Genomic DNA, 144,179 nt, shown 5'->3' with positions numbered 1-144,179 from the left:
CCCAACCGCGTAAGGAATGCAAAAGTCCGGGAACATAACACCGATATGACGGAAACTAGGGCGGCAAGAGTGGAACAAAACACTAGGCGAGAGGCCCAGCCTTCCACCCTTTACCAAGTATATAGATGCATTAAGATAACATGGCAATATAATAATATCCCAACAAGTAAATAAATGTTCCAACAAGGAACGATCTCCAATCTTCACCTGCAACTAGCAACGCTATAAGAGGGGCTGAGCAAAGCGGTAACATAGCCAATCAACGGTTTGCTAGGACATGGTGGGTTAAAGGTTTGACATGGCAATTTGGGAGGCATGATAAGCAAGTGGTAGGCATCGTAGCATAGGCATAGCAAAAGAGCGAGCATCTAGCAAAGCAAAGATAGTAGTGATTTCGAGGGTATGATCATCTTGCCTGCAAAGTTGTCAGAGTTGATTGGATCCTTGAAAGCAAACTCAATGGGCTCCTCGTTAGCGACCTCGTCTCCCGGCTCTACCCAAACAAGACAAACAAGCAACAAGGACACAATCAACCACGTGCAAGGCTCAAACAATATGATGCAAACATGGTATGCTATGCGGGATGCGATGCGGGATGCATATGCAAGATGTGACAAGGAATGCATTAACCTGGCCTCAACTTGGAAAACCAAGTGTGCCACTGGAAATATGAGATGAAATCGCTTGAAAACGATATAAAGAATGCCGGAATCGGAGTTACGGTTTGGAAATGGCAAGCGATTCAAATATGACCATGTTCTGCGATTTACAGCAAGTAGCCATCTAAATTCAACAAGATGAACATGCTACAGTACCCAAACATGGCAACAAAATACATGGCAGGGATGCATTCAAGATGCTTAACAAAAGTCTAGCACTGAGCTACGGCCAATTCATCCATTAACAGGTTCAAACAAGCATGGCAAAAATGCATTTGACAAACAGATTTCAGACTTGGTGAAATTAACACTTGTCTGGAATTTCAGATCAGATAGCCCTCTTCGGAGCATGAAAACTATATGATACAGGACCTGAACATGGCAAAGTAAAGCATGGCATGGAGCTACTCCAAGAGCTTAACAAAAGTCCCTTAGTTACCTTGAGCCAAAAGGGATCAGAAAAATACAATTACAAGCATGTGAACATGGCAAAAACATAATCAGATCACAGACTTAGTGAAAACTCAAGCATGCTGAAAATAGATATCAAGTAGGCATGTTTACGAGCTCGATGCACTCACTACAGAGCAAGTCATGACAATCTAAGCATACACCCATCAAGAATACACAAAATGCAAGCTAGACATGGCAAGAACAATAACATAGCATGCACGGATCAACTATAACATCATCGGCAAAATCGCTAACAAGTAGACAATCTGCCCAGATTCACTAAATGACAAAAGTAGAGTTCGATTGACTCAAGCTAGGGTGCTCCATAATTGCAAACAAAGACATGGATGGATAGAGCACTACAAGATTAACAAAACATCCTTACTGGTCATCCTCAAAAGAGGCACGGATCACTAGGAAACAACATGAACATATGACCATATGAGATAAACAGCTCAAGGACTTAGTGGAAATGCTAAGTCCCTGAAATCAGCATTAGCAAATGCCTCACTTTGCAAGCTTGTGCTAGTCACCACACACATTACAAAAATACATGGGTTGCACCTCTGGAAAGATGGCAAAACCCTTAACAAAACATATGTAGAGATCATGGGCATATCATGCACACAATAATCATGGCAAAAATGACAAATATCTAAATGGAGCAGCAGATCTGACAATTAACTCAAGTAGCACTCTTCTAATAGCATTTTGGGCATCAAGATGAACTCAAATGAAAATGATGCAATGAGATGAAATGATGTACTCTCTGAGATGAACATTTTAATATGCTATATGCCAAAAATGGAGCTACGGATGCGGAGATATAGCACGATGAACAGGAGCAAATTATTAGGGTTTCGGGGCAAAAGTCAACCGTCCCAATTTCCAGATCTGGATCTGGCACGGATTCCGAAGCAGCCTGCCGGAGTAACTGTTCACCGACGGAGATGAAGCTCGCCGGAGGTCGACGGGGAGGCGGAGGAGAGGCTCGCCGGCCCCGGGCGCGGTGGAGGTGGCCGCGACCGACGAGGGGCGGCCGGAGGCGCGGCGACGAGGGAGCTCGCCGGAGTTGGCGCCGGGCGGCGGAGTGGCGGCCGGGCGCGGGGAAGATGGCGGCGGGGGCGCGATGGTGCTGCGGCTCGGGCGCGCGGGCCGGGAGGGCCCCGCCTGGGCCTCGGTGGGCTGGCGCGCGGGCAGGACGGCGATGTGGGCGCGGCGGTGCGGGCTAATGGCGTGGCGACACGTGGCGGCGGGGTGGAGACGGAAACGTCCGTTGGTGGCGAAAATGTCCGGCGGCGGCGGACGAAGTGGATGTAGGGTTTTCGGGAGGAAGGGGAAGGAGAAATTCGGGGGTGTCTTTAAATAGGCATAGAGGGAACTAGGAGAGTCCAAATGAGGTGCGGTTTTCGGCCACGCGATCGTGATCGAACGCTCTAGATGATGGAGCAGGTTTTGGTGGGTTTTGGACCAAATTGGAGGGGTGTTGGGCTGCAACACACACGAGGCCTTTTCGGTCCCTCGGTTAACCGTTGGAGTATCAAACGAAGTCCAAATGGTACGAAACTTGACAGGCGGTCTACCGGTAGTAAACCAAGGCCGCTTGGCATGTCTCGGTCCAATCCGTAAATGTTTAAACCCCACACACGAAAGAAAGGTAGAAATGACCACCGGAGGAGAACGAAGCGCCGGAATGCAAAACGGACAACAGGGAAAATGTTCGAATGCATGAGATGAACACGTATGCAAATGCAATGCACATGATGACATGATATGAGATGCATGACAACGAGAACAACACACGGAGACAAAAACCCGAACCCGAGAAAATAAAATAACTTAAGGCCGGAAACGGCAAGAGTTGGAGTACATATTGGGTAAGTTACATCCGGGGTGTAACAACACTCCACCACTACGAAAGGATCTCGTCCAGAGATCTAGGACTGAAAGAACGCCGGGTACTCAGAACGGAGGTGATCCTCGCGTTCCCAGGTAGCTTCACGGTCGGAATGGTGTGACCACTTGACTTTGAGGAATTTGATTGACTTGTTGCGAGTCTTGCGTTCAGTCTCTTCAAGAATAGCAACAGGGTGCTCACGATAGGAGAGATCTTCTTGGAGCTCAATGTCCTCGAAGTTGACGGTGCGGTCAGGAGTCTTGAAGCACTTTCGGAGCTGAGAGACATGGAACACGTCATGAACATTTGCAAAGTTTGAAGGAAGCTCGAGTTGATAGGCGAGATCGCCTCTCTTGTTGACAATCTTGAAAGGTCCCACGTATCTAGGGGCAAGCTTCCCTTTGATACCGAAGCGACGAGTACCTTCCATTGGAGAGACGCGGAGGTAAACATGATCTCCGATCTCGAAAGCCAAATCACGGTGCTTACTATCATAGTAGCTCTTCTGGCGAGATTGGGCTACTTTGAGGTTATCTCGAATGACTTTGCACATTTCCTCTGCCTCTGTGATTAAGTTATTTCCGAGAAGCTGACGTTCATCGGTTTCAGACCAGTTGAGAGGGGTACGGCACTTCCTGCCATACAGAATTTCAAATGGGGCCTTGCCTGAACTTGCTTGAAAACTGTTGTTGTAGGAGAATTCAGCATAAGGAAGACAATCCTCCCACTTCATGCCGAAGGAGATCACACAAGCCCTGAGCATATCTTCAAGAATCTGATTGACACGCTCGACTTGACCGCTAGTTTGAGGATGGAAAGCTGTGCTGAAGCGGATGTTGGTGCCCATGGCCTTCTGAAAAGAATCCCAAAACTTGGAGGTAAAGATGCTGCCACGGTCTGAAGAGATCACTTGTGGAATACCGTGCAGAGAGAGAGAGTACGAGAGGTATAGAGTTCCGCCAATTGAGCTGCAGTGATTGACTCTTTGATAGGCAGAAAGTGAGCCACTTTAGTGAGTTTATCGATGACAACGAATATAGCATCATTGCCACGTTTGGACTTTGGAAACCCAGTCACGAAGTCCATTTCAATGTGGTCAAACTTCCATTTTGGAATCGTAAGAGGTTGGAGGATACCCGCTGGTCTTTGGTGTTCTGCCTTCACTCTTCTGCAGACATCACACTCATTCACGAATTGAGCAATCTCGCGCTTCATTCGAGTCCACCAATAAGCCTGCTTGAGGTCCTGATACATCTTCGTGCTCCCAGGGTGGATGGAGAGGAGAGAATTGTGAGCCTCGTTCATGATCACTTTACGAAGTTCACCTTTGGGTACAACAATACGATCCTCGAAGAAGAGAGTATCCTTGTCATCAAGGCGGTAGCACTTGTACTTGGGTTGACTCTTGGCAATCCCAATCTTCACCTTTTTCACCATAGCATCAAGAAGCTGAGCTTGGCGAATCTGGTCTTCCAAGGTAGGAGAGACTTGAAGGTTGGCGAGGAAACCTTGAGGAACAACTTGCAGATTGAGTTTGCGGAAAGCTTCATAAAGCTCGGGTTGATAAGGCTTGAGAATCAGACTGTTGCAATAGGCCTTTCTGCTCAATGCATCAGCAATCACATTGGCCTTGCTTGGAGTATACTCGATACTCGGATTATACTCTTGAATCTTTTCGACCCATCGAGTTTGCCTGAGGTTGAGATTAGGCTGAGTGAAGATGTACTTCAGACTCTTGTGATCAGTGAAAATGTCCACTTTTCTTCCCAATAAGAGATGTCTCCAAGTCAAAAGAGCATGCACAATTGCCGCCAACTCGAGATCATGAGTGGGGTAGTTCTTCTCATTGGGCTTCAACTGGCGAGAGGTATAAGCAACAACTTTCTTCTCTTGCATCAATACTGCGCCAAGACCTTGGAGAGAGGCATCACAAAAGACCTCGTACGGCTTGGATTCATCAGGCGGAGTCAGAACTGGAGCGGTGACCAATTTCTCTTTCAAAGTGTTGAAAGCAATGTCACACTCCGGAGACCAAACATACTTGACGTGCTTCTGGAGAAGATTTGAGAGAGGCTTCGCGATCTTAGAAAAGTTTTCAACGAATCTTCGACAGTAGCTTGCGAGACCGAGGAAGCTACAGAGTTGCTTCATGTTCTGAGGAGGTTCCCAATTCATAATTGCAGACACCTTCTCAGGATTCACCGCAATGCCCTTGGCAGAGATGATATGACCAAGATAAAGAACCTCATCGAGCCAAAATTCGCACTTGGAGAACTTGGCGTAGAACTGGTGTTCCCTCAGCTTATCGAGTACCAAACGCAAGTGCTTGGCATGATCTTCCTTGTCCTTCGAGAAAACCAGAATGTCGTCGAGATAGACCAAAACGAAGTCATTGGTGTAGGCATTGAAGATGAAGTTCATCATGCGAGAGAACGTCGGAGGAGCGTTGACGAGGCCAAAAGACATGAAAGTGTATTCATATGACCCATAGCTTGTCCTGAAAGCCGTCTTGGGAATATCTTGCTCACGGATTCGAATCTGATGATAACCCATATGGAGATCAAGCTTGGAGAATACTTGGGCACCTTTGAGTTGTTCGAACAGCTCATTGATGTTGGGAAGTGGGTATTTGTTCTTGATGGTCTTCTTGTTCAATGGACGGTAATCAACACAAAGTCGGTCCGTTCCATCCTTCTTCTTCAGAAAAAGAACACCACAACCCCACGGAGAAGAACTAGGCCGGATGAGACCCATTCTTTCTTGAATATAGAGTTGCTTCTTCAGCTCCTTCAACTCTTCAGGTCCGAGCTTGTAAGGACGCTTGCACACAGGTTCCATGCCAGGCTCAAGATCGATGACGAATTCAACTGGCCGGTGCGGAGGCATTCCTGGAAGCTCTTCTGGAAAGACGTCTTGATATTCGCAAACGACTGGAATTTGCGAGATAGCATCCAGTTCACCCTTCTCATTGAGAGAAAACAGATGGATGGTATCGTCACGAGCGGCAAAGACAATTACATCCTTAGACGAATGAGTCAATTGAATCTGCCTGGCTGCACAGTCAAGATGTGCCTTGTGCTTAGAAAGCCAATCCATTCCGAGAATAAGATCAATATCCGAGTCACCAAGAACCGTTGGAGAAGCCAGAAACTTGTAGTCACCCAAGGTGATAGTATCATCCGGAACGATGGAGTTAGCATGCATGCGCTTACCGGGAGAGACAACTGCTAACGGACTAGGCAAAACTTGCGAAACCAATTCATGCCTAGATGTAAACGGTCTCGAGATGAAACAATGTGATGCACCAGTGTCAAAAAGAACTTTTGCAGGAACATCGTTAACATGAAGGTTACCCATGATGACATCTGACGAGTCCTCTGCCTGAGTTGCATTCATCAAGTTGACCTTGGCGTGCTTGGGGTTATGCTTGACCACAGCTGTACTTGCCGATCTGACAGGAGGAGGAGGAGGAAGACGCCTCTGGTTGAAACACTTGTTGGCATAGTGACCCTTCTGTTGGCACTTGTTGCACGTGACCTCTGAAAGCAGACGGTGATACGGAGCACTCGATCTTGGAGCTTGAGACGAAGTCTTGTTCTGAAAGCCAGGGTTGGGTGGGTGGGAAGATCCACTGCCACCTTTGCTCTTCTGCTGATACGGCTGACGAAACGGAGGAGGAGGAAGCCAATACTTCTGCTGCTTGGCCACTTGAGTAGAGGAAGAAGGAGTAGCATCTCTGACTTGCTTCTTGGAAGCATCACACCTCAGTTGAGTGGCCTCTTGCTTCAGTGCCATGTTGTAGAACTCATCGTACCTCAAGGGCTCAAAGAGAACAAGAGCTAGCTGGATTTCTTCTCTGAGACCACCCCTGAACTGGTATATCATGCTCTTCTCGTCAGGGACGTCCTGCTTGGCAAAGCGGGCGAGCTTCTGGAACAACTTGTTGTAGTCATAGACAGACAAAGAGCCTTGCTTCAGGTTGCGGAATTCCTCACGCTTGCTTTCAACCACGCTCTAAGGAATATGATGAGCTTTGAAGTCTTGACGGAATTCATCCCAGGTAATAGCACGTCCACCTCTGGAATCCTTGTACTGCTGGAACCATTCTGCAGCTTGATCTTTGAGTTGGAAGGAAGTGAACTTGACGAAGTCCTCAGGCCTGACGTTACTGCAATCGAAATGCTTGCACAGATCCACAAGCCAATCGTCAGCATCAGTAGCCTCAACACAATTGCTGAAAGTCTTTGGCCCATTAGCAAGGAACTGGTTGAGTGTAGCAAAGTGATTCTGATTGTTGCCTTGGTTCCCTTGGTTGCCTTGATTGCGCTCTTGAAGAATTTGCATGATCAACTGTGTGTTTGCATTGGTTGCGGCCATCACAGCTTGCCATGCCTCCGGAGGAGGTGGAGGTGGTGGCGGATCTTGATTCTGATTCTGATTGGTGCTCTTAGCGGGAGCCATCCTGAAGAGGTTGACCACCGTTAGCACATAGACAGATAAAATGAAGCTGAATCCAACGGAATGAAAATTGCAACATAAAGTCTTCACATCCGAACAAAATGAACGAATGCATTCCTCTTGAAATGGTCACATATCCATAAATTGAGAAGCCACTTAGAATTTAGGTAGAGAAATAAATCAACAAGGTACGGATCAAGAACGAATACTCGGTAAGAAATCCCAATCTCAAACCAAATATCCGTGGAAGAAGAACTAGAGCTACAAGAATTCCCACCTATGAAACTCCCGAACCTTTCCAGTTATGCAATCAGGTGTTAGGGATACAGGGGAAGCATAATATCTCACCCAAATCTAGCAAATCCTACATCCAGTTGTATCCATCCTTCAACACATAACCGAGAAAAACTTCGGAAACCATCTACCTCAACCTTCGAAAAGCATCTGTTATACAAGTTATGGCGATACTCCCGAACTCCCGCCCCAGTACTGGGTGGCGTCGAGGTTATCTCACCAACGAACTGCATAAAAGAGATTTTCAATGTCGGCGTACTAAACTCAGGTATTCCAGAACTGCAATGATAAAATTATGACGACAACACCTCAGAGCTCAACTCCGCGGGACACTTCCACAAAACCCCTGACAGGAGGCACCAAGACAATGTTCTCGTCATAAAACCATCGGAACGATTCCAAGATAACCGCGTGATCCTAATTTTTTTTGTGAAATTTGAGAAGAGAAGAGTCAAAACTCTACGTCAGGATGCCTTACCAGAGCGATGAGGAGACTGGGAAGTAAAAAGAATTCCTAAACTCTCCGATATATAATTCCTAAATGACTCAAAACATTTTTCTAGACACAACTCGGCCGCTAAAGACGATCAAGCAATGGGGCTCCTAAGGTCGGGGAAGGCTCTGATACCAACTTGTAACGCCCTCGATGCGGCTATAGCTCCCACGTGTCGAGGCACGACTTAGAAACATAACCGCATTGAAAGCAATGTCGCAAGTTAGGCCATCATCACAACATCCCATGTAAGATAAACAATAAAGGGGAGATAACATAGTTGGCTTACACTCGCCACGTCAATCAAGTACATAAAATAGCATTACATCATTCAAACACTCATGGCCCGACTACGGCGCCAAAATAAAAGAACAACCCAACATGCGACACGGTCCCGATCACCCCCAACTGGGCACCACTACTGATCATCAGGGAAAGACACGTAGTAACGTTGAGAGTCCTCGTTGAACTCCCACTTGAGCTCAAGCGCGCCATCTGGAGCGGAATCATCAGGCCCTGCATCTGGTGTAATAGTAATCTGTGAGCCACAGGGACTCAGCAATCTCGCACCCTCGCGATCAAGACTATTTAAGCTTAATAGGAAAGGCAAGGTAAATATGTGGAGCTGCAGCAAGCGACTAGCATGTATGGTGGCTATCCTGTTCGCAAAAGAGAGCGAGAAGAGGAGGCAAAGCGCGAACGAGTAACTAGAGGGCAATCCTGCGGCAAACATTACTCCAACACCGTGTCCACTTCCCGGACTCCGCCGAGAAGAGGCCATCACGGTAACTCACACAGTTGATTCATTTTAATTAAGTTAAGGTTCAAGTTATCTACAACCGGACATTAACAAATTCCCATCTACCCATAACCGCGGGCACGGCTTTCGAAAGTTCAAATCCCTGCAGGGGAGTCCCAACTTAGCCCATGACAAGCTCTCACGGCCAACGAAGGAATAGACCTCCTCCCGAGACGTTCCGATCAGACTCGGTGCCTCGGTTCTACAAGACACTTCGACAGGTTAAAACAAATCCATCAACACCGCCCGAATGTGCCGAAAAATCCCGATAGGAGCTGCACATATCTCTTTCTCAGGGCACACTCAGATTGTCCTAGGTACGGGTAGGCCAGCCCAGAGTTGCCCCTGGTGGCCACCGGCAGCTGACAGGTGGACCAACACTCAGAGGAGCACTGGCCCGGGCGGGTTTAAATAAGATGACCCTCGGGCTCCGGAAACCCAAGGGAAAAGGAGGCTAGGTGGAAAATGGTAAAACCAAGGCTGGGCATTGCTGGAAAAGCTTTAATCAAGGTGAACTATCAAGGGTTTCCCATTATCACCCAACCGCGTAAGGAACGCAAAAATTCGGGAACATAACACCGATATGACGGAAACTAGGGCGGCAAGAGTGGAACAAAACACTAGGCGAGAGGCCCAGCCTTCCACCCTTTACTAAGTATATAGATGCATTAAGATAACATGGCAATATAATAATATCCCAACAAGTAAATAAATGTTCCAACAAGGAACGGTCTCCAATCTTCACCTGCAACTAGCAACGCTATAAGAGGGGCTGAGCAAAGCGGTAACATAGCCAATCAATGGTTTGCTAGGACATGGTGGGTTAGAGGTTTGACATGGCAATTTGGGAGGCATGATAAGCAAGTGGTAGGCATCGTAGCATAGGCATAGCAAAAGAGCGAGCATCTAGCAAAGCAAAGATAGTAGTGATTTCGAGGGTATGATCATCTTGCCTGCAAAGTTGTCAGAGTTGACTAGATCCTCGAAAGCAAACTCAACGGGCTCCTCGTTAGCCAACTCGTCTCCCGGCTCTACCCAAACAAGACAAACAAGCAACAAGGACACAATCAACCACGTGCAAGGCTCAAACAATATGATGCAAACATGGTATGTTACGCGGGATGCGATGCGGGATGCATATGCAAGATGTGACAAGGAATGCATGAACTTGGCCTCAACTTGGAAAACCAAGCGTGCCGTTGGAAAGATGAGATGAAATCGCTTGAAAACGATATAAAGAATGCCGGAATCGGAGTTACGGTTTGGAAATGGCAAGCGATTCAAATATGACCACGTTCTGCGATTTACAGCAAGTAGCCATCTAAATTCAACAAGATGAACATGCTACAGCACCCAAACATGGCAACAAAATACATGGCAGGGATGCATTCAAGATTCTTAACAAAAGTCTAGCACTGAGCTACGGCCAATTCATCCATTAACAGGTTCAAACAAGCATGGCAAAAATGCATTTGACAAACAGATTTCAGACTTGGTGAAATTAACACTTGTTTGGAATTTCAGATCAGATAGCCCTCTTCGGAGCATGAAAATTATATGCTACAGGACCTGAACATGGAAAAGTAAAGCATGGCATGGAGCTACTCCAAGAGCTTAACAAAAGTCCCTTAGTGACCTTGAGCCAAAAGGGATCAGAAAAATACAATTGCAAGCATGTGAACATGGCAAAAACATAATCACATCACCGACTTAGGGAAAACTGGAGCATGCTGAAAAAAGATATCAAGTAGGCATGTTTACGAGCTCGATGCACTCAGTACAGAGCAAGTCATGACAATCTAAGCATACACCCATCAAGAATACACAAAATGCAAGCTATACATGGCAAGAACAATAACATAGCATGCACGGATCAACTATAACATCATTGGCAAAATCGCTAACAAGTAGACAATCTGCCCAGATTCACGAAATGACAAAAGTAGAGCTCGATTGACTCAAGCTAGGGTGCTCCATAATTACAAACAAAGACATGGATGGATAGAGCACTACAAGATTAACAAAACATCCTTACTGATCATCCTCAAAAGAGGCACGGATCACTAGGAAACAACATGAACATATGGCCATATGAGATAAAGAGCTCAAGGACTTAGTGGAAATGCTAAGTCCCTGAAATCAGCATTAGCAAATGCCTCACTTTGCAAGCTTGTGCTATTCACCACACACATTACAAAAATACATGGGTTGCACCTCTGGAAAGATGGCAAAACCCTTAACAAAACATATGTAGAGATCATGGGCATATCATGCACACAATAATCATGGCAAAAATGATAAATATCTAAATGGAGCCGCAGATCTGACAATTAACTCAAGTAGCACTCTTCTAAAAGCATTTCGGGCATCAAGATGAACTCAAATGAAAATGATGCAATCAGATGAAATGATGTAATCTCTGAGATGAACATCTTGATATGCTATATGCCAAAAATGGAGCTACGGATGCGGAGATATAGCACGATGAACAGGAGCAAATTATTAGGGTTCCGGGGCAAAAGTCAACCGTCCCAATTTCCAGATCTGGATCTGGCACGGATTCTGAAGCAGCCCGCCGGAGTTACTGTTCACCGACGGAGATGAAGCTCGCCGGAGGTCGACGGGGAGGCGGAGGAGAGGCTCGCCGGAGAAGGTCGCCGAACCCGGGCGCGGTGGAGGTGGCCGCGGGCGACGAGGGGCGGCCGGAGGCGCGGTGATGAGGGAGCTCGCTGGAGCTGGCGCCGGGCGGCGGAGTGGCGGCCGGGCGCGGGGAAGACGGCGGCGGGGGCGCGATGGTGCGGCGGCTCGGGCGCGCGGGCCGGGAGGGCCCCGCCTGGGCCCCGGTGGGCCGGCGCGCGGGCAGGACGGCAATGTGGGCGTGGCGGCGCGGGCCAATGGCATGGCGACACATGGCGGCGGGGTGGAGACGGTCACGTCCGTTGGTGGTGAAAATGTCCGGCGGCGGCGGACGAAGTGGATCTAGGGTTTTCGGGAGGAAGGGGAAGGAGAAATTCGGGGGTGTCTTTAAATAGGCATAGAGGGAGCTAGGAGAGTCAAAATGAGGTGCGGTTTTCGGCCACGCGATCGTGATCGAACGCTCTAGATGATGGAGCAGGTTTTGGTGGGTTTTGGACCAAATTGGAGGGGTGTTGGGCTGCAACACACACGAGGCCTTTTCGGTCCCTCGGTTAACCGTTGGAGTATCAAACAAAGTCCAAATGGTACGAAACTTGACAGGCGGTCTACCGGTAGTAAACCAAGGCCGCTTGGCAAGTCTCGGTCCAATCCGGAAATGTTTAAACCCCACACACGAAAGAAAGGTAGAAGTGACCACCGGAGGAGAACGAAGCGTCGGAATGCAAAACGGACAACGGGGAAAATGCTTGAATGCATGAGATGAACACGTATGCAAATGCAATGCACATGATGACATGATATGAGATGCATGACAACGAGAACAACACATGGAGACAAAAACCCGAACCCGAGAAAATAAAATAACTTAAGGCCGGAAACGGCAAGAGTTGGAGTACATATTGGGTAAGTTACATCCGGGGTGTTACAGCAGGAGATGGCTGGGGTTCCTTGACGCAACAGAGGCGGAGCAGAGGAGGGCAGCGGCGGTGTGCGCGAAGCTGTAGGCCAACATGGTGGTCTCCATGGCCGGCGGCCATGCGGGTCGCGCGAGGCAAGGCAGGCAAGCCAAGGGCGGTCGCGTCGGGGCTTGTGTCGTCAGGACCTGCAGAAGGAGGCGAGGCAAGGTGGCTCCGGCAAGGGCACCAGTTGCCGGGGACGGGCGCAGCAGTGACGAGGAGGTCGGGGTGCGGAAGACGGCGTGGAGGCACAGAAGAGGTCCGAGCGAAGCTGCTCCATGGCGAGGCGACGGCGTAGGAGGGGGTCGGGCAGGGCTTGGTGCGGCGGCCTTGCTGGAGACGGGGAGGAGGCGAGATGGCGCGGCGGCGGCCTCACCGGAGTGGAGAAGGCGGCTCCATGGGGCGCCGCTCGAGGGAGGAGGTGCGGTGCACAAGGAGGACGAAGGGAGAAGGGAAGCCAGCGAATGAGGGAGGGACCGAGAGGGAGATGGATCGGGTAGCGCTCGGTCTGGCGGCGCTGGGAAGGAATCGAGGGAGAGGGAGATCGGGCTAGGGTTAAGGAAACTTGTGGGGGCGGCTGGGCCTTGGAGCCGGCTCAGGAGTTGACCTAGGGAGGCCGGCGGTTGGTTGGGCCTAGGGATGGGCCCTAGAGGCCGGCCTGCTGGTCTCTCTCCTCTCTCTCCTATTTCCTTTTCTGATAAAAACAGAGAAATAAAGAGAAAGGAAAAGAGAGAAGAGAAGGTTAGAGTAAGAATTTGGGCATGCGGATAATATTCCCGGACTCGCAAAAATGTGCATGATCCAAGAAAAATGGAGTGCCATTTTTCAAAGTTTAAATTCAAATGGTTCGAATAAGAAGTGAGGGTTAGGAAGGTCCAAAAATGTTCGGATTTTGGAGGAGCCCCAGTAAAAGGGGAAAGAATTATTGGGCAAGGTTTGGAGATCAACTCAAGGCATAAAAGGCATGGGGTTACTTTTGCAAGTGCGTTAAGGTGAATTCCAAAAGAATGGAAATATTTATAATATAGTTCCCTAATATTGGGAGGATAATGTTATAAAGAGAAGTCACTCTTCCCTCGATTTAAATGGATCGAAGATCCACACAAATTATTTAGTTGAGATGCAAAAGACTTATGACATGATGACATGATGCAATGCACATGATGCAACGAACCAAAACAAATCACCCGACAACACTCGGAAACATGGAAGGCATCTGAAAGCTCCGGTCTTGGGGCGTTACAACACTCCACCACTATGAGAAGATCTCGTCCTAAGATCTAGAATGGCACCGGAGGGAAAACGAAAGAGAAAGAGAACAAGTAAAACTAAGTTGCTTCTTTGACAAACGAGTGAAACCAAAGAACCTTGAAAAGGTTAAGCCATTTCGAGAAAAGAATACAACTAAGATGAACGAAGTTGATAACTCTCCGTTATAAAAGAGGAACAAGGAACATCACGAGAACCCTGTAGGTTGAAAGAAATTAGAAAAATAAGGGTTGCAATGGACAAGAAGTACATGCAAGCACCTCGGATGACACGAGATGTACAAGGAATGATAAAGATCAATTACGGCAACACTCCGGATGAAAATGGAAGGTACAGAATATGACCTTTGCAATATGAAAGCACTTGGATGAGACTCCGGTTAGAAGGGTAATGATAGACACAACACTCCGGTTAAAAATGGACAAGCATGAAAAGAACATGATCCAAGATGATGAGAGAAAAGAGAAACATCACAATGGCTCTGGAACAAAAGAATAGAAGATAGATAATTGAAATAAAAGAATGGAGTAGAAAAATGCCAACTTCTGTCACAAAAGATTTTGAAAAGGCATCTTTAGAAGAAGGGTCGAACGGAATTGTTGGAAAACCAACAACGAAAAGAATAAGCTTGTAGTGGGCTTATGGAAAACATCCCAAAACTATGAGGTGAAATTCTGCCACTAACGGAAACAATAGATTGGATTGATATCAACGAGAAGACGAGAAACTTATATCCCCGGGAGGATAAATGAAGAACTTGCGTTATATATAAGCACCATAGATAGCAACAATCCTTAGGGAAGGCTTTAGGTGAAATATAACCCAAGATAACTCCAACGAAGAGATTGATGGATTTAAAATACCTCATTCTTAACAACATGTGAATCATGAAAAATGAACTCAAATTATCAAGAATGACATAATACCACCTCCGATGATACTGTAGAAAGAATTGCACTCCGGATAGCAAGATGAAGAATGCTTGAACTCCTCTGAAAAGAATCTTGATGAACACTTCGAGAACGAATTAAATCCTTGATGAAACCATCATGTAGAACCTTCATGAAGAACTCCGGTAATGAAAGAATGATCAAACAAAAAGAAAGAGAAGTTGAAAGCACAAGGTGAATCCTTGTAGTGACTTGGATGGATCTTCGTGATGATATAATTGAGAGAGCTTGGAATTGCGGGAAGAGAAGATGAAACAATTGAAACCGAGAATTTTGATGAGGCTCCGGAATAAGGAATTGGATTTAGTCGATGAAACAAGAATAAGAATTACATTATGCTTATCCTTCACTTATTCTCGTAGAAAGGATTAAGAGAGATATAGCGCAAACTTGGGAAGGTCTTTAATGAACCACCAGAAGGATTTGGGATCAACGAAAAAATGATATGTTAACCAAGGAAGAGAACTCTTGAACGAACCACCGTAAGAATTGGGAACGATCAAAGGAAAGATATCGAAGCACCGGGAAGAATTAGCAAAAGAACGAAGATGTTTGAGAGAATTTAGATACAAGTGAAACGAATAGAACACGAACCGATTAGAGAAATATGAATGATGCACCGGTAAGATTTAGAGAATGAGAGCGGAAAGCTGAGAATGACTAATTACGAGATGATGGCCTCCAGAGAATCAAATTGAAAAGACTCCTGAATTACACCGGATGGGTGAAAAGAATTTGATGATCGAAGACAATTATGAGAGGATGGCCTCGAACTGGAACCACGAATCTCTGAGAGAACGGATAAGATATGGAGGTAAAACTCTTCTTCGGTCTTCAAATTCTGAGAATGACGATGAGAAGCACCACCATGAATTATTTAGACACTCCAGAAGAATCAAAAGCGAAGAGGTTGAGCCAACGATGAAAGAATTTAACCGATCTTGGAGAAAAGCATTTGACTGATGATAAATCATTCTTACGTCAAACTTCAAAAAGAAATTTGAGGATAGCTCCGGGAAAATAAGAAGAGTCAGGTAAGATCCTGGGAAGAGACCTGTGGGTTAGGGCCCACTCAAAAGATACACCGTTGAAAGATTTAAAAGAGAGAATGCACCGGTTGAATTAAAAGGCTTTAATGAGATAACATCCTCGAAAAAAAGCTTGAACGAAAGCAGAGTGAACACATGAATCTTCGAGATATCTTGAGCACTCCGGAAGAATTTAATAGCGAGAAGTGGATGATAATGAGGTGCACCGGCATGAGAAGGTATTGAAACGAGGAAAGGATGATCAACAAAGCTTGACTTGAAACCACAGGAGAAGGAAAAGAACGAAGAATGATGAGCTTGAAGCTCCATTAGAATCTTCATGAGAATCACCAGATAAGAACATTGGCGGAAAAAGGAATGAAGAGACTTAACATCAATAAAATGATACTTGATTGAGATATATGAGTCCTCGGAGAAAACAAGGGAGGGAGGGCGGGAAAAACAAAGGCAACTTCGAGATGGATGAAACAAACAACATTGAGAAAACTTGAGATTGGATCTTGCAAACGTTGAAATGATCGGATCCACTAGGAGAGAAGCACACCGGCTCACAAGAACGTGAAATGACAAACTTGATGATCGAGAAGGATTAGTATTCACATCGGAGTATGAGAACAACATTAGAGAAGGTATGGAATCGACATTTGACTTCGAAGCAACTCGAATACCACAACTCAAAACAAAACAAAGGATTGGCTTGCAAAATAAGCCGGAACAAACATATGATAGAGATTTCGTCCGAAGTTTTCGTGGTGGGGCCTACACGGGCTCGATCGTACAGCACCATCATGTACAAGGCAGTGCACATGACATACGAAGCATCCCCGAGTCGGCATAGCCAAGGACTCTTTAAGACACAATGAGACCACTGTAAAACCAACCGTGAATAGGCGGACCACTAGACGTCGAACCCCAATTTCATATGATACATTTGTCGAAAAAGATATCCTAAGAGCTACTTGAATTCCCGCTTATGAACTCCCGAAATTTTTCGGTTATGCAATCAGGTGTTGGGGATACAGGGGAAGCATAATATCTCACCCAAAACTAGCAAATCCTACATCCAGCTGAATCCATCCTTCAACTCATAACGAAGAAACCTTCAAAAATTGTCTACCTCAACCTTCGAAAAGCATCCGTTATACGAGTTATGGCAATACTCCCGAACTCCCGCCCAGTACTGGGTGGCGTCGAGGTTATCTCAGCAACAACTGCTTAAAAGAGATTTTTGATGTCGGTGAAACTAAACTCAGGTATTCCAGAATTGCAACGATAAAATTGTGACGACAACACCTCGGAGCTCAACTCCCCGGGACACTGCCACAACCCCTAAATGACAGGAGGCACCAAGAACAATGTTCTCGTCACAAAACCATCAGAACGATTCCAAGATACCCGCGTGATCCTAAATTTTTTTTAGTGAAATTTGAGAAGAGAAGAGTCAAAACTCTATGTCAGGATGCCTCACCAGAGCGACGAAGGGACTGAGGAGTAAAAAGAATTCCTAACTCTCCGATATATATAATCCTAAATGACTCAAAACATTTTTTCTAGTCTCAATAACGCCAGCGATTCGATCAAGCAGGGGGCTCCTAAGGTCGGGGAAGGCTCTGATACCAACTTGTAATGCCCTCGATGCGGCTATATCTTCCACGTGTCGAAGCACGACTTAGAGGCATAACCGCATTGAAAGCTATGTCGCAAGTGAGGTAATCTTCACACAAGCCATGTAATACATAAGGGAAAGAGATACATAGTTGGCTTACAATCGCCACTTCACACAATTACATGAATAAAGCATTACATCAACCAGATACAATCAAGGTCCGACTACGGAACCCAAAATAAAAGAAGACTGCCCCAAATGCTACACAGATCCCCCGATCATCCCGACTGGGCTCCACTACTGATCAACTGAAAACGGAACAACAGAAAGAACGAGATCTTCATCGAGCTCCTCCTTGAGCTTGGTTGCGTCACCTGCACGGTCTCATCGGCACCTGCAAGCTGGTTTTGGAAGTATCTGTGAGTCACGGGGACTCAGCAATCTCACACCCTCACGATCAAGACTATTTAAGCTTATAGGAAGGGTAAAAGGGTATGAGGTGGAGCTGCAGCAAGCGACTAGCATATATGGTGGCTAACATACGCAAAAGAGAACGAGAAGAGAAGGCAAAAGCACGGTCGAACAACTATGATCAAGAAGTGATCCTAGAACAACCTACGTCAAGCATTACTCCAACACCGTGTTCACTTCCCGGACCCTGCTGAGAAGAGACCATCACGGTAACACATGCGGTTGATGTATTATAATTAAGGTCACCTTCAGGTTTTCTACAACCGGACATTAACAAATTCCCATATGCCCATAACCACAGGCACGGCTTTCGAAAGTTCAATACCCTGCAAGGGTGTCCCAACTTAGCCCATCACAAGCTCTCACGGTCAACGAAGGATATTCCTTCTAGCGGGAAGACCCGATCAGACTCGAAATCCCGGTTACAAGACATCCTCGACAATGGTAAAACAAGTCCAGCAAGACCACCCGATGCGCCGACATCCCGATAGGAGCTGCACATATCTCGTTCTCAGGGCAACACCGGATAAGCAATCCGTACAACTAAAACCAGCCCTCGAGTTTCCCCGAGGTGGCGCTGCAAGGGGCTCTAGTTTGGACCAACACTTAGACAAGCATTGGCCCGGGGGTTTAAAATAAAGATGACCCTTGGGCAGGCCTAACCCAAGGGAAAAAAGGCTAGGTGGCAAATGGTAAAACCAATGTTGGGCCTTGCTGGAGGAGTTTTATTCAAAGCGAACTGTCAAGGGGTTCCCATTATAACCCAACCGCGTAAGGAACGCAAAATCTGGGAACATAACACCGATATGACGGAAACTAGGGCGGCAAGAGTGGAACAAAACACCAGGCATAAGGCCGAGCCTTCCACTCTTTACCAAGTATATAGATGCATTAATTAAATAAGAGGTATTGTGATATCCCAACAAGTAAACATGTTCCAACAAGGAACAACATCACCATGTTCCAACAAGGAACAAACTTCAATCTTCACCTGCAACTAACAGCGCTATAAGAGGGGCTGAGCAAACCGGTAACATAGCCAAACAACGGTTTGCTAGGACAAGGTGGGTTAGAGGCTTGGTTCAATAATATGGGAGGCATGATAAGCAAGTGGTAGGTATCGCAGCATAGGCATAGCCAAAGAGCGAGCAACTAGCAAGCAAAGATAGAAGTGATTTCGAGGGTATGGTCATCTTGCCTGAAATCCCGCAAGGAAGAAGAACGAGTCCATGAAGAAGTCAAACAGATGTAGTCGACCGGATCCTCACAAACGCGACGATATCGGAACTAACCCAAAGAAGCATCACCGAAAAGAAGCAAACAACATGGTAAACAACCACCACATAAACATGGCATGATGCACAACCAAGTATGATGCATGTCTGGTTTAAATGTTCATGGCATGACAAAGTGCACAAGCAATTCTACATATTAAGTGGAGCTCAATATGCAACGAGTTGCATATTGACGAAACACCACATCAATTATTTATTTCTCTCTCGGTTAGGTACTCAACAATATTAAATGTTGTTTAAACATGGCAAGAGGTGATACATAACAAACTATACCATCTAAACAATTTAAATGGGGCCGGATATAACAAACAACAAATCTGGTAAATCCCCATATGCATTAGTAATTTGTTGCAACAACAATCTAAACATTTTAATTGTTGTTATCATGATGCGGATGAAATGAAAAAGTTTATGCAATTTTATTAAAAGTTGACAAGAGAATTATGAAGCAATTTTCACCGTGGTGGAAAGGAAAAAGGGTGCCATGGCAACGATAACGAAAACGGTGCCACGGCAACGTTCCGGTTCCGGTAACTCGATTGAGATACCGATGCAAAGGAGAAGTGTGCAGATGCGTGCAAAAGATGGTGGGGCGCTCCCGGATTCCGGGTGTCCCGTGATTTGGCGACAAGGAAACGAGCGGCAATTTGGGAACGGTGCAAACACGAGCATCCCAAACATCGCAAGAATTTGTTCTCGGACGGTCGTCTCAGGGTTATACCTTCGAAGCGTGCATTATCGGAACGGATCGAATTCAGCGGTAGGGGTACACGTGTCGAAGGGGAAGTAGTTGTTCACGGGGTCATCGTGGGAAGTAGCGGTTCACGTGACGGTAGTTGAACTTGACGTTTGCATTACACGGGTCTTCAGTGACGGTCGTCGTACATGGTTCGGAGTGGTACTTGCATCTTCGGACTTATCGGTCTCGATTCTTGCGATGGTAGCGGTATACGTCTTGTTTTCGGAGAGGTACTTGGGGTCATTTGAACTTGTCGGTCTCGTCATCTCGAAGGGGTGCTTGCCATTCTTAGCGATTCTGAAGACGGCGGTAGATGTACTTGGTGCCAATATGGTCTTCGGGTACTTGACGACTCCGGACGGGGCAACAAAACATAGTCGACCTTGCCGTTTCGGTGTAGTAGTGGAACGAACGTACCTCAGATGTTCCAGAACTGCAACGATAAAATTATGATGACAACACCTCAGAGCTCAACTCCCCGGGACACTTCCACAAAACCCCTGACAGGAAGCACCAAGACAATGTTCTCGTCATAAAACCATCGAAACGATTCCAAGATACCCGCGTGATCCTAACTTTTTTTTGTGAAATTTGAGAAGAGAAGAGTCAAAACTCTACATCAGGATGCCTTACCAGAGCGATGAGGAGACTGGGAAGTAAAAAGAATTCCTAAACTCTCCGATATATAATTCCTAAATGACTCAAAACATTTTTCTAGACACAACTCGGCCGCTAAAGACGATCAAGCAATGGGGCTCCTAAGGTCGGGGAAGGCTCTGATACCAACTTGTAATGCCTTCGATGTGGCTATAGCTCCCACGTGTCGAGGCACGACTTAGAGACATAACCGCATTGAAAGCAATATCGCAAGTTAGGCCATCATCACAACATCCCATGTAAGATAAACAATAAAGGGGCGATAACATAGTTGGCTTACACTCGCCACGTCACTCAAGTACATAAAATAGCATTACATCATTCAAACACTCATGGCCCGACTACGGCGCCAAAATGAAAGAACAACCCAACATGCGACACGGTCCCGATCACCCCCAACTGGGCACCACTACTGATCATCAGGGAAAGACACGTAGTAACGTTGAGAGTCCTCGTTGAACTCCCACTTGAGCTCAAGAGCGCCATCTGGAGCGGAATCATCAGGCCCTGCATCTGGTGTAATAGTAATCTGTGAGCCACAGGTACTCAGCAATCTCGCACCCTCGCGATCAAGACTATTTAAGCTTAATAGGAAAGGCAAGGTAAATATGTGGAGCTGCAGCAAGCGACTAGCATGTATGGTGGCTATCATGTTCACAAAAGAGAGCGAGAAGAGGAGGCAAAGCGCGAACGAGTAACTAGAGGGCAATCCTGCGGCAAACATTACTCCAACACCGTGTCCACTTCCCGGACTCCGCCGAGAAGAGGCCATCACGGTAACTCACATAGTTGATTCATTTTAATTAAGTTAAGGTTCAAGTTATCTACAATCGGACATTAACAAATTCCCATCCGCCCATAACCGCGGGCACGGCTTTCGAAAGTTCAAATCCCTGCAGGGGAGTCCCAACTTAGCCCATGACAAGCTCTCACGGCCAACGAAGGAATAGACCTCCTCCCGAGACGTTCCGATCAGACTCGGTGCCTCGGTTCTACAAGACACTTCGACAGGTTAAAACAAATCCATCAACACCGCCCGAATGTGCCGACAAATCCCGATAGGAGCTGCACATATCTCTTTCTCAGGGCACACTCAGATTGTCCTAGGTACGGGTAGGCCAGCCCAGAGTTGCCCCTGGTGGCCACCGGCAGCTGACAGGTGGACCAACACTCAGAGGAGCACTGGCCCGGGCGGGTTTAAATAAGATGACCCTCGGGCTCCGGAAACCCAAGGGAAAAGGAGGCTAGGTGGCAAATGGTAAAACCAAGGCTGGGCATTGCTGGAAAAGCTTTAATCAAGGTGAACTATCAAGGGTTTCCCATTATCACCCAACCGCGTAAGGAACGCAAAAATTCGGGAACATAACACCGATATGACGGAAACTAGGGCGGCAAGAGTGGAACAAAACACTAGGCGAGAGGCCCAGCCTTCCACCCTTTACTAAGTATATAGATGCATTAAGATAACATGGCAATATAATAATATCCCAACAAGTAAATAAATGTTCCAACAAGGAACGGTCTCCAATCTTCACCTGCAACTAGCAACGCTATAAGAGGGGCTGAGCAAAGCGGTAACATAGCCAATCAACGGTTTGCTAGGACATGGTGGGTTAGAGGTTTGACATGGCAATTTGGGAGGCATGATAAGCAAGTGGTAGGCATCGTATCATAGGCATAGCAAAAGAGCGAGCATCTAGCAAAGCAAAGATAGTAGTGATTTCGAGGGTATGATCATCTTGCCTGCAAAGTTGTTAGAGTTGACTGGATCCTCGAAAGCAAACTCAACTGCCTCCTCATTAGCGAACTCGTCTCCCGGCTCTACCCAAACAAGACAAACCAGCAACAAGGACACAATCAACCACGTGCAAGGCTCAAACAATATGATGCAAACATGGTATGCTATGCGGAATGCATATGCAAGATGTGACAAGGAATGCATGAACCTGGCCTCAACTTGGAAAACCAAGTGTGCCACTGGAAAGATGAGATGAAATCGCTTGAAAACGATATAAAGAATGCCGGAATCGGAGTTACGGTTTGGAAATGGCAAGCGATTCAAATATGACCACGTTCTGCGGTTTACAGCAAGTAGCCATCTAAATTCAACAAGATGAACATGCTACAGCACCCAAACATGGCAACAAAATACATGGCAGGGATGCATTCAAGATGCTTAACAAAAGTCTATCACATTCATCCATTAACAGGTTCAAACAAGCATGGCAAAAATGCATTTGACAAACAGATTTCAGACTTAGTGAAATTAACACTTGTCTGGAATTTCAGATCAGATAGCCCTCTTCGGAGCATGAAAACTATATGCTACAGGACCTGAACATGGCAAAGTAAAGCATGTCATGGAGCTACTCCAAGATCTTAACAAAAGTCCCTTAGTGACCTTGAGCCAAAAGGGATCAGAAAAATACAATTGCAAGCTTGTGAACATGGCAAAAACATAATCACATCACAGACTTAGTGAAAACTGGAGCATGCTGAAAACAGATATCAAGTAGGCATGTTTACGAGCTTGATGCACTCAGTACAGAGCAAGTCATGACAATCTAAGCATACACCCATCAAGAATACACAAAATGCAAGCTAGACATGGCAAGAACAATAACATAGCATGCACGGATCAACTATAACATCATCGGCAAAATCGCTAACAAGTAGACAATCTGCCCAGATTCACGAAATGACAAAAGTAGAGCTCGATTGACTCAAGCTAGGGTGATCCATAATTGCAAACAAAGACATGGATGGATAGAGCACTACAAGATTAACAAAACATCCTTACTGATCATCCTCAAAAGAGGCACGGATCACTAGGAAACAACATGAACATATGGCCATATGAGATAAACAGCTCAAGGACTTGGTGGAAATGCTAAGTCCCTGAAATCAGCATTAGCAAATGCCTCACTTTGCAAGCTTGTGCTAGTCACCACACACATCACAAAAATACATGGGTTGCACCTCTGGAAAGATGACAAAACCCTTAACAAAACATATGTAGAGCTCATGGGCATATCATGCACACAGTAATTATGGCAAAAATGACAAATATCTAAATGGAGCAGCAGATCTGACAATTAACTCAAGTAGCACTCTTCTAACAGCATTTCAGGCATCAAGATGAACTCAAATGAAAATGATGCAATGAGATGAAATGATGTACTCTCTGAGATGAACATTTTGATATGCTATATGCCAAAAACGGAGCTACGGATGCGGAGATATAGCACGATGAACAGGAGCAAATTATTAGGGTTTGGAGGCAAAAGTCATCCATCCCAATTTCCAGATCTGGATCTGGCACGGATTCCGAAGCAGCCCGCCGGATTTACTGTTCACCGACGGAGATGAAGCTCGTCGGAGGTCGACGGGGAGGCGGGGGAGAGGCTCGCCGGAGAAGGTCGCCGTCCCCGGGCGCGGTGGAGGTGGCCGCGGGCGACGAGGGGCGGCCGGAGGCGCGGCCTTGCGCGGCGGGGCGGCCGAAGGCGCGGCGACGAGGGAGCTCGCCAGAGTTGGCACCGGGCGGCGGAGTGGCGGCCGGGCGCGGGGAAGACGGCGGCGGGGGCGCGATGGTGCGGCGGCTCGGGCGCGCGGGCCGGGAGGGCCCCGCCTGGGCCCCGGTGGGCCGGCGCGCGGGCAGGACGGCGATGTGGGCGCGGCGGCGTGGGCCAATGGCGTGGCGACACGTGGCGGCGGGGTGGAGACGGACACGTCCATTGGTGGCGAAAATGTCCGGCGGCGGCGGACGAAGTGGATCTAGGGTTTTCGGGAGGAAGGGAAGGAGAAATTCGGGGGTGTCTTTAAATAGGTATAGAGGGAGCTAGGAGTGTTCAAATGAGGTGCGGTTTTCGGCCACGCGATCGTGATCGAACGCTCTAGATAATGGAGCAGGTTTTGGTGGGTTTTGGACCAAATTGGAGGGGTGTTGGGATGCAACACACACGAGGCCTTTTCGGTCCGTCGGTTAACCGTTGGAGTATCAAACGAAGTCCAAATGGTACGAAACTTGACAGGTGGTCTACCGGTAGTAAACCAAGGCCGCTTGGCAAGTCTTGGTCCAATCCAGAAAAATGTTTAAACCCCACACACGAAAGAAAGGTAGAAATGACCACCGGAGGAGAACGAAGCGCCGGAATGCAAAACGAACAACGGGGAAAATGCTCGAATGCATGAGATGAACAAGTATGCAAATGCAATGCACATGATGACATGATATGAGATGCATGACAACAAGAACAACACACGGAGACAAAAACCCGAACCCGAGAAAATAAAATAACTTAAGGCCGGAAACGGCAAGAGTTGGAGTACATATTGGGTAAGTTACATCCAGGGTGTTACAGCAGGAGATGGTTGGGGTTCCTTGACGCAACGGAGGTGGAGCAGAGGAGGGCAGCGGCGGTGTGCGCGAAGCTGTAGGCCAGCATGGTGGTCTCCATGGCCGGCGGCCATGCGGGTCGCGCGAGGCAAGGCAGGCAAGCCAAGGGCAGTCGCGTCGGGGCTTGTGTCGTCGGGACCTGCAGAAGGAGGCGAGGCAAGGTGGCTCCGGCAAGGGCACCGGTTGCCGGGGACAGGCGCAGCAGTGACGAGGAGGTCGGGGTGCGGAAGACGGTGTGGAGGCACAGAAGAGGTCCGAGCGAAGCTGCTCCATGGCGAGGCGACGGCGTAGGAGGGGGTCGGGCAGGGCTTGGTGCGGCGGCCTTGCTGGAGACGGGGAGGAGGCGAGATGGCGCGGCGGCTCCATGGGGCGCCGCTTGAGGGAGGAGGTGCGGCACACGAGGAACACGAAGGGAGAAGGGAAGCCAGCGAGTGAGGGAGGGATCGAGAGGGAGATGGATCGGGTAGCGATCGGTCTGGCGGCGCTGGGAAGGAATCGAGGGAGAGGGAGATCGGGCTAGGGTTAAGGAAACTGGTGGGGGCGGCTAGGCCTTGGAGCCGGCTCAGGAGTTGACCTAGGGAGGCCGGCGGTTGGTTGGGCCTAGGGATGGGCCCTAGAGGCCGGCCTGCTGGTCTCTCTCCTCTCTCTCCTATTTCCTTTTCTTATAAAAACAGAGAAATAAAGAGAAAGGAAAAGAGAGAATAGAAGGTTAGAGTAAGAATTTGGGCATGCGGATAATATTCCCGGACTCGCAAAAATGTGCACGATCCAAGAAAAATGGAGTGCCATTTTTCAAAGTTTAAATTCAAACTCATTTGATTTAAATTCAAATGGTTCGAATAAGAAGTGAGGGTTAGGAAGGTCCAAAAATGTTCGGATTTTGGAGGAGCCCTAGTAAAAGGGGAAAGAATTATTGGGCAAGGTTTGGAGATCAACTCAAGGCATAAAAGGCATGGGGTTATTTTTGCAAGTGTGTTAAGGTGAATTCCAAAAGAATGGAAATATTTATAATATAGTTCCCTAATATCGGGAGGATAATGTTATAAAGAGAAGTCACTCTTCCCTCGATTTAAATGGATCGAAGATCCACACAAATTATTTAGTTGAGATGCAAAAGACTTATGACATGATGACATGATGCAATGCACATGATGCAACGAACCAAAACGAATCACCCGACAACACTCGGAAACATGGAAGGCATATGAAAGCTCCGGTCTTGGGGCGTTACAACACTCCACCACTACGAGAAGATCTCGTCCCGAGATCTAGAATGGCACCGGAGGGAAAACGGAAGAGAAAGAGAACAGGTAAAACTAAGTTGCTTCTTTGACAAACGAGTGAAACCAAAGAACCTTGAAAAGGTCGAGCCATTTCGAGAAAAGAATACAACTGAGATGAACGAAGTTGATAACTCTCCGTTATATAAGAGGAACAAGGAACATCACGAGAACCCTGTAGGTTGAAAGAAATTAGAAAAATAAGGGTTGCAATGGACAAGAAGTACATGCAAGCACCTCGGATGACACGAGATGTACAAGGAATGATAAAGATCAATTACGGCAACACTCCGGTTGAAAATGGAAGGTACAGAATATGAGCTTTGCAATATGAAAGCACTTGGATGAGACTCCGGTTAGAAGAGTAATGATAGACACAACACTCCAGTTAAAAATGGACAAGCACGAAAAGAACATGATCCAAGATGATGAGAGAAAAGAGAAACATCACAATGGCTCTGGAACAAAAGAATAGAAGATAGATAATTGAAATAAAAGAATGGAGAAGAAAAATGCCAACTTCTGTCACAAAAGATTTTGAAAAGGCATCTTTAGAAGAAGGGTCCAACGGAATTGTTGGAAAACCAACAACGAAAAGAATAAGCTTGTAGTGGGCTTATGGAAAACAACCCAAAACTATGAGGTGAAATTCTGCCACTAACGGAAACAATAGATTGGATTGATATCAACGAGAAGACGAGAAACTTATATCCCCGGGAGGATAAATGAAGAACTTGCGTTATATATAAGCACCATAGATAGCAACAATCCTTAGGGAAGGCTTTAGGTGAAATATAACCCAAGATAACTCCAACGAAGAGATTGATGGATTTAAAATACCTCATTCTTAACAACATGTGAATCATGAAACATGAACTCAAATTATCAAGAATGACATAATACCACCTCCGATGATATTGTAGAAAGAATTGCACTCCGGATAGCAAGATGAAGAATGCTTGAACTCCTCTGAAAAGAATCTTGATGAACACTTCGAGAACGAATTAAATCCTTGATGAAACCATCATGTAGAACCTTCATGAAGAACTCCGGTAATGAAAGAATGATCAAACAAAAAGAAAGAGAAGTTGAAAGCACAAGGTGAATCCTTGTAGTGACTTGGATGGATCTTCGTGATGATATAATTGAGAGAGCTTGGAATTGCGGGAAGAGAAGATGAAACAATTGAAACCAAGAATTTTGATGAGGCTCCGGAATAAGGAATTGCATTTAGTCGATGAAACAAGAATAAGAATTACATTATGCTTATCCTTCACCAATTTAAATTGATGACAATCAATGGATTCGGCACACTACTTATTCTCGTAGAAAGGATTAAGAGAGATATAGCGCAAACTTGGGAAGGTCTTTAACGAACCACCAGAAGGATTTGGGATCAACGAAAAAAATGATATGATAACCAAGGAAGAGAACTCTTGAACGAACCACCATAAGAATTGGGAACGATCAAAGGAAAGATATCGAAGCACCGGGAAGAATTAGCAAAAGAACGAAGATATTTGAGAGAATTTAGATACAAGTGAAACGAATAGAACACGAACCGATTAGAGAAATATGAATGATGCACCGGTAAGATTTAGAGAATGAGAGCGGAAAGCTGAGAATGACTAATTACGAGATGATGGCCTCCAGAGAATCAAATTGAAAAGACTCCTAAATTACACCGGATGGGTGAAAAGAATTTGATGATCGAAGACAATTATGAGAGGATGGCCTCAAACTAGAACCACGAATCTCTGAGAGAACGGATAAGATATGGAGGTGAAACTCTTCTTCGGTCTTCAAATTCTGAGAATGACGATGAGAAGCACCACCATGAATTATTTAGACACTACGGAAGAATCAAAAGCGAAGAGGTTGAGCCAACAATGAAATAATTTAACCAATCTTGGAGAAAAGCATTTGACTGATGATAAATCATTCTTACGTCAAACTTCAAAAAGAAATTTGAGGATAGCTCCGGGAAAATAAGAAGAGTCAGGTAAGATCCTGGGAAAAGACCTGTGGGTTAGGGCCCACTCAAAAGATACACCGTTGAAAGATTTAAAAGAGAGAATGCGTCGGTTGAATTAAAAGGCTTTAATGAGATAACATCCTCGAAAAAAAGCTTGAACGAAAGCAGAGTGAACACATGAATCTTCGAGATATCTTGAGCACTCCGGAAGAATTTAATAGTGAGAAGTGGATGATAATGAGGTGCACCGGCATGAGAAGGTATTGAAACGAGGAAAGGATGATCAACAAAGCTTGACTTGAAACCACAGGAGAAGGAAAAGAACGAAGAATGATGAGCTTGAAGCTCCATTAGAATCTTCATGAGAATCACCAGATAAGAACATTGGCGGAAAAAGGAATGAAGAGACTTCACATCAATAAAATGATACTTGATTTAGATATATGAGTCCTCGGAGAAAACAAGGGAGGGAGGGCGGGAAAAACAAAGGCAACTTCGAGATGGATGAAACAAACAACATTGAGAAAACTTGAGATTGGATCTTGCAAACGTTGAAATGATCGGATCCACTAGGAGAGAAGCACACCGGTTGACAAGAACTTGAAATGACAAACTTGATGGTCGAGAAGGATTAGTATTCACATCGGAGTATGAGAACAACATTAGAGAAGGTATGGAATAGACATTTGACTTCGAAGCAACTCGAATACCACAACTCAAAACAAAACAAAGGATTGGCTTGCAAAATAAGCCGGAACAAACATATGATAGAGATTTCGTCCGAAGTTTTCGTGGTGGGGCCTACACGGGCTCGATCGTCCAGCACCATCATGTACAAGGCAGTGCACATGACATACGAAGCGTCCCCGAGTCGGCATAGCCAAGGACTCTTTAAGACACAATGAGACCACTGTAAAACCAACCGTGAATAAGCGGACCACTAGACGTCGAACCCCAATTTCATATCATACGTCTATCGGAAAAGATATCCTAAGAGCTACTTGAATTCCCACTTATGAACTCCCAAAATTTTCCGGTTATGCAATCAGGTGTTGGGGATACAGGGGAAGCATAATATCTCACCCAAAACTAGAAAATCCTACATCCAGCTGTATCCATCCTTCAACACATAACCAAGAAACCTTCAGAAATCGTCTACCTCAACCTTTGAAAAGCATCCGTTATACGAGTTATGGCAATACTCCCGAACTCCCGCCCCAGTACTGGGTGGCGTCGAGGTTATCTCAGCAACAACTGCATAAAAGAGATTTTCGATGTCGGCGAAACTAAACTCAGGTATTCCAGAATTGCAACGATAAAATTGTGACGACAACACCTCGGAGCTCAACTCCCCAGGACACTGCCACAACCCCTAAATGACAGGAGGCACCAAGAACAATGTTCTCGTCACAAAACCATCAGAACGATTCCAAGATACCCGCGTGATCCTAAAAAAATTTTTAGTGAAATTTGAGAAGAGAAGAGTCAAAACTCTATGTCAGGATGCCTCACCAGAGCGACGAAGGGGCTGAGGAGTAAAAAGAATTCCTAACTCTCCGATATATATAATCCTAAATGACTCAAAACATTTTTTCTAGTCTCAATAAGGCCAGCGATTCGATCAAGCAGGGGGCTCCTAAGGTCGGGGAAGGCTCTGATACCAACTTGTAACGCCCTCGATGCGGCTATATCTCCCACGTATCCAAGCACGACTTAGAGGCATAACCGCATTGAAAGCTATGTCGCAAGTGAGGTAATCTTCACACAACCCATGTAATACATAAGGGAAAGAGATACATAGTTGGCTTATAATCGCCACTTCACACAATTACATGAATAAAGCATTACATCAACCAGATACAATCAAGGTTCGACTACGGAACCCAAAATAAAAGAAGACTACCCCAAATGCTACACAGATCCCCCGATCGTCCCGACTGGGCTCCACTACTGATAAACTGAAAATAGAACAACACAAACAACGAGATCTTCATCGAGCTCCTCCTTGAGCTTGGTTGCGTCACCTGCACGGTCTCATCGACACCTGCAAGCTGGTTTTGGAAGTATCTGTGAGTCACGGGGACTCAGCAATCTCACACCCTCGCGATCAAGACTATTTAAGCTTATAGGAAGGGTAAAAGCGTGTGAGGTGGAGCTGCAGCAAGCGACTAGCATATATGGTGGCTAACATACGTAAAAGAGAGCGAGAAGAGAAGGCAAAAGCACGGTCGAACAACTATGATCAAGAAGTGATCCTAGAACAACCTACGTCAAGCATTACTCCAACACCGTGTTCACTTCCCGGACCCCGCCGAGAAGAGATCATCACGGTAACACACGCGGTTGATGTATTTTAATTAAGGTCACCTTCAGGTTTTCTACAACCGGACATTAACAAATTCCCATATGCCCATAACCACGGGCACGGCTTTCGAAAGTTCAATACCCTGCAGGGGTGTCCCAACTTAGCCCATCACAAGCTCTCATGGTCAACGAAGGATATTCCTTCTAGCGGGAAGACCCGATCAGACTCGAAATCCCGGTTACAAGACATCCTCGACAATGGTAAAACAAGTCCAGCAAGACCACCCGATGCGCCGACATCCCGATAGGAGCTGCACATATCTCGTTCTTAGGGCAACACCGGATAAGTAATCCGTACAACTAAAACCAGCCCTCGAGTTTTCCCGAGGTGGCGCTGCAAGGGGCTCTAGTTTGGACCAACACTTAGACAAGCATTGGCCCGGGGGTTTAAAATAAAGATGACCCTTGGGCTGGCCTAACCCAAGGGAAAAAAGGCTAGGTGGCAAATGGTAAAACCAATGTTGGGCCTTGCTGGAGGACTTTTATTCAAAGCGAACTGTCAAGGGGTTCCCATTATAACCCAACCGCGTAAGGAACACAAAATCCGAGAACATAACACCGATATGACGGAAACTAGGGCGGCAAGAGTGGAACAAAACACCAGGCATAAGGCCGAGCCTTCCACCCTTTACCAAGTATATAGATACATTAATTAAATAAGAGGTCTTGTGATATCCCAACAAGTAAACATGTTCCAACAAGGAACAACATCTCCATGTTCCAACAAGGAACAAACTTCAATCTTCACCTGCAACTAACAGCGCTATAAGAGGGGCTGAGCAAAGCGGTAACATAGCCAAACAACAGTTTGCTAGGACAAGGTGGGTTAGAGGCTTGGTTCAACAATATGGGAGGCATGATAAGCAAGTGGTAGGTATCGCAGCATAGGCATAGCAAAAGAGCGAGCAACTAGCAAGCAAAGATAGAAGTGATTTCGAGGGTATGGTCATCTTGCCTGAAATCCCGCAAGGAAGAAGAACGAGTCCATGAAGAAGTCAAACAGACGTAGTCGACCGGATCCTCACAAACGCGACGATATCGGAACTAACCCGAAGAAGCATCACCGAAAAGAAGCAAACAACATGGTAAACAACCACCACATAAACATGGCATGATGCACAACCAAGTATGATGCATGTCCGGTTTAAATGTTCATGGCATGAAAAAGTGCACAAGCAATTCTACATATTAAGTGGAGCTCAATATGCAACGAGTTGCATATTGACGAAACACCACATCAATTATTTATTTCTCTCTCGGTTAGGTACTCAACAATATTAAATGTTGTTTAAACATGGCAAGAGGTGATACATAACAAACTATACCATCTAAACAATTTAAATGGGGCCGGATATAACAAACAACAAATCCGGTAAATCCCCATATGCATTAGTAATTTGTTGCAACAACAATCTAAACATTTTAATTGTTGTTATCATGATGCGGATGACATGAACAAGTTTATGCAATTTTATTAAAAGTTGACAAGAACATTATGAAGCATTTGTCACCGTGGTGGAAAGGAAAAAGAGTGCCATGGCAACGATAACGAAAACGGTGCCACGGCAACGTTCCGATTCCGGTAACTCGATTGAGATACCGATGCAAAGGAGAAGTGTGTGGATGCGTGCAAAAGATGGTGGGGCGCTCCCGGATTCCGGGTGTCCCATGATTTGGCGACAAGGAAACGAGCGGCAATTTGGGCACGGTGCAAACACGAGCATCCCAAACATCACAAGAATTCGTTCTCGGACAGTCATCTCAGGGTTATACCTTCGAAGCGTGCATTATCGGAACGGATCAAATTCAGCGGTAGGGGTACACGTGTCGAAGGGGAAGTAGTTGTTCACGGGGTCGTCGTGGGAAGTAGCGGTTCACGTGACGGTAGTTGAACTTGACGTTTGCATTACACGGGTCTTCAGTGATGGTCGTCGTACATGGTTCGGAGTGGTACTTGCATCTTCGGACTTGTCGGTCTCGATTCTTGCGACGGTAGCGATATACGTCTCGTTTTCGGAGAGGTACTTGGGGTCATTTGAACTTGTCGGTCTCGTCATCTCGAAGGGGTGCTTGCCGTTCTTAGCGATTCCGAAGACAACGGTAGATGTACTTGGTGCCAATATGGTCTTCGGGTACTTGACGACTCCGGACGGGGCAACAAAACATAGTCGACCTTGCCGTTTCGGTGTAGTAGTGGAACGAACGTCTGTGTAGCCTTGCCGGTGTAGGTACTTGACGGTATCCGAGGCCTTCGGTCGTCGTGCACCGTTCGTAGACGTTCGGGTCTCCTATAGAGGTACTAGACGAATCCCGGGTATGTAGTCGTACACACATGTAGATGAACTTGACGCATCCGAACCCTTCGAGGGTCGTCGTGGTGCTCGTTTCATGTAGTAGTCGTTCACGCGTCTTCGGTGGGGGTCTTCGGTAGAGGTACTTGACGCCCACAGGTGCATTGGGGTCTTGGACGACTCTGCCTCAGGAGGTCAACGGAGATGAATGGAGGCAACTTGAGCTGCTGGTTGTTGGTGCGTGGCCGAGCCGCGGCTACAAGCAGTGGCTGGCGTCGGTCTTGTCCTGAATCAGGGAAGCGGCGGCGCACCCAGCGAAGGTCGGCGAGGAGCAGGAGATGGCTGGGGTTCCTTGACGCAACGGAGGCGGAGCAGAGGAGGGCAGCGGCGGTGTGCGCGAAGCTGTAGGCCAGCATGGTGGTCTCCATGGCCGGCGGCCATGCGGGTCGCGCGAGGCAAGGCAGACAAGCCAAGGGCGGTCGCGTCGGGGCTTGTGTCGTCGGGACATGCAGAAGGAGGCGAGGCAAGGTGGCTCCGGCAAGGGCACCGGTTGCCGGGGACGGGCGCAGCAGTGACGAGGAGGTCGGGGTGCGGAAGACGGCGTGGAGGCACAGAAGAGGTCCGAGCGAAGCTGCTCCATGGCGAGGCGACGAGGTAGGAGGAGGTCGGGCAGGGCTTGGTGTGGCGGCCTTGCTGGAGACGGGGAGGAGGCGAGATGGCGCAGCGGCGGCCTCACCGGAGTGGAGAAGGCGGCTCCATGGGGCGCCGCTCGAGGGAGGAGGTGCGGCGCACGAGGAGGACGAAGGAAGAAAGGAAGCCAGCGAGTGAGGGAGGGATCGAGAGGGAGATGGATCGGGTAGCGCTCGGCCTGGCGGCGCTGGGAAGGAATCGAGGGAGAGGGAGATCGGGCTAGGGTTAAGGAAACTGGTGGGGGCGGCTGGGCCTTGGAGCCGGCTCAGGAGTTGACCTAGGGAGGCCGGCAGTTGGTTGGGCCTAGGGATGGGCCCTAGAGGCCGGCCTGCTGGTCTCTCTCCTCTCTCTCCTATTTCCTTTTCTTATAAAAACAGAGAAATAAAGAGAAAGGAAAAGAGAGAATAGAAGGTTAGAGTAAGAATTTGGGCATGCGGATAATATTCCCGGACTCGCAAAAATGTGCACGATCCAAGAAAAATGGAGTGCCATTTTTCAAAGTTTAAATTCAAACTCATTTGATTTAAATTCAAATGGTTCGAATAAGAAGTGAGGGTTAGGAAGGTCCAAAAATATTTGGATTTTGGAGGAGCCCCAGTAAAAGGGGAAAGAATTATTGGGCAAGGTTTGGAGATCAACTCGAGGCATAAAAGGCATGGGGTTATTTTTGCAAGTGTGTTAAGGTGAATTCCAAAAGAATGGAAATATTTATAATATAGTTCCCTAATATCGGGAGGATAATGTTATAAAGAGAAGTCACTCTTCCCTCGATTTAAATGGATCGAAGATCCACACAAATTATTTAGTTGAGATGCAAAAGACTTATGACATGATGACATGATGCAATGCACATGATGCAACGAACCAAAACGAATCACCCGACAACACTCGGAAACATGGAAGGCATCTGAAAGCTCCGGTCTTGGGGCGTTACAATCGTCATCCTCATCTTCATCCATGTTTGTAAGTGAAACTCTTTTCGGTGGGGATTCCTTATCAATCAACTTCTACTTTCTCGCACTCTTTGAACAGGGGCGGAACCAGACTGGAAATTACCCGGTGTCCACATAGAAGAACACATGCCTACATGTCAACCGATTCAATGAGCTACGCACTAAATCAATGGATTACATTAAGCAAGTGCAAATCAGACCCGATGCCGGTGACACCAGCTAGCTCTACCTAGCTCCACCCCTGTCTTTGAGCAAGTCCCAACAATGCTCTAGTTTGAAGAATTTGCCTTCCGAAGCTTCCATGTCTTTGTATCTTTGTTGGGCAATTTTGTCCTACACAATTAAAACAATGTCAAATTATGCAATCACTTTAAATGCTACAAATGATTTGCATCACTTGGAACGTGAACTCACATAGTCGGATTCCACGGTTCCACTCGGGGGGGGGGGGGGCATTGCGAACTTGTTCCAAGCAAGCAGCCCAACGGCCACAAATCGGCTTGATCACGTCCCAACGACCTTGGAGTGACTGAAAGGTGCGTGGAGTCCTATTGGGATACTTTGCCATCATGCGGAGTATTGATTTTCGATCCTTTGCCAATACCTCTTGACGGTTTAAGAAGTACCCGTACAAGCATCAAGAGACACCGCACTCGAGGCCTTGATCAAGATTTGATCTTCCAAGATCATGTAGTTCTTCGATCTCTGCCTTTTTCTTGTTTGTGATTGCTCGTACGCCCCCTCATCTATCTCCTCCACTTCTTCTTCACCACTTTGATCATCCACGCCGCCCTCCGTTTCATTGTAATCGAATGCAGCGAACGGGGCTTGATCGATGTCAACGGCATTGGTGTCCAACAAGTTCACGAACACGACAGTGGCATTGTTCGAACCACCGATATAGTGAACGACAACAAGTCACGAGCTTCCTCAAATGGGAAAAGCAAAGAAAACTGAAGGGACTGAAGAGGCATACCTTCCGGCAATTTCGTCAAACACCTCGCTTGCGGTGGAAGCAGCGCCGTTGAGCGGCATCGCCGGGGAACCTCTTGCCGGGGGGGAGGGAGTGGATGAAGGAGTCGGCTTCTTTGTAGCCAGAATCTTCTTCCGCTTTACACCCGAGACCTTGCCGACCTTCTCCGCCGTCTGCCGGGATCGCGCAGCGGCGTTGGCGCCTGGAGCGCGGGCCTTCCCGGCGGGGCAGCCAGACTCCCACTCTGCACGACCACGTTGCCCTGCCGCTTGCGGGCAGGCGCAGTGGTGCCTTGGGCGACGGCGGGGCCAACATGGCCAGCGACGAGATCCGCTGGAGGGGATTGAGCGTGTGCAACCTTGACGGTGACGGGGGACGGCAGGGAGTCATCCATGGCGGCGAAGGACTTCCGGGGAAGATGCACCAGAGCGGGCGGTGGCGGGGGCAATGGTGGCGGAGGGTGGGGGGCGGGAACGGCCGCGCGGAAATTTCCCTCGCGCCAAATCTCGCTGCGGATAGGGGCCGAGCTCGGGTCGGCCTCCCACCCCGTGAATCTAAAGATCGGAGGAGATCTTTTGCTGCGCCCGCAAAAAAATTTATTTACCGAACGCGATTGCGGTGTCTGGTCGGGCAGGATTTTTTACCCCGACCCGTATTTTGACGGTTATTTTATGGGTCGCGGCGGGATACGGGGTCTGCTAGAGATGCTCTAATAAGGACCAAAGCTCTGGTTGATGTTAATCCAGAGCTTGCTACTTGTTTGTAGAAGCACATTTTGCAAGAGACTGGTTAATGTAAGGCACCGGAACCACGCGACAAGCATGGTAAAAGCAATCTCAAATTGAAAAAAAATGTAAGACACCGGTACTTCCTCCATTTCAGTTACCCCGCCAAAAAAAGCAAAGTAAATCGAAACAGAGCGAATATATGATTAGAGTTAGCAATAGGCATGGTACTTAGGGGTTGTTTGGTTCTAGGTTTAACATTGTCACACTTTGTCACACATTTTTGCCAACCTCACCTAAAGTGTGGCTTGTCTAAGGTGTGGTTTGAACCAAACACTCACCTAAGTTGGCAAGCCTAAGAAAATCTTGTCACACTTTTTGTGTGTATGCCATGTGGGGCTCAATTGTGGCTTGCCTTAGGTGTAGCTTGAACCAAACACTCACCTAAGTTAGTCAAATTTGCTTAACCTTAAATGTGACAACTTTTGGCAAAGTTAGTCACAAACCAAACAACCCCTTAATTTGCAACCCAGGTTCTCTGCCTAGCTTAGGTTCTACTCGTATCATTGCGAGCATTATCCCACTATTTGCTACGTACTTTGTGGGAGGTGCATATTAGGAGGAATATGGTTCATCTTCTCACAGGGTAGTGGACACGAGTTTAATAAATTCGAAGGTGAACAAAAACGTGATAGAATTAACCTCACGAGCAGAGACCAATGCCAGAACACTAATTTGGGCATGTCGGATCCTCAACTTTCCGGATTCTGCTTGTAGAGATTATGGCGGATCCACAACACACCCATGGTGCTCTCTCAGCATATTTGAAGTGGTACATCTTGCAAACAATTTTATCAATTTTTGATTTAGTCATGACTTCTATTATCGATACATCTATTAGCAAAATTCTCATAAGAAGTTTGGAGGGACCATTTAAAAGGGTAATTTATGATTAGAGTGGGCAGGAGGAGTGATACTTAATCCGCAAGCTAGATTCTCCGCCTAGTTTAGCTTCTACTCGTATCATTGCGAGCACTATCCCATTATTTGCTAGTTTGTGGGAGTGCGGACTAGGGGGAATATGATTCATATTCTTCTACACTTGGTAGTGGATATGAATTTTATAATTTCGAAGGTGAACAGAAACGTCATGGAATTAACGAGAACATATTTACCATGTATTATAAAAAATGGTGGAATTTTTTGATCATGTATATAAAAATGTTAATCAAGGATTTAAAAAATATTAAATGTGTATGGAAAAAATATTGATCAAGTATTTGAAAAATGTTAACCAAGCGTTTGAATTTTTTTAAATGTGTTTAGAAAAAAATGTTGACCATGTGTTATTTATTTAAAAGTATTACATTTAAAAAAATGTTAATCAAGCATTAAAATGTTAAATGTGCATAGAAAAATGTAGACCATGTATTAAAAAATGTTAATGTTGTATTTGAAAAATATTAACCATGAAAAAGCTTAAAAGTGTGTATAAAAATGTTGATCATGTATTAAAAATATACATCTTTTATTAGAAAAATCATAATCAAGAATTTGACAATTTTTTTTAAATATGTATAGAAAAAATGTTGATCATGTATTAAAAAAAGTTAATATTTTATTTTAAAAATCTTATTCAAGCATTTGAAACTATATTTAAAATATTTATAGAAAAAATTGTTGATCGTGTATTAAAAAATAATCTTTTATTTTATAAAGATTCAAGCATTTGACACTATATTTAAAATATGTATATAAAAATGTTGATCATGTATTAAAAAAATTAATCTTTTATTTTAAAAATCTTATTGAAGCATTTGACACTATATTTAAAATATGTATAGAAAACATTTCTCCATGTATTTAAAAAATGTTAAATTTGTATTAAAAATGTTACATGTGTATTAGAAAAAAAATTGTTGACATACACAAAAAAATCTAGAATGAAAACTAAGAGAAACTAAGGAAAAAATAAAAACCAAAAAGAAGCAAAATAAACCAAATGAAAAACAAAGAAACAGTTGGAAAAGGAATGGGAAAAAACAGGGAAGAAAAAAGAAAAGAAACGAAAAAAAAACCCGGAGAATACCGGCTTGAGTCACCTCAAGTAGGTCGCGCCATTTTACTTATCCCGAACTGTAGGCGGCGCGCGGCGGCCAGTGGTCGATCCCTCGCGAAAATAGGCCGGTCCAGTAACGACCACGGAAATCTCAACGCAAAACTTTCTACGGACTCGCTTAATGCAAGATATAATCGCCGCGGTTCAGTCGTGAGGGGAGCATGTCAATCGGACGAACAAAAGGGGCCAGATCGTGTGGCTGGTGAGGCCGCCGATCAGATCTGCCACCCATCCACCGGCGCCTAGCGCCAGGCCACAAAAAGCAACAAAGAAAAGGAGGAGTACGTGACAAATTTTGTGGCCGGAGCGAACGAGGATCTTGAACGCAACGGCATCCGCACGAGGCGACGCCCGCCGAGCGCCCGGCGGAGTCCTAATCCAACCCGACTGTCGATCCAAGCAAAATCTACATGCTGCCGATCAGATCATAGCTAGCGCTAAGCCCGCGGCCTCCAAACCCTCGCCAGCCAAGCCTCGCCTCGCCTCGCCTCGCCGCCCCGTTACCTAATCCAAAACCCCTCGGCTCCGGCGGCGGGCTCGCCCGCCATGGCCAGCGACGACGAGTGCTACGACTACGAGTATGACTACGAGGCCGACGAGGAGGATGCGATGGAGGCCGACGAGGACGGCCTGTTCGAGGACGACACGCCGATGCCGGATCGCCCCGCCGATTGCTGGGTAAGTAGTAAGCCCGTCGACCAACGCCGCCCATTGCGCCCTCGGTTACTGCCCGATTGAATCTTTACCAAATCGGTCCAAGAGAGAGAAAATCGAAGGCAATCAAATTAGGGTCCTGGGGTTTGCGCGGAATCTCTGTTTTTTTACCTAATCGGTGGGGTTAATGTCGAGGCTTCCATAAACTCTTGCCAGATCGGCTTCCGACGGGCGATTGTGGTATGGTTTTATTGCGCCCAATGGTTTCTGAATTCAAATGCAATGCAGGTTTATGTACTGATAAAAGTGGAGGGCATCGTTAACGACAATATACTACTCCCTCCGTCTCATAATATAAGAGCGTTTTTGACACTAATAGATTGGTTTGATTTTTAGTCTTAGCAGTAAGATATTTAGCTGAGCACAATTTTCATCTATTCCCTCTCGCTGTCAAGATATTTTCAAAGGAATTTGGATCACAATAGTCCACATGATTTCCTTTTTCTTCTTATAGAAGCTCTTTGGATCACTTGAATCCTATATTATCCCTGCAAATGGCTCGACATATTGGAATTTTCGACTCTAGTAGACTCTCTCTGTGTCTTGCATGGGCTTTCTTTCTTATCAATGTAAAATTTGTTTGGACAATACAGAAATTCTCCTTGACGCTGATCGTCGGATTGCTGTGGTTGCAATAACTACCTAGTCTTAAGTTTGAACACTCATTTTTTTCCTGAGTGGTTTGCTTTAGTTGGATTAGCTAATATTTATTCTGCTGTTTTACTGTAAATCAGAAGATGCACTACTGAACTATGGACGTGGATTTTTAGAACATCTGCACCCGGGCCCTGCTATCCTGGCTGTCCAATATTGCTTTAAGATCTGTGCAACACAACTAACTTTCTATATAAAATTTTCTCTTTTTTGTTTCTCTCGCATAAAACACGTTTTGAAGTTCAAACCTTTGCAGCGTGGCAAAGCTTTCTATCTAGAATCTAGGATAAATCTTTCAGATTTTTTGGTCAAAAATAAATATACAAAAAATGATTATTTTGACCCAAAAATCTGAAAGATTTATTCTAGATTCTAGATAGAAAGCTTTGCCATGTTGCAAAGGTTTGAACTTGAAAACATGTTTTATGCGAGAGAAACAAAAAAGAAAAAATGTGTTTGCACGAATCGCGATGCGCAGAATGGATGGCTAGATAGGGAGGGCCTAGGTGCAGGTGTTCTATTATATATTTTCGACTGAACTACTCTTCCATCTGTTATTGCAGGCAATTACACAAGAGTCTCTTTCCACTGCACAGGTAACTAGAGTCACTATACCAGGCACTGCTTGCAGTTAACATTATACATGTCTCCCAACTGTGATCAGACGAGTAATGTACAATATTCTCTTTGGTTCTCTACCTACAGCAACAAGATCTATCCATGGTGACGAACTTGCTCAACGTCAAGCAGCACAACGCCCGCGCTCTCCTCATCCACCACCGGTGGAAGATAGACTGCATCTACGACCACCTCGACAGGAAGGAGCGAGACCGCATGTTCAGGGAGGCAGGCATCGTGCTTCAGGAGAATATCAACGGCAAGGCGCCGCCCTCGAGAGTGGTGAACTGCATGGTGTGCTTTGATGAATTCTCTGTGGGTGCCGTCTCCACCATGGAATGTGGCCATTATTTCTGCAATGACTGTGAGTTTCCCCCTTCACAATGTTTATCTTGTTATCTTCACAGCTTATAACCTATTAAGAACTCTTTTGCTGGTATTCTACAATTTATTAAGTTTCATGCGTGGACATCATAAATCCAGCTCATAGGCTCAAAATTTGTCCATATACAATACTACATGGACACATGGTATCATAGCTTAATAATCTGAACAGTCTACCTTTTTTGAGTTATACCAAGGTTGACGCACAATTCTTTAGCCCCGGTTAGCCAATCAAATTTCTCACTCTCACGAAATGCAGTTCTTCCTAAGATTGTCTTTGTTAATGGATTATATCTCTCTCGGTAGCATAAGAAATTGTTATCTCTAAGTTGACTAAGTTGTGCATAATCAATCCTAAAACAACAACAACAACAACAACAACAAAGGATTTAGTCCCAAACAAGTTGAGGTAGGCTAGAGGTGAAACCCATAAGATCTCGCAACCAATTCATGGTTCTGATACATGGATAGTAAGCTTCCACGCAACCCTGTTCATGGCTAGTTCTCTAGTGATACTCCAGTCCTGGCATAATTAATCCTAAAAATGTACAAAAAGGAGTTGTGTGCAACCGTCTAGTTGCACATTTTATAAATCCTATATAGTTACACACAATTTCTAAGATAGGATAAACTGTATTTTGCAACCCCTCGTCCATTTGAAAGTGCACATTACACCTAATACTAGACAAACCTAACCCTCATTAAGTATGAAAACGGGGTAGAATAACCCCTGGGCCATTCCTAAGAAAATTGCTCCTGGGCTGGGGTCCAGCACTCCATTTCTAATGGACTGGGCAGGGCGGCCCTTACGTAGCTCCACCACTAGTGCCAGTGTCTGCCGCATTATCATATAACAAAACTTGAAATGATTCTGAAAAGGTCTGTTTTTTAAAAATCCAATCTTTTCAAAAGAACGCAAAATATCATAAATTTAATCACATGGTGTTATGCTCTTTTACTGCTATTTTCTATGATATACATAGTGACGTCGTACAGACGCAAGCGCAACATCATCTAGAATAGCTTTAAAATGGTTAGAACCACATTGTGATTGTGGATAGTTGAATGTTAGATTTGTCTGATTTCATAGTTCGGAGCTGTATGCATTTGCGTGCGCAAGAAACACACTTTTCCTACAAAATATGCATCTATCTGGTTTGGGTCTGTCTAGGACACATCTAGATGTGACATAGTGTCACATCTAAGCTGATGTCCACTCTGTTTGTGGTCTATTTTTTTATCCTAGTTTTTTTATTTCTTATTGCTACATTATATACTTGTAGGAGCTTAGATGTGACATCCTTAAAAAACATTTAGATGTGAATTAGACAAACTGATCTGGTTTCCATTAGATAAATAATCCCGTTTTCATGACCTTTGATTGAGCAACTAGACTTTCTTTGCCGAGTGAGAGACACTTCTGTGATGTGCAAGGATAATCAATCCTTAATGGTGTCGTTTTCGCTCTTACTTTGTGAGTTCAGGTTGGACCGAGCACTTCAAGGCGTCGGTGGACAGCGGCAAGAAGCAGATCCGGTGCATGGGGGTGAAGTGCCCGGTGGTGTGCGACGAGGCCGTGGTGCAGCAGCTCCTCGCCGGCAAGTACCCCGACGCGGCCAGGCGCTTTGACCGCTTCCTCCTCGAGTCGTACCTCGAGAACAACGACTCGGTGAAGTGGTGCCCGAGCGTCCCGCACTGTGGCCGCGCGATCCGCGTGGGCGCTGGCGAGCGCTACACCGAGGTGGAGTGCCCCTGCGGCCTGGGCTTCTGCTTCGCGTGCGCGGCCGCCGCGCACTCGCCGTGCCCGTGCACCATGTGGGACATGTGGGAGGTCAAGTGCAACGGCGAGTCGGAGACCGTCAACTGGATCCTCGCCAACACCAAGAGCTGCCCCAAGTGCTTCAAGCCCATCGTCAAGGACGGCGGCTGCAACCTCGTCACCTGCAAGTGCGGCCAGTGTCTATGGTAAGCAGCCATTTCCATCTCCATCTCGATCCACCCATCCATGGCTTCTTCTTGGCCTGATGGATGGATCACTACCTAGCTTAGCTTGGCTTTGTGAACCTCATGAATCCATGGATGATGGCCGGTGCAGCTGGAAGTGCGGCGGCGCCACGGGGTCCGCGCACAACTGGGACAGCATCGACGGCCACAGCTGCAACCGCTTCGTCGGGGAGGAGAAGAAGAAGGTGGACAACGCCAAGCGCAACCTGCACCGCTACACGCACTACTACGACCGCTTCAAGATCCACGGCGACTCGCACAAGCTGGAGCACGACAAGCTCGGCCCGGCCATCGACGAGCGGGTCAAGCTGCTGGAGGCGCTGCAGGACCAGCCCCTCATCCAGGACGCCAGCTGGCTGACGGACGCGCACCGCGGCCTCCTGCAGTCGCGCCAGGTGCTCTCGCGCTCCTACGTCTTCGCCTACTACATGTTCGGCGACGACGACAAGGTGCGCACGCGGCCCGCGCACCGCGGCAGCCTGCCCATCGCGCAGGGCCTCTTCGAGAACTACCAGGAGGAGCTGGAGAGCAACGTGGAGCGCCTCTCCAAGCTGCTCGCCACCGAGTACGGGCCGGTGCCGGACGAGGACGACGTCCGGCAAGACAAGCAGAACGCCATGAACCTCGCCAAGATCGTGCAGACGCGATGCGGGGAGATCTACAAGTGCATCCAGGACGAGCTGCTGCCGCTGCTCCTAGACCCCATGATCATCGCCGCGTACCGCCCCCGCGGCCCCGACAAGGCCAAGGAGTTCACCACCGCCTGATGAGGAGGAGATTAGCTCCTCCAATTTCTTTTGGCCGCGACGGCAGGTGGCTGTACTGTGCTGCAAGTGTCTAGTACTCCATTGGACAGTCTCTCGCTGATTGTCTGGGCAGCAACAACGGGAGGGAAATGGCTTCAGGAAGGTAGCTCGATAGGAGCTGCATGTTTTTCCTAGTATTGGATTTTGTAGTACTATATCAGATACAGAAGCCCAAAGGTTATTCTGTATACTGTATATCATTTGGGCGAAACTCAAAGAGTAAAACGCGTCGTTTGTCTATGAACTTGCCATCGATGTGCTTGTTCTCATGCGAACCTCTTTATTAAGATCGGAGCTGTCTGATTCTTGACACTTTTGGTCGATTGTTTGACATTGGTTGGCAGGGTTCTTCTGTGTTGTTTATCCGGAGGGCTCTTCATTGGAGGCCAAAACCAGCCAAGATGAACAACGCGTCGTAAATGGGTTGTTATACATCATGGGCCGTAAATGAGACCAGAAGCAACACGACCTGTAAATGGTCCAAAAGCCCCTACGTTTTTTTAGAAACACCCTACGGGTTGATTGAATGCACCGAAATCTACCATAGATCGAAAATGCCACATAGACACGAGGGGCAGTAAATGGGTCGGTAGACACAAAGGGCTGAAAATGGCCCAGAGAAACCACATCTCGGAAGTTGGCCGAAATGCAGACGGTACGGGCCGAAACTGATCAATAGGCACCACGGGCCACACATGGGCCAGAAGTATCAACAGTTAAGGGACTAGATGAGTTATGAACCTAAATGTGCTAGTACACACGGGCGCCCTAAATATGCTTCCTCGATATCTTTTGTTAGTATGCAACGATAGTATGTGAGGATTTGGTTTAACAAAGAGTTATGACCCTTAAATATGTTATGAAAGCATTGAAGAATATGGGCCAGAACTGTAGACTTTGGTTTACTAGTTTATTTTGCTTCCATTTGAGTCAATATGACAAACTGTACTACTGAGGGGGTCAAAGTGAAAGTTAGATTGAACTCTTCTAGTATGTGCTCAATCCAAACCCAAAATCTTTCATTGAAAACTTTGAGAACGTAAACACAAGTGCATTTGGCTTCAGAGTCCGAGATGTTATTCTTCGAGACTCCTTAGCGCAATTGCCTTGCAAAACAACTAGTTGTCTTGTGTGGGAAGACAGACCACGTGAGAGAGTTGCTTTGAAATCCTACCGTTAGCCACGTGTCGTGTTGATGATGTGAGTGAGCCTCCAATGTTCATATTGGCCCACAGGTTTGCTCCACCGACTATAAAGACCCTCTTAACTCAACCTTAAACCGGTGGCTGCTCCGCATAAAATTTAGGCAGAGATTATCTGAGCAACCCATGTCTCCCATAGATCTGAGAGAATTCCAGTGAGAAAAAACTCAGAGCCTAAAACTGCTCTCCCATAGATCTGAGAGAATTCTAGTGAGAAAAAACTCAGAGCCTAAAACTGCTAAGTGATTGAGTTCTTAAATTAAGTGAACAAACCATTGAAAACTTTATCTTATGAGTTCCGAGTTCAATCTCACCCCCTTCAACCAGACGTAGAGTTGTGTCAGTAACTTAAATTAAGTGAACAAACCATTGTTTTACTCTGTATTGCGAAGGGCTAGCACTCTCTATATTTTGTCTATCTGCTGCCATAACTTTATTGCATGCCTTTCTATTATGATTTGTCAGGTCTTAATGTAGATGCTCTGTTCTAATGTCCATCATGCGTATCGCCGCCCTTGCTAGCCATGAAGCCCATGTGCGCCCTCAATTCTCCGAGCACGTCGGCGATCGGCGATTAGGTATTTGGGGCTGCCACTCTCATTAAGGAGGCCATCGGCGATGCAGTTGAAGTATTTGGTGGATCAAATGGCTAATAAGCTACCAAAGTGGAAGGCATCGCTTATGCCAAAGAGCGGCAGACTTACCTTGGTCCAATCGGTGCTATGTGCCATGCCGATCCATGCAATGATGGCGCTAGATCTACCGATGAAAACAATTGCTGCAATGAGGAAGATTTGCAGAGGTTTCTTGTGGTGTAGATGCGCGGAGGCCAACGGTGACAATTGTGCGGTGGCTTGGGACGCGGTGTGCACACCGAAATGGGCAGGTGGCCTTGGTTTGCCAAATTTATGCTGGATGAACATAGCAATGCAAGCGAGATGGCCGTGGCTTGCGAGGAGTGATGAGACGAGGCCATGGAGAGAGTTCAAGATCAAGGTCCTGGAGGAGTCAATGGGGCTGTGTAGGGGCGGCCATGAGGAGTGTGGCGAACTCTGGGCTTGCGACACGTTTTTGGGAGGACCGCTGGCTTGATGGCAGCCGGATTCAAGATGTTGCACCGCTCCTATACAGCCGGGTTCCAAAACGCATCAGAGACTCCCGGTTAGTTGCATCGGCGGTGGAGAATGGGAGTTGGGCTTTGGATGTTGGCCCTGACATCGGACCTGCCGTGTTTTGCACGAGTTCTTTGTGGTATGGCAACTAGTCTCAGCTTGGGAGCCCATGGTGGATGTGCCTGACAAGGTGGTCTGGTCGTGGGAGGCCACCGGACAGTTCTCCGTCAAATCTGCCTATGAGGCTGGCTTTTGGGGTCGAGAAAGAAGTGTGACGGCGGATCTAACTTGGAAATCACGTGCACCAACATGGTGCAGGTTCTTCACGTGGTTGGCCCTCAGGGACCGATGTTGGACGTCCGACCGATTAGCGAGGCGAGGGTTGCCACACCAGGACGCATGCCCGTTCTGTGACCAGGAGGACGAAACCATTAACCACATTTTACTCACTTGCGTCTTTGGTAGGACTGCTTGGGCGAGGATCTACGAGGCCTTGGGCAAACCGGATTGGACTCCCACTCAACAGGACAAGTTGGCGAAATGGGCTGTGGACAAGCAAGGATTAGAAGGCATGAGCACCAAAGATCTCCGTACTATTATTGTGCTAGTATGGTGGGAGTTGTGGAAGCTTAGGAATGGTATTATCTTTGATGGGGCGCGCCCTTGCTTAGAGTATCTACTTAGAAGAGTGAGGCAAGAGGGCCAACTGTAGGCTTCGGCTGGGCTAATGAAAGGGAATGTAACCCCCTTCTTTAGTAGGGTGGAGAGGTGGGGGACCAGTGAGGAGTAATTTGTACCAACAAACTGTGTAAAGTGATGGAGGTTTTCTTTGCCTTTCTTCTTTAATATATGATATGCACACTCGTGCATATTTGAGAAAAAAATTTCTCCGAGCACGTCGACTATGCTCTAACATCGAGTCTTCCCCTAATTACATGCTATTATCTCTGTTCTATAATGTAAGATGTTTTTTGACACTACATTATGGGACGGAGGGAGTTATTTAAAATCCCAAAATAGTGAACAATTCACGTGTCATCTTGGTAGCTGCTAGCTGCATCCGAGCTACCAGAAAAGCCAAGTCAGAGCCCGGCCGGCCTACTTTTGTTTGCATGAGGACAAGTGGAGTAATCACCCCAGCTAATTAAACTAGCCTATCGGTAGAGCTCAGATTCCCAATCTAGCAGCTCCTGATTTGCGCATCGTGCAGCTGCCCGCCGTCCCGAATAAAACATGGTACGATTCCACTGGCACATGCACACACAGATGGAAAGTTTATGTACTAGTCCTTCCTAATCTATCTATGATGGAAGAAAGTAGATGTCAAAAGACAAACTTCGGCTCTTTCTTTCTCAAAAATCAAGTCTAGAAATGTTTGATAGTGTTGCGAATGACTAGATCATGTAATGTCTGTGCATTGTGTTAGAACAAAAAGAAGAAGACCAGCGGAGGCAGGATGTCAAAAGGAATATTGACTTCAGAAAGTTGCCCAACAGGTGGACGATCAGAAACCATGGCCGAAGTAAGACACGCATTATGCCATAAGGATGTAATTTCCCGCCGATTGATCGGCCCTACGCATTTCCATTGGAAAACACTATCATGTGATTCTTGCCGGCCCATCGCTCGAAATTGTCATGCTACTCTCACGGCTCTCGTGCATTACGTCCAACGCAACAAAGTTGTACAAAGTGAGCGACAAGTAATATGGATTGGAGAGAATATTTTATTTTTAATTTTTTTTGAAAAGGAGACGGTCGAAACTCCTCATGGAACTCGGAATAATTTCTCAAGGCAAAGATAAACAGTTGGAGTAACAATTCCATGAAGGTCCATAAGTTTGTCTTGAATTTTAAGGTCAACTTAATCTATTTATTTCCCGCAAAAAAACAATCAATATCATCATTTATCATGAGCTGACAGTTTTTTTTTATTTTAGAAATACCAAGAAGGACCGAAACACACATCACTATATTTGTGAATGTCAACTGAGGACTAGAGTCACATAGTTTTGAAATTCAGTATTCTCTGGCATCTCTCAATTTTTCCTGACGAAGAGTTCAAACCTCTGTTCTCTGCATCAGTGACACCTTGCTAGTGTTAGTACTTCAACTATATTACTAAAAAAAATCCACCGTGGCCAGGTAAGATCTCAAACCAGAGATTTGATCATTTTTTGTGCCAAGTGTTTTCTTTTGCGAAAATATCCAAATCTATTACTCCCTTCATTTATTTTTATTCCGCGTATTAGGTTTGTCTGAAGTCAAACCTTTTGAAGCTTGACCAAGTTTACACACAAAATTATTAACATTGACAATACAAAATCAATATCTTTAGAATCATCATGGAAAATATTTTCATATTATATTTGTTTGGCATTGTACACATTCATGTTTTAAATATAAATTTGGTCAAACTTACAAAGTTTGACTATAGACGAATCAAATACACGAAGTCAAAAGAAATAGAGGAGTATAAAAGTTCACCAGAAATACAAAGCATCACAAACATAATAAAAATTCAATCAAGGTTCTTGGACCACTGAACGACCATTGTTACCACCAGAACAAGCTGCCACGTGCCACGGACGCCGCTCGCTTACCGGAGCTGTCCTAACGTTGTCGAGGACGACCGGAAAGTTTTCGTGCACGTTCCACTAAGGACCAACGTCTTGGAACTACAGTTGTTTCCGTTGAACCATTGAATTGATCTGAAGTATGTGACACAAAAACTCACTATCGTGTAGGTACAACGTGAAATCCTAATGTCGCCATCCCAGGGAGACGACATGAATCTACACCGAAACTCCGGCGACATCATCCCAACAAACGAACTCAGGAGGATCGAAGCCTGGAAAACCAGCTGGAACATGAAGCTCGCCATCCGCCACAACGCCATCCCCATGAGAGAAAAACCCTAACCTAAAGTACTAGCTGGACTGAGGCACCTGGACTTCTCTTCCCGCTGCCGCGGAAGGGGAAGGAATAGATTGATTTGCCAACACATGTAGAATTGCAGTTACATATGTGAAATGACACAAACACACACACACACACACACACACACACACACACAAACACACACACACACACACACCTTTTTTTAATCAAGAGCATTATTAGTCAAAACACAGGATTACAATCCTTCATTACACAAGCCGTAAGGAAGGATGGGATACAATTTATCCACAAACAACGTCTCCTAGAGAAATTACTCTGCTTAGGGAAAGATGCGCTAATTCATTAGCTTCTCTCGTCGTAAACAATATGCGAAATTTCTCAAATAGTCAACCTTTTGACCCTTGTAGGCACGTGTCAACCTTATTAAGCTGCACCGTCAGTAAGCATAAGAATCTACCAAAACCAAACCTAACTGAATATATTCTGGTCTATACATAATTAATAAGTGTCAAAGATGGCCAGACTCTGATTATTCTTCTCATGCATATGCAGGACCTTTGTGTTTACTATAAGTACTCGGGCACATATAACGGTGCAATGCAATGCAGCAACGGATGAAAGATATTACAACTTAGAAGAGGGGCCTTGTATGAGGGATATAGCTGATTTGGTAGCCAAGGATGACTTGCCTACACTACATGCATATATGTGTAAACTTTGCTATATATAGCTCTGTTTTTTTCCTTTTGTATGGAAAAAATAGAGCTATTCGGAGTTTATATAGGCATGTCCTCCTTGGCTATTCAGAGTAGCTCCTGTCACTCATGCAATGCTTAGTTTGCTCTTCTTTTCGCGCTTGATTTTGCAGGCTACATTGACTCCTAGGAATCGGTCGATGACAAGTTTGCCAGGCACCTGAGTAGATTCTAAAAATTGGTAGAATCCATGTTGTCTTGGCATTTTAGGTTTGTTTCTTATGTCTTGTGAACATATTTATTTACCCTGCAACATTTAGTGTCAAATTGACCGCGAAAACATGAAAAGGGCACATATACACATATCCATAATCTACTCACTTTAGAAATATTTGATATATGCAATAAGTGTGTCATGTCACCACGTGCTTCAAACTTATAGTAGACACTCAACATGACCACATAATTTGTTCGTGACAACTGGGAAGGAGATTTTCTCTCTGAATGAGTCATAGAAACCACCCGGATAATTTTTTTTTTGTCAAAGTGACCATTCTAATAACATTCGAAAATGTAGCTGTCTGTCCTGGGTCAACCTTTTGACTTGAGTAAACACGATGTGTATGTGCCACTTGGCTGCAGGACAGCAACGGAATTCTAATTTACGGTCGCCGTCCAGGCCTTTTCCAGCGGACCCTCAGCGGGCGGGACACGTGTCTCCACCTGCTGCGGCTGCAAAGCTGTTGCCTGTAGACATCGGCATCCTCCTCCCCTGCTTTCTCCACTTTCCCCTACCTCCATCGCTCCACCCTCGGCTGCGCGGCCGGCCGGAACCACCGCGCGCCTCTCTACACCACCGCTCTTCGGCCCTGCCTTCTCCGCGGCCGAGGTAAGGAGGCAGCCCTCCCCCCGCAACCGGATCCGTCGCGTTGCTCTGCCTCGGCTCTTCGCTATCTTCGCTGCGCCTCTTGCTGGCGGCGCCCTGGCCGGCGGTCGAGCCGGACGGGAGGGTAGCAGACCGATCGGAGGCCCGGGATTCGTAGTTTGTCCTGTTGCAATGCCGGCGATCGTTGTGCCATCGTCAATTTTGTCGTCCAGTCGTGCTCTGTGCGGGTTTTGGAATTCGGACCTTTTGCTGGTGGTGTGGGGTTTCCGCTCCGTGGTGAGGTGCGGGAGGGCTTAGGGGACGCCCTGAAGCTGTTCGGCGTTATTTCTGTGAGCGCTAGGAATTCTTTTGCTGCACATTCATAGCTCACAAGCCAGTAGTGTTCATGCGTGCGGATGAGCATGAGTGGAGGATGCGCATGCCACAAGCAGTATGCCGCTCCTGGAGATCGCTTAGCAAGTTCAAGCTATTGCTTAGCTGTGTCACCAGCCAGGACTTCGGAATTTTATGGGAGTTGACTATGGACAAAGTGTGCACTAGTGTTACTTGGCAAAACTTGTTTGGGAGACGCCCTTGTACCCAAGTTTTACCTCATCATGTCATTCCTTTTACCCAACTTTTTAGTTTTTTTACCTCATCATGTCATTCTTGTAGATCTTCCACTTGGTTCTCATGGTCGACAAGACTGAAAAAGGGAAAGAGAAGGATGGCTCTGCTTCCACTCCACCCAATCGCCGCAAAGTGAATGTTTTCTCCAGCTAAATATGATATGCATATAAGCTCAGTGTGTTTGCTGCTTACCATTTCTTTACTTCTACTTTTCGCACGCAGGCCGGACTTAAATTTTCACCCAAGGTGCCTACTAAGAAGACACCAAAAATTGTCCCTAAGATGTAATGTACATTAACCAATGCTCTGTTTATGCATGCTTGTTCGACTCAGTATTTTCTATTTAAAGTAGGCGCAGTGCTTGTGCAAAGAAAGTAATGGTGGGATTCTACAGGGAACCGGAAGAGGAGAGGGAGCTTGACACAATTGATAAGGAGTTACTGATGAAACTTAGAATACCACAGGTACTTGTATGTCTTGAGTCCGATTTCTACGTGCCTGATTTAGGTTGCTGGTGTTTTATTCTGTGGTTTCATATGCAGAGTCAAGGTGCCCTCGAAAGAAGATCCAAGGCTGAGAAAAGTGGTTAGTACTTTATTGATGTTGGTTGCCTTGCAATATCTACTGTACTTCCTGTTCGATCCTGCATTCACTAGCCTACGTCTGATGAAAAATAACTAATCAGTTAACTGCAGTTTCTGTCACACAAAGTTCCTAAGATTCTAGAATCACAACCTCCTTTGAATCTTGAGAGCCACTGAACGATTTGTGCCAAATAAGACACCAGTATCTCTGTATTTTTGAACATTTCATACTGACCATGTTCATATCGAATAGCTATTGGGTAAATGGTAATGGTGAGCTGTCCAAGTGCAAGGAGCACAAAGGCATCTAGTTCAAATATGCTATCTATTCAACTTGCATTGCCTAAGCAGACATGTTTGGTCAGGAAAAATCTGGACTCTGGAGTTGTCTCATGAAATCGGCACTAGCCTAGGATATAATTCTACTGGAGGTTTTGTCCAAACTAATGACATGCAGCATGATGCACCTTAGAGGCTTAGATAATTGTTGCAAGTTAGATAATCAAAATTCTATTTAGAAGTCAGCACTGGTTCGTCCATAAAATATGGGTTTATGAATATTTATAACAATCTCAATACCGCCGGTGTAACGGCATTATGTTGTTTTCAGTTTATAATTTAGTAATAACATACTGCTCCATTACGACTGTAGAAGCCTGTGTTCAGGTTGCATTTGGACAAGTGAACTCTTCAACTGCAAGATCCTTCCCCAACCCTAAAAGTTCTTCATCAGGTAGTAGCTTAAGGTTGCCACTCCCATTTGTTCCGTATTTACCTTCATCTGAACATTTACAGAGCAATGTATCATTTCTTCTGCTAGTTAAACAAGAGCAGGAGGTAAACCTTTTTAACAAGTATATGATGTCTGGCGTTACGTCTTCTGCTGCAAAGTTACCCAAACAGTTCACTGGACCTCAGGTTAGTAAACTCATACAAGCATAACATAAGGGGTGGGGTGATGGGCGGTTGTTTTGTTAATTACCTGACTTATCTCCTAACTGTTGCAGGACTTTACCCATCACAGCTACAACTATCCTCCTATTACTCTCCCTCTGAGGAGGCCCCACTCTGCAGATCCAGGTTATGGTGTTGTTCATTTTTGCAGTTTTTGGCTTTTTGCCACATCATGCTCACAGTTTGCCTTTCAAAAACGCTTTAATCGACATTCTTCTATCTTCGGTACAGAAGATTTTGACAAAGACGCGTTCGGAGAGTTTTCTTCCAGCAGAACACAAGATGGTGAATTAACTGCAGCTAAAGAACTTGGGCTAATGGTATGTATATCATGTTGCATGATATCATGTCGAGGAACACCGTTCTTGTTCAGGTATTCATATCAATGCAAAAAAAAAACACCACATGTTGATGGAACTGTCTTTTCTTGTGATGGAACTGTCGGTTACTCATTCTCTTTTAGTTTTGTATCTTATATTGATCGAACTAATTGTACCGGCTGTATAGTATTAGTAGCCTAAAAACTGATGTATTATATCAATTGTTTAACAGGACACTGAGGACAAGATGAATACACCACAGTTGCTCTTCTTCCAGTTCCCTGCATCTCTTCCTTTACCGCAGGTTGTATCAGTTGCTGGGGGAGATATGGACACCAGTGACAGTGAGGGGGTTGAAACAGAAGAAACCAACAAGAAGAGGAGACTCGAGTCGATCAACGGCTGTAAGCTAAAAGATTTGCCAGGTGGTCTCATGGGGAAGCTGCTCGTGTACAAGAGTGGTAAAGTGAAGATGAGGCTTGGAGATGCACTCTTTGATGTAAGTGTTTAAGAATTCTGCACTTCTTTATGCTGCATTTTCAGCTTATGTTTAGTCTTTCGATGATGCAGTACTTGAGATGAATAAAACGTGCAGGTTTCAGCTGGTTTGGACTGCACATTTGCTCAAGAGGCTGTAGCGATCAACACAAACAAGAAGCACTGCTGCAGCCTGGGGGAGGTGAACAAGCGTGCCATCCTAACTCCTGATATCGAGTACTTGGTAGACTCCATCAAGAGGATTGGATAGCCTGTGGGGAACTGCAAATAACTTCTGATATTACCTCCGAAAGTGATGCGAAGTGTGTTACTACTTACTACCGCTGCTCTTGTTTCACACTGAGAACTGTGGTTGTGGAGATGTAAATTTGCATTAGGAGAATCGTGGAAATTGATATCATGACATGGATGTGGTAGTGACAGCAAGTGGAGATGTTTTGCCGATTCTTTAAATTTTCATGGTACATTGGGTGAGTTTTCTCAATTTCTGAGATCTGTCACTTTGGTCAAGAGTTCACTGGTGATTACCACCACACAGTCATTTTCACTTATGCGGCCTGTGTAGAACTCATTTTGTTGTTGTTTTGTCATTCTATGCTGTTTGCTTTAGCACTTTGTACAATCATAGGCTTCATGAAGAGCAAATTAAGGATTACAGGCAAACATACATGTTCCCTTTTGCAAAGTGTGTTTTGCCTCATGATTATGCAGTCCTGCTACAATTCAGGCTTACCACTATCGAGTTTCGACATATGTGATGGATCATAGTGTTGTGCTCTCACCGCTCAGTGCCGGGTAGCTAGTGCCATCAGCGCATTCACTTTTGGTGGTTATGGTTTGTTGCCAAGGCAACACATACACTTTACAAGCGAAGTCAATTTTGATAATTCTTCAGCGGAGCGTCTGCACTTTGCGGATTCAAATATGGTGCATATTTAAAAAAATGATTCATAGTAATATTGTGGAGATGTAAAACCCCGAGGACAAGTAAATTAAACTACAATGTAGAACTGCCAGCAACAACATCAATCTAGAATTTGACTAGTGATACAAGGCAGGTAGTTATCCGTATGCTTACGGGCTGAAGAGAATTTGACTAGTGATACAAGGCAGGTAGTTATCCGTATGCTTACGGGCTGAAGAAGAGCAGACCATGCACGAACAACTCTGATCCTCACCGAGGGTAAATCTCTATCCATGTCGGCTGTACTTTGATCTGTCGAGTTATGTTAGAGAACTGAGACCCATCCTTAGCTCTGCCACTAGATGTAGTGGGCATTGACAAGTAATAGAATTGTTGCTACTATTAACAAGAGAAAGCTCTGCCCGTCCCAAAGCAGTAGACCGCATCCTCAAGTGGAACGTTTGTATAGAAAAATAACACTGATATACCGTCACTAATTCAGTTCTCTTCTAATATCACATCCATGATTTGCCTTCTACTAGTAATTAAGCAGCTAGTGAGAGGCTGAGTCGCTATCTACATTTGCAGCCTGTGCTTCCTTGTCTCAGTTTAGACACCACGTCTCACAGGCCATGCTATTAAATATGCATGGTAATGGCTGGCTTCACCTTAAATGCATGATGCATGCTTAGGAGATGATCATAAGGTCTCAAACATGTAAGAAAAGAAATATAGCAGCTTGTTGTACAAAATCGTTGGAAAGAGCTTGAGGATCACGCATTTGAGACGAGCCCAACCATTACGACGAACAATTCTCTCTTCAACTTCTATGCATGATTATGTACGCTCATCATGTTAAATTTCTTCCGCTGTATGACGCAGAATTACGGAGGGGTACGGTGAGCATAAAAATGTGTCATGGCTGTGTACTCAGATACCTACCATTTACCTATGCATATGATTCTTCTTCTTTATGAGGAAAACCTACACATATGATTCAACAAGAGATAAATTACATGACAAAGTAGGAGAGTGCTACACCTGTTTGAGAATACATAGAAAGCGTCATCAACATTTACAATCGAGCTGCAGTTGTTGTTCACGCCGACAAAGTTAGTGCTGCAGTTGTGAAGCTACCCGGTCCGTTGCATCACACACACACACACACACCTCACAAAGGGCCTCACCAATTGAGGACGGTGATGGTGCAAATACCTTCCATGCTTCTAACCCAACTCAGACTGAAGAAAGATCTGGAGCATTAGTGAAGCCTGTGTGAGTATACAGCACATGAACAACATGTATCCGGTCCGGTGCCCATGCCAAGTTGTGCTAGCTACACGATCTACGGACCGTTAATTCCATGACCATGTATGGCCGCACAATGCCAAAAGTGATTCACCAAAACGTGCGTGAGCCCCTAATGGCCGAGCGCCTCAAACCCATCAAATGCCCGGGCGGGAGGACCGGTCAAAATACCCGACTTATTCGGATGCTTTAAATCGACCTCAAACGCATGGGCTGACCGACATCCCTCATTTTCAGCCCAAATGTAGGGCGGATAAGAGACGGTTCGGGCATGTCCGTCATGTCCACACAGCCCACCTTTGGCCAACAATGACTTCACAAAAACCCCATCCGGATCGAACCTTAGCCTTACTTCACTCTGCTCCGCTCCGTTCCCCCTTTCTCCAATCCGTCAACTCCCAATCTCCGGCGACCATGTCCAGCACCTGCAGCCACTTCGACGGCTCCAGCGACGAAGATTGGAACATTTCCCCCGCCATGCTGCCGTAGACGAGGACGAGCTGGCCCTCTGCATCACGTTGTAGCGCCTGCGGTTGGACACGGGCGAGAGCTTTGGATCTGATGCGACCCCGCCTGCGGGTGGACATTTGCTCAGGAAGCTGTAGCAATCGACACAAACAAGAAGCACTGCTGCAGCCTGGGGGCAGGTGAACAAGCCTATGATCGTAACTCCTGACTAGACCATGATGGCGTGCGTTGCTGCGCCCGTCTATTTTGTCACTAAAATAATAGTGATTGATGTAAATATATGATTGGATTAAAGTTGGTAACAAAACCAAGCTGTATAGTATTTAACGACAAAAGAAAACTGAAAATTAGAAAATAAAGCATGAGTAATTGTGCTTAGGAGATTGCAGCTATAAAATCAGTTACCGAATTCATGCATTGTTTATTCTGACAACACAAAAACAGATCTACAATCCAATTCAAAGAAAATACAATAAATCTACAAATATATGAGAAATCCCATAAGGTACATTATTCCTTGGATAGATGCACGTTTAGCATGGTCCATGGCAAACTGCAACATGCCATCGATAGCAAATAGCCAAAAAAACATTGTGCTACTTTTCTTAATCATTATGTGCGAGCCTTAGAACCACTGAAACAAAAGCATAAATAGGAGAGAAAGCACACCAGGTGTAGATCAACATGGTATGGTATTGGGATCCAAATGGTTTATTATCTCTAGTGGCATCAACTACCTTCCTGTAGAACACAATGATGAAGCTGTCAGTATTATTTTACAGAACAATGTAATGCAAATAGAATGTGTACAGACGGGAAAACTCTGGTCTTAGTCCATTGAACACTAAAAATGTGCAAGTCGCGGCAAACATGGTTCACCTTATAATTGTTGTTATAACAGATAGTTATGTATGGAATGCAATGGCATGTTAAGCTAAGGAAAATAATGTGGACAATTATAGAATTGTATAGATAATGTAATCAAACATATATGTAAGAAGCATGATCCAAATAGTACCAATGTATTGGTCATCTTTTTGGCTTACGTTTTATTTGATTTTCTAATATCTTTTTTTAGTAGGGTTGTAAGTTGGCGTATGATTTCTTCTAATACAGGTTAACTAAAAATCTGCAAACAGGGTAATGGTACTGATCTGCAATAGCATCGAATATAAGGTTTTGACACCAATTGTTACGATTTTAGTAAACTAAAATATTAGAAAGAAGGGTGAACCCATGAATATACCAAACGTGCAAGGTGGGAAATAAAGAAAAGAATCACCAGAGACAATGGAAAACTGCACGTATGAGTAGACCCCTCTGACATGCAACATCGCCGGTCAATGTGTGATGTCAATGACAACCCAAATACTACGTTTGTAAGCTAATATAAGACGTTTTAGATCACTAAAGTAGTAGCGACGACCGATGCCGTCACTCCAATTCTGAAAATGCTATACATGGCATTCAAATTTGAAGTTAACTTATTAGATGTCAAACATAAAATTATGGCACCTGGATAGACAGGACGGTCATATGTAGGAAATTTCATGGCAAAGCAAATAAATAAGTGTTTGCTGCAAAAGATTCGCCAAATTATGCACTAAACAGAACCTCAAATGCCCTATACAAGAGGACTTCAACACAAAGCAGAGGAAAATTACGCACTTTTGTTTTCTTTAAAACTGTCCATGAGTGTATTTTGCCAATAATTTGAAAAAATGCAGTGCCTAATTTTATCAAGGGTTTTTATCATTTTTGCCACTAGTTGTGTCCCACTACTCAGTTTTGCCATTAGAAATTACAACTACTCAAAAATGACATCGATCCGTGAGATGTTTGCTCAAAAATGCCAACGTTCCGTTAGATGTTTCCTCAAAAATGCCATTAGACATCGTTATTTTCACATCAAACTCATTGACCATGTTATATGACAAAAATAAGCCTAGACCCACATGTCAGTTCTCTCTATCTCACAATGATAAGTGTAGCCCCACTTGTCCGGAGTAACCAAGCGAATAATTTTATAAAAAAATAAGAACGTCGTTGGGATCAAGTGGGCCCCACACTTTATTGTAGTAAGATAGAAGGAGAGCTGGCATGCTGGTTCATAGGTATTTATGTCATTATAACATGGCAAAAGAGATTTGAGATCACAATAATGGTGTCCAGTGGCATTTTTGAACATATGTCTAACACAGCGATGGCATCTTTGAGCAGTTGAAATTCCTAGTGGCAAAACTGAGTAGTGAGAGACAACCGATGGCATAAATGATAAAAACCCTTTTATCAAATTCAGTCACAAATATTGGAGTGAGAAGACATGTTACCGTGCTCGTCCCCTGAGTGCAAAAAAAAAGTCTCTTACTCTAAATCTCTTTACTTTCAATCAACTAAATTTCAGCTTCAAGACTACATAATTTTTTATATCCGCAAAAGTTAAGCAGATAGAAAAGCTGAGCTGACCTCTAACCATGCAGCAAACTCCTAATGAAGTCGTTCACGTCTGGTACCAAGCAGCAGTAGAGCAAGACATCTCCTCCTTTTACAACACTTTGCAGAAGTATTTTTTTGCCTGAATCAAGCCCAACCAAGATAGTTCAGAACTCTATACTAAATATCAAATAATATAATTACATGGTCCCAAGTGATGGAACATACCACTCCATTATATTTTCATCTAAAAAGGTATGCCACAATATAACTACACTCCAGAATCCGCGAACATGAGAATTTAATGGAGAGGCAACGCACCACAAGGGCATACCAAAAGGCAGACCCCTGACACTTAAATTCGATGCATCTGCCATAAAAAATACTAACTGTCAAGTTCATCAGTAGACCAATTGTTTTCACTCCATTCTCCAGTTCATGGATAATATCACAATATCACACCCATAATCGAAATCAAGAACAGACTGGCGACCTAGCAATGTCGTGCAATAGAGCAGTTAGTTCCATCTAGAGCAATCACACTGTAGTAGAGCGGTCAGTTCCACCTAGAGCAATCAGACCATAAAATATGAAATTGCATCGCAAGATAATTAACTTGAGGCATAATAGGGCACGAGCACTAACCTGTTTGATAGCCATTGGAGCTTCACAGAATCTACTGGAAGGTAGAAGACAACCCAGAAGAAGCAGCAGACCAAGTAATATGGAGCTCGAATTTGTCCTCCTAGAACACATGGATTCATTTCAAATTATGTTAGCATAAAGCACAATTGTTGGGGAAACATAATTACATGTTTGAGTACATCTGCTTTAATATGAACCATTTGAAGATAGAAAATTGAGGATAAAGAAGGCACTACATGTCAGTCTTGCTACTGCAACTAAACATGACATAGAATTTATAAGAAGAAACGGATGCTTGTGCTATAAAAGATTCAAAAGTAACACTAAATAGAAGAAATAATTAAATATAAAAGGGCAAGTAATACTGTACAATTCTGATGAATACTGAAAATTAATTTATAAGTGTGATTATTGTGGTTTCTAGAGAGGTAGTGGAGCGTGATGGCAAAGGGCCTAAAGGCAGGAGCACGTTGATCTTAGCACTGAAGATGATTATGTGACTGCTTTTGCTCGTGAGTGCCATCCACCGCTTGGCTTTGGGTAATAGTGACTCACCGACCCCGTGATTTAGTCGATATGAACGAACCGGAGTGCCCACGTTTTCCTGGCCGAAGGAGCGGTGCTGGCCACCATCTCTTCCTCCACCTCCTCGAGCCCTCGCTCAGACTTCTTCACCTTCACCATCTGCACAAATCCAGACCAATCTGAGTCAAGACGCGGCACTTATTTCTGCAATCCGTGATGAAACATCATTTCCACCTCTAAAGCGAGACGAACAAATCATGGACTAAGACCTTGCCGGTGACCTGGTGACAAAGAACAACTTGAATAAAAAATCCTTGCAGAATTTGGTGGCCATGGGAGGAGGACAAGGAGCCATGGGAGGGTAAGAGAGGATGCCCTGGGAGAGGGGAAGAGATGAGTTTCTTCTCAGTTGGGTTCAGAGGCAGGGAAAGGGGAGATGGAGGTGGCAGTATCACTCCCCTGCATCAGTTGATGGTGAGGCCGAGGGCGGCGAGACGACGTCACTGGGAGATAGAGGCGGCGGTGTGGGATTGAACACAGGCTACGGCGGCGCTGATCCGCGATGGTGAGAGAGAGGGGGGAGAGGGAGAGAGAGAGAGATCGTGTGCGCAACAGATCTCACCTGGAGGTGGAGGCACTTCACCGCTACTGCCGCCTGTCGCGCTATAGATCTCACCAGAAAGGGGGAGCCACTTCACCGCCGCCGCCACCCAAGCGCGGTTAGAATGAGGAGGGGCGGAGAGAGAGAAGTCGAGACGAAGGGAGGGGGCGTCGAGCGAAGGGAGTTTCCAATGGGCTTCCTGCGAGAACGAGCCCAATAAACCACGTGACAGCAATTTTGCTGCGGGAGCAGCTGCCCCAGCCCGTTAGCGGTCCGTGTCAGCGAATGGAGCTGGATTAGGCGTGACTCACAGCTAATCTAATGGTCTGAAATCCTCAACAGTCACGATCAAACGGTTGGAAAAGCTTGTGGCCTGAGAGAGCTGGAAAAGTGCTCAGTTATAATATATTTAAATATCAACTACTAGGTAGATTCCATCAAGAGGATTGGTTAGCTTGTGGGGAACTGCAAGTAACTTCTGATATTAACTCTGAAAGTGACGCGAAGTGTGTCACTGCTTACTACTGCTGCTCCTGTTTCACACTGAAAACTATGGAGATGTAAATTTACATTAGGAGAATCGTGGAAGTTGATATTATGGTGTTGATATGTGGTAACAACTAGTGGAGATGTTTTGCTGATCCTTTAATTTTTCACGGTACAGTGGGTGGTTTGTCTCAATTGCTGAGATTTTCCGTGCGCATTGTTTCTTGGATGGCCACAATGTCGATTCGTTCAATGCGCATGTACTCTATCAGTTGGCGGCGTCGGCCGTCTTGGCCGAAACCGCGGATGTTCCAGAACAGTGTGCGCATCACGAGATCATCGAGGGGCTGCTTGACCCCAAGACTCGAGATGTGCTTTGGGCGCGAAGGGCTGCGGTGCGGGAGCGGGTGCGGCTGCGGATCTCAACAGGATCGGCCAGCGCCCGCGGCTGCACGAGCGGGGTGGTTGGAGTAGCGTTAGGGCCGTTGGCTCTCTACGGCCTCCCGCACGGTACTCGTTAACTCGTATCTCGCCAGCTTGCTCCTATTCATCATGAGTTTCTACAGCTTACCTGAGACGCTGCACCATGAGATTGCCACAGTCTAGGGACGTTTCTTCTTGGCGGGTGAAGGCGACAAGCAGAAATACCACATGATTAAGTGGTCAGAGATCTGTAAGCCTCGCGAACAGGGCGGTCTCGGGATCATGTCCTCCAAGCGCATGAACATTGCTCTCCTGGCCAAGTGGCTGTGGCGGATTGCGAATGGAGAAGGTGGCTTGTGGCTGCGCATCATCCAGCAGAAATACTTCCGTGGTCAACCACTCGCCTTCTGCCAGCGGTTCGTGAAGGAAATATGCCCTAGAGGCAATAATAAAGTTATTATTTATTTCCTTATATCATGATAAATGTTTATTATTCATGCTAGAATTGTATTAACCGGAAACATAATACATGTGTGAATACATAGACAAACAAAGTGTCACTAGTATGCCTCTACTTGACTAGCTCGTTAATCAAAGATGGTTATGTTTCCTAACCATGAATAATGAGTTGTTATTTGATTAAGGGGATCACATCATTAAGTGAATGATCTGATTGACATGACCCATTCCATTAGCTTAGCACCCGATCGTTTAGTATGTTGCTGTTGCTTTCTTCATGACTTATACATGTTCCTCTAACTATGAGATTATGCAACTCCCGTTTACCGGAGGAACACTTTGGGTGCTACCAAACGTCACAACGTAACTGGGTGATTATAAAGGAGTACTACAGGTGTCTCCAAAGGTACATGTTGGGTTGGCGTATTTCGAGATTAGGTTTTCTCACTCCGATTATCGGAGAGGTATCTCTGGGCCCTCTCGGTAATGCACATCACTTAAGCCTTGCAAGCATTGCGACTAATGAGTTAGTTGCGGGATGATGTATTACAGAACGAGTAAAGAAACTTGCCAACAACGAGATTGAACTAGGTATTGGAATACCGACGATCGAATCTCGGGCAAGTAACACACCGATGACAAAGGGAACGACGTATGTTGTTATGCGGTCTGACCGATAAAGATCTTCGTAGAATATGTAGGAGCCAATATGGGCATCCAGGTCCCGCTATTGGTTATTGACCAGAGATGTGTCTCGGTCATGTCTACATTGTTCTCGAACCCGTAGGGTCCGCACGCTTAAGGTTACGATGACAGTTATATTATGAGTTTATGCATTTTGATGTACCGAAGGTTGTTCGGAGTCCCGGATGTGATCACGGACATGACGAGGAGTCTCGAAATGGTCGAGACATAAAGATTGATATATTGGAAGCCTATGTTTGGATATCGGAAGTGTTCCGGGTGAAATCGGGATTTTACCGGAGTACCGGGAGGTTGCCGGAACCCCCCGGGGAGCTAGATGGGCCTTATTGGGCCTTAGTGGAAAAGAGAAGAGGCAGCCCATAGTGGGCCGCGCGCCCCTCCCCTCCCTTGGTCCTAATTGGACAAGGAGAGGGGGCCGGCCCCTCTCTCTCTTTTCCCCCCTCCGCGAATCCTATTCCAACTAGGATTGGGGGGGGGAATCCTACTCCTAGAGGGAGTAGGACTCTCCTGGCGCGCCCCTCATGGCCGGCCAGCCTCCCCCCTTTAGTCCTTTATATACGGAGGCAGGGGCACCCTAGAGACACACAAGTTGATCCACGTGATCTTTTCCTTAGCCGTGTGCGGCGCCCCCAGCCACCATAGTCCTCGATAATATTGTAGCAGAGTTTAGGCGAAGCCCTGCTGCTGTAGTACATCAAGATCGTCACCACGCCGTCGTGCTGACGGAACTCTTCCCCGACACTTTGCTGGATCGGAGTCCGGGGATCGTCATCGAGCTGAACGTGTGCTAGAACTCGGAGGTGCCGTAGTTTCGGTGCTTGATCGGTCGGATCGTGAAGACGTACGACTACATCAACCAAATGCTTCCGTTGTCGATCTACTAGGTATGTAGATCACACTCCCCCCTTCTCGTTGCTATGCATCACATGATCTTGCGTGTGCGTAGGAAATTTTTTGAAATTACTATGAAACCCTACAGTTCGGTGGGTCCCAGTTCTGGCAATCAGCCATACAGCTTCTTCCAGTCCTCCGCACCGGCACCTCCATCGCGGTTGGATCTAGCACTGCCACGCTGTTCTGGTTTGATAGATGGGCTGAGACTCCCCCTTCACGGCTCGATTCCCTGACCTGTTTTCCATCGTGGTTGATCCGCGGATTTCTGTCGCGGTGGCCCTTATTGACTTAGGGCACCTCGCCTTCCGGCGGCCCTTTGGTCCGGCGGAAACCGATGCGTGGCACGACCTACTCGACTGCATTGCTCTACACGAGCCAGATCTGGAGATTGGTGAGGACCGCACTAGGTGGCGGCTAGAGCCATCTGGGCAATTCTCATCTAAATCTCCCTATCAGGCGATTGCGCCTTCGCCGGGTCACGAAGCTCTCACCACCATCTGGGCAATCCGGCTGCACTTGAAGATTAGGATCTTCCTGTGGCAACGGATTCGCGGCCGCCTTCCATCTGGCGTTGAGGTCCTGAAGCGCAACGGCCCTGGTGATGGGCGGTGCCCGCTCTGCGGGCCTGAAGAGGACACAAGCCATATTTTCTTCACATGCGTGTCTGTGCAGTTTCTCTGGAGCTGTTTCTGCGAAGTAGTGGGTGGAAGCTGGGACCACAACAACTTCCCCGCTCTATTCGCCGAACTTCAGGCATCACCACCCGCATCTCGCCACATTAGGTGGTTGACTATCGGCGTGCTTGCCTGGACGCTGTGGACCATTAGGAATAAGCTTGTGATTCAGCCTGTCCCTCTTCGTTGCGTTACTGACGCTTTGTTTAAATGGTCTGATTACTTGCAGCTTTGGAGGCCGCTTAGCCGCTCCAGGGAGAGAGACGCCATCACCTCCATCATCACCCAGCTTCGCACGATGGCTCTCCAGATGGCTCCTCCTCTTCCCCCAGCACCTCCAGAGCCGGATTAGATTTTATCTTCCTTGCCGCCACAGCCGTCTATGTGTTGTGCGTGCCTCTTGTCTGTGTTGGGCTTGTTGTGTTGTGCCCACAGCTGAACCTTGTGTAGTGTTTGTGTTTGTGCGTGTGTGTTGGACCTTGCTGCGGTGGCGTTGTATGTATGTTGTGCGGATGATTCCGTGCTGACCTTGTGCTCGGTGGTTTGCTTTATTTATAAAGCGGGGCGAAAGCCTTTTTCGGTAATTGCTGAGATTTATCACTTTAGTCAAGAGTTCAACGGTGGTTATCCTACTGTCATTTCTATTGATGCAGCCTGTGTAGAGCTCATTTTGCTTGTTGTTCTGTCATTCATTTGTTGTTTGTTAGCGCTTTATACAATCATAGGCTGCAGGAACAACAAAACACACATGTTGTTCCCTCATGATTATGCAGTCCTATTGCAATTCAGGTTTACCACCATTGAGTATAGACATATGCTATCGGACAGTCTCGTGCTCGCATCGATCAGAGGCTGCTAGCTGGGGCCATCAGCACGTTCACTTTTGGTGGTTTACCAAGCAGTTGGTATGGTTCGTTGCCAAAGTAATGCAAACTGTTTTTAAGGAATGCAAACTGGTTAGAGGACTACAACTTTTAAAACAATCGGGCTTCATTTGAAAATGGTTCATGGCATGATTGTGGAGATGTAAAACCCAAGGACAAGCAAGTTACTGTAAAATGTAGAACTGCCAGAAACAACATCAATCCAGGACTTGACACAATGTTTCCATGCAGGTAGTTATCACGATCGCATGCATGTCGTTGGGACGAATAGCATGAGGTTGAACTTACACAATAATAACTCTGATCCTAGGCATGTGTAAACCCCTAGCAACTGAATGTACTGGCGATTGATGAATAGAACAATTGTTGCTACTGCTAACAAAAGAAAGCTATGCCCGTCCCAAGCCAGTAAATAAAGTTATCCCGTTTGAAACCAATAAATAGGGTTTTAGATCGAGTGCAACCCTGAAAAAAGGGTGTTGGATAGGGTCGTTTGTACACTAATTCAGTTCTCTTCTAATATCACATATGTGATTTGCCTTCTAGTAAGTATAATAAGCAGCTAGTGAATGAGTCGCTATCCACCATTTGCATCTTGTGCTCATATATGTGCTTTCTTGTCTGAGCTTAGACACCATGTCACAAGCCATGCCATTAAATAGGCATGGTAACGGTTGGGCTCATCTCAAATGCATGATTCACGCTTACAAGATGAGCATAAGCTCTCAAACGTGAAAAGAAAGGAAAGAGAACCATCGTACAAATTCATGGGAAAGAGCTTGAGGATCATTCCTTGTCATAATCATGCATGGGAAAGTCGAAGAGAAGGGACCGACACCCTTCATGTTAAATTTGCGCCACAGCAGGTCGCGGAGTTACCAATCGAGGGGAGATCATAAAGTTGTCTCTTATGTGTTTGTGAGGGTGTTGCACTTGCTTGAGAGTACTCGAGGCTAGGTAGTACATCCAAAGCATCATCAACATTTACCGAGCTGCACATTGTTGTTCACGCCAACAAAGTTTCTGAAACCTGTATGAGTACATATGACGCGATCGCCCGGTGCCAAAAGGAGTTAAATGGATAATGTCACCATATATATTGAAGGCTTGGTCATCAGAAAGCATGGTTTTACAAAAAAATTGCAAAAATAAATAAATCTACAGCAAACATTTTGTAGAAAGCATTGATTGGCAGATTAGGGCTGTAAGCATGTTTCAGACAGGTGGGTCCCACCATTTGCCTACATGATGTAACATCACGCGGGGATGGCGCCAAACGGTGCTCTCTCTCTCTCTCTCTCTCTCTCTCTTTCTCTCTCTTCCCGCTAGCTCTCCTCTATCTTCACTCCACTCCCATCCATGGCGATCGCGGCTATGGTGCAGGTGGCGATGCGGGCGTCGGAGAACCTGAGGCAGCAGAGTTGTGCGGGAGCTCAACCCTAACAAGCCAACGGAGACTTGGAGGTCGCCTCATTGATTGGAATACGCGGATGGGTTTTCTCTTGCCAGGGCGGCCAGAGCGAATCTCATGGAAAGCCACCATTGGGTGTCATCCTTCGGCGGCGTTGAATAAGTTTTTTTTCCCTTCTCGTCCCCTTCTACTTGCGGTTAGGGTTAGGGTTCAAGAGTTAAATTGGGGAAAACTATGGAGATGTAAATATGCATTAGGAGAATTTTGGAAATTGATATCATGACATGGATGCGGTAGTGACAACAAGTGAAAATGATCTTCTGATCCTTCAATTTTTCAAGGCATAGCGGGTGAGTTTTCTCAATTTCTGAGATCGGCCACTTTTGTCAATAATTTAGCAATGGTTTCATATTGTTATTTTTATTGACGCCGCCTGTGTAGAACTCATATTTTAAGCCCTGAATCATAGAACAATGGGATCACCTATACGTCAAGTACCTGAAAAAAATTCAACGCTAGTCCCTTTCTCTCTCGATCGTCTGATCAATAGCGCGTCGTCAGCTATTCATCTTCTTCCTCCCCCGCGGCCTACCCAGCCCTAACCACCTAGCACCACCACCACTCCCCCCTGTCGCCGACCGATGGCCATCGCTGATATGCCTCCCTGCCCTCCCCTGGACACCCCCATTGCCGTGTTGGCCACCATCCCGCCCATCTCTCTACCCCCCCAGTGGCGGAGCCAGAAACTGAATATAGAAGGGGCCAAAACATGTCATATAATGTTAGAGGGGGCCAAATCACCTAAACCTAGATAATTTTGTCTGACAAATGGAGAATTAAGAGTACATATAGGTGTATTTGTGAGAGCATAGGGGGGCCAAGGCCCCTGCCAGCACCCCCTGCCTCCGCCATTGCCCCCCCCCCCCCCCCCCCCGCACCCCGGCCCCCCAGTTAAGTTTCTTCCTCGCCTCCACCTAGGACACCACAGTTCGTTGCCACTCACAATGTTGTCCCCCGCTTCGACGAAGTCTTGGCTCGGCCTCGTGCAATGCAAAAACCGACTAACGCAGTGAACAATTTCATGCACCTAAGGTTTAGCAAAACCATCCTACGATTCCTAAAAGAAGGTAGGACTCATTTTGTTGTTTTGTCATTCTATACCGTTTGATTTAGCGCTTTATACAATCATAGGGCTCCAGGAAGAGCCAACTAATTAAGGATCACAGGTAAACATGCACGCCATTCCCTCTTGTGAAGTGTCCTTTGACTCATGATTATGCAGTCCTATTGCAATGCAGGATCCCATTTTTGTGAAGTATATTTTGCCTCGGTTCCCACTACGGAGTATCGGCATATGTGATAGGTGGTTCACGTACTGAGCAGTTAGTACGATTCTTTGCCAACGCAATGCCAGGCTGAATTACAGAACTACAACACAAGGTTAGGCTTGATCATTCTTTAACAGAACTGCTGCACTTTGCTAACAAAAATGGTTCAGGACAAAAGTTATTCTACATCCAGCAACTGACTGATCGAGAATTTGATCATTTATGTAGACACCTACGACTGAAGAAAAACATGCAGCTTTACATGAAGCTTAGTTGTTCTGATTGCGTGGGTGTCGTTAATGCGATGAAGGGCGTTGTTTAACACAACATTTCCGATCCACATATCATCCTTGGGTATAAACCCTTAGCTAGGGCGAGTGTTAATTGCTCGGTTCATTTTCACTCCAGAGATGCTAACTGTGTGTCTCATGAACTGGCACAGAGGGATAGGTTTACTATAACGGGTTGTTGGCCGGACAAGCCACCAGAGTTCATACTAACATACAACCAATAATTCAGTTATCTTCTAGTATCACATCAGTAGTTTGCTTCTAGCAATTTAGCAGCTAAGAAGAGGCTTTTGAGTTGCTCTCTACATTTGCAGCTTGTGCTCATATGTTTCATCTTGTATCAGCTTAGACACCCCGATTCCAAGCCATGCTATTAAATGTGCATGGTAACACTTGGGCTCATCTCGAATGCATGATGCTTGCATAGGAGATGAGCATAATTAATCTCTCAAAGGCGAAAGAAAAGAGACAAAATTGTTCGTCATACAGAATCATGGGAATGAGCTTGAGGGTCTCTCATCCATTCGTTGTACATGATCACACATGGGAAAGTTGAAGAGAAGGAACAAGCTTCATGTCAAAATTACCCAACATTATGTGACGCTGAGTTTGCCCGGTGCCCAAAGAGATTCACCAAAACGTATGTGAGCCTCACAAACAAGAGCTTTCCGCTAGATGGTAGAACGTCACCACCTAAAGATGTGCTTAAGCTGAATGTCGATGGGGCTTCCACCTAGTGGAGGCTTTGAACGGACGCCCAACCTGTCCATGTCACTAGATGGTAGAACGTCACCACCTAAAGATGTGCTTAAGCTGAATGTTGATGTTGGCAAAGGCCCGTAATATGAAACTTATCCTATGCCTTTTCGAACAATTGTCTGACTTAAAAATAAACTTTCATAAGAGTGAATTGTTCTGCTTTGGGAAGGCCAAAGAGGAGGAACAAGTTTACAGACAATTGTTCGGTTGCGAATTAGGCTCTTTACCCTTCAGTTACTTGGGTATTCCGATTCATCACCGTAAACTTTCCAATAAAGAATGGAAATGCATTGAAGAACGAATTGAAAAAAAAACTTAGCTGCTGGAAGGGCAAGCTTATGTCGTATGGAGGTCGGCTAGTTCTGATTAACTTAATACTGACTAGTATGCCGATGTTCTTACTTTCGTTCTTTGAAATTCCGAAAGGGGTTCAGAAACGACTTGACTTCTATAGATCTCGCTTCTTCTGGCAGTCTGATGAGGCCAAGAGGAAATACCATCTTGCGAGATGGGACATTCTATGCCGACCGAAGGACCAAGGAGGTCTCGGTATTGAGAACTTAGAAATTAAGAATAAGTGTCTTATGAGTAAGTGGTTATACAGGCTAGAGCATGAGCCGTAGGGTATGCGGTCCCAAATCCTGCGCAATAAGTATTTGCACTCGAAGACACTAGCTCAAGTTACCATGCGACCGATTGACTCGCCATTCTGGAAGGGATTTATGAGAACGAAGGATTTGTTCTTTCGTCGGGTCAAATTCTTGGTGGGCAATGGGATGTCAACAAGATTTTGGGACGATACATGGTTAGGAGAGACGCCCCTGGCCATTCAATATCCCACCCTTTATAATATTATGCAACGTAAGGAGGATTATGTAGGCACGGTGTTTCAAACTATTCCCTTGAACATCCAGTTCAGATGGGTGTTAGTTGGTGCGAGATGGAGCGCCTGGATGCATTTGGTTCGGAGACTGATAGACGTTCAACTCTCCGATCAACCAGATGCGTCACAATGGAAGTTAACTAAGAATGGGACTTTTACGGTAAAATCTTTTTATACGGATTTGATTAATTCTGGCCCACTCTCAAGGTCGTTGCACATTTGGAAGGTCAAGGTTCCTTTGCGTATTAAAAATTTTATGTGGTTTGTCCACAAACAAATGATACTCACAAAGGATAACTTAATTAAAAGGCGATGGGTAGGCAGCTCACGATGTTGTTTTTGTGATCATGATGAAACAATACAACACTTATTTCTTGATTGCCCACTTGCCAACTTACTTTGGAGAACGATTCATATAGCCTTCAAAATTAGCCCTCCAGTTCGTATAGTGTCTTTGTTTGGGACGTGGTTAGCTGGAGTTGAGCAGAGTACTGCGGCTCGTATTCGGATTGGAATATGTGCACTATTATGGGTTATATGGAACTGCGGGAACGGCATGATTTTTAACAGACAACACACTCTAACTTTCTTGCAGGTTATCTTGAGGCCTACAGCTTGGATCCGTATGTGGTCCTTACTCACTCCTATGGACTTCAGAAAGCCTTTGGTTACTGGGTGCAACCAATGGGAGATGGTAGCTCGGGCTATATTCAACCGGTTCGGATGGCGCTCGCATAATAGGATAGGAGTCTAGGGAGTTTATCCTTCTTATTACCATATCGGTTGATCGTGTCAGCATGTTATTTCCCTTTTGTTCACTTTGTTATGCTCCGTTTGCGAGCTGTAAGACCTTTTTGACGACTTTGTCCGGATTATTAATAATATGGCTGCATGCATCTTCACGATGCAGAGGTCGAGGGCATCTCCATTTCCAAAAAAAACTACTGGAGGCTTTGAACGAACGCCCAACCTGTCCATGCCACATTGCGTCAAAAGACACCAGGCTAGGAACACGGCGAGTGATGCAGCTGAGGAAATCAGTCAACATGGTAGATGATGTCGCGCCTTGCTGCTCGCCAAAGTCACCAGGTGACTCCTTGGGCACCTAGTTGTGATTTTCCCTGACAAAGTTATGATTGTGAGTTGGCATACAAACAATGTGAATCCAGTAAAGGATAGCATAGGTTGTTACCAAATCTGCCAACATTTGGTTTCATGACCACACTTGACACCCAGTGCCAAGAGACAACCATGCCAACTCAGTAGACAACTCCTCCACATGCAGACCTAGATAACACCGATCTTACCAAATTCAATTATCTTATAATACTTCATTGGAAGTTTGCTTCTAAAATGCAACCAGTCAACCATGGCAAGCCACTGTATCATATAAGCATTGTTGTTGGACTCATCTCATGTAACTATGTAAGCGTAGCCTCCCACAAAAAAGGAAAAAAGGGAAAAAAGAGGGGGCAGTTCATGGTACATAATATGAAGAGTTTTAGAGTGTCCGTCAAGAGTTTTAGAGTCTTTGTCGTACAGAACCATGGGAAAACTTCAGCGGAAATTTTGTGTTGTCACTAGAGTGCGAAAAGGATGACCTGAGTAACTTCAAAAGAAAGCTCACACAATTCACTAGAATTCTACTTGACCGTAGAGGCGGCAACTGTACTGTACAATAAATTTTGAAACTGTAAAGGTGAAATGTACGGTCTGATATGAGAACTACAAACAAGGTTAGGTTTGATCATCTATTAGCATAACTGCACTTTACGGAGGACAAGCAAGTTACTGTACAAAAACCAACAACATCGATCCAGAATTTGACACAATGTTACAACCCTGGTAATTTATCCACAGTCCTACGGGGAATAGAAGAATAGGGGGCTGTTTGGATTGCGGCCCTCGGCTGCCAAACCAAAATATTGGTCATTGACCAAGCCTAGCTTCCCGTTTGGATGGGAACCAATATTTTGGTGCGCCCAGTCCACTTCAGCTTTTCTAGTTCAACTCGACGCCAAAAAGTTGGCAAGTCTGGGGCAGTCAAATCCTCCGCCAATAAATTGGCTAGCCAACGATTGGCAGGGCTCATATAGGCGAGAACCAAACAAGCCCTAGACCATCAACCTTAGTTGTTCCGGTTGCATGGAAGTTGCTAATGCGAAGAGGTGCATCAAGGTCAACTTCATGATGGAAGCTCTGATCCTCCACGAGTATCAATCCCTAGGTCTCTGTTGACTTATGTTCCAAAGAAACAAGCTTATGAACCTTCTAGGAGGGGCCAGGTTTACCTCTACGTGTCGTGTTGTTGGCCTAATGGTGCCTCCCTTGATCGTGGAAATAAATATCTTCTCCAAATCCTTCATGTGTAAAGCTGGATAACACTGACGTACAACCACTAATTCAGTTGTCTTCAAATATCCCATTGGTATTTGCTTTCTAGTAAGCAGTACTAGGGAGAGACTGAGTCATTGTCTAAATTTGCAGCTTGTGCTCATATGCATTAATATTCTTGTCTCAGCTTAGACACCAAGGCGCCAAGCCATGCTATTAAATACTAATGGTAATAATGGCTGGGCTCATCTCAAATGTATGATGCATGCTTATGAGATGGGCATAATCTCTCAAAACGGGAAAGAAAATAAAGAAAATGGTTCGTTGTACAGAACCATGGGAAGAGCTTGAGGGTCATTCATCGTACACACTACATTATCATGCAAAAGTTGAAGAGAAGCGACAATGCATGTATACAATGGACACCTAGCATGAGAGAGAACGAAAATCCATCTCTGCACCCGCGCTGACGAAACAAATCAAAACAATACTAGAAAAATTCAAAAAATTCCAAACTTTTTTTGTGTGGTAGAAAATTGGATGCGTGAGGTTCAGTCCAATTTTCAAACCATTTGGACATCTGAGGAGCTCTCAGCAAAAAAACACAAATTGGGGGTCCGTAAAAATGTTTACTGTTCATGTACTGTTTTGGCCCGATTTGTCTTTTTTCCTGAGAGCTGCTCAGATGTCCGAATGACTTGAAATTTTCAGCGGGCCTCACGCATCAAATTGTCTACTGCACAAAAAAAGTTTGGAATTTTTTGATTTTGTTTTTATTTTTTTACGAATTTTTTCTAACCGGGTGCAGATGAGCCTGGGCACCAAAACGCCCTACTCGAGAGAGAACCATTTCTTAACACTGCATGTGAAATATGTGACGCGAAGGTAATCGGAAGAGAACATGAAACTGGGAGTGGTTGTGCCTCAAATACCGTTTACCTATGCATATGATCAAACAAAGAGATAAATGTCACGACAGAGTCGGAGAGTGATGCACTAGCTTGAGAGTACATATGGTACACAGACAATGCGAATCGGGTACGGTGCTACATGCCCTACCATGCATGATCGGCCGTTGCACAAAACTATGAATGAATTTGTTGGGTGGAAACAAAGAGGGCTAGGGTGAGGTTAATCATTTCTATTAACAAAGCGGAGGCTCGGTTTGTCAATCACACTTAAAGTTTGAGCATTGTTCACCAGAACTGCCATTTACACATTAGAAAATGGTTCGAGGAAGGATTATGGGATTGTAATTTTTTATAAGAGAAAGAAATTTCATTTTGCAAGGACAAACAAATTACCATGCAATGTAGAACCAATCTGGATGTGTGATTCAAGGAAAATGATTCGTATCAGTAACTCAGTGATGTGATTGTTAATGTGTCTAGATGATCTAACAACTGCAAACACTTCCATTTGACTTTTTCTACTGAAGTTCATGGGCACTGATCTGGGAATACTCTGATTTTGTGTCACAAGTTTACAACCACATGCTTACAAACATTTTCGGTCTAAATACATCAACTGTTGCATGTCAGCTACCAGCAAAAGGTCATATGTAATTCAGATTTTTTTTATATAGAAAATGACTGATGTTAAATTAATGATACGCTCACAACCAACAACACAACCCACCTCCACACATTAACGTAAACTAACGCCCACACAAAGAAACAATGAAAGATACGAGATGCTGAAAAGCACTTAACTCCGAACACACTAAGCACCGGCTTGAGCATCGATGCCCCCGTCGAACCCACGATCAGAGGACATTGTCAAGAAAGCAGCCTGTCGCCGGAGGAAAACCATGCTTCGTCGGCTTCCAAAAGGACAAAGTGTCAGATCCCAGATGGATCAGACATGGATTTGAGTAGAAACCACGAACAAAATTAGGGAGGAATGTATGGATCAGGAAGAACAGACATGAATTTGAGTATATAGTGTATGTATAAGTGTATATTGATGTAAAGCCAATAATTGGCAGAATAGTTGATCGATACAAATCCATCCCGCCCCTTATATAGCCCGAGGGTTACAGAGAGTGATTTGGAAACAGGAGTAACAATAAAGGTCTAAATGTATAGACGTTGACAGCTATGGGGTTCCTTCTCCAATAGCAATGTTGCTCCTCTATCTAGTACACCGTCGTGACGCCATCCGTCTCCGCTTCCGGAGAAGGCCCCCTCCCCTCGGACACCGCACCGTTGGCAAGCAGAGGTGCTCACCTGAGCATGCATAGATAGTTCACTTATGTACGGAACAAGACTAGGGCTTTGTTTGATCTTAGCCATAATACCTATAAGCATCCGAAATCAATACAAAACTCATCTGCCTGTGGAGCAAGAGAACACTAGCCTTACTGGCTCAGTTATCTTCTAATATCTCATTGATAATTTGCTTCTAATATGCAAGTTGTGCGAGACTCTGAGCCCTAACATGTGTTCTTATCTCGGCTGGATGCCATGCCAAGACATGGTATTAAATACGCAGGGAACTACTGGACTCATCTCACATGCATGATGGGTGCCTTGGAGATGTGAGCTTGAGGGTCGTTCGTCCTAGGTAATCATGAGAAAGAGCTTGAGGGTCGTTCATCATACAAAATCATGGAAAAACCGAGTGATTCAGATTTTTCAGTGGTAACTTTGTTTCAATACCACTTAACAAAATTCAGCTAGAATGCAAAAAGTATGGCCTAAGAAACTTCAGAACAAAATCCCAAACAGTCAATTATACCAGGCTAGAAGTTTCAAAACTTTAAAGGTGGTAAATAATCTGAAGATTGTCGAGATCAAGCACCAGATAGCAATCAGATACCGCGTGAAACAGTTATCATGTAGAAATGGCGCAGCAAAGTGGGGAGGGTGGCAGCTTGCTATTGTAAAGCGAGAATAAGCTTACGGAGCTACACCTTATAAAAGTAAAAAAGAGAATGAGTTCCATTGAGCTCTCTTCTACAGCTAAGAGCTCCACAATTCGGATTTTTTAAGAGAAGCAGAAAAATCAGCGACAAAGAACAGTTAGATTCGGTTGTAGTCAGAGCAAGTAATGCATAACCACGGTACATCAAAGGGTGTTGCAAGAATGTTGCCATCCACAACCACGGGGCGTTAAACGTTCGAATGCATTTCAAGAAACGCCTACTGAATTATACATAGATTGTGTTTCACTTACAAACAACTCCTCCACTTGGAAGAGAGCTAGAAAACTTCAAGGGGAACTTTGTGTCACTAGAATGCGAAAAGAATGACCTGAGAAACTTCAAAAGCTCAAATAATTCGATGGAAGTCTACTGGGCATTCAGACACAGCAATTGCACCACGCTGGAAATTTAGAAATTGTAAAGGTGGAAAATACACTGGAACTGTCACGATCAAACACCTGCCTGCAGGACCGGCCCTGGGCCAGGGCAGCAGGGGCGACGGCCCGGGGCCCAGCCAAACTAGAGGCCCCGACCTAGGGCCGTAACCTGCAGTGTATATATAGATATGGGCCCTGACAAATTGGTGCAAATAAAAAAAGGCCTATAGACAGAGAGGCCCATCTCGTACAGATGGCAGAAGCCCAACAGCCAAGAGGCCTGAAACTGAAGGGGCACACTCACCGAAAATTCTAAATCAACGGACTATTACGGGCCTATTACGGGGTCTCCTCGTTAACTAATCTTCTCCCCCCTGATTTTCAGGGGGTGTGGGCCCCTCATCATTCTTTCTTCCAATCAAAATGTCCCAGATAAGCTTCCCCGTAAAAGCCCGTTGTCATCTGTCCATGCGTGTAGCAAAGCTCCACACTCACAGGCACGGGCGAGCGACTCTGTTCCTCCTTAGACTGCACGCCGACGCCGATTCCTTTTCTCGCTTGTTCACCTCCACAGATCGGCCGATCGGGGCAACGGGCGACTGGGAGTCTGCGACAGCGGCCACCGGCGGATGCTAGCACATAGGGTGCACTTGCAAGGAATAGCAAGAATCTCTAGAAGAATTTCTCGTAGCCCTCAATCTTAATCTAGTGAATAGTGATTCATCTATAATCTTCTTTTTAGAGCAGAGTTTGATCATCTGTTCCTGCCGACTTGGTCCTGAAGACTTGGACTTCTTGTTTCCTTGATGATTGATGGATAGCTGAAGCGTGAAGAACACATATTGTCACTGATTTACTGCAACCTTCCGCCTTCAGGTGCCTTCACTCCTTTTCTTGTAGCTTTGCAAAAAAAAAAAAATCTATCTATCAATGTATGGAATCAATTTTTTCCTCCAATGTCGCCACAAGGTCCTTTCATTTGAGTTCGCCCCGGGGCCTCCGAAACTCCAGGACCGGCCCTGCCTGCCTGATACCAATCAACCAGACGTCACATGAGATAATTAGCACGTTAAATGGCACGACAAAGTTGAGGGTGTCCATTGCTATTGTAGATCATAATATGTTTAGGGAACTAGTACGTCCCAACAAGTATAACCTCAGAAAAAGGAAATGAATTCGTTGATGTTTCTACTACAATTCAGAGGCCAGCAACCGAATTCTCAATTGTTGGAGAAGCGAGTACGGCATGAGTCAAAATTTTGTGTACAATTATTCCGAAATCGATGTGAAGCAATCTTTACCCCAGAAGTAACAAACAGAACTATATGTCAAGGAGCAACCTCCGTGGATCTTCAACCACGTCCTTGATGCGGCGCAGAAACAGAACAGCTTCTCTGCCATCTATCAGCCTATGGTCATATGTCAGTGCAAGGTACATCATTGGCCTCGCAAGGATGGAGCCATCCACAACCACAGGGCGTTGGACAATAGAATGCATTCCAAGAATTGCTGACTGCGTTAGGCAAGGAATTCAGGGTTGAGTTAGGAGGTGAATTGTAGAATTTTAACAAAGAAACGTAGAAGGCAGCAAACAAAACGAGAACCTGTGGAGGGTTGATGATAGGTGTGCTGATAAGACTTCCATAGACACCACCGTTTGAGATTGTGAAGGTTCCCCCTGCCATCTCATCAATTGACAATGCCCCCTCAGTTGCCTTCTTTGCAAGGCTGTTTATCCCCTTCTCAATGTCAGCAAAGTTCATTCCTTCTGTATCACGGATAACAGGCACCACAAGACCCTAAAGCAGAACGACATTCATATCACATTATGACAGCAGGATGCATGGTAAAAAGAAAATGCTGGCCGTTCCGTAATTCAACCTAGAGAAGAAAAGGTGTCAGTACCTTGGAAGTGCCAACAGCAACACTAACGTCAATGTAGTCTCTGTAGATGATGTCATCACCATCAATAACAGCATTGACAATTGGCTGATTTTGAAGCGCAGAAACAGCAGCCTTCAAAAAACAAGTGGATTTAGGATGACCCAGGAAATTACCAAACAATCATTTAAGCTGCTCATCAGATTGCTACTACCTTAACAAAGCAGGACATCAGGCCCAATTTGACACCATGCTTCTTAACAAACTCATCTTTGTAGTCAGTCCGCAGTTTCATCAAATTGGTCCTAATGCAATGAAGAAGCAGTTGTAATAAAAATGAAACAACTTATTCAGGGACATATCAGCAGCGTATAGTAAAATAAAGACATATCAAGAAAGCATTAGAAGATAAGCACAAAGATGTAAACTCAATAGGACAACTATTATGGAACTTTTTTCATACTCATCCGACTAATTATTTTGGAGCATAACATGTTTGAAGCATACTTGCACATTATTTATACTTGATACAGTTTAATGGTGCTTCATTTACACTTTACAGACTCATCATGTCAACCCTAGGACATAATTGAGAGGGACATTGTTTTTAGAATAATGATAATGGAGAAATTTGGGCAAGTTTGGTGTAACTTAGGCTCACGCAGGTGCCAAAAGCCAGTGATGCATTCATGGGTACACCAACCACACTGACACTACAAAGGTACAGATATTAGAAAACAAACGACTGATGCACTTACATGTCAACTTCGTTGAATGTAGTCAGTAGTGCAAAAGTGTTCTGAGAATCCTTCAAACGATTTGCTATACGCTTCCTGAGCCTTGGCATTGACACCTGCACTTATCACAATCCAAAAATAATGTATCCATAGCATGTCTGATCAACCATATATAACCAAATGACATGAATGACCTTACCCGTCTCTCTCTTTCCTTTGGAGGGAGCTGAGGTTCTGAGGGGGAGGCTAGTTTTGACGCCTGTGGTTTGACAGATTCTACTTTTGGTGATTTTGCCTCAACCTTAGGTTTCTCTGGAGGAGGTGGAGGAGGGGTCTCCTTCTGGGAGGTCTCTTCAGATGGTGCAACATGGGCCTCACTTGGAGCAGCAGACTTAGATATCACGGCAATTTTGGTACCTGGAGTAACAGTGTCACCTTCACTGGCAATGAACTGCAAAGCACTGATGTGATCAGGAGAGTAGCCATACTGCTAAATACACAATTGAGGTAACTTGTGGGGCGTGCAAAGCAAATTTGGAATCACAAAATGCATGGATGGCAGTCACCTTTTCAATTACCCCAGCTTCTGGACTGGAAACATCTATTGTAACCTGAAAATAGAATGGAGCACTTCCATTTTAAGGATCGTTCTATCATCAAGAACAGCAGAACAAACTAAAAAACAGGTATTAAAATGGGAATGAATGAGCCAAAGCATCACCTTATCAGTTTCAATCTGAGCTATCGCCTCATCAGCTTCAACTCTATCACCAGGTTCTGCAGCAAATAACATGTCAGGAGCATAAACGTTGACAACTTGAATAACAGAGAGAGGCAGGTGCATACTCTTTAAGAAATTGGCAAGGGTTCCATCAGTTACAGATTCACCCATGAAGGGCACAACAGCTTCAACCAAGTCACCTTAAAACAAAGACAAGAGATGATAAAGAATTTGTCAGGCAACAATTCACAACTATCAATATCCTCTACAGGGCTGATATACCTTACCATTCTCTGTAGCAAATGATCTACTCCAAATTTGGTAAGGAGAAGCATTTCGAAGGAAATAGCGTTCACTACAATAAATCATTAAAGGTCATACTTTATTCAATGAAAAAAGTGGGTTTTATAACAGTGTAATAAGTAGTAGCAACCACCAACTAAATACAATAAAGTTTTGTCAGTAAATAAATTATATACTACAATCACAAAATGACAAAATGAAGCGCAAAGGTTACTCCCTACCATGTTGGCTTTGGAAGTCTCGGAGCACCTGCAATGAAGATTGCAGAAAAGCATTAGTTGCCAAGCAAACTAACAGTAACCAACTTCAAAAGTAACATCTGTAGAGCTACTAACCTTCAAGTAACTGAGTGCTGAAATGTCTAGCATGTCTAGAACTCTGGAGCAAACTTAATACCTGCAAGCGCACTAGAACCATTAGAAGAACCTACCAAATTTAAGCATGCAAAAGTAAATGAACAAAGGGAAACTATATAACTCTGTAGAAACAAATGAATGAGAAAGAAATAAGTTTTTGGCACTAAGCAGTGCCATTTTCTACTGGCTGTGCCACAGACAATGTGGTCTGGTCGTGCATGTCAGCAACAGAATGTAGTGGCAAAAACAAAATTTCCCAACAGAAAAGAAAAACAGAGGTTGTGTGATGTACTATTATGTTATCACTAGAATGTGAAGAACTCGATCGTCTAAAAATAGAGTAACCAATGAACAAAACTACAGAAACATGACCGCCTGGCACAGTTGGATTAACCTAGTGACCCACTTAACGTGTTTAAGGGAACTGCACGCGCATTTTGAAAGTAAATGGATGTAGATGGACCCATTGCAAGTTCAAGGACCATAAGTCCACTTCATGCTTACTACATCTTACAGTTGATTCAAACATCAACTGATGGCAAAATCCAACTAAAATAGTAAACAGATTAACGAACATGCGTACAACAGGACACATCTGCATTTATGCATTCAGCTTACATGCGAAACTCTGTCTGCTTAACAAGGTCATAGAATTCCCGGGCTACAAGATTAAGTTTCAGACATGATGAATTGGCTCATCTAGTTGAGCCATAGCATGCAAGCTCTTGTACACACATCCCCACAGTTCTCCCCAAATGTGTAAATCATATAAACAACTCGCATTCACTTTGCAGCATACAGGTTTCGTTCGATACCTAGAAATTATTATAGCCTGAACTCTGCCGAATAAGGTCAAAATCAATTATGGAAGCAAGCAATAACTTGGCATGTACTCTGATCGTCACAGGTTATTCCTTCAATGTGGCTTAATAATTCTCCACAGATCAAATCAAGATTATCTTTGTCCAAAAAAAATCAAAGATTATCTGACACAAAAAGGACTAAATCTCTACAACCCATATGATGTCAAAATCCACCACACCTACCACCCGTAAAACAATCTGACGGAAATAAAGGCTTTGAATTATTAATAAATTCTGCACAGACGACGTAGAAGGGACAGCAAATCTCCTCCGCGGCAACCAAATCCTAGTGGTTCAACCATCAAACGATGTCAAAATAAAACTTAACTAGGAGTAGTTAACAGATCACCGAATATTCATACAAAAAAACATCTACATTTGGGTACTGAGCTTACATGTGAAACTCTGAGCTCTAGTCTGCTCAACCTGGTGATATCTTGCAAGCTCTCCTAGACACATCCTCCAAAACCAGTTTAGTTGACCTACTTAACGTTTTTAAGGGACCTAAGCATACATTCTAAAAGTAAATGGATAGATGGACGACCTGATGCAAGTTCAAGGATCATAAGTAAACCATGGCAAAATTAAACTAAACTGGTTAACAGATCACTGAAATGGGTACAAATCTACATTGGAGAAGTTAGTTTCCGCGTGAAAATTTGACATCTAGTCTACTCAAACAGGTCAATGAACTCCAAGGCTACATTACTAAGTTTCAGACATGACGAATTCCGATTTCCTTAATTTCTTAACCATACCAACAACTCGCATTCACTTTGCAACATGCATGTTTGGGTCGATATCTAGAAATTATCAACCTCAACTCTGCCAAATAAGGCCAAAACTAAGCGTGGGAGCAAAAGGCAACAATCTGGTAGTACGATCTCCGATCGTCGCAGGGGTATCCCTTCGTCACGGTTCAACAATCCTCTACGGATCAAAATCAAGACTATCTGACGCAAAAAAGGGTAAAATCTCCACGACCCTACACGACGTCAAAATCAGACACGCGTACCGCATCCGCAAAACGATCCGACGAAAATAAATCCTCTCAATTGGAAACAAATTATGCGCAGGTGACGTGGAAGATGCAAGAAATCACTTTCGCAGGAAAAAAAACAGTAAATCGCCTCCATGGAACCAAGCCCGTTCCGCGGAAACCACCCGGCGGATGATCCCCAATCCGGCCGAATCATCGCATCAGATCACCCAGAACATGGATACATAGGCGAGAAACAGGAGCGGAGGGAGCGAGGGAGGGAGGGAGGGAGGGGTTACGGCGGCGGGGCGGCGGAGGAGGAGGCGGGACGCGAGACGGGACGCCATTCGCCGGGGGTGGGGGATCTGCGAGGGCAACGAGGTGGGGAGGGGAGGGAATGCGGGCTCTCCTAGGATGGAGAGGATGGGATTCTATTCTATTCTGTTTCGCCCCTTCGCTTTTGTATTTGTAAATGGTCTTGGTACAGGAAGCAAAAAGATATTCTTGTTAACCTAAAACTAAGTCGGGGCAATTTGTCGCCGCGTCCAGGAGTGGATGCACGCCTCTGCCTAACGCAACGCCCTCTTCCTCGAGAAACAAAGATTTGACCCCCTTTTCTCTTGTTCACATGAGATTTGGCCCTTTCACGTAGGTGGATTTGGTGGAATGCTCCAAGGGGCAAAATAAAGTTTTGGATTACTTTGTTTTTGATGATGATCAGGCAGCATCCAATACCATACTACTAAGACCAATATGCCCTCTGCTGGTTCTCTGAAGATGGAATAACGTTTTTTCTAATGATCGGACCGCAATAGCTTGCGAATGTTCACTGAGAGGCATGACATTTGCGAACACTTTTATGGCAAATTACATGAGACAATAGCCAGAATGCCTATATGAGAAACCGAACTTGCCAAAATACCATTATGAAAAACCAACTTGCCAATATACCACTATTTCCAATTTTCTCTAGCTAAAATACCACTAGTGACTAACGGAGAGTAACACCATCCAAAAAAGACTTCTATACCCTTACCTCTTCATAGCCCAAAGCATACATTTCAACAACAAAACGAGCAACTATAGTGCAACATTTCAGGAGCCAATTTGACATGAAAACATCACCAACTCAACATAATCTTACTTTGCATCATCCAACAACAAGATAGCAACTTTTCAGCATCATTTTGAAAAATTCCAGCAACATTTTGACAGCATTTCAGCAGCATTTTGACAGCATTTCAGTAGGAGCCACATTGTTTGCAAGTAATGTCTCATCATCCCCTCGCACATGATGTGGATCATAAGAGTTGTCAACATCTAGTGTTCCCAATGGTACTCTTGCAGCCTTTGGCTCGACATTTTTCTCCTTTGACTTTGCATTCTCCTTTGACTCCGCATTCTCATGCAAATAGGTGTTCTCCTCACCGCATCCTACAGGCTCATCATCCTCATACTCGCCTTCATAGGCTTGCTTCGGCCAAGCAAAGAATGGACCATGAATAGGTTGATCATCCATATCCTCGGCCATGATATGAGCTTGTTCCTTGTGTTGCTGTTTGTTCTCAATGGTCACACCAAACCTCACTATTTTCGTGTTAGAACACCTATCAAACAATTCAGCTATCTCTGATTCAGAGATCAATGGGATGGTGTTATATCCTGTTCCATACCAAATAGTCTTTCTCTGATCAGGAGACCACTTGAACTTCTCCTCCACAACCTCCTTTATCCGCGCCACAGACAAGTCCCGACCGACCATGAAATCCCATGTTTTGTCCCTTCTGTAAACTCTTTTGCCGTCTACAATCGTCAAGTAGGACTGAACATCTATTTCTACTTTGAAATCGGCCATCGAATCGACTCTGAAACACACAAACACAACAAATTCTAAATTTGCTGCACTTACAATGAAAAGGAACTATGAAAACAGGGGGAAATTTTGTACCTTTTGCCGCTGGAGATGTACTGGAGGGTTGGAGGCAGAGGAGCCACTCGAAGGCGAGGTTGCAGGGGAGGCCGCGAGCTGGTCCGGTCGGTGCCAAGCAATGGAGCACCGCCGTAGGACTGATCTAGGACGAACTCGAGCAGATGGACGAGCTGGGTAAGGTTGCAATGGAGCAGAGGAGGCCGGCAAACTGATCCGGGACGAGCTGGGGCAGATACCTCTGACCGGAGCTGCGCCGTTGGGCTGGCTGGCGCCGGAGCCGATGCGTCGGGCGGCCAGCCAGGCGCCGACGAGCGGGAGTGAGGGCGTTAGGCTGCCCAGCCACGAACCCAGGGAGGAGGAGGAGGGCGGCGCATGGAGGGACCTGGGGGATGGGTGGCGGAGAGGGTCAGAGGGAGGGGAGGAGCTGCGGGGCGGCGCCGGTGACGGCTGGTTCCTCGCGCCGCCATGCTCCTGGTGTGTGCGTGCGGGAGGAGAGGGGGAGGAGAGGATAGGGTTGAGCCACGGGGGTAATTTTGGAATAGCCAAAAAACTGACAAGTTGCCTCCGGTTTGATTAACAGAAAAAGTTTGACAACTAACGGAAGTGTTATTTTGACAAGAAAAACTGAGTGTGCAGTGGTATATTGGCAAATTGGTTTTTCATAGTGGTATTTTGGCAAGTTTGATTTCTCATAGTGGCATTCTGGCTATTGTCTCAAATTACACTGTGGGAGGATGACGATTTCTTCAAGAACACATGGCAATTCCTGGCAAAATGAGCTATAAAAATTGTCATGCTCGATTGAAGAAATTGTCATATTCTGCACAATATAATTAACGTGAAAAACGTTTGTATTGCCATCCTCTCCCAGCGAACGTTCACCTGATAACATTACCTATATTTTGCGGGACCAATTTTCGATATATTCATCATCTGTCATGGCGGTAAAAAGAACACCAAAGTTAACAAAAATTATATTCACGTCCATAGACTACCTAACGACGACTACAAAGCATTGGAGCAAGCTGAAGGCGCGCTACCGCCATCGCCCCTCCCGCGTCATTGACGAGCAAAACTTGTTGTGGTAGACAGTCAGGAAGTCATCATGCTAAGGCCTCACATGATCATCGCACCATAACAGCAACCGGACTGCGCGTCTAAGGCGGATGGTAACAGAAGGCAGGGGACACGATGTTTTACCCAGGTTCGGGCCCTCTTGATGGAGGTAAAACCCTACATCCTGCTTGATTATTCTTGATAATATGTGTAGTACAAGATTTGATCCACCACGAGATCGGAGAGGCTAAACCCTAGAAGCTAGCCTATGGTATGATTGTATGTTGTCCTATGGACTAAAACCCTCCGGTTTATATAGACACCGAAGGGGGCTAGGGTTACACAAGGTCGATTACAAAGGATGAGATATACATATCCGTATTGCCTAGCTTGCCTTCCACGCCAAATAGAGTCCCATCCGGACACGGGACGAAGTCTTCAATCTCGTATCTTCATAGTCCAACAGTCCGGCTTTCCGGAGACCCCCTAATCCAGGACTCCCTCAGTAGCCCCTGAACCAGGCTTCAATGACGATGAGTCCGGCGCGCAGTATTGTCTTTGGCATTGCAAGGCGGGTTCCTCCTCCGAATACACCACAGAAGAGTTTGAATACAAGGATAGTGTCCGACCCTGCAAAATAAGTTCCACACACCACCGTAGAGAGAATAATATTACCACAAATCTAATCTGCTGACACGTTTTGGCAGCGTGACATCACGGCATGGCCCGGTAATTATTTGAACCATTTTTCTTTAACCAGCCCCGCACATAACGCGAGGTGGTTTCTTGACACGTCTTGCCGAAGCAGGGATTGTGTTCCCCTTATTACGGGATTCTCATCAATACGGACGTGGGTAACCCAACCGCGCCATCAATTACGGCGCTTGGGGGATAAGCGAGTTTTACTAGGCTAGTGGGGGCGTATAGTTTAGCCCGCCCTTATAAAGGGATAAGATCTCACCTTTTTCCACCCACGCCTTCTTCCTCCTTGCTCATCCATTCTCGCGCACTCGAGCTCCAGCGCCCAAGTCCGCATCCTCCTCCTCCACTCTTTTCAAAACATGTCCGGAGCGGGAGGAAAGTGGATGGCCTCCTCCGTCACGGAGGGGCACATTAAAAAGTTGCACGGAGCTGGATACTTAGCCGCGGACATCGCGCACCGGCTGCCAGCCGCGGGGCAGGTCATCCCTACCCCAGAACCTCACGAGAGGGTGGTCTTCCTCCCCCACTTCGTCCGCGGACTGGGGTTTCCCCTCCATCCATTTGTCCGCGGCCTCATGTTCTATTATGGGCTGGACTTTCACGATCTGGCCCCGAACTTCATCCTCAACATCTCGGCGTTCATCGTCGTGTGCGAGGCTTTCCTCCGCATCCGGCCCCACTTCGGCCTATGGCTGAAGACCTTCAATATCAAGCCGAAGGTTGTAGGCGGCCAACAAGCGGAATGCGGCGGAGCCATGGTGGGAAAAATGCCCAACATTGCATGGCTCGAGGGCTCCTTCGTGGAGACCGTAAAGGGGTGGCAATCGGGGTGGTTCTACATCACCGAGCCGCGCTACACCAACTGGGTGGCGGCCCCCGAGTTTTGATCTGGAATCCCCACGCGGCTCACTTCCTGGAAGGAGAAGGGCCTGTCCTGGGGTTCATCGGTAGAGCTGGACGGACTCCAGAAATGTATCCGGAACATGACAAGCAAGAAACTTAAGCTTGTCAACATAGTCCAAGTCATGCTCTTTTGCCGGATCCTCCCGTGTCAGCAATGAGATTTCAACTTATGGGAGTTCGACCCGGCCCGACACCAGACTCTGAGCGAGCTCTTCGACACGACGCACAAAGACGTCTGGAGGGTGCTGTTCAAGGGCGCCGAGGTCCCTCCCTCTCTCACCGAAGACTGCGGGCTAAGCGCGAGGCGCCCTGCGAATCCGGTAAGTTCTGTAAATTTGGTAGGATATTTATTTCCCATAGCTTAACCATGCGCGGGGTCTGAGCTCTCATGCCTTTAACAGGACTGGGTGGGGCATCGGAGCAGATCGACTGTCCGACCCCCCTGCCCGAAGACACCGCGGGCGCTCTCCTGACGGAGATGCTGACTCCGGCTCCTTATAAGGTGCCAAAGAAGACCAAGAAGAAGGCCAAGGGAACCCGAAAGAGTTCTCGGCACCAGGTGGTATCAGACTCATCGTCCGATAACTCCGTGACGCACTCCTCCCATGAAGACGAGGAGGAAGATGAAGATGCTCACCCTCCAGCCAAGGGAGACAAGAAAAGGAAGGCCGCCCCGACTAGGGAGGCCGAAGGGTCCAAGAAGGGAAGGACTCTTCTTCCGGACTGCTCCACCACCGCCACCGAAGGCGAAGACGAGTGGCTGCTCAGGGCCAAGCCCCTGGTGAAGTCGTAAGTATTCGGATACCAGAGTAACTGATAGCATACCTTTGTCGCACTGCTTCTCCTAACGCCAAATATGATTATGAAGACCGCCCCAAGCCCGTATCGACGTATCCTCGTCGGACGGCTCCTTGGATTCGTCGGATATGGATAGCGATCCACTTCCGACCGCCTCCTCCCCTTGCCCTACAGACAATGCCGAGGTATTGTCTCAAGGGGCACCAAGCCGGGGGGCGACAGTCCCGGAGGCGCCTCAAGGCGACCTTCCGGACTCCAGGAGCAAAGGGAGCAAGGTTCCCGGGGGCTCCAAGTTCGGATCTCAGCTGAACATCGCGCCGGAACCTCCAGTGGTTCCGGACTCGGGCAGGCGGCCCCCTTCCAAAAGGGGTAAGATGCCCGTGCTAGTGACCTCTGCCCATCCAGAGGCACCGGACGACCTGCTGGGAGCGCTTCGCGGCGCTTCCATCGACGAAGAGCACCGCACTATTATGAGTGCGGTGATCGAGAAGGTTCAGTCCGCTAAGAGCGGACTGACTGAAGCCTGTGCCAGCCTTCTAACAGGCTTCGAGGTAAGTATTTAAAATATAGGGAAAATATTACCGCATAGACAGTAGCCCCTGATGCTCTGTTTGGTGTTCACGAAGAAAAGCCGAACAGAGGATCAATTAATATCTGCAGGAGTCTAATATAAGTATGTTTATATGCGTATGCAGGCTTCGTTGCTGACCTCTGCCGCACTGACTGCGGAGGTCGCCGCACTGAAGCAGGACCTCGAGGGGTCCGAGAAAGAGCCCGGCCTTGCCAAGAGGCAGCTCGAGGAGAACAAATGTAAGTAATACCTTGTCTATAGATATATATGTATACAAAAAAGGTGCGATTGCAAAATGACAGGATCATCACGAATTTGCCAGGGGCCACAACCAAAGTGGCGACCCTGAAGCAAGCGTTGTCCGAGGCCGAAAACAAAGCGGCCCGGGAGCACGCCGAGTGAGAAAAGCAAGAGGCACGGGTGGGCGAGGTGCAGCAAGAGCTCCAGGCTCTCGTTACGAAGCACGAGGCTTTGGAGCTTGACTCGAAGACGCGAGAGTCTGAGCTTGCCGCTGCCCTTGAGAGCGCAAAGAATACCAAGGCGGAAACCCACAAGGCCCTCCAGGAGATTGAGGCGATGAGAAAGATAGCGGCGGGTAAGGCATTCAATATGCAAAGCAAGTATGTGAAAGTAAATTACTTGTTACTTACCCGAGTCCGGAGCTCTCCAGGAGCATTCGCAGATTTCCCCGTAGCGTGTCAGATGCCGCAAGGTTTTACCAGGCCGAGGAGGGAAGCTCAACGGAGAAGCTGTTCTGGTCTTAGTATACTGGGACCGAACACCCGATGCCTGTGAGCGACCAGCTGAAGCAACTGGTCGAGCTGCACAAGGCGGCCAAATAGGCCATGAAGGGCTTTATAGTCCGGATGTGGCCTGGCGAAGCCCTTCCCAACAGCTACTTCAGCCTGGTGAGGCGGCTTGTGGATGCCTGCCCTCGGCTGGAAGTCATCAAGCGGTCCGTCTGCATCGAAGGTGCACGTCGGGCTTTTGCCCGTGCAAAGGTGCACTGGGCCAAGATAGACGCCGAGAAGCTGGTGAAGGAGGGGCCGCCGCAGGGCAAGGAGCATCGCCACCCCGAGATATACTATGAGGGTGTCCTGAAGGGTGCCCGTCTTGTAGCGGACAAGTGTGCGAAAGATGTAATATTTGAATGAACTTGCTCGTGTGATCCTGTATTATGAAAACTTGTTCATATGCGCTATGCAACGCTTGTTTGAATTTAAAATATTACCTTCTGTTCGGCTGTTTATATTATCTGAGAGATGGCTAGTCGTCGGCTTCTGCCCCCATGCCATGAGTGTTGGGGTGTTCGGGATAAACCTGAGCACTCTTGTTCCCATATTTGGGTCCTTCGAGGGAGGTGCTCAGCACAACGAACAAGGCAATCGGACTATAATGCTTTATCACTCTCACTTAGCCATAGAATTCTATAATTTTAAATTTTGGCGAAGCCCCTAGTATTCGGAAGGCCGAATTCGGGGCGCTATACACGCCTTAAGCCGGACAAAGCCGACTCCTCGCTCTAAGCGGCATAAGTTTTTAGGGACTCGAAACCTCTCGAACAGCGACCAGTCTCTCGCCTTATCATGACAGTCAGTTTTAGCTTTCTCTACTGAGGTGCTTAGCCCAGCAGAACCGGGGCACAATCGTAGTAGTTCTCCCAGTGCTACCATAGCCGATATAGCGGAACGTAAGGTACCAAAACATGGGAGCCGGGCAAACCCAACTATTGACCCAAGACATAATTCGGAGCTGATGCATATAATGCTATAAGTTCGGGGTGCCGCACTGTCTAAAGTGTTCGGACTTCTCACGCTGTATTATGGGGTATGCTTAAGCCCCTAGCGTATTGGCCGTACCAGAGTGTACGGGTGCCGGATGTCATGAATGAACATATGTATATAAAAAAAGAAGAATAGAGAATGCAATAATAGTCTAGTGCTATGCATTGTTTATTCAAAAAGGTGCGCTAAAGCACAATGATACAAGTAGTGCGATAAGAAAAAAGTAGGACTATTTGACATGTCCCCTCCAAGGGCAAGCTGAGGACTGATATTAAAGCAAGTATTTCACTCGTTATCGTAATCCACCTGGGAGTTCCGTGGTGCGACGTAGCTTTCTGCCCCCTTGGTTGCTGCATCACGTGTTCGGCCATCATACGGCCGGACAGGGTTTCCAGAGATTGAAGTCCTGAAAGAGAGAAAAATAACAAAGCGGGAAGCCCCTAGTGCGGTTAAGCCGCGTCTTGGAGCGTGCCGTAGTCTTGCCCCCTCCCCACCTATGCCCATGGTATTTTCAATGCGTAGTTATGTACACGTGGCACAGATTTCTCCGTTTGGCCGGTACTGGGGTGGGGGCCGCATTGCTATGCGAGCTCAGAATGTGCCAGGCGGTCTTGTTGCCGATTACTCCGAGCGTGCTTGAAGGTGTCCGGGTCTTGAATCGCCAAACTGGTGGAGTGCCTTAAGAGGCTGCTTTGCACTTCTGCTGCGAGGGCCGCAGTGTGCTCCTCCGTACGGAGAGAACGCTCTGTGTTTCCATTAACTGTGATGACCCCCCGAGGTCCTGGCATCTTGAGCTTAAGGTAGGCATAATGCGGTACCGCATTGAATCTCGCAAATGCGGTTCGCCCGAGCAGTGCATGATAGCCACTGCGGAACGGGACTATATCGAAGATTAACTCCTCGTTTCGGAAGTTATCCGGGGATCCGAAGACCACTTCCAGTGTGACTGAGCCTGTGCAATGGGCCTCTACACCTGGTATGACGCCTTTGAAGGTCGTTTTGTGGGTTTGATCCTTGAGGGGTCTATACCCATTTTGCGCACTGTGTCCTGATAAAGCAGGTTCAGGCTGCTGCCCATCCATAAGGACTCGAGTGAGGTGAAATCCGTCAATGATTGGGTCTAGGACCAGTGCGGCGAATCCGCCATGACGGATACTAGTGGGGTGATCCCTGTGATCGAAGGTGATCGGACAAGAGGACCATGGTTGAACTTTGGGGCGACTGGATCCAACGCATATACGTCCCTTAGCGCACCCTTCCGCTCCCTCTTGGGGATGTGGGTTGCGTATATCATGTTCACCGTCCGCACTTGTGGGGGGGACCTCTTCTGTCCTCCGGTGTTCGGCTGCCGGGGCTCCTCCTCGTCATCGCTATGTGACCCCTTATCTTTGTTTTCGGCATTTAACTTGTCGGCCTGCTTGAACACCCAACAATCCCTATTGGTGTGATTGGATGGCTTGTCGGGGGTGCCGTGTATTTGACACGAGCGGTCGAGTATACGGTCCAAACTGGACGGGCCCGGAGTGCTTCTTTTGAATGGCTTTTTCCGCTGACCGGGTTTAGAGCCTTTGAATCCGACATTGACTGCCGTGTCCTCGACATTGTCGCTATTAATGCGGCGCTTGTGTTTGTTGCGACGTGACCTGCCATTGCCATCCTTGGTATCCGAAGTACCATGGTTCTTTGATATGTTATTACTGCGAGCCAGCCAGCTGTCTTCTCCCGCGCAAAAGCGGGTCATGAGTGTCGTGAGGGCTGCCATAGATTTCGGCTTTTCCTGGCCAAGGTGCCGAGCGAGCCACTCGTCACGGATGTTGTGCTTAAAAGCTGCTAGGGCCTCTGCATCCGGACATTCGACGATTTGATTCTTCTTTGTTAGGAACCGTGTCCAGAATTGCTTGGCCGATTCCTCTGGCTGTTGGATTATGTGGATCAAGTCATCGGCGTCTGGTGGTCGCACATAAGTGCCCTGGAAGTTGTCGAGGAATGCGGCTTCTAGGTCTTCCCAACAGCCAATGGACTCTGCTGGCAAGCTGTTGAGCCAATGCCGAGCTAGTCCTTTGAGCTTGAGTGGGAGGTATTTGATGGCGTGTAGATCATCACCGCAGGCCATGTGGATGTGCAGGAGGAAATCCTCGATCCATACCGCAGGATCTGTCGTGCCGTCGTATGATTCTATATTTATGGGTTTGAAACCCTCTGGGATTTGATGATCCATTACTTCGTCTGTGAAGCATAGGGGGTGTGCGGCGCCTCTGTACTGGGCTATATCGTGACGCAACTCAAATGAGTCTTTCCTGCTGTGTTTGGCCCGACCGGACTTACTTTTACTGTATCCGGTGTGACGATTATCGTCTCGCATAGTGGCGCGCCCTCGTGATCCGTAGATCGATCTTATATGTTTTGATTTATCCTCCAATACGTCTCGCAGGTCTAGCATGTTTCCCCGTGCCTTGTCATTTTTATTTGAGTGGCGTCGGAATGCGGGCTGAGCTTTTGGCTGAAATGCCTCTCTATCGCGGCCACGAGGTGGCCGGTCAGCCGCATCATATGCTGGAGATGTAGGTTTGAGTGCTACCTCCTCCAGTCGGGGTAGCAGCCTACACTTTGGGTAACTCTTGGAGGGGCATTCGAGTTTATATTCCTTGGCCGCAAGGATTTCAGTCCATCTGTCAGCTAGCAAATCTTGATCAGCTTGAAGCTGCTGTTGCTTTTTCTTAAGGCTATTTGCCATGGCTATAAGTCGGCGCTTGAAGCGCTCTTGTTCGACGGGATCCTCAGGCACGACGAATTCATCATCATCGAGGCTTGCCTCGTCTTCGGAGGGAGGCATGTAATTATCATCCTCCGCCTCTCCATCTGCCGCTCTCTCTGGAGGGCTGGCTTCTCCATCCTCCTGCCCTAGATCTTGCTGGAGGGGATTGCTATCGTCTTTGGCACTGTCCGGAGTGCTATTGTCTCCTGTGCTGGAGTCACCGCTTTTGCTTTGGCGAGACTTAGAGCGGAGCCGCTGACGCCGGCGCTTGGGTTGCTTCTTGGAGGGGTCATCCTCCGCTGTCACGTCGCCATTGCCTTCTTTGGGTGTGTCCACCATGTATATATCATATGATGAGGTGGTTGTCCAGTGCCCTGTGGGCAGTGGTTCCTCTTCTCCTCCCACATCGTCGTCCATACCGTCGATGTCCTCGGAGTCGAAGTCGAGCATGTCGGTTAAGTCGTCGACAGTGGCTACTAAGTGGGTGGTGGGTGGGCGGCGAATTTCTTCGTCATCCACATCCCAATCCTGCTGAACATAGTTCGGCCAGGACTCTCCTGACAAGGAGAGAGACCTTAATGAGTTCAATATGTCACCGAAGGGCGAGTGCTGAAAAATATCCCCGGAGGTAAACTCCATGATCGGCGCCCAATCAGATTCGATAGGCATGGGCGCAGGCGGTGCGGAGTCCGTGGCCGGGGAGGAATCCGTTAATTCGGCGTCACGGCTCCTGTGAAGGGTAAGGTCAATACTTGGCTCGATCGCCGATGAGAGTGCGGCCTCCGTGGCGGGGTCTATCCACCCGCCCATGGAAGGCGCAGCGGGCTCCGAATTGAGGGTCGGAGCGGTTGCCTGTGCGGTCTCCTGGACACTGTCTGATGGCAGAGCTAAATCATGCTCATCGTGGCCGTGTGGCGCACTAGGCAGGGGCTCAAATCCGTTGAAGATCAAGTCTCCGCGGATATCGGCCGTATAGTTTAAGCTTCCAAACCTGACCTGATGGCCAGGGGCGTAACTCTCGATCTGCTCCAGATGGCCAAGCAAGTTGTCCCACAGTGCGAAGCCGCCGAATACAAAGATCTGCCTGGGGAGAAAAGTTTCACCCTGGACAGCATCGCCATCGATGACCGAAGGAGCCATCAAGCCTAACGGCGACGACACAGAGGAACTCTCAATGAAAGCACCAATGTCGGTGTCAAAACCAGCGGATCTCGGGTAGGGGGTCCCGAACTGTACGTCTAAGGCGGATGGTAACAGGAGGAAGGGGACACGATGTTTTACCCAGGTTCGGGCCCTCGTGATGGAGGTAAAACTCTATGTCCTGCTTGATTATTCTTGATAATATGTGTAGTACAAGAGTTGATCTACCACGAGATCGGAGAGGCTAAACCCTAGAAGCTAGCCTATGGTATGATTGTATGTTGTCCTATGGACTAAAACCCTCCAGTTTATATAGACACCGGAGGGGGCTAGGGTTACACAAGGTCAGTTACAAAGGAGGAGATATACATATCCGTATTGCCCGGCTTGCCTTCCACGTCAAGTAGAGTCCCATCCGGACACGGGACGAAGTCTTCAATCTCGTATCTTCATAGTCCAACAGTCCGGCCAAAGGATATAGTCCGGCTGTCCGGAGACCCCCTAATCCAGGACTTCCTCACCTCACATGATCATCGCACCATAACAGCAACCGCCGAAACATCCAAACTGTAGACTGTGTCCATAGAGATCCATCAAAGACCAACACCGACCAAATTCCATGAGATCCATCTGAGGCACAACTCCACATGCCCTCCAATGATGCTAGATGCACCATCGTGGCAGGGACTATGTGGGGAGGAACTTATTCCATCTTCAGAGAACCTCCACCACCTCGCCTCCTTCAGGATGACACAAACCATAATCAAACTAAAAAACACACCTAAACACATTGCATGAATCCTCCCGTGGGCAAGGGCTGAGGTCCACCGGGCCTCCATGGCCCTAAGGAGACAAACCGGCGGCAATGCCGATGGGAGGTAGAGAAACTCTAATCACCTAGGCAAGAGCAGGGACAAAGACCTTCCATGTTGACACTGTATTTATGCACAGAGTTGATATTGTACTTATGCATGATGCTTCCATCTTTTTTTTTATGAAAATGATCCGAATCTATTGTCAAAAAGTTCAGAAGAAGTACAAAGCATCTTGAACATAATGAAAAATACATTGAGATTCCAAGACCCCCAAACAACCACTGTGGCCGCTAAAATGAGCCGCCGACGCGCCATTGTCGCTACTCCCCTACCGGATCCTGCTTGACCTTATTGATGACAGTCGGGAAGTCTTCATGCACGTGCCCCTAAGGGCTAGCGCCCTGTAGCCGGAATCATCGCCGTTGAATCATTGCATAGATCTGACGCACCCGACACCAAATCTCATCACAAGACGAGAAAACCCTAATCTCACCGCCCCAAAGGGACGACAAGAATCTACGTCAGAGCTCCATCGACTACATCCAGATGGACGAACTCGAGGAAGACCGTAGTCCGAAAAACAAACTCGAAGTAGTGTCTCCATCCACCCGAGCACCGCACCCACGAGGACTGAAAATCCTAACCTAAACTTCTAACCGGAGCAGAGGCACCGGGATTCCCCTCCCTGCCATCGATCACCAGAGCGGCAGGCAAAGGGGAGGCGAATCTACGGGCTCACCGGTGAAGTTGGAGGGACGAGTTTACCCTGACCGTCTAGGATTTGGAAAGGAAAAAGAGGAAAGGACCGGATAGCACTCCTCCGTGCTTCCATCTTGACCGCTTGCTTTTGATCGGACGCCTCACAAAGGCCAAGTCGGGCTACTGTAGCCGTGACTTGACTTGGTGAAGTACCCACCGGGCTGGGTGCGTCATTTAATTTGGGATCCTCAAATCTAAGAAGTATATTTTTTTACGTAATAAGAGCAACTCCAATGAGGCGATCCATTTCGTCCGCCGTTGTCCGTTTGGATCCGCGCGGACAGAAAAGTCAGCCCAACGCGCCGATTCAAATGGACACGCGTCCGCTTTTTGTCCGCGGGCGACCCATTCCCGGCCCATTTTTGAGCCGGATTTGCGTTGGCGCGGACACTCGACGGGCACGTGCATGCTCGCCTTCTCCTCTCCTCGGGTCCGCTGGTCGGTGGCTCATTAGCCTCCCCCACCCCCCAGCCAACAGCAATCCTCGCCCGTCTCCTTCGTCGCCGACGCCGCCGTCCTTTTTTGCCGGCGACTTGCCAGCTGCCGCCGTCTCCACATCCGCCCAGCAACGCTACTCACTCCCCCCGTCGCCCCGCCACCGCCGTCTTGCCACCAGGGAGCAAACTATTTCCCACCGCCGCTCCCCCCAACTGCACATCTGCCCGCGACCAAGAGGCCGCCTCGCCGCCCCGGCCAGATCCTCACCGGCACGCTCGTCGGACATCGGCAGGGCAGCTAGCTGGTCCGTGCGCGCCACGACTCCCCTCGCCGGCCATCTCCTTCGTCGACGCCCGCAAGCTGTTCGACAGTTTGCCAAGGTACGAAAATGGACTCCGCCGATGAGTTTTTTTCCACAATTTCCTTTGCGATTCCGACGATTCATCGTCCGACGAGGAGGAGGAGATATTGGGTGCCGTATTGGTCCATCACCACCTCAACAGCCAGCGGCCGTTGTTTCGTGGCTCCATTCGAAGCCACCTTCCGGCGTTGAATCGCAACCGAGAGAGCGGGCATTTCCTTCTTTGGAATGACTACTTTGATACAACAAATCCGTTGTTCAAACATAAAAAATTCCGCCGTAGTTTCCATATGAGTAGGCATCTTTTCAACCGTATTAGAAAGGGGGTCGGCTATGATGACTATTTCGAGTGCAAAGAGGATGCCGTCAGCAAGATCGGTTTCTCCTCTTATCAGAAATGCACTGCCGCCATCCGAATGCTTGCATACGGAGTGCCCGGTGATCTCATTGACGAGTACATCCGTATGAGTGAGTCTACATGCGTAGAGTCCCTGTATAAGTTATGCAAGGCTGTTATTGATGTGTTTGGCCCTGAGTACTTGAGAGAGCCGACAGCTGGAGATACATCCCATTTGTTGGCAATGAATGCCAGAAGGGGCTTGCTAGGGATGCTTGGCAGTATAGACTGCATGCACTTGGAGTGGAAGAACTGTCCTTCTGCTTGGCAAGGGCAGTATAAGGGACACGTCAGGGCGTGCACTATCATATTAGAGGCCGTGGCGTCTCAAGATCTCTGGATCTGGCACTCTTTCTTTGGCATGGCTGGATCACACAATGATATCAACATGCTTCAGCACTCGCCAGTGTTTGCTAGGCTTGCCGAAGGCAACAACCCACCGGTGAACTTTACTGTCAACGGACATAACTACGACAAAGGATACTACCTGAGTGACGGTATCTATTCTTAGTGGACCACTATTGTCAAGACAATACCCAACCCCGTCGGAGAGAATAGGAAAAGATTTGCCCACAAGCAAGAGAGTGCCAGGAAGGATGTCGAGCGTGCCTTTGGTGTTTTGCAATCTCGATGGGGCATCGTTCGGTATCCTGCTAATACCTGGAGCACACATAAACTGTGGGAGGTGATGACTGCTTGTGTGACCGTGCACAATATGATCGTAGAAGACGAGCGCCCGGAACATCTGTACGATCAAGGGTTTCAGTTTCAGAGTGAGAATGTTGTGCCTGAGCATGGAGTAGCGACAACATTTGAACAGTTCATTCAATTTCATGAAGACATGCGTGATTGGAAAACTCACGTGCAGCTGCAAAATGATTTGGTTGAGCATATATGGGCTCATGTTGGCAACCAATAGATGTATGTTCTTTTATTTGTTTTCAAAACTATGTGAAACATTTTTATTTGTATCCGACTTGTAAAACTATAATATTTTATTCGGTAAAACTATGTTATTTGACAATATGTTTGAATGCAAATCAATGTAAATATTGGACGGCCATATATGGATCGGCGCGTTGGACGCGCTACCGACCCAAATCTAAAAAAAGGCAGACACAGGACGGGCGGTCGACCCAAACGGATAAAAAGCGGACGAAATCGCCGTTCATTTGAGTCGGCACGTTGAAATTGCTCTAATGGCCAGCATATATAGCACAACGTATGTAAGTTTTTTTGAAAGAAAACATCCACTTTATTAGTTGGAAATTATAGTTACATCTTCTATAAGAAAAGATACAATATTCTCCATAGGCTCCTCAAACCAATCTCTAATTACAAAAACTTTCGCTAGCCTAGCAAGTTCATGAGCAACCTTATTAGCTTCCCTATTACAATGTTCAAATCTAGTCAACGGAAAATCGCATGCCATGAAGTAGCAATCCTCGAATACTGCCGCCGCAACTCCCGCCGATTGTCCTCCATTCTTCATTGTGTCGATGACTTCCATATTATCAGAGTTAATAATAAGACGATTGCATCCCACCTTTTGTGCAAGAATTAAACCAAACCTAAGAGCCATCGCTTCTGCTGTTAGTACATCAGCACACCAATCGATCTTCCAATTTCCGCCAGCAATGAAGTTTCCTCTGTCATCTCTGAGCACCGCACCTGCCGTGCCCCTGAGCATATCATGGTCAAAATAAGCATCAACATTTACTTTAACAAACCCATAGGAGGTCGGCTCCATCCTTCTTTTCTACTAGTCGCACTAGGGGAGTGGGCATTCACATAGTTTGCAGTTATAGCATGAATCCCCATCGAAATCTGTTTCACTTCTTGAGATTTCCCTTCATGAACCAACATGCGTCTCTCCCACCATAAATACTAGGCGGTTATCGCGATTAATTCACTTGTATTTTAGCAACCTAATATAGATAGTTCTTGGTGTGGCATAAGAAGTAAAAATTCAAGAACCGCCTCACCCGCACGATCAATAATACAAGCTTTCTTAATTACCATGTACATCCCCAGCTTTTTCCAAACCTCTTTTGCCTTCTGACATAGAAACAATATGGTATGGAGTGTCCGGCGGCAGGAACTTGTTGCGGGACGATGATTTCCGACAATTGTTCAACGTTTGGCGGCTGCTAATCTAGACGGGCGAACAATAAACAATTCATGGTCGTCCTTGCAAAACTTCCTTGTTTCCATCCACTGCAACTTATCTTTCCTCTCCCCTTGTACGAGTGTACGACGGCTCTGCCACGACGAGCATGCACCGTACAAGTACAACCATAACCTCACGAGTTTAACCAACACATGTTAGGACGCGTATCGTTCTTTCTTCCTCTCGAAGCAAGAGGCGATATCGCCAGCGCCCGTAGCCGGGTAGTTCCTCCGTCACAGTCCTCCGCGGCTCCCCTCCGCCGATGATGTAACGCCCTCGATGCGGCTATATCTCCTACGTGTCGAAGCACGACTTAGAGGCATAACCGCATTGAAAGCAATGTCGCAAGTAAGGTAATCTTCACAACAACCCGTGTAAATAGATACTAAGGGGAAAGGTACATAGTTGGCTTACAGTCGCCATGTCACACAAAGTACATAAATAGCATAACAATCATCCAATACACTCATGGTCCGACTACGGTACCAAAATAAAAGATCAACCCCAACATGCGACATGGTCCCGATCGCCCCAACTGGGCACCACTACTGATCATCAGGGAAAGACACATAGTAACGACGAGAGTCTTCATCGAACTCCCACTTGAGCTCAAGCGCATCATCTGGAACGGAGTCATCGGGCCCTGCATCTGGTTTGGAAGTAATCTGTGAGTCACAGGGACTCAGCAATCTCGCACCCTCGCGATCAAGACTATTTAAGCTTATAGGTAAGGCAAGGTAATATGTGGAGCTGCAGCAAGCGACTAGCATATATGGTGGCTAACCTGTTCGCAAACGAGAGCGAGAAGAGAAGGCAAAGGACGAACAAATAACTATAGAACAACCTACGGCAAACATTACTCCAACACCGTGTTCACTTCCCGGACTCCACCGAGAAGAGACCATCATGGTAACACACGCAGTTGATTCATTTTAATTAAGTTAAGGTTTAGGTTATCTACAACCGGACATTAACAAATTCCCATCTGCCCATAACCGCGGGCACGTTTCGAAAGTTCAAATCCCTGCAGGGGAGTCCCAACTTAGCCCATGACAAGCTCTCACGGTCAACGAAGGATATACCTTCTCCCGAGACATTCCGATCAGACTCGGTATCCCGGTTCTACAAGACAACTTCGACAAGTCAAAACCAATCCATCAACACCGTAGAATGTGCCGACAAATTCCGATAGGAGCTGCACATATCTCGTTCTCAGGGCACACTCAGATTGTCCAAACTTCCAGTAGGCCAGCCCAGAGTTGCCCCTGGTGGCCACCGGCGGCTGACGAGGTGGACCAACACTCAGAGGAGCACTGGCCCGGGGGGGTTTAAATAAGATGACCCTTGGGCTCCGGAAACCCAAGGGAAAAAGAGGCTAGGTGGCAAATGGTAAAACCAAGGTTGGGCATTGCTGGAAGAGTTTTATTCAAGGCGATTTGTCAAGGGGTTCCCATTATTACCCAACCGCGTAAGGAACACAAAAATCCGGGAACATAACACCGATATGAAGGAAACTAGGGCGGCAAGAGTGGAACAAAACACTAGGCAAAAAGGCCGAGCCTTCCACCCTTTACCAAGTATATAGATGCATTAAGATAACAAGATAATATAATTATATCCCAACAAGATAATGAAGTTCCAACAAGGAACGGTCTCCAATCTTCACCTGCAACTAGCAACGCTATAAGAGGGGCTGAGCAAAGCGGTAACATAGCCAATCAATGGTTTGCTAGGACAAGGTGGGTTAGAGATTTGACATGGCAATTTGGGAAGACATGATAAGCAAGTGGTAGGCATCGTAGCATAGGCATAGCAAAAGAGCGAGCATCTAGCAAGCAAAGATAGAAGTGATTTCGAGGGTATGATCATCTTGCCTGCAAAGTTGTTAGAGTTGACTGGATTCTTGAAAGCAAACTCAACGGGCTCCTCGTTAGCGAACTCGTCTCCCGGCTCTACCCCAAACAAGAAAAACAAGCAAAAGGAACACAATCAACCACGTGCAAAGCTCAAACAACATGATGCAAACATGGTATGCTATGCGGGATGCGATATGTGATGCATATGCAAGATTTGACAAGGAATGATTGAACCTGGACTCAACTTGGAAATCCAAGTGTTCCACTGGAAAGGTGAGGTGATTTCTCTTGAAATCGATATAAAGAACACCGGAATCGGAGACACGGTTTGGAAATGGCAAGCAAAACAAATATGGCACCGGTCTGCGATAAACAACAAGTAGCCATATAAATGCATCGAGATAATTATGCTACAACACTCAAACATGGCAACAAAATACATGGCAGGGACCCACTCATGATGCTTGACAAAAGATGAACACTGAGCTATGGCCAATTCATCCATTAACAGGTTCAAACAAGCATGGCAAAAATGCAAACGGTAAACAGATTTCAGACTTGGTGAAATTAACACAAGCCTGGAATTTCAGATCAAGTAGCACACTTTGGAGCATGAAAAACTATAAGCTACAGGGACTTAACATGGCAAAGTAAAGCATGTCATGGAGCTACTCAAAGAGATTAACAAAAGTCCCTTAGTGACCTTGAGCCAAAAGGGATCAGAAAATACCATTGCAAGCATGTGAACATGGCAAAAACATAATCAGATCTCAGACTTAGTGAAAAACTGGAGCATGCAAAACTGTTAACGAGTAGGCATGTTTACGAGCTCGATGCACTCACTACAGAGTAAGGCATGACAATCTAAGCATACAACCATCAAGAGTACATATTATATAAGCTAGACATGGAAAGAACAATGACATAGTATGCACGGATCAACGACAACATCCTCGGCAAAATCGCTAACAAGTAGACAATCTGCCAGGATTCACGAAATAGCAAAAGTAGAGCTCGATTGACTCAAGTCAGGGTGCTCCATAATTGCAAACAAAGACATGGATGGATAGAGCACCACAATATTAACAAAACATCCTTACTGATCATCCTCAAAAGAGGCACGGATCACTAGTAAACAACATGAACATATGGCATATTGATAAAAACAGATCAAGGACTTAGAGAAATCATAAGTCCCTGAAATCAGCATTAACGAATGCACCACTTCGCAAGCTTGTGCTAGTCACCACACATATCACAAAAATACACGGATAGCACCTCTGTAAAGATGGCAAAGCATATAACAAAACTCATGTAGAGCTCAGGGGCATATCATGCACACAATAATCATGGAAAAAATGACAAATAGCTATTTGGTGCAGCAGATCTGACAATTAACTCAAATAGCTCTCTTCCAACAGAATTTCGGGCATCAAGATTAGCTCAAATGAAAATGATGCAATGAGATTAAATGATGAGCTCTCTGAGACGAACATTTTGATATGCTACACGCCCAAAACGGATCTATGGATGCAAAGTTACGACATGATGAAGTTGCATAAAAATACTGAAAACAGGGACAAAAGTCAACCCCTAGGGTTCCTCAGATCTGGATCCGGGGCACGTCTCCCGAGGTTGGACGGGAACTCGCCGGAGATGGGGACATCGTCGGACGTGGCGTTGCGGTGGAGGAGGAGGCCGGCGAGCTCGAGGTGGCCGTGGTAGAGGCGGTTGGCGGCGGTTGGCGGCGCGGCGGGCGCGGACGCCGAGGAGCGGCGGACGGCGAGGGCTTGAGGAGGCGGTGGCCGGCGAGCTGCGGGGGCGGCGAGCTTGCACCGACAAGGAGCAGTGCGGCGGCGCAGAGATTCGGCGTGGGGGCGCGGCTCGGGGAGCCCGTGCGGCGGCGGCGACCGAGCGCGGGCCGGGAAGGGCCCCGCCTGGGCCTGGCGGGCCGGCGAAGTGGGCACGGGGCACTGGCGACTCACTGGGAGACACGTGGCGGCGGCGCGGGGATTTTGGACATGTCTGGCCTGGTTCGGACGCGTCCGGCGGCGCGGGGAAGATGGATCTAGGGTTTGGGGGGAGAGGAGACCCGTGAAAATTGGAGGAGGACCTATTTATAGGCATAGGAGGAGCTAGGAGAGTCCAAATGAGGTGCGGTTTTCGGCCACACGATCGTGATCGAACGCTCTAGATGTTGGAGAGGGTTTTGGTGGGTTTTGGGCCAAATTGGAAGGGTGTTGGGCTGCAACACACACGAGGCCTTCTCGGTCTCTCGGTTAACCGTTGGAGTATCAAACGAAGTCCAAATGGTACTGTCGGGTGGTAGGTGCGACATATGCCAATGGGTGGCTTATCATTGTGGGAGCCAGTAAGACATCGCCGGTGCCTGGAAACGGGATAAGGCGAAGACATGCACGCCGGCGAATCTTACCCAGCTTTGGGGCTCTCCGTGGAGATAACACCCCTACTGCTGCTCTGCGGGGTCTCCGCATGATCACTAGATGAACAAGTAGCTACACAATGCTCCTCGAGCTGTTTTGGTGGGAGGAGGAAGAAGGGCACGGCTAGCCTGCTTCTTCTCCTTGCGGGGTGTCTAGAACTAGCAGGGGGTCGAACCCTTTGCATGGGTGCCCTGGGGGGTTTATATAGGCCTACCCCCTAGGGGTACAATGGTAATCCGACTGGGCGCGGGGCCTAGCCGTCTGTGACTACGCTTGCCGGCTTCTGCGCCGACTGCTGGGGCCCGCCGTCCGGTGGGTCCCGCCGGCTGCCAACTCCTTGGCAACAGGCAGGCCCCACTGCCAAGGGTCTCGTCGGTGGTTGGGTACTGTTGCCTCAACCTGATGACGAGGGCTTCGTCGAGGTAAGCGTGGCTACAGTGCCGCCCTCCGGCGGGCGATCGCTGTAGCCTTACCGCGTCTTGTCTCCTTAATGGGGCGCCTTCTTCGGGGGAGGCGGCAAGCCGGCCGCGGGGAGCCGGCTCCGTATTGGGCCGACTGGTTGGAGGCGTGGCCGCCTTCGGGCGTCTCTCTGCCCGAAGGGGCCCACCATCTGTGGGCCACGCCGGCGGCCCGTCGTGGGTGACACCAAGGTCAACATGGCAACAGTGCCGCGCCGGACGGGTCATGCCTACTCCGTACGGCGTACTGTGCCAGGCGTGCTCCGGGATTTGGGGGTGGCAGGCTTCACTGTAGCCACGCCCCATCGCACCGCCGTTAGGTGGGTGCAAACTTTGAGGGTACGGTCTCGACCGCTTTATGGGAGCCGGCTTCTTGGAGTCGGCCTTCTCATGGCCTGCTTCTTGGAGTCGGCCTTCTCATGAGGGCTAAAGTCGGACCGCCTTCCGAAAGCCAGCCTGGGTGGCAGCCAGCAAGGGGAAGGCGGCCCCATGTCTTGGATTCTTGAGAGCCGGGCGGGCTCGTAATTTTTTCAGAAGGGCCAAGGGAAGCCGGCTAGGCTACCCATGGCTATTTACTCTGACAGGTACGAAACTTGATAGGCGGTCTACCGGTAGTAAACCAAGGCCGCTTGGCAAGTCTCGGTCCAATCCGGAAATGTTTAATCTCCACACACAAAAAGAAGGTAGAAAGGACCACCGGAGGAGATAGGAGCGTCGCTATGCAAAACGGACAACGGGGAAAATGCTCGGAGGCATGAGATGAACACGTATGCAAATGCAATGCACATGATGACATGATATGAGATGCATGACAACGCCAACAACACACGGAGACAAAAAACCCGAACCCGAGGAAATAAAATAACTTAGCGCCGGAAACGGCAAGAGTTGGAGTACATATTAGGTAAGTTACATCCGGGGTGTTACAACACTCCACCACTACGAAAGGATCTCATCCCGAGATCTAGGACTGGAGAACGCCGGGTACTTAGAACGGAGGTGATCCTTGCGTTCCCAGGTGGCTTCACGGTCGGAATGGTGTGACCACTTGACTTTGAGGAATTTGATTGACTTATTGCGAGTCTTGCGTTCAGTCTGTTCAAGAATAGCAACAGGGTGCTCACGATAAGAGAGATCTTCTTGGAGATCAATGTCTTCGAAGTTGACGCTGCGATCAGGAGTCTTGAAGCACTTGCGGAGCTGAGAGACATGGAACACGTCGTGCACATTTGCAAAGTTTGAAGGGAGCTCGAGTTGATAGGCGAGATCGCCTCTCTTGCTGACAATTTTGAAAGGGACCACGTATCTAGGGGCAAGCTTCCCTTTGATACCAAAGCGATGAGTACCTTTCATTGGAGAGACGTGGAGGTAAACATGATCTCTGATCTCGAAAGTCAAATCACGGTGCTTACTATCATAATAGCTCTTCTGGCGTGATTGCGCTGCTTTGAGGTTATCACGAATGACTTTACACATATCCTCTGCTTCTGTGATTAAGTCATTTCTAAGAAGTTGACGTTCACAGGTTTCAGACCAGTTGAGAGGAGTACGACACTTCCTGCCATACAGAATTTCGAATGGGGCTTTGCCCGAACTTGCTTGAAAACTGTTGTTGTAGGAGAATTCGGCATATGGAAGACAATCTTCCCACTTCATACCGAAGGAGATAACGCAAGCCCTGAGCATATCTTCAAGAATCTGATTGACGCGCTTGACTTGACCGCTAGTTTGAGGATGGAAAGCTGTGCTGAAGCGGATGTTGGTGCCCATGGCCTTCTGAAAAGACTCCCAAAACTTGGAGGTAAAGATGCTGCCACGGTCTGAAGAGATCACCTGTGGAATACCATGCAGAGAGACAATCCGAGAGGTATACAGCTCTGCCAATTGAGCTGCAGTGATTGACTCTTTGATACGCAGAAAGTGAGCCACTTTAGTGAGTTTGTCAATGACAACGAATATAGCATCATTGCCACGCTTGGACTTTGGAAACCCAGTAATGAAGTACATCTCAATGTGGTCAAACTTCCATTCTGGAATGGCAAGAGGTTGGAGGAGACTAGCTGGCCTTTGGTGTTCTGCCTTCACTCTTCTGCAGACATCACATTCATTCACGAACTTAGCAATCTCTCGCTTCATTCGAGTCCACCAATAAGCCTGCTTGAGGTCCTGATACATCTTCGTACTCCCAGGGTGGATGGAAAGGAGTGAATTGTGAGCCTCATTCATGATCACTTTACGAAGGTCACCTTTGGGCACAACAATATGATCCTCGAAGAAGAGAGTATCCTTATCATCAAGGCGATAACACTTGTACTTGGGTTGACTCTTGGCAATCCCAATCTTCACCTTCTTCACCATAGCATCAAGAAGTTGAGCCTCGCAAATCTGATCTTCCAAGGTAGGAGAGACTTGAAGGTTGGCGAGGAACCCTTGAGGAACAACTTGCAGATTGAGTTTGCGGAAAGTTTCACAAAGCTTGGGTTGGTAAGGCTTGAGAATCAGACTGTTGCAATAAGCCTTCCTACTCAATGCGTCAGCAATCACATTGGCCTTGCCTGGAGTATACTCGATACTCGGATTATACTCTTGAATCATTTCGACCCAATGAGTCTGCCTGAGGTTGAGATTAGGCTGAGTGAAGATGTACTTGAGACTCTTGTGGTCAGTGAAAATGTCCACTTTTCTTCCCAATAAGAGATGTCTCCAAGTCAAAAGAGCATGCACAACTGCCGCCAACTCGAGGTCATGAGTGGGGTAGTTCTTCTGATTGGGCTTCAACTGACGAGAGGTATACGCCATAACTTTCTTCTCTTGCATCAACACTGCACCAAGACCTTGAAGAGGCATCGCAGAAGACCTCGAACGGTTTGGATTCATCAAGAGGAGCCAGAACTAGAGCAGTGACCAATTTCTCTTTCAAAGTGTTGAAAGCGATGTCACATTCTGGAGACCAAACGTACTTGACGTGCTTCTGGAGAAGATTTGAAAGAGGCTTCGCGATCTTTGAAAAGTTCTCAACGAACCTTCGACAGTAGCTTGCGAGACCAAGGAAGTTGCGGAGTTGCTTCACGTTCTGAGGTGGTTCCCAATTCACAATTGCAGACACCTTCTCAGGATTCACCGCAATGCCCTTGGCAGAGATGATATGCCCAAGATAAAGAACCTCATCGAGCCAAAACTCACACTTTGAGAACTTGGCGTAGAACTGATGTTCTCTGAGCTTATCGAGCACCAAACGCAAGTGCTTGGCATGATCTTCCTTGTTCTTCGAAAAGACCAGAATGTTGTTGAGATAGACCAAAACGAAGTCATTTGTGTAGGCGTTGAAGATGAAGTTCATCATGCGAGAGAAAGTCGGAGGAGCGTTGACGAGGCCAAAAGACATGATAGTGTATTTGTATGAACCATAGCTTGTTCTGAAAGCCGTCTTGGGAATATCTTGCTCACGGATTCGAATCTGGTGATAACCCATACGAAGATCAAGCTTGGAGAATACTTGGGCACCTTTGAGTTGTTCGAACATCTCATTGATGTTGGGAAGTGGATACTTGTTCTTGATAGTCTTCTTGTTCAATGGACGATAGTCAACACAAAGTCGGTCCGTTCCATCCTTCTTCTTCACAAAAAGAACTCCACAACCCCACGGAGAAGAACTAGGTCGGATGAGACCCATTCGCTCTTGAATATCGAGTTGCTTCTTCAGCTCCTTCAACTCTTCAGGTCCGAGCTTGTAAGGACGTTTGCAAACCGGTTCCATGCCAGGCTCAAGATCGATGACGAATTCAACTGGCCGGTGCAGAGGCATTCCTGGAAGCTCTTCTGGAAAGACGTCTTGATATTCGCAAACGACTGGAATTTGAGAGATGGCATCGAGTTCACCCTTCTCATTGAGAGAAAACAGGCGGATGGTATTATCCCGAGCAGCAAAGACAATTACATCCTCAGACGAATGAGTCAATTGAATCTGCCTGGCTGCACAATCAAGCTGAGCCTTGTACTTAGAAAGCCAGTCCATTCCAAGAATAAGATCAATGTCCGAGTTACCAAGGACCATTGGAGAAGCCAGAAACTTAAAATCACCCATCATGATAGAAATATCCGGAATCTCGTGGTTAGCGAGCAAACATTTACCCGGTGAGACAACTGCTAACGGTTTATGCAAAACTTGAGAAGACAATTCATGCTTAGATGCAAAAGGTCTCGAGATGAAACAATGCGATGCACCAGTGTCAAAAAGAACTTTAGCTGGAATATCGTTAACAGGAAGGTTACCCATGATGGCATCTGACAAGTCCTCTGCCTGAGCTGCATTTATCAAATTGACCTTGGCGTGCTTGGGGTTATGCTTGACCACAACTATACTTGCCGATCTCACAGGAGGAGGAGGAGGGAGACGCCTCTGGTTGAAGCATTTGTTGGCATAGTGATCCTTCTGTTGGCACTCGTTGCACGTGACCTCTGAAAGTGGATGGTGAAATGGAGCACTCGATCTTGGAGCTTGAGACGAAGTCTTGTTCTGAAAGCCAAGGTTGGGTGGGTGGGAAGATCCACTGCCACCTTTGCTCTTCTGTTGAAAAGGCTGATGGAACGGAGGAGGAGGAAGCCAATACTTCTGCTGCTTGGCCACTTGAGTAGAGGAAGAAGGAGTCGCATCTCTGACTCGCTTCTTGGAAGAATCACACTTCAGTTGAGCAGCCTCTTACTTCAATGCCATGTTGTAAAACTCATCGTACCTCCTGGGCTCAAAGAGAACGAGAGCTAGCTGGATTTCTTCTCTGAGACCACCCCTGAACTGGTATATCATGCTCTTCTCGTCAGGGACGTCCTGCTTAGCAAAGCGGGCGAGCTTCTGAAACAACTTGTTGTAGTCATAGACAGACATAGAGCCTTGCTTTAGGTTGCGGAATTCCTCACGCTTCCTTTCTACCACACTCTGAGGAATATGATGAGCTTTGAAGTCTTGACGGAATTCATCCCAGGTAATCTCACGGCCTCCTCTGGAATCTTTGTACTGCTGAAACCATTCTGCAGCTTGGTCTTTGAGATGGAAGGAAGCGAACTTGACAAAGTCCTCAGGCCTGATGCTACTGCACTCGAAATGCTTGCACAAGTCCACGAGCCAATCGTCAGCATCAGTTGCCTCAACACAATTGCTAAAAGTCTTTGGCTGGTTAGCAAGGGACTGGTTGAGTGTAGCAAAGCGATTCTGATTGTTGCCCTGGTTGCCTTGGTTGCCTTGGTTCGCTTGGTTGCGCTCTTGAAGAATTTGCATGATCAACTGCGTGTTTGCATTGGTAGCGGCCATCACAGCTTGCCATGCCTCCGGAGGAGGGGGTGGTGGTGGCGGATCAGGATTCAGAGTTGTGCGCGTTGGAGGAGCCATCCTGAAGATTTTGACATCCATTAGCACATTGACACATAAGATTGAAGCTGAATCAAGCGGGTTGAAATTGCAACATATAGTCTTCACATCCGAACAAAATGAACGAATGCATTCCAATTGAAATGGTCACATATCCATAAATTGAGAAGCCACTTAGAATTTAGGTAGAGGAATAAAATCAATAAGGTACGGAACAAGAACGAATACTCGGTAAGGATCACCCAATCTCAAACCAAATATCCGTGGAAGAAGAACTAGAGCTACAAGAATTCCCACCTATGAAACTCCCGAACCTTTCCGGTTATGCAATCAGGTGTTGGGGATACAGGGGAAGCATAATATCTCACCCAAATCTAGCAAATCCTACATGCAGCTGTATCCATCCTTCAACACATAACCGAGAAAAACTTCGGAAATCGTCTACCTCAACCTTCGAAAAGCATCCGTTATACAAGTTATGGCAATACTCCCGAACTCCCGCCCCAGTACTGGGTGGCGTCGAGGTTATCTCACCAACAACTGCATAAAAGAGATTTTCGATGTCGGCGAACTAAACTTAGGTATTCCAGAACTGCAACGATAAAATTGTGACGACAACACCTCGGAGCCCAACTCCCCGGGACACTGCCACAACCCCTAAATGACAGGAGGCACCAAGAACAATGTTCTCGTCACAAATCCATCGGAACGATTCCAAGATAAACGCGTAATCCTAATTTTTTTAGTGAAATTTGAGAAGAGAAGAGTCAAAACTCTACGTCAGGATGCCTTACCAGAGCGATGAAGGGACTGGGGAGTAAAAAGAATTCCTAAACTCTCCGATATATAATTCCTAAATGACTCAAAACATTTTTATAGACTCAACTCGTCCGCTAATTCGATCAAGCAATGGGGCTCCTAAGGTCGGGGAAGGCTCTGATTACCAACTTGTAACGCCCTCGATGCGGCTATATCTCCTACGTGTCGAAGCACGACTTACAGGCATAACCGCATTGAAAGCAATGTCGCAAGTAAAGTAATCTTCACAACAACCCATGTAAATAGATAATAAGGGGAAAGGTACATAGTTGGCTTACACTCACCACGTCACACAAAGTACATAAATAGCATTACAATCATCCAATACACTCATGGTCCGACTACGGTACCAAAATAAAAGATCAACCCCAACATGCGACATGGTCCCGATCGCCCCATCTGGGCACCACTACTGATCATCAGGGAAAGACACATAGTAACGGCGGGAGTCTTCGTCAAACTCCCACTTGAGCTCAAGCGCATCATCTGGAACGGAGTCATCGGTCCCTGCATCTGGTTTGGAAGTAATCTGTGAGTCACATGGACTCAGCAATCTCGCACCCTCACGATCAAGACTATTTAAGATTATAGGTAAGGCAAGGTAATATGTGGAGCTGCAGCAAGCAACTAGCATATATGGTGGCTAACCTGTTCGCAAACGAGAGCGAGAAGAGAAGGCAAAGCACGAACGAATAACTATAGAACAACCTACGGCAAACATTACTCCAACACCGTGTTTACTTCCCGGACTCCGCCGAGAAGAGACCATCACGGTAACACACGCAGTTGATTCATTTTAATTAAGTTAAGGTTCAGGTTATCTACAACCGGACATTAACAAATTCCCATCTGCCCATAACCGCGGGCACGACTTTCGAAAGTTCAAATCCCTGCAGGGGAGTCCCAACTTAGCCCATGACAAGCTCTCACGGTCAGCAAAGGATATACCTTCTCCCGAGACATTCCGATCAGACTCGGTATCCCGGTTCTACAAGACAACTTCGACAAGTCAAAACCAATCCAGCAACATCGCCCGAATGTGCTGACAAATCCTGATAGGAGCTGCACATATCTCATTCTCAAGGCACACTCAGATTGTCCAAACTTCTGGTAGGCCAGCCCAGAGTTGCCCCTGGTGGCCACCGGCGGCTGACGAGGTGGACCAACACTCAGAGGAGCACTAGCCCGGGGGGGGGGGGGGTGTTTAAATAAGATTACCCTTGGGCTCCGGAAACCCAAGGGAAAAAGAGGCTAGGTGGCAAATGGTAAAACCAAGGTTGGGCATTGCTGGAAGAGTTTTATTCAAGGCGATTTGTCAAGGGGTTCCCATTATTACCCAACCGCGTAAGGAACACAAAAATCCGGGAACATAACACCGATATGAAGGAAACTAGGGCGGCAAGAGTGGAACAAAACACTAGGAAAAAAGTCCGAGCCTTCCACCCTTTACCAAGTATATAGATGCATTAAGATAACAAGATAATATAATGATATCCCAACAAGATAATGAAGTTCCAACAAGGAACGGTCTCCAATCTTCACCTGCAACTAGCAACACTATAAGAGGGGCTGAGCAAAGCGGTAACATAGCCAATCAATGGTTTGCTAGGACAAGGTGGGTTAGAGGTTTGACATGGCAATTTGGGAAGGCATGATAAGCAAGTGGTAGGCATCGTAGCATAGGCATAGCAAAAGAGCGAGCATATAGCAAGCAAAGATAGAAGTGATTTCGAGGGTATGATCATCTTGCCTACAAAGTTGTCAGAGTTGACTGGATCCTCGAAAGCAAACTCAACGGGCTCCTCATTAGCGAACTTGTCTTCCGGCTCTACCCCAAACAAGACAAACAAGCAAAAGGAACACAATCAACCACGTGCAAAGCTCAAACAACATGATGCAAACATGGTATGCTATGCGGGATGCGATATGTGATGCATATGCAAGATTTGACAAGAAATGATTGAACCTGGTCTCAACATGGAAATCCAAGTGTGCCACTGGAAAGGTGAGGTGATTTCACTTGAAATCGATATAAAGAACACCGGAATCGGAGACACGGTTTGGAAACGGCAAGCAAAACAAATATGGCACCGGTCTGCGATAAACAGCAAGTAGCCATCTAAATGCATCAAGATTATTATGCTACAGCACTCAAACATGGCAACAAAATACATGGCAGGTATCCACTCATGATGATTGACAAAAGATGAACACTGAGCTACGGCCAATTCATCCATTAACAGGTTCAAACAAGCATGGCAAAACTGTTAACGAGTAGGCATGTTTACGAGCTCGATGCACTCACTACAGAGAAAGGCATGACAATCTAAGCATACACCCATCAAGAGTACATATTATATAAGCTAGACATGGCAAGAACAACAACATAGCATGCACGGATCAACAACAACATCCTCGACAAAATGGCTAACAAGTAGACAATCTGCCAGGATTCACGAAATAGCAAATGTAGAGCTCGATTGACTCAAGCTAGGGTGCTCCATAATTGCAAACAAAGACATGGATGGATAGAGCACCACAATATTATCAAAACATCCTTACTGATCATCCTCAAAAGAGGCACGGATCACTAGTAAACAACATGAACATATGGCATATTGATAAAAACAGATCAAGGACTTAGAGAAATCGTAAGTCCCTGAAATCAGCATTAATGAATGCACTACTTCGCAAGCTTGTGCTAGTCACCACACATATCACAAAAATACACGGATAGCACCTCTGTAAAGATGGAAAATCATATAACAAAACTCATGTAGAGCTCAGGGGCATATCATGCACACAATAATCGTGGCAAAAATGACAAATAACTATTTGGTGCAGCAGATCTGACAATTAACTCAAATAGCTCTCTTCCAACAGCATTTCGGGCATCAAGTTGAGCTCAAATGAAAATGATGCAATGAGATGAAGTGATGATCTCTCTGAGACGAACATTTTGATATGCTACACTCCCAAAACGGATCTACGGATGAAAAGTTACGACACGATGAAGTTGCATAAAAATACTAAAAACGGGGGAAAGGTCAACCCCTAGGGTTCCTCAGATCTGGATCCGGGGCACGTCTCCCGAGGTTGGCCGGGAACTCACCGGAGATGGGGACGTCGCCGGACTTGGCGTTGCGGTGGAGGAGGAGGCCGCGAGCTCGAGGTGGCCGTGGTAAAGGCGGTTGGCGGCGGTTGGCGGCGCGGCGGGCGCGGACGCCGAGGAGCGGCAAACGGCGAGGGCTTGAGGAGGCGGTGGCCGGCGAGCTGTGGGGGCGGCGAGCTCGCACCGGCAAGGAGCAGCGCGGAGGCGCGGAGATCCGGCGCGGGGGCGCGGCTCGGGGAGCCCGTGCAGCGGCTGCGACCGAGCGCGGGCCGGCGAGGGCCCCGCCTGGGCCTGGCGGGCCGGCGAAGTGGGCGCGGGGCGCAGGCGACTCACGGGGCAACACGTGGCGGCGGCGCGGGGACGTTGGACATGTCCGGCCTGGTTTGGACGCGTCTGGTGGCGCGGGGAAGATGGATCTAGGGTTTGGGGGGAGAGGAGACCCGTGAAAATCGGAGGAGGACCTATTTATAGGCATAGGAGGAGCTAGGAGAGTCCAAATGAGGTGCGGTTTTCGGCCACGCGATCGTGATCGAACGCTCTAGATGTTGGAGAGGGTTTTGGGACAAATTGGAAGGGTGTTGGGCTGCAACACACACGAGGCCTTCTCGGTCCCTCGGTTGACCGTTGGAGTATCAAACGAAGTCCAAATGGTACGAACTTGACAGGCGGTCTACCGGTAGTAAACCAAGGCTGCTTGGCAAGTCTCGGTCCAATCTGGAAATGTTTAATCCCCGCACATGAAAAGAAGGTAGAAATGACCACCGGAGGAGATAGGAGCGTTGGAATGCAAAACGGACAATGGGGAAAATGCTCGGAGGCATGAGACGAACACGTATGCAAATGCAATGCACATGATGACATGATATGAGATGCATGACAACGCCAACAACACACGGAGACAAAAAACCCGAACCCGAGGAAATAAAATAACTTAGCGTCGGAAACGACAAGAGTTGGAGTACATATTAGGTAAGTTACATCCGGGGTGTTACAGATGACCTTCGTTGTCGGTGATGAGAGTGGTCGTCAGATCTACACATATGGATAGTTTTTGGCCAAAGTAGCTTAGTTTTTAGACTGTTCGTCGTCTTGTCTTTGGCGATGGTGATGACTGATCCTACTTTGATGAGCCGATTGGCCCTATGGTTGGAGATGAATTTGGATTCCAGTTTGTTTAAGTAAGGATGGTGTCGTGGGTTTGTCACGGCAGATGTCCTCATGAAAGGACTTAGTCGTGGAGCCATCGCTACAGGTTAGCTTAAGGGGTTAAACCAGACAAGGGACACGGGGAATTTTATACTAGTCCGGCCCCTTCGAGGAAGGTAAAAGCCTACGTCTAGTTGCGATTGGTATTGCTAGGGTTTTGAAGGCCAGGGAGCGAATCCGCTTTGTCTGACTCTCGAGTTGTTGTTGTCTGTCCCTAAACCGTGGCCGGGTCGTCCCTTTATATACATAGGTTGATGCCCGACGGACTACAGAGCCCCGAAGCCGGATCATAAATGTGTCCGGTTCGGTCTCTACTCTCCCTATCTTATCATACAAGTTATTTGACTAGGTCGGTTTACATTTACATGCTATAACCTGCCTTTGGGCCTTGGGCCTTCCTTAAAGCGCCATTATCCTCACATCTTCATGGGCTTCTAATCTTCAAAGAGTCAATCCAGCTACATAAGGCCGGTTTACCTCCAGTAGTAATATCCCCAACATTAGGCCCCAGATTGGTTTGAACTTGTTCATGTCAATCTTCCATACTTAGAAAAAATCTTCTCTCCTATCTTCACTTTGATCTTGTAAACCGCCATGATGTCATATTTCAAAATTATGATAAACCGCCCTGATGTCATCCATCCATTGATGTCGGAGATTACCTTCAATTAATATATATTCAGTCATCGAGGCGACACCTTTATTAACTTATCCATTTTTGGGCTCCTCGATTCTCGTGCTTGCCGTTTTATCGCTTCACCTTATAAATAGGGCCGAGGGGTCATTTTCACCTTCCCCCCGTGCCTCTTCGCGTCGTCTTCCTTGCGCCGCTCAACCTCTGGAGCTCCGCCGCCATCGTCGACCGTCGCCTTTGCTCCGACCCTGGCCGCTGCATCACCCTGAACGCACCAGAATACTGCGGCGCCTTTCCGTTTCCTCACCAGCTCCGGTAAGTTCTCTGCTTTTTTCGCCACAAATCTGTTCTAGGGTTTCGACGTTCTTCACAGTTCTTCCGAAGTTCATCAGTGTTGTTCTTCCCTGCTCTTCCTTTAGTATGTAGATGAACACTTCATGCTTGACGTATCTCTTGCCGTAGCTAACCTACCATGGTCATCACAAATCCTTATGCGCAAAGAACTAATCTAGTCTGTCATAAATTGCTTCAGTTCTGCACCCCTTCAATGTCGGAGTAAATAGCCATGGGTAGCCTAGCCGGCTTCCCCTGGCACTTCTGCAAAAGTTACGAGCCCGCCCGACTCTCAAGAATCCAAGACATGGGGCCACCTCCCCCCGCCGGCTGCGATCCAGGCCGGCTTTGGGAAGGCGGTCCGACTTTAACCTTTATGAGAGGGCCGACTCCAAGAAGCCGGCTGCGAGAAGGCCGACTCCTCCGAGCCGGCTCCCCATAAAGCAGTCAAGACCGTACCCACAAAGTTCGCGCCCACCTAACGGCGGTGCGACGGGGCATGGCTACAGAAGAGCCTGCCACCCCCGAATCCCGGGGCACGCCTGGCACAGTGCGTCGTACGAGGTAGGCATGACCCGTCCGGCGCAGCACTGTTGCCATGTTGACCCTGGCGTCACCCACGACGGGCCGCCAGCGTGGCCCACAGGCGGTGGGCCCCTTAGAGCAGAGAGACGACCGAAGGCGGCCACGCTTCCAACCAGCCGGCCCAAGACAGAGCCGGCTCCCCGCAGCCGGCCCGCCGCTTCCCTCGAAGAGGACGCCCCATTAAGGAGACAAGACGCGGTAAGGCTACAGCGATCGTCCGACAGGCGACGGTACTGTAGCCGCGCTTACCACGATGAAGCCCACGTCAACAAGATGAAGCCACAGTGACCCAGGAGTTGGCAGTCGGCGGGACCCACCAGTCGGCGGGCCCCAGCAGCCGGCGCGGAAGCCGGCGAGCACAGTCACAGACGGCTGGGCCCCGCGCCCAGCCGGATTACCATTGTACCCCCGGGGGGTAGGCCTATATAAACCCCCCGGAGCACCCATGCAAAGGGTTGGACCCCCTGCTAGTTTTAGATAACGTTCAAGGAGAAGAAGCAGGCTAGCCGTGCCCTTTCTTCCTCCTCCCCCCCAAAACAGCTCAAGGAGCGTTGTGTAGCTACTCGATTCATCCAGTGAGCATGCGGAGACCCCGCAGAGCAGCAGTAGGGCGTGCATGTCTTCGCCTCATCCCGCTTCCAGGCACCGGCGATGTCTTACTGGTTCCCACAAAGATAAGCCACCCGTTGGCATATGTCGTACCTAACACCCGACATTTGGCGCCCACCGTGGGGCCAGGCGCACCGTCGTCCGGAGACCTGTTCTGGACGGGAACCTTCTTCCTCCCCAGCGAGCGTAGCCAGCCCGGCACGCCCGATGGCGCTTGCCACGACACGCTGCAAGGCGTCACCAGCATCTGCGCGGCAAGCGGCCTCGCCGATCTCCCCGACGAGCTCGCCTCCGATGCAGGCGCTGACCGCCTCGCCAACCTTCTCGGCCAGCTCCATGTCTCCAGCGAGCCCGCTGCGGAGCTGGAGTCGGTTGGTTCCACCGACCCGATGCCTGCCGACTCCGACACGGCCTCCTACGACGCCTTCCCCACCAACGTCGCGATCTACGACGACCCGCTTCCTTGAGCCGACGGCCACGATGCTGTCGCCGCCGAAGTGATGGTTGTCGGCCACGGCGGCCTGGCCGACGAGAGCGCCCGCGACGCCTCGCGCGCGGCGGCCCACGACTTGTCCGCTCCTCTCCCGGCCGACGCCGACGACGAAGCCCTGGAAGCACGCCGCCTCGCCCTCCTCGCAGAGGGCCAGAGGCTGGCCTCCGTAAGACGCCTCACTGAGGCCTACCGGCGCGAGGCTGACCGCGCCGCCTTCGGCACGCCGGCCCCAGGCGGGCCAAGCCGGGCCGGCCTTGTCAAGCAACGCGGCGCCGTCATCGCCGACACGCTGGGAGTCGACCGTCCGGTCTATGCCACTCCGCTCGAGAACTTGCGTGCCGCCCGTAGATGAGCTGGACGGCCTGGAGGCCGAAGACCTTCCCCACATGACCCGGCGCATCCAGCAGTTGATTGACGCCGCCACGCAGCGGCACGAAGCCGACGCTCGCGCGGAAAGCCTTCCCCCGCGCCGAGAGCACGGCGCGATGTCCCGGACGCCGACTACGAGCGATACCCGCGCGCGACGCGAGAAGGAGCCGGCTACCAGTCGCAGCCAGACCTGGATTTCCATCAAGCGAGACGCGGACGGTCATCCCTGAGCCATGGAGTGGCGGGGTGACCCGCCTCCACCTCCGCCCTGTGGAGAGAGATATCCCGCCTCACCGCCAGTGGCGCACCCGACTCTCAGCGGCCGGCTGGGCCGCCGCGAAGGAATCGGCGAGAACGACGCCCGTCATCGGATCGACCGCCTGGCGCGATCCCTGGCATTGGAAGAAGAAGACGATGTCGGCCCGCCTTGCTTTGGCCCCCGCATCCGCGACGAGACCTTTCCCAAAGGGTTCTCGCTCCCAAGAGACACGCCCAAGTACAACGGCTCCGTGAAGCCGGAAGATTGGTTGATCGACTACTCCACCGCAGTTAGCATCGCCAAAGGCAATCGGCGCGTCGCCGTGAAGTACGTGCCCCTCATGCTGCAGGGCACGGCGCGGACCTGGCTCAACAGCCTCAAGCCGCGTAGCATCAACAGCTGGCTAGACTTCACAGAAGCCTTCATCCGCAACTTCACCAACACTTACAAGCGGGCTCCCAAGCCCAGACAGCTTTCCTTGTGTGTGCAAGGCCCCGCCGAGTCCACTCACGATTACCTCACACGTTGGGCCGAGCTCCGCAACTCCTGTGAAGGGGTGCATGAGGTACAAGCCATAGAGTACTTCACAGCCGGATGCCGAGAAGGCACCCTTCTCAAGCACAAGCTCCTCTGCGACGAGCCGGCTACTCTCGACGAGCTTCTGGACATAGCGGACAAGTACGCTACCGCCGACTCCTTGATGAAGACCGAGCTTCGGGTAGACGCGTCCGGAAAGGTGCTCAACTCAGCGCCCAAGACGCCGGCTGGAGAGCCCGGCCGACACCCCAACTCAAACGACAACAAGCGCAAGGGCCCCGCGCCACCTCCCGCTAGCCGGCAGGTGGCCACGGTCGAAGATGCGCCGCCTGAAGAACGACCGGTGCCCAAGAAGCCCAAGGGTGGCAGGCCGGCTTGGCAGCCCGCCTTCTCCTACGAGCAAACCCTCGACGCCCCTTGCAAGTTCCACAGCGGCGCGAAGCCGTCCAACCACACGACCCGGAAGTGCAACTGGCTCACCCGAATCTCTAAGGGCGAGGGGCTCTTGCCACCTCCGCCCGCCGGCCCGCCGCCTCCGCCTCCGCTGCCTCCGGCCGCTCGGCCCGCAGTCGGAGCCGTGCATGACGAGTTTCCTGACGAGCAAGCAACCTACGTCGTCTTCACCAGCCAGCCCGAAGACCGGCGCAGCAAACGCCGAGAGCACCAGGAAGTCAGCGTGGTCGCTGCCAACCCCGCTGGACGCATGCATTGGTCAGAAAAGCCCATCAGCTGGAGCCGGGCCGACCCTGGAAGCCACCCTGGCAACGGACAGATGCGCCGCCCGCTTCTCTCGTGTGTTGATAGACGGCGGGAGCAGCATCAACATCTTGTATCGTGACACCCTGGAGAAGTTGAACGTCAATACCAAACAGCTCACGCCCACTCGGACAGTGTTCCACAGCATCGTACCCGGCCTGTCCTGCGCCCCCATTGGCAAAATCAAGATTGATGTACTTTTTGGGGACAAGGAGCATTTCCGCCGGGAAGCGATCTGGTTTGAAGTGGTGGACCTGGAGAGCCCTTACCATGCCTTGCTGGGCCGACCTGCCTTGGCCAAATTCATGGCGGTTCCCCACTATGCATACCTCAAGATGAAGATACCAAGCACCAAAGGCGTCATCACCGTAGCCGGCGACTACAAGAAGTCCTCCGAGTGCGCCGCGGCCAGCAGCCGGCTGGCCGAGTCCCTTGTGATCGCCGAAGAGAAGAAGATGCTGGACCGAGTCGTGGCCATGGCCGGCAAGCAGTCGGCCGTGTCCCCCGACCCCAAGGAGCATGATACTCAAGGGTCTTTTCAGCCGGCCAAGGAGACGAAGAAGATACCTCTTGACCCCGAGCGTCCGGAGAGGTTTGCCGTCATCGGGGCAAACCTGAACAGCAAATAGGAAGGCGAGCTCGCCGATTTCCTCCGTGAGAATCGGGACATCTTTGCGTGGTCCCCCAAGGACATGCCGGGTGTTCCGAGGAAATTCGCCGAGCACAAACTGCATGTTCGAGAAGACGCAAAGCCGGTCAGAAAACCCCTTCGCCGGCTGTCGGAGGAGAAACGCAGGATTGTAGGGGAGGAGATAGCCCGGCTCTTGGCGGCCGGCTTTATCATGGAAGTTTTCTTTCCAGAGTGGCTCGCCAACCCGGTCCTTGTGTTGAAGAAGAATAACAAGTGGTGCATGTGTATAGACTACACAAGTCTCAACAAGGCCTGCCCCAAAGATCCTTTTGCCCTGCCAAGGATAGACCAAGTGATAGACTCCACAGCCGGATGCGAGCTGTTGAGTTTTTTGGATGCTTACTCTGGATATCACCAGATAAAGCTAGACCCAGATGACCGCCTGAAGACCGCCTTCATCACGCCGTTCGGAGCCTTTTGCTACCTGACTATGACATTCGGCTTGAGAAATGCCGGTGCCACCTTTCAGCGCTGCATGCAGAAGTGCCTCCTCAAGCAACTCGGCAGAAACGCTCACGTATACGTGGACGACATCGTGGTGAAGACGGAGAAGCATGTCACCTTGCTGGAAGACCTCAAGGAAACATTTGAGAACCTGCGCCGGTTCCAAATCAAGCTCAACCCTGAGAAATGCGTGTTCGGGGTGCCAGCCGGCCAGCTCCTGGGCTTCCTGGTCTCCGAACGCGGCATCGAATGCAACCCGGCGAAGATCAAGGCCATCGAGAGAATGGCGATCCCCACCAAGCTTCGAGACATTCAGAAATTCACCGGGTGCTTGGCCTCCTTGAACCGCTTCATGAGCCGGCTCGGAGAGAAAGCTCTACCCCTCTACCACCTCATGAAGAAGAGCACTCACTTCGAGTGGAACGACCAGGCCGACCAAGCTTTCCACGAGTTAAAGAAGATGCTGGCCACGCCGCCTGTCCTCGCGGCGCCGACTGAGAAAGAGCCCATGGTCCTTTACATCGCTGCAACCAGCCGGGTGGTTAGCACCGTCATCGTAGTCCAGCGCCCGGAAGAAGGCCGAGCCCAGCCGGTCCAGAGGCCGGTGTATTATTTGAGCGAGGTGCTGTCCGCCTCAAAGCAGAACTACCCGCACTACCAAAAGATGTGTTACGGCGTGTAATTCACCGCCAAGAAGCTGAAGCCCTACTTTCAAGAGCATCCCGTCACGGTCGTATGCACTGCCCCGCTAGCCGAGATCATAGGCAGCCGGGATGCATCCGGCCGGGTGGCGAAATGGGCCATCGAGCTGGCCCCATACACGATCTTCTACCAGCCCCGCACTGCCATCAAGTCCCAAGCACTGGCCGACTTCCTCGTCGACTGGGCCGAGACCCAGTACCTGCCGCCGGCTCCCGACTCCACCCATTGGCGCATGCACTTCGACGGGTCCAAGATGCGCACCGGCTTGGGAGCCGGCATCATCCTCACCTCTCCCAAAGGCGACAAGCTCAGATACACGCTACAAATCCACTTTGCCGCCTCCAACAATGTGGCCGAGTACGAGGCGCTCATACACGGGCTCCGGCTTGCCAAAGAACTTGGCATTCGCCGGATCCTATGTTATGGCGACTCGGACCTGGTAGTCCAGCAGTCATCCGGCGACTGGGACGCCAAGGACGCGAACATGGCGAGCTACCGTTTCCTGGTCCAATAGCTCAGCGGATACTTTGAAGGATGCGAGTTCATCCACGTACCTCGAGCCGACAACGAGCCAGCCGATGCCCTGGCTCGAATAGGCTCCACCCGGCAAACAATTCCAACCGGCGTCGCTCTACAACGCCTTCTCAAGCCGTCCATCAAGCCGTCTCCGGAATCCGATTCCATCTTCGTGCCGCTTGACCCCGATGCAGCCAGGTCCGGCCCGAAGAGTCAAGTAGCCGACCTCAAGACCCCTGTAGCCAGCCCGGCGACTGCGGTAGCCGGCTCGGGGACTGCGGTAGCCGGCTCGGGGACTGCGGTAGTTGACTCGGGGACTGCGGTGGCCGGCTCGGGGACTGCGGTAGCCGGCCCGGGGACTGCACCAGCACTACAGCCGGCGGCCGACTCCAGCACATCACCGCCCAGCCCGCCCACCCTGGTGGCAGTAGCCACTTTGGCAGTAGAAGAAGTCGCGGCCCCGTCATGGGCTCAGTCCATCCTCAACTTCCTAGTAATCCAAGACCTGCCGGCTGACGAAACAGAAGCAAGACAAGTCCAGCGCCGAGCCGGAGCATACACAATCGTCAACAGAGAACTACTCAAGCGCAGCGTCACCGGAGTCCTCCAGCGATGCGTCGAGCAAGAGAAGGGCATTGCAATCCTCGCAGACATCCACCAAGGAGAGTGCGGCCACCATGCGGCCTCAAGATCACTTGTCGCCAAAGCCTTCCGCCATGGTTTCTTCTGGCCGACTGCTTTGGACGACGCCAAAGAATTAGTCAAGCACTGCAAGGGATGCCAGCTTTTCAGCTCCAAGCAACACATGCCGGCTTCGGCACTCAAGACCATTCCCCTCACTTGGCCCTTTGCCGTTTGGGGACTGGACATGGTGGGCCCATTCAAGACGGCGCGCGGTGGCATGACTCATTTACTCGTCGCCGTGGACAAATTCACCAAGTGGGTTGAGGCAAAGCCGATCAAGAAGCTGAATGGGCCGACTGCCGTGACGTTCGTCGCGGACATAACAACTCGGTACGGCGTGCCGCACAGCATCATCACCGACAATGGCACGAATTTCGCCAAAGGAGCCTTGGCACGTTTCTGCGCAGCCCAAGGTATCCGGCTGGACTTAGCATCCGTCGCCCACCCGCAGTCAAACAGCTAGGTCGAGCGAGCCAACGGCCTCATCCTCTCCGGCATCAAGCCCCGACTGGTTGTACCTCTGGAGCGCTCAGCCGGCTGTTGGCTCGATGAGCTGCCGGCTGTCCTCTGGAGCCTGCGCACTACACCAAACAAGTCAACCGGCTTCACCCCTTTCTTCCTTGTGTATGGTGCCGAGGTGGTCATCCCAACTGACATCGAATTCGACTCGCCTCGAGTAACCATGTACACGGAAGCGGAGGCCAAGGAAGCACGAGAAGACGGCGTCGACCTGCTGGAAGAAAGCCGGCTGTTAGCTCTCAGCCGGTCTGCAATTTACCAGCAGGGTTTGCGCCGCTACCACAGTCGGAAGGTCAGACCAAGATCTTTCCAAGAGGGCGACCTTGTGCTCCGGCTGATTCAGCGAACAGCCGGCCAGCACAAGCTCTCAGCCCCTTGGGAAGGCCCTTTCGTCATCAGCAGAGCTCTAGGCAACGACTCCTACTACCTGATCGACGCACAGAAGCCGAAGGCACGCAAGAGAGATGACTCCGGCAAGGAGTCGGAACGGCCATGGAACGCCAACCTCCTTCGAAGATTTTACAGTTGAAAGGCAGTATGTATCACGCTAACTTTTGTATTGAGTACAAGACAATAGGCTCCCCGAGGAGGGCTCGGGGACTGCCATCCCTTATTTATGAATGAAAGATATCATGCTTGTCGTATCATTTACTTATTCCGTCCGGCACCGAGCCCGACTAGTCGGCTCGGGGACTGGCCGACTGAAGTTATATTAGAAGTCCTACCCGCAGTCAGACAAGTAGTGTGCCGGCTCTCAAGACTTCCCTTGCCAAAGTCGCAGTTCGAAGAACCAGCTGTCCGGCTGGCAAGGGTTAAAGGTAGAAACGACCGCCCACACGAAAAACGGCTAGGGACTAACGGACTAGTATAACAAAGCCAATTTTTCCCGCACCGCCGACCGGCTACCAGAGTAGCCGGCCGGCCGGTTTCCATTCACTTTACTTTAAATCCAAGAAAGCTCAAGTACTTGCCTCCCCAAAGAGGGAAGGCGGCAAAGGAAAAAGCCTAAGGATAAACAAGCATACGCGAATGGAAACCAAACATGCACATGATAATATTTACACAAAAAGACCTCCTAGAAGCCAGCATTCAACATAGTTTGGATACACCCCCAGTGGGTGGAACTGCGAAACTTAACAAAAGATTGTTCAAAGACAACAAAGCAGGAAAGATAAAGATGGCAGGTCAAGCTGGCGGAGCGGCCGACTGGTTGGCGGAGACGGTCGCGCCGGCTGAAGGAGCGGCCGGCTGACGAACTTCGGCTTGGTCGCCGCCTCCTGCAGAAGGCGCGCTTCCACGCGCCTCGTTGCTGGAGGCACGGTCGGCCTGAGGTCGACTGGTTGTTCCACCAGCCGGCTCGACGTCTCCGCCGTCGTCGTCTTCGTCTTCTTCGCCCTCGTCGCTGGAGGCGATCTCCTCCGCCGAGTCCTCGCCCACCGCTGGGTTCAGCCCGAACCACTCCTCCGGCTGCGCGACACCGTCATCATCGATTTCGGGTGCGAAAACGCTTATGTCGGTGCACTCGGCGATCGTTGAAGCCCGCTGGGCGATAGCCGGCCTCACCGCCTCCAGCTCCGCATCGGCCTCCATCCGCCAAGTGCGCAGCTGGTCCAGGCTCAGCCTGGGTACCAAGCCCGGACGAATTCCAACGCCCGCCCGGCTCCGAGGCCGGCCGCTGACGCTTTCCAAGCTTCGAAGCGACCAACTGCGACTTCCAGCCAGTCGGCAGTTCAGCTCGGCGTGCGGGGGATCGTTTCGCCGGGCCAGAGGGCGGCCAGCACTTGCGCCCCGGCACGTTGGAGCCGGCGAAGCATCCGATGAGCCGGCTGCAACCGTGCTTGGACAGCCAGAAGCTGCTCCTTAAGGGTCCGGTTTGCATCCGGCACGATGTCGGCCCCCGCTTGCCGGCGCGCCTCGCGATGGGCCTCAATGCTTTGGGCGGCGAAGGCGGAGTAGCCTGGGAAGTAGTCTGCAAGAAACAACAAGCAAGAGCTCAAGAGAAGTCAAAAAACCCAAGCGGCAAGCAGCAGGAGAGGGCCGAGGAAGGCAGCTTACCGTTGATCAAGTCTTCGATCCGGCCGAAGCCTTCGTCCAGGCCTCGCCGGGTCTCAGACCAGGTCGCCGCCGCCATCTCATACTCCGCCATCAAGGCGTCTTCACTTTCCCGCGCCGCCTGCAGGGCCGCCTTGTGGCTTTCCTCTTGGTCGGCCAGCTTCTTGGCCAGGCGATCTCGTTCCTGGACCAAGGCAGTGCACTCGGCCTCTTTGGCGTAAAGGGCGGCCTTCGCTTCGCCAAGCTCCTTCCTCAAGTCGGTGTTGGCCCCTAAAGACAAAGAAAGAAGAAAGATCAATAAGAAAGAGTCGTCAAGAAAGATTCGACCCGACTGCGCAGCAGTCGGCCTGAATCTCGGGGACTACACCCAGTGGGTGCGCTGACGCGCCCCCACAGGAGATAAACCAAACCAAGTACTTACTTCGGCTGTCCGCCAGGTCATCGGTCCGCCGACTCAACTCCCAAGCCTGGGAGTCGAAGGCGGCAGCATGAAGGTTGTGGTATTCCTGAAAGTTTAGAAAGAAAGCAAAGTAAGGTGGCTGTCGAGAATGATCCGACCCGACTGCGCAGCAGTCGGCCCGGATCTCGGGGACTACACCCAGTGGGTGCGCTGACGCGCCCCCACGGAAGAAGTCAAGAAAACAAAGCAGCTAAGAGCGAAGGACTCACCCGGATAGAGGTTCGCGTCGACAAGAACTCTTGGTTGAGCTGTTGCAGCAGGGCGGCTTGAGCTTGTAGCCGGCTCCGGACCCCTTGAGCCGCCGCATCCAGCTCGCTGGTCCCCCAGCTGGGAGTCCACTCGGACACGGCGGTGCTGGCCGCCTCCAGATCTCCAGCCGGCTGGCCTGCGCCCGCGGCTCGGCGCAACTCCGGCGGAGCAGCGCCTCCTCCAGCACGCCGGCCCGTCGCCAGCTGCACCTTGAGGCCGGCCCTGCTCTCTGGCTCGCCTCCGGCCGGCTTCTCCGGCGCCGCCGACGATCGACCGCCTTGGCCCGCGCCGGTTGGCGCCGCAGGCGGCGCTCTCCCGGCCAAGGCCACGGGCTCCTCCTCCCTCTCCAACAGCGGCGGGTCTTGGATGATCTCCTCCGCCAAGGGCAACGGGGTGTTGGGGGCCACGGCTCGAAGTGGAACGGCGAGCAGCGGAGGCTGGCTGCGCGAGCTTTCCGCCTCCGTCTCTGCGGGAGCCGCCTCCCTTTGGGCCCTGGCTACCACTTCAGCCTGCACCTTCGCCGCCTGGGCGGCCGCCTTCTCCGCCGCCTCGCGCTCTTCCCGCGCTTCGCGGGCGTTCCGCTTTGTGGCCTCCCTAAGATCGGCGCGGGGGTCCACGCGGCGGGAGCTCGAAGACCCTCCAGCCGGCCCCACGACGGAGCCGCCCGGGCCCCGCTCAGGAGAAAGCGGTGCCCTGTCCAGCAAGCGAAGGAAAGTTAAGAAGACGTTCGAAGGAAAGAGAACACCGACGAGACTGCGGCAAAGCAATTATAGACTTACGCCGAGACCGCCTGGGGCTGTTTCACAGCCTTGCGGAAGCGGGCCGCCTTCGCGGCCGCCTCTTCTCGCTTCGTCGCCGCGGCGGATGGTTTGTACTTCTTCGGCCGACTGCCGAAGAGGCCTAGAGCGGCCCGACGCTTCTGCGCGCCGCCGGCAGCCGGCGCGGCGGACGAGCCCGCGCCCTGTTGGTCGGCCGCCGGCTGGCGACGCGGGGCGACTTTGGCTTCAAAGTCGTCCGGCCAGTCCTCGAAGCTCGCAGTGAACCTTGAGCCTCCGGGCTCGGCACTGTCCCCCACGACGGCGTCTTCCATGGCAGCCGCCCCCAAGTCCGGGTCGTCGACATCATCCACCGTGCGGTCGGGGGCGTACTGGCGTTCGATCCCTGCCGCCCCGGCCGGCGGCGGAAGAAGAGGGTTCTGCACAGGGAACCGGCTGGTCAGAAGCCGACCGTCACGAAGCCGGCTGACGACGAAAAAGAAGATAAAGAGAGAGACTTACCACGGGTGGAGGATTTGCGCGAGAATACGGCGCCATGCCGTACTGCCAGTCCCCGCTGAGCTTGCAATTGGCGATGTAGTTGACCATAAGCGCCACCTCCGCGTGGGGCTTCTCCCATGTGCTCAGCCGGCTTGGGTCGAAGCGGCCGCTCATCTGACACATCATATGGGGCCGGCTCTGGAGAGGAAGGATCCGGCGCTCCACGAAGGCAGCCACCAAGTCGGCCTCGCGCAAGCCTTCTGATTGAATCAGCACCCGAAGCCGGGCGATGGCGGCGTTCCCGGCCGGAGACAATGACCGGGATCGGAAGCTCCACAAGGGCTGCCTCCCAGCCGGCGGGCCGGCTACGTAAGCCGGCAGGTTGATGTAGTCTTCTTGCTCGGCGACGTTCTTCACGTAGAAATAAGATCTCTGCCAGACCTTCACCGACTGGATCAGGGGGATGGGCGGGAACGGATTGTTCTCGCTCGCCCTCCTCATGGCGATGAAGGCTCCGCAGGGGGCCGGCACGCCGGCGACGACTGTGCCGAGCTTGCTCTGGAAGAACTCTCCCCAGAGCTCCAGCGTGGGGAGCATCCCTAAGAAGCCTTCGCAGATGGAGACGAAGGCCGACAGCAGCATCACCGCATTGGGCGTGAGGTGATGCGGCTGGAGGTTGTAGAATTCGAGGAAGGAACGCAGAAACCCGCTCGCCGGGAGGCCGAAGCCGCGCAGGCAGTGCGTGCGGAAGACGACCCGCTCGCCCTCCTCTGGCGCCGGCGAGATCTCCTTCTTGGGCGCCAGGCGGACCTGAACACGGTCGGCGCCGGGCAGGCGCCGGGTCTGGCGAAGGAACTCCACGTGATCCTCGTGGACGTTGGAGCCGTCCCAGGAGCTTGACAATGCCATGGGAGCGAGGTGGCGTGGAGACGCGACGGCGCTGAGACGGGAGGCTGCGGCGGCAGTGAGAGGAAGAAGACGAGAGTTAAGGAGGGACGGAGTGGGAGGGAGCGCGCGAGCCTCTGTCGCTCCCCCTCCTCCCCCTACTTATAGGCTCACGTGGCGGAGCCAAGGAGGCGTGGCGTGGGGAAGCGTGGGGGTCGATCGTGCCCACTTCCCACGCCCCGCGATTACCGACCCTTAATGGCGAGGCGAAAACTGCCTTGAGAAGGCGAGCGGCCCTGTGGGCCACGGGAGATCCGCGCCCGGACCGAGGCTCGTGAGTGGCGGGCCCGGGCCTGCGGCGGCGTCCCATCGCGCGCGTGCGCTCGCAGGATCCTGCCGCCACGTGGCCGCGAGAGGGTCCGTGGTCGGCACGCAGGCCCCCTCTCCTCCCGCCTGCACGGGGTTATCTGAAGTCAGCATACGCCCGCGAAGCCGGCTCTTCAGGATAGGAAGCTGACCAAGCTTCTCGTCCCCTTGTTCACCTCGGAGCTCGATCAGCTTCGGGGACTACTGTCGGAGTAAATAGCCATGGGTAGCCTAGCCGGCTTCCCCTGGCACTTCTGCAAAAGTTACGAGCCCGCCCGGCTATCAAGAATCCAAGACATGGGGCCACCTCCCCCCGCCGGCTGCGATCCAGGCCGGCTTTGGGAAGGCGGTCCGACTTTAACCTTCATGAGAGGGTCGACTCCAAGAAGCCGGCTGCGAGAAGGCCGACTCCTCCGAGCCGGCTCCCCATAAAGAAGTCAAGACCGTACCCACAAAGTTCGCGCCCACCTAACGGCGGTGCGACGGGGCATGGCTACAGAAGAGCCTGCCACCCCCGAATCCTGGGGCACGCCTGGCACAGTGCGCTGTACGAGGTAGGCATGACCCGTCCGGCGCAGAACTGTTGCCATGTTGACCCTGGCGTCACCCACGACGGGCCGCCAGCGTGCCCCACAGGCGGTGGGCCCCTTAGAGCAGAGAGACGGCCGAAGGCGGCCACGCTTCCAACCAGCCGGCTCCCCGCAGCCGGCCCGCCGCTTCCCTCGAAGAGGACGCCCCATTAAGGAGACAAGACGCGGTAAGGCTACAGCGATCGTCCGACAGGCGGCGGTACTGTAGCCGCGCTTACCACGATGAAGCCCACGTCAACAAGATGAAGCCACAGTGACCCAGGAGTTGGCAGCCGGCGGGACCCACCAGTCGGCGGGCCCCAGCAGCCGGTGCGGAAGCCGGCGAGCACAGTCACAGATGGCTGGGCCCCGCGCCCAGCCGGATTACCATTGTACCCCCGGGGGGTAGGCCTATATAAACCCCCCGGAGCACCCATGCAAAGGGTTGGACCCCCTGCTAGTTTTAGATAACGTTCAAGGAGAAGAAGCAGGCTAGCCGTGCCCTTTCTTCCTCCTCCCCCCCAAAACAGCTCAAGGAGCGTTGTGTAGCTACTCGATTCATCTAGTGAGCATGCGGAGACCCCGCAGAGCAGCAGTAGGGGTGTTATCTCCTCGGAGAGCCCCGAAGCTGGGTAAGATCCGCCGGCGTGCATGTCTTCTCCTCATCCCGCTTCCAGGCACCGCGACGTCTTACTGGTTCCCACAAAGATAAGCCACCCGTTGGCATATGTCGTACCTACCACCCGACATTCAAGATCCATTTATTTTTACTTTTCTGTCTTATCTTAGATCCGAAAGTTTTATATGTCACTGTGAGATCTGTTTCTATGTTCCTGTGAGATCTGTTTCTCCTCGCACCAATATAGGCGGTTTGACCTTGTATAAACAGTCTATGCCATTAGCCCTCTGATAAACCGGAGGAGCATTTTACCTTCATAATTATGCTCCAGTTTAATAGTGTCTGAGCAATCCTGTGCTAGTATACCCTTTTTCTCTTATTGCATTAGTCTCCGAGTTGTACCATTTCACATATCAATATGTTTCTTACTCCCTTGTCTCTTGTATATAATCATGCGTAATTTATAAACCGGCCTTTCATTTTCAGTTTGTTTGCTTTGCAATGGCCAAACAATTCACTGCCTGCAACTAGGCTCGTTCCCGGGTTACTGAGGCTCAGTTGAAGGAGATGGTTGGCATCGGCTCTCTGCCTAAGAAAACTGAGATCAAATGGCGAGTACCAGGAACAGAAAATCCTCCAACCCTAAGGCAGGGCGAGGTGGTGGTCTTTGTTGACCATATAGGCCGTGGTTTCAAACCGCCAGGGTCAAAGTTTTATCGAGATGTGCTTGCCAGCTTCCAACTGCATCCACAAGATATTGGTCCCAACTCACTTTCCAACTTATGCAACTTCCAGGTCTTCTGTGAAGTATATTTACAAGAAGAACCAACTGCAGAACTGTTCCAGGATTTCTTTCACTTAAACCGGCGCACAGAGTTTGTAAATGGCCCGAACACATAACTTGGTGGTGTCTCGATTCAGAAGCAGAAAGAAGTGGAATTTCCTCATGCCAAACATCATAGTCACCCAAAGGAATGGAACCAAACATGGTTTTATTGCAGAGACACTTCGCCCGAGGATGAAAATCCCCTCCCCGGCTTTCGTGATCACAGACTATCCAATAATCACCCAATGCCACAACGCCTGAGCTCTTCAGAAAGGGAGAAATACGCTCCTCAACTCGCCAAGCTCCGGGCCTTTATGGCAAACGGTTTAACAGGCGTGGATTTTGTGCGCTGTTGGATATCCTGGAGTATCTTGCCGCTAAGCCAGCGTCCCGGTTTAATGTGTGAATATACCGGTGAGGTTGACGACCCCCAACGCCATTGCAACATCCAATTATCTAAAGAAGAAGTTACTGAAGGTGTAAAGAAGATTCTGAATGAATCAGAACTGGTCTGTAGTCAAACTGGTCTGAGTCCCTTCTATGCCAAGAACAAACCGCCTACTGTAAGCATTACACTTCCTCTTCATCTCTAATATCTTTAACTTATACAATCTGTAACCCTTCTTCTTTATATATATAGGGTGATGACCCCTTCTGGAAACGGAAATCTATAGAGAAAGCGACAAAGCCAACTGGAGACAAAGCGGTCAAGCCATCCCGCCCAAAGACCAAAGCCGTAAAACGGACGTCAAAGCGGAAAACAACTAACCAGATTAATATGGAGCTTGATGATGATACTGATGATCCAGAAGTTGAGGTAGAACTTGGCTCAATTGGCTCTCTTTTTATGCATCTTGTTAACAATGATCTTCCTCAGGAGGATGCAGAAGCTAGTCAAGCTGATGACGTAGAGGTAATTACCCTTTCCTCCATCCATGAGCACTTTAGTGAACTGTATCCCCCAACTTGAGGGGCTACCACCAGGGCCAAGTGACCTGGATTATCAACCCGGGGGGGGGGGGGGTGATCATCTCTACTCCACAAGATAGGTTGCTCAGACCAGCGTAAATACTGAGGTACTGCCGGCTCAACAGAATTTACTGCCCTTTTGTGAAGCTTCTGATCACGTTTGCACAAACTAATAGTGAAGACATGATATTGCCCGCTGTTCAGCTGCTTGGGATTGCTCTGATAACCCGACTGCTGCTGCTGCTGACTCCCCTGATGGTTGTAACCTCCCTGGTTGCCTTGGTGCCCTTGATTGATGTGTCCAGTTTGGTTGTCACGGCAGATGGTGTGGCAGCGGCACCCTCGTGGCGGACCTGTGTCCTTGGGCTCTATCGTTGCGACGGCGTTTGCTTCAGCACTGGCGCGGAGTTTGGGAGGTAGTCTAGGAGCGGATGCAGATTGTGGTTTGTATCGGCGGCACCTAGAAGATGGTGGATCGTGTGTTGTGTTCGTGGTACGTGGATAACAGCTATAGTTTCCTCCGACGTCTTAGTCATATGAGGGTGCTAGATATTTAGTTTGACGGCGTTTCCGGGTGTTGCCCCCGTCTGATTCATTCAACGGTAATGGTTTCGCTTTTGGCGAGACACCTTGGAGGTTTGCCAAGATGCATGTCAGCGGTTGAGCCGCGTCGAGCTTAGGTGTGGAAGTGATCCGTCTTTTTTTCCTTTGATGATTGTTGTGGTGGTGGCATAGGCAGGTGATAGGCGTTGGTGCCAAGCTCAGAGGTTTATTCAGTCTTGTTTGTAATCAGGGTCGAGCCCACAGTTGTCCCAAATGTGCGGCTCGCACAGGGCCCACAAGTTTTGGGGGCCCCAAATATTTTTATGTAGGCTAGTATTTCTAAAAAACAGATCGAGGCCATATTGGGCCGCTGGGCGCTAGAGTTGGGCCTGAGTGGAAGGCATCGAGCGCCTCGCCTCGTCTCCTTCCTACGGCAGGGAATCGGGATCGTCCATCAAAAGAAAGAAAGAACGAGATCGCAGCCTACGCCGAGGGAATTGGGATCGTCTGTCTCCATCTCAAAACCGTAATTGCAGCCGCATCGGGCCGTTGGCGTCACGCTACAGTCACGCCGGCCAACGGCGACCAGGCGTTAGGCGATCACGCAACACCAGGTATCTCATCCTGAATATTAGGTAGTATTTGAAACTGATAGAGTGATAGTGATCCAGTGATCCAAAGGTATCTCTCCAAGTTCATTGTTTGCCAAACCCAGCAGGAAACAGATCGTCTCGTCGTCTTCGCATCGTCGGACCGATCGGATTAAGTTGCTGCCCTAGTGCCATTGTTGCCTTCTTGTCCCTGTTCATGGCTTCCTCTCCCAAATTTCACACTCACCGGATCGATCCGTTACTCCAGGTGCTTAGCGAGTCTTCCTTTTTGATTAATTTCATTTTCTACTCCTAATTTCTAATTTCCTAATTAACTTTTGGCTGGGATCTCTTCATTCTTTGTTAGAGATTGGTTCTTACCTCCTCGGTTAAACATCATACTCACGGTGTAGCAGTTCAACTAGAGAGGACCCAAAACTAGGTGAGTCAGACCCAAAACATTGACGCTTGAACTTATTGATATATGCTACTGTTCAATTGTATTTTATTCATCTTTTGTATCTTGTGTTTCAGTAATACGCATTTGAGTCATCATGGGGAAACATCGGTCTAGTTTCTCTAAGCGCAAAACATTATGTTATATACATTAGATTTTTTTTCTATGATATATATATATATACATACACACACATTATAATTGCGTGTTAGTTTTTTTAGTGAGATAGGGCCTCATTTTTTAGTTTCGCACAGGGCCCCGGATTTTGCCCGCCCGACCCTGTTTGTAATTTTACTTCTTGGCTGGTGTTCCCTTGTGCTAAGGCTAGAGTTTTGCTATTTGTTCAGCTTTCCCAGGTCCATATGTACGTGGATGTATTATGATTCTTATAACATAAATGAGACATGTATTATCATGAAAAAAAGGTTTAACCAATACGTATTTTCACTCGCGAAAAACAACAACACATATTTCGTCCCTTTTATGGGATTTCAGGCCAGCTGAATCAGAAACATGTCATGTTTCATCAATATCTTAGATTTCTATGAGTAAATTTCATTTTGTACTCCTAAGTTTCATGTTTTGTGACATGACCTCATTAGTAGATTTTGGTCCCTGGTAAGTGCCGAACATCGGATGCGAGCACATGCCAACTTCGAATGTCTTTGATGACAAGTTTACTGACGCAAGTATTCGCAAAAATTTTTTTACTGACGCATGAATCGTAACTTTAGTTGCCAAGTATGGAAACTTTCATGCTTTAATTTATTTTTGACAGAAAGTTGTCGTTGTCACTATAATTTGCCATCCTTGTCTGACTTGAATTGCCATCGAAAAACTTGAGGGCCGGAGTGCCACGCACCTGACGCGAGGCACTTATCACAGCCACCGAACAGTTTCACCCGGAGTTATTGAAATATCTAAAGTTCAAATCCTTTGTATAGATCTGTCTGACCGAGTGTTTTCAGTAATTCTCATCGAAATGTGCTAAATGTGAGGAACAACCTGATTTTTGGTGAAGCCTATATATACCCCCACGCACTCCACCAGTACCTCTCGAAGAAAACACATTACACATCCATATTTCTAAGAGAGAGCTTCCACACATTGTGCTGATTTCAAAGGGTTCGACTCCAACAATCCATTCTTCGATTTATATTCACCTCATTGCTTTCCACCCAAAACCTCTCCTACTCAAAACCCAAATTTGTGAGAGAGTGTTTGAGTGTTGATGATATTATCTTTTGAAGCACAAGAGTCAGGAGTTCATCAACAACAACACCATCTACCTTTAGTAGGGTGGTGCCTCCTACATTGGCTAGGTGTGCCTGGGAATCTCCAAATTGTGTGGAGAAACCAAGAATTTTGTTAGGGAAAGGCGATCGTCTACGTTGTGAAGTTCTACCCGAGTGAGGCCAACCCTACTTGGGCGTAAGTCATGGTAGGCAAGGTTGCTTCTTTGTGGATCCTTCATGAATGTGAGCTCTCTGTGGACTTGATTCCTCTGTGAAATCTTGCAACTGTGATCTTTTGAGATCGAAGCCTCCATCAACGTGGACGTATGGTACCACCACCTATCGGAACCACGGGTCAAAAATATTTCGTGTCACCGTTGCGTTTACGATTCTCTAAACATGTCTCTCTACATTATTATGACTTGCACTATCTTTACTTTTTTCAGTCAAAAAAATGTCTTGACTTTTCGCTACCTATATGCTCTAGACTTGCATGTGGAGGATGTTATTTAACTTGCTTGAAATTTCTTAAATGAACTAAAATTGGGAAAAGAGTTCATTAATTTTGGCAAGTAGTCTAATCCCCCCCCTCGAGACATATTGTAGGATCATCAAAGACAACCAACAACTGAATCCTGCGAGATTGTAACGCCCTCGATGCGGCTATATCTCCCACGTGTCGAAGCACGACTTAGAGGCATAACCGCATTGAAAGCAATGTTGCAAGTGAGGTAATCTTCACACAACCCATGTAATACATAAGGGAAAGAGATAAATAGTTGGCTTACAATCGCCACTTCACACAATTACATGAATAAAGCATTACAACATCCAAATACAATCAAGGTCCGACTACGGAACCAAAATAAAAGAAGAACCCCAAAAGCAACAAGGTCCCCCGATCGACCCCAACTGGGCTCCACTACTGATCAACTGGAAACGGAACAACACAAAGGACAAGATCTTCATCGAGCTCCTCCTGAGCTCAGTGGCGTCACCTACACGGACTCATCGGCACCTGCAAGCTGGTTTTGGAAGTATCTGTGAGTCACGGGGACTCAGCAATCTCGCACCCTCGTGATCAAGACTATTTAAGCTTATGGATAAGGTAAAGGTATGAGGTGGAGCTGCAGCAAGCGACTAGCATATTTGGTGGCTAAACATACGCAAATGAGAGCGAGAAGAGAAGGCAAAGCACGATCGAGAAACTATGATCAAGAAGTGATCCTAGAACAACCTACGTCAAGCATAACTCCAACACCGTGTTCACTTCCTGGACTCCGCCGGAAAGAGACCATCAAGGTTACACACGCGGTTGATGCATTCTAATTAAGGTCAACTTCAGGTTTTCTACAACCGGACGTTAACAAATTCCAATCTGCCCATAACCGCGGGCACAGCTTTCGAAAGTTCAAATCCTTGCAAGGGGGTCCCAACTTAGCCCATCACAAGCTCTCACGGTCAATGAAGGATAAACCTTCTCCCGAGACATTCCGATCAGACTCGGCATCTCGGTTCTACAAGACAACTTCGACAAGGATAAAACAAGTCCAGCAACACCGCCTGAATGTGCCGACAAATACCGATAGGAGCTGCACATATCTCGTTCTCTGGGCACACTCAGATGAGCTCTCCATACAACTAAAACCAAACCTCGAGTTTCCCCGAGGGGGCGTTGCACAGGACTCTAATTTGGACCAACACTCAGAGGAGCACTGGCCCGGGGGGTAAAATAATGATGACCCTTGAGTCCACGAAACCCAAGGAAAAAAGGCTAGGTGGCAAATGGTAAAACCAATGTTGGGCATTGCTGGAAGAGTTTTATTCAAGGAGAACTGTCAAGGGGTTCCCATTATAGCCCAACCGCGTAAGGAACGCAAAATCCGGGAACATAACACCGATATGACGGAAACTAGGGCGGCAAGAGTGGAACAAAACACCAGGCATAAGGCCGAGCCTTCCACCCTTTACCAAGTATATAGATGCATTAATTAAATAAGATATATTGTGATATCCCAACAAGTAAACATGTTCCAACAAGGAACAACATCTCCATGTTCCAACAAGGAACAAACTTCAATCTTCACCTGCAACTAACAACGCTATAAGAGGGGCTGAGCAAAGCGGTAACATAGCCAAACAACGGTTTTCTAGGACAAGGTGGGTTAGAGGCTTGGTTCAACAATATGGGTGGCATGATAAGCAAGTGGTAGGTATCGCAGCATAGGCATAGCAAAAGAGCGAGCAACTAAGCAAGCAAAGATAGAAGTGATTTCGAGGGTATGATCATCTTGCCTGAAATCCCGCAAGGAAGAAGAACGAGCCCATGAAGAAGATAAACAGACGTAGTCGAACGGGTCCTCACAAAAGCGACGTTATCGGAACCAACCCGAAGAAGCAACACCGGAAAAAGCAAACAACATAGTAAACAACCACCACATAATCATGGCATGATGCACAATCAAGTATGATGCATGTCCGGTTTAAAGAGGCATGGCATAGCAAAATGCACAAGCAATCCTACAGCTTAAGTGGAGCTCAATATGCAACGATTTGCATATTGACGGAACACCACGTGACTTATTTAGTTCGATCTTGTTTATGTACCCAATAATATTAAATGTTGTTAAACATGACAAGAGGGTGAAGCATGATGAAACTATCTAATCTAGGCAAGTTTAAATGAGGCCGGAAGCAACGAACAACAATTCTGGAAACTCCTCATGAGCATATTATAGATTTGGTACTGTTCTTCCCTAAACACAATTTTAGGGTTTTTAAACATGCAAAACAAGTACACCATGCTAAACTAGGCATTTTTCTACCCCATTTACATATAAAGTTTATTAAATTCCGAGTTACGGTTATTTAGTTATGAATTAAAGCATTTTAACATGGCATAGGAGCAAATTTAATCAAACACCATTTTAAACATTGCAAACATGCATGAAAGTGGCATATTATGAAACTAGATAAAAAACTAAGCACATTTCATATATAAAGTTTTTCTATATGATGCACAGTTTGAGATATAATATATGCATGAAGTTTGAGGGCTTTTCTGCAAAACTGGAAAATCCTGGATAAATACTAAATTCGCAGAGAGGGAAAAAAGACATGGGCTGAAACGGAACCGAGCTGGGCTGGGGAAGCTCCTCACATTGGGTCTTGGCCTGTTCGGAGAGGAGACAGACTGGTGGAGAGACTGGGCCTCAACGCCTTGCTGGGCCGCGATGAAGCACAAGGCGAGGCCGGCCCAGGCACTCGATCGGGATGCAGCAACGGCTGGTCAACGCGCCGGGCGCGGGACGAGCGGCCTGCTCGTTGTAGAGGAAGCAGAGGCCACGACATGGACGAAGCAGAGCAGCTGCAGCTTGCAGGAGGCGATGCGAGATGGCGCTGGACGAATCCGGGCAGGAGGTTGTTCCAGACGACGGCGGCGCTTGGCAGAGCCGTCCCTCCATGGCGGGCCAAGGCATGAAGCAGGGCGGCGGCTCCAGGGACTTGGCGCATGGCGGAGTGGCTTGAACGGGAGGCGATCGCCGGATCCGGGGCTAGGGAGGAGATGGAGCTCCATCCGGAGGTAGCTCGCAGTAGATCGGGCGGAGACGAGGCGGGGTCCTGGAAGAAGCAGAGGACGCCGGCAGCAGCGGGATCGTGCGGGCGAAGCAGTGGGCGGCGCCGAGCTCGTTCCCGAGCAGAGGTGCGGTACGGGCTTGAGCGTTGGGCATGGCTCTCGCACGAGCAGCACAGGGGAAGAAGGCGCGATGGCATCAGCGGCTGCGGGACTTGGTGATGAGTTCACTCCGGCAAGGGACATGGCGGGGCGACGACTCGTTCGTGGTGACGGAGCTTGGCGAGGCGGCGACCGGGGCGACGAACTAGAGGAGGTACTCGGGCGGCTCGGCGGGCGATGCGTGCAACGAGGAGGAGGGAGCTCGTGCTCCTGCATCCAGGAACGAGGCGCGGTCGGGGACTCCGGTGCGAAATCCATGGAGGCCGGTGCATCATGTTCTCCCTGTGAGAGAAAACAAAGAGGTGGAGGGAGTTACGGCATGTAAGGAGGAAGGAGGGAACGGAATGAGAAGGAGGAGATAGGAGGATGGCCTAGCGATGCAGCAGGCGGCCGATGGTGGCGCGACTCCGGCGCGGGGGAGGCCGGTGATGGCAGAGTAGAGGCGCACGGATCGAGCAAAGCGGAGGGCGAGGGGATCTGGAGGCGATAGGTGGCGAGCGATGGTTGGGGATGGGTGGATCCCGAGGGGGATTGAGACCGGGTGGCGGCGGCGACAGGGACAAAAGACCTAGTTTCTAGGGTTTGGTCTAGATTTAGACTAGGGAGTATATATATATATAAGGAAAAGAGGGGAGTTTAGGGTAGATTTGGACCCTCCGATCAAAATCGGGCGGTTCAAGAAAAACTAAGTTAGGAAGCCCAATAAAAAAAATGGAGACGCTTTGTAGATGTTTGGGGATGATCCGGATCCAACGGTGACGACTGTCCGGGTCGGGTTCGGGACAACTTTTCGGACGCGCGCGGGAGGAGGTCCGCGGGCTGACGAGAGAGGTTAGGTAGGGCCTGGCGGTGAGAGGTAGTGCATAAGGCAAAGGTCTGAGAAGAGAGAAGAGGAGAGGCTCGTCGACTGTTTCCGGAGACCGAAAATGTCCAACGTTAGACCGGCTATACTGCCGCTATAGTTATCCGTTGGGGCGTCCAACGGACTCCGAATGCGATGAAACTTGGCAGGCGGTCTACTGACAACAAAACAACACCGCACGCCAACGTTCAACCCATTCCGAGAACATTTTCTGGCCACTTATAAAATACTATTTCGGACATGCCGCGGGCGCATGCGAGTGTGTCTGGGCTCAGAACGGACAACGGAAGGAACTGGGAAACCCGGACGGATAAAAGTTTTGAAAACATGATGATGCAATGCACATGATGACATGACAAGATGCGACACGCAAGAAAATGACAAGGCAACAACAGCGAATAACTGGAGGACACCTGGCACATCGGTCTCGAGGCGTTACAACACTCCACCACTACGAGAGGATCTCGTCCCGAGATCTAGAATGGCACCGGAGGGAAAAACGGAAGAGAAAGAGAAGAGGTAAAACTAAGTTGCTTATTTGACAAACGGGTGAAACCACGAACCTTGAGAGGTTGAATAAATTGAAAGAAAGAAAACAAGAGAGATGCACAAAGTTGAAAACACTCCGTTAAAAAAAAGAGGAACAATGAACATTACGAGAACCTTGAGGTTGAAGGGCAAGATATATATTGAAACCACTCCGGTTAAAACAAGATAGAGAAGTAATAAGAATGATATAATTTGGGCAACACTCCGTGTGAAAAGAAAAGGAATTGAATAAGAACTTGGTAAGATGAGAAGATACTTGATGAAATCACAACACACTGCCTCCGGAACTATTGAATGAATGGAACAAGGTGTAAGAAAAATCTCAGACCGCACTCCGGTTGAAAAGAGATGCAAGGCTTGATAAGGCGAAAAGAACTTGAGCAGAATGGCACCACACCCTGGTTAAATGGATAGGCATGAAAAGAACATGATATTGACAAACAAGATGATGGATTGAAGAGAGCAACATCACCATGCCTCCGAAACAAAAGAATAGACGATAAATAACTGAAATAAAAGAATGGAGAATAAAATGCCGACTTCTGCCACAAAAGAGCTTGAAAGGCATCTTTAGGAGAAGGGTCGAACGGAGTTGTTGGAAAACCCAACAACGAAAAGAGCAAGGTTGTAGTGGGCATATTGAAAACCTCTCAAAACTGAGTTGAAATTCTGCCACTGACAGAAACGATAGATTGGATTGATATCAACAAGGAGACGAGAAGATTATTTCACCGGTAGGATAAATGAAGAACTTGGATCATTGATAAACACCATAAGAGCGACAATCCTTAAAGGAAAGCTTTAGGTGAAATATAACCCAAAATAACTCCAAAGAAGAGGTTGATTGGTTGGAAAGATGACTTGAGCGAAGAGAAAATGATGGATTTAAATACCTCACTCTTGAAAACATGTGAATCATGAAACACGAAGGGAAATTGTCAAGAGTGACATAACACCACCTCAAAAGATATGCGTGAAAGAATAGCACTCCGAATTGCAAGATGAAGAATGCATGAGCTCCTCTGAAAAGAATCTCGATGAACACTTCGAGAAGGAATTAAATCCTTTATGAACCGTCATGTAGAGCCTCCATGAAGAACTCCGGTAATAAAAGGATGATCAAAACGGAAAGAGAAGTTAAAAACACAATCGAAGCCTTGCGACGATTTAGATGAATCTCCGTGGTGATATAATAGAAATAACTTGGAGCTCCGGAAAAGAAAGATGAACAAAAGAAATCAAGAATTTTGATGAACCTCCAGAATAAGGAATTAAATCACTTGGATGAAACAAGAATAAGAATTACATTATGCTTATCCTTCACCAATTTAAATTGATGACAATCAACGTATTTGGCATACTACTTATTCTTGTAAAGAAGATTAAGAGAGATATGGTGCCAACTTGAGAAGGTCTTCGACGAATCCACCGGTAGGATTGAAAACAACAAATGAATTGATATGATAACAAGGTAAGAAGAATCTTGAATGAACCACCGTAAGAATTGAAAATGAACGAGGAGAAGATAAAGAAACACCAGGAAGAATTATAAAATGAACGAAGATTCTTGAGAGGATTTAGATACATGAGAATGAAGAGATCACGAGCCGATTAGAGATCACTTGAACGAAGCACCGGTAAGATTGGAGAATGATAACTGAAAGCTGAGAATGAATAAATCTGAATTGATGGACTCCAGATAGGTGAAAGGAATTCTCACAATCAAAACAATTATGAGAGGATGGCCTTGAACTAGAACCACGAATCTTGAAGAGAATGGAGCAAGATTGAGAGAAAATCTTCTTCGGCCTTCCAAATCTTAGAATTACGACGAGAAACACCACCATGTATTGTTGAGATACTCCGGAAGAATCAAAAGCGAAGAGGTTGAGCCAACTATGAAAAGAATTTGAAAAAATCTTGGAGAAAGACATTTGACTGATGCTGATTCATTCTTACGTCAAACTTCAAAAGAATTTAGGATAGCTCCGGGAAAATAAGAAGAGTCAGGTAAGATCCTGGGAAAAGACATGTGGGTTAGGGCCCACTCAAAAGAAACACCTTTGATGATTTAAAAGATAGATTGCACCGGTTGAATTAAAAGGCTTGAATGAGATAACATCCTAAAAAATATCTTGAACGGATTAAGAGTGGAAACACGAATCTTCTGAGATATCTTTAGCACTCCGGAACAAAAGAATAGCGAGATGTGAACGATTATGAGGTACACCGGTATGAGAAGGTATTTGAAATGAGGAAAAAGGGATATGATCAACACCAAAGATTGATTTGAATCCACCGGAGAAGAAAAGAATGAAGAATGAAGAACTTGAGGCTCCGTTAGTATCTTCATGAGAATCACCGGATAAGAACATTGAAGGAAAAGGATGGAGAGACTTCATCAATAAAAGGGTACTTGAATAAGAAATCTGAGTCGTTGAAGAAAAAGGGTGGGAGGGAGGGAAAACAAAGGCAACTTGAAGACGGATGAAAACAAACACCGTTGAGAAGAAATGGTAATTGATCTAGCTGATGTTGAAATGATCGGATCCACTTGAAGAGAGACACGCCGGTTGAAAAAGGATTGACATGTCAATCCCAATTATCATGAAGGATTAGTGTTCACACTGGAGTATGAGAACACCGCTTAGGAAACGTATGGAATCAACATTTGACTTCGAAGCAACTCGAATACCACAACTCAAAACAAAACAAAGGATTGACTTGCGGAATAAGCCGGAACAAACATATGTGTAACGCCCTCGATGCGGCTATATCTCCCACGTGTCGAAGCATGACTTAGAGGCATAACCGCATTGAAAGCAATGTCGCAAGCGAGGTAATCTTCACACAACCCATGTAATACATAAGGGAAAGAGATACATAGTTGGCTTACAATCGCCACTTCACACAATTACATGAATAAAACATTGCATCATCCAAATACAATCAAGGCCCGACTACGGAGCCAAAATAAAAGAAGACTACCCCAAATGCTACACAGATCCCTGATCGTCCCGACTGGGCTCCACTACTGATCAACTAGAAAGAAACAACACAAAGGACACGATCTTCATCGAGCTCCTCCTGAGCTTGGTTGCGTCACCTGCTCGGTAACATCGGCACCTGCAAACTGGTTTTGGAAGTATCTGTGAGCCACGGGGACTCAGCAATCTCGCACCCTCGCGATCAAGACTATTTAAGCTTATGGGTAAGGTAAAGGTATGAGGTGGAGCTGCAGCAAGCGACTAGCATATATGGTGGCTAACCTATTCGCAAAAGAGAGCGAGAAGAGAAGGCAAAGCACGATCGAGAAACTATGATCAAGAAGTGATCCTAGGACAACCTACGTCAAGCATAACTCCAACAACCATGTTCACTTTCCGGACTCTGCCGAAAAGAGACCATCACGGTTACACACGCGGTTGATACATTTTAATTAAGGTCAACTTCAGGTTTTCTACAACCGGACGTTAACAAATTCCCATCTGCCCATAACCACAGGCACGGCTTTCAAAAGTTCAAATCCCTGCAGGGGGTCCCAACTTAGCCCATGACAAGCTCTCACGGTCAATGAAGGAATAGACCTTCTCCCGAGACATTCCGATCAGGCTCGGTATCCCGGTTCTACAAGCCACTTCGACAAGTTAAAACCAATCCAGCAACACCGCCCGAATGTGCCGACAAATCCCGATAGGAGCTGCACATATCTCGTTCTCAGGGCACACTCAGATGAGCTCTCCATACAACTAAAACCAAACCTCGAGTTTCCCCGAGGGGGCACTGCACAGGACTCTAGTTTGGACCAACACTCAGAGGAGCACTGGCCCAGGGGGGTTTAAATACGATGACCCTTGAGTCTGCAGAACCCAAGGGAAAGAAAAGGCTAGGTGGAAAATGGTAAAACCAATGTTGGGCATTGCTGGAAGAGTTTTATTCAAGGCGAACTGTCAGGGGGTTCCCATTATTACCCAACCGCGTAAGGAACGCAAAATCCGGGAACATAACACCGATATGACGGAAACTAGGGCGGCAAGAGTGGAACAAAACACTAGGCATAAGGCCGAGCCTTCCACCCTTTACCAAGTATATAGATGCATTAATTAAATAAGATATATTATGATATCCCAACAAGTAAACATGTTCCAACAAGGAACAACATCTCCATGTTCCAACAAGGGACAAACTTCAATCTTCACCTGCAACTAACAACGCTATAAGAGGGGCCGAGCAAAGCGGTAACATAGCCAAACAACGGTTTGCTAGGACAAGGTGGGTTAGAGGCTTGGTTCAACAATATGGGAGGCATGATAAGCAAGTGGTAGGTATCGCAGCATAGGCATAGCAAAAGAGCGAGCATCTAGCAAGCAAAGATAGAAGTGATTTCGAGGGTATGATCATCTTGCCTGAAATCCCGCAAGGAAGAAGAACGAGTCCATGAAGAAGACAAACGGACATAGACGAACGGGTCCTCACAAATACGACGTTACCGGAACCAACCTGAAGAAGCAAACACCGGAAAGGAAGCACACAACATAGTAAACAACCAACACAAGAACATGGTATGATATGCGGGATGCGGTATGCGATGCATATGCATGATTTGACAAGAGATGAATGAACCTGGCCTCAACTTGGAAATCCAAATGTGCCACTGGTAAGGTGAGATGAAATTGCTTGAAAACGATATAAAGAACGTCGGAATCGGAGTCACGGTTTGGAAATGGCAAGCAATTCAAATATGGCACCGGTCTGCGATTTACAGCAAGTGACCACCTAAATGCAACAAGGAAAACATGCTACAGCACCCAAACATGGCAACAAAATACATGGCAGGGATCCATTCATGATGCTTATCAAAAGATGAACACTGAGCTACGGCCAATTCATCCATTAACAGGTTCAAACAAGCATGGCAAAAATGCATTTGGTAAACAGATTTCAGAAAGTGAATTTAACACTTGTCTGGAATTTCAGATCAGATAGCACTCTTTGGAGCATGAAAACTATATGATACAGGAACTTAACATGGCAAAGTAAAGCATGGCATGGAGCTACTCAAGGAGCTTAACAAAAGTCCCTTAGTGACCTTGAGCCAAAAGGGATCAGAAAATACATTTGCAAGCATGTGAACATGGCAAAAACATAATCAGTTCTCAGACTTAGTGAAAACTAGGACATGCTGAAACAGATATCAAGTAGGCATGTTTACGAGCTCGATACACTCACTACAGAGCATGTCATGGCAATCTAAGCATGCACCCATCAAGAATACACATTATACAAGCTAGACATGGCAAGAACAATAACATGGCATGCACGGATCAACTACAACATCATCGCAAAATCGCTAACAAGTAGACGATCTGCCCAGATTCACAAAGTAGCAAAAGTAGAGCTTGATTGACTCAAGCTAGGGTGCTCCATAATTTCAAACAAAGACATGGATGGATAGATCACTACAATATTAACAAAACATCTTTACTGATCATCCTCAAAAGAGGCACGAATCACTAGAAAACAACATGAACATATGGCATAATGAGATGAACAGACCAAGGACTTGGTGGAAATGCTAAGTCCCTGAAATCAGCATTAACAAGTGCACCAATATGCAAGCTTGTGCTAGTCACCACACACATCACAAAAATACATGGATAGCACCACTGGAAAGATGGCAAAGCATGTAACAAAACATATGTAGAGCTCATGGGCATATCATGCACACAATAATCATGGCAAAAATGACAAATATCTAAATGGAGCAGCAGATCTGACAATTATCCCAAGTAGCACTCTTCTAACAGCATTTCGGGCATCAAGATGAACTCAAATGAAAATGATGCAATGAGATGAAATGATGTGCTCTCAGAGATGAACATTTTGATATGCTATATGCATGATTCGGAGCTACGGATGCAAAGTTACGGCATGATGAAGTAGGCAAAATATCTAGGGTTTGGGGATGAAAGTCAACCGAGATATTTTTAGATCTGGATCTAGATCGACGCGGATTACGAGGATCAACGGAGTTCACTGTAGCAACTGGGTCTCGCTGGAAAAACTGTTCACCGGAGAGGCGGGACTTGCCGGAGGAAGGGGAGTAAGCCGGAGTGAAGGCGCGGTCGGGCCTCGGCGACTGGGCCTAGCGACGGCGAGGCGGGACGACGCCGTCGGGCGGCGGAGCGGCGGCGCCGGCCGGTGCCGACCGGACTTGAGGAAGGAGCGGGAGGCCGAGGCGCTCCCAGGCGCGGGCCGGCCGCGGCGGAGCTTGCTCCGGCCGGTGAGGGCGCGGCGGCGACGAGAAGCTCCGTCGGGCGGCGGGGCGAACGCCGGCGAGGAGGCGGGCGGCGGCGCGTCGAACCCGCGGGCGGCGGGGACGCTAGGCGGCGGCGCGACGCGATTGGGCCACGGGGGCCCTCCTCGGGCCTGGGCGGGCCGTGGCGCGGGAGGTGGCCGGCATGCCACGTGGTGGCCCAGGAGAGGCTGGAAGCGGCGGCGCGAGGACGAGCGGACATGTCCATCCGGCGAGGTTGTGTCCGGCGGCGCGGAGGGAGTTGGATCTAGGGTTTGTGTTGGAAATATGCCCTAGAGACAATAATAAATTAGTTATTATTATATTTCCTTGTTCATGATAATCGTTTATTATCCATGCTAGAGTTGTATTGATAGGAAACTCACATACATGTGTGGATACATAGACAACACCATGTCCCTAGTAAGCCTCTAGTTGACTAGCTCGTTGATTAATAGATGGTTACGGTTTCCTGACCATGGACATTGGATGTCGTTGATAACAGGATCACATCATTAGGAGAATGATGTGATGGACAAAGACCCAATCCTAAGCCTAGCACAAGATCATGTAGTTCGTATGCTAAAGCTTTTCTAATGTCAAGTATCATTTCCTTAGACCATGAGATTGTGCAACTCCCGGATACCGTAGGAGTGCTTTGGGTGTGCCAAATGTCACAACGTAACTGGGTGGCTATAAAGGTACACTACAGGTATCTCCGAAAGTGTCTGTTGGGTTGGCACGAATCG

At 48.0% G+C, this 144,179-nt stretch overlaps 4 protein-coding genes across 7 annotated transcripts; 2 read left to right on the top strand and 2 right to left on the bottom strand.

Annotated features, from left to right (window-relative positions):
- Nucleotides 1-38,755: 38,755 nt before the first annotated feature.
- Nucleotides 38,756-43,920, top strand: LOC125550593 (ring-type E3 ubiquitin ligase 454-like). The gene is made up of 5 exons (XM_048713616.2): nt 38,756-39,126; nt 40,380-40,412; nt 40,522-40,798; nt 42,303-42,783; nt 42,914-43,920. Exons 1-5 carry the CDS (start codon nt 38,995-38,997, stop codon nt 43,587-43,589), a joined length of 1,599 nt encoding a protein of 532 aa, XP_048569573.2. The 5' UTR covers nt 38,756-38,994; the 3' UTR covers nt 43,590-43,920.
- A 6,349-nt stretch (nt 43,921-50,269) lies between these two features.
- On the top strand, nt 50,270-53,939 carry LOC125550590 (uncharacterized). 3 transcript variants are annotated; one of them, XM_087517741.1, is made up of 11 exons: nt 50,270-50,426; nt 51,078-51,164; nt 51,255-51,316; nt 51,427-51,496; nt 51,575-51,617; nt 52,269-52,349; nt 52,437-52,534; nt 52,624-52,696; nt 52,805-52,890; nt 53,123-53,389; nt 53,486-53,939. In XM_087517741.1, exons 2-11 carry the CDS (start codon nt 51,096-51,098, stop codon nt 53,636-53,638), a joined length of 1,002 nt encoding a protein of 333 aa, XP_087373867.1. In that variant the 5' UTR covers nt 50,270-50,426; nt 51,078-51,095; the 3' UTR covers nt 53,639-53,939. The 3 variants fall into 3 exon arrangements, with proteins under 3 accessions (XP_087373867.1, XP_048569570.2, XP_087373866.1); XM_048713613.2 differs by having other exon boundaries at nt 52,802-52,890; XM_087517740.1 differs by having other exon boundaries at nt 52,624-52,890.
- Nucleotides 53,940-76,179: 22,240 nt separating this feature from the next.
- Nucleotides 76,180-81,432, bottom strand: LOC125550591 (dihydrolipoyllysine-residue succinyltransferase component of 2-oxoglutarate dehydrogenase complex 1, mitochondrial-like). Of its 2 annotated transcripts, XM_048713614.2 has the most exons (13): nt 81,245-81,431; nt 79,083-79,143; nt 78,969-78,996; nt 78,732-78,799; nt 78,570-78,644; nt 78,445-78,500; nt 78,290-78,334; nt 77,923-78,174; nt 77,745-77,839; nt 77,201-77,291; nt 77,011-77,121; nt 76,710-76,904; nt 76,180-76,618 (listed from the first exon to the last, which is right to left on the bottom strand). In XM_048713614.2, exons 1-13 carry the CDS (start codon nt 81,290-81,292, stop codon nt 76,427-76,429), a joined length of 1,317 nt encoding a protein of 438 aa, XP_048569571.2. In that variant the 5' UTR covers nt 81,293-81,431; the 3' UTR covers nt 76,180-76,426. The 2 variants fall into 2 exon arrangements, with proteins under 2 accessions (XP_048569571.2, XP_087373865.1); XM_087517739.1 differs by having other exon boundaries at nt 78,445-78,644; nt 81,245-81,432.
- Nucleotides 81,433-82,164: 732 nt separating this feature from the next.
- Nucleotides 82,165-82,788, bottom strand: LOC147974734 (uncharacterized). Its single transcript, XM_087520125.1, has one exon. The coding sequence runs from the start codon at nt 82,705-82,707 to the stop codon at nt 82,165-82,167; it is 543 nt and encodes a 180-aa protein (XP_087376251.1). The 5' UTR covers nt 82,708-82,788.
- Nucleotides 82,789-144,179: the final 61,391 nt, after the last annotated feature.

The sequence above is a fragment of the Triticum urartu genome, chromosome 4A (assembly GCF_056163025.1).
Source record: "Triticum urartu cultivar PI428250 chromosome 4A, HENAU_Tu73, whole genome shotgun sequence".
Lineage (NCBI taxonomy): Eukaryota > Viridiplantae > Streptophyta > Magnoliopsida > Poales > Poaceae > Triticum > Triticum urartu.
Note: the sequence above shows the minus strand (reverse complement) of the source record. Positions and strands in the feature narration are given on the sequence as shown.

Bases quoted from the DNA above. Each gene is read 5' to 3' on its own strand.
- LOC125550590 (XM_087517740.1), top strand. From the start codon at position 51,096: ATGGTCGACAAGACTGAAAAAGGGAAAGAGAAGGATGGCTCTGCTTCC. The intron at 51,497-51,574 runs GTACTTGTATGT...TTTCATATGCAG, and splicing joins TGAAACTTAGAATACCACAG to AGTCAAGGTGCCCTCGAAAG. The intron at 53,390-53,485 runs GTAAGTGTTTAA...TAAAACGTGCAG, and splicing joins TTGGAGATGCACTCTTTGAT to GTTTCAGCTGGTTTGGACTG.
- LOC147974734 (XM_087520125.1), bottom strand. From the start codon at position 82,707: ATGGTCGGTCGGGACTTGTCTGTGGCGCGGATAAAGGAGGTTGTGGAG.
- LOC125550593 (XM_048713616.2), top strand. From the start codon at position 38,995: ATGGCCAGCGACGACGAGTGCTACGACTACGAGTATGACTACGAGGCC. The intron at 39,127-40,379 runs GTAAGTAGTAAG...CTGTTATTGCAG, and splicing joins ATCGCCCCGCCGATTGCTGG to GCAATTACACAAGAGTCTCT. The intron at 40,413-40,521 runs GTAACTAGAGTC...CTCTACCTACAG, and splicing joins AGTCTCTTTCCACTGCACAG to CAACAAGATCTATCCATGGT.
- LOC125550591 (XM_087517739.1), bottom strand. From the start codon at position 81,292: ATGGCGTCCCGTCTCGCGTCCCGCCTCCTCCTCCGCCGCCCCGCCGCC. The intron at 79,144-81,244 runs GTAACCCCTCCC...GTGCGCTTGCAG, and splicing joins TCCTCCGCCGCCCCGCCGCC to GTATTAAGTTTGCTCCAGAG. The intron at 78,645-78,731 runs GTAAGGTATATC...CTTTGTTTTAAG, and splicing joins ATCATTTGCTACAGAGAATG to GTGACTTGGTTGAAGCTGTT.